The 125,101-nt window shown below is 39.5% G+C and overlaps 11 protein-coding genes and 1 long non-coding RNA gene across 16 annotated transcripts; 6 read left to right on the top strand and 6 right to left on the bottom strand.

The window, feature by feature from the left end:
* Positions 1-4,000: 4,000 nt before the first annotated feature.
* LOC149408219 (NagB/RpiA/CoA transferase-like superfamily protein) lies at positions 4,001-8,744 on the bottom strand. The gene is made up of 8 exons (XM_089616295.1): positions 8,046-8,744; positions 7,512-7,622; positions 7,086-7,426; positions 5,881-6,377; positions 5,410-5,657; positions 5,212-5,317; positions 4,427-4,481; positions 4,001-4,340 (listed from the first exon to the last, which is right to left on the bottom strand). Exons 1-8 carry the CDS (start codon positions 8,530-8,532, stop codon positions 4,278-4,280), a joined length of 1,908 nt encoding a protein of 635 aa, XP_089472421.1. The 5' UTR covers positions 8,533-8,744; the 3' UTR covers positions 4,001-4,277.
* Positions 8,745-23,436: 14,692 nt separating this feature from the next.
* LOC149408218 (uncharacterized) lies at positions 23,437-28,669 on the top strand. Of its 2 annotated transcripts, none has more exons than XM_089616293.1 (7): positions 23,437-23,791; positions 23,886-23,983; positions 24,066-24,152; positions 24,255-24,393; positions 24,537-24,947; positions 26,377-26,520; positions 28,243-28,669. In XM_089616293.1, exons 1-6 carry the CDS (start codon positions 23,621-23,623, stop codon positions 26,503-26,505), a joined length of 1,035 nt encoding a protein of 344 aa, XP_089472419.1. In that variant the 5' UTR covers positions 23,437-23,620; the 3' UTR covers positions 26,506-26,520; positions 28,243-28,669. The 2 variants fall into 2 exon arrangements, with proteins under 2 accessions (XP_089472419.1, XP_089472420.1); XM_089616294.1 differs by having other exon boundaries at positions 28,229-28,669.
* Positions 28,670-30,176: 1,507 nt separating this feature from the next.
* On the top strand, positions 30,177-34,017 carry LOC149408217 (uncharacterized). 2 transcript variants are annotated; one of them, XM_089616290.1, is made up of 13 exons: positions 30,177-30,453; positions 30,545-30,642; positions 30,717-30,803; positions 30,888-31,062; positions 31,153-31,734; positions 32,031-32,173; positions 32,324-32,512; positions 32,610-32,700; positions 32,796-32,964; positions 33,109-33,219; positions 33,330-33,426; positions 33,507-33,609; positions 33,811-34,017. In XM_089616290.1, the coding sequence occupies exons 1-12, from the start codon at positions 30,286-30,288 to the stop codon at positions 33,559-33,561; spliced, it is 1,965 nt and encodes a 654-aa protein (XP_089472416.1). In that variant the 5' UTR covers positions 30,177-30,285; the 3' UTR covers positions 33,562-33,609; positions 33,811-34,017. The 2 variants fall into 2 exon arrangements, with proteins under 2 accessions (XP_089472416.1, XP_089472417.1); XM_089616291.1 differs by having other exon boundaries at positions 30,179-30,453; positions 31,156-31,734.
* An 11,445-nt stretch (positions 34,018-45,462) lies between these two features.
* LOC149408216 (uncharacterized) lies at positions 45,463-47,721 on the top strand. The gene is made up of 3 exons (XM_089624466.1): positions 45,463-46,044; positions 46,462-46,540; positions 47,126-47,721. Exons 1-3 carry the CDS (start codon positions 45,463-45,465, stop codon positions 47,719-47,721), a joined length of 1,257 nt encoding a protein of 418 aa, XP_089480592.1.
* A 5,298-nt stretch (positions 47,722-53,019) lies between these two features.
* On the bottom strand, positions 53,020-54,145 carry LOC149408215 (uncharacterized). Its single transcript, XM_089629093.1, has 2 exons — positions 53,881-54,145; positions 53,020-53,806 (listed from the first exon to the last, which is right to left on the bottom strand). Exon 2 carries the CDS (start codon positions 53,552-53,554, stop codon positions 53,048-53,050), a length of 507 nt encoding a protein of 168 aa, XP_089485219.1. The 5' UTR covers positions 53,555-53,806; positions 53,881-54,145; the 3' UTR covers positions 53,020-53,047.
* Positions 54,146-59,817: 5,672 nt separating this feature from the next.
* LOC149408214 (uncharacterized) lies at positions 59,818-60,789 on the top strand. Its single transcript, XM_089624459.1, has 2 exons — positions 59,818-59,928; positions 60,007-60,789. The coding sequence occupies exons 1-2, from the start codon at positions 59,818-59,820 to the stop codon at positions 60,787-60,789; spliced, it is 894 nt and encodes a 297-aa protein (XP_089480585.1).
* Positions 60,790-66,697: 5,908 nt separating this feature from the next.
* On the bottom strand, positions 66,698-68,465 carry LOC149408213 (uncharacterized). Its single transcript, XM_089629182.1, has 3 exons — positions 68,349-68,465; positions 67,687-68,269; positions 66,698-67,620 (listed from the first exon to the last, which is right to left on the bottom strand). The coding sequence occupies exons 2-3, from the start codon at positions 67,780-67,782 to the stop codon at positions 66,901-66,903; spliced, it is 816 nt and encodes a 271-aa protein (XP_089485308.1). The 5' UTR covers positions 67,783-68,269; positions 68,349-68,465; the 3' UTR covers positions 66,698-66,900.
* Positions 68,466-77,741: 9,276 nt separating this feature from the next.
* LOC149408212 (uncharacterized) lies at positions 77,742-81,464 on the bottom strand. The gene is made up of 3 exons (XR_016301720.1): positions 80,232-81,464; positions 79,754-79,855; positions 77,742-77,784 (listed from the first exon to the last, which is right to left on the bottom strand). It is a non-coding gene; the product is annotated as an uncharacterized LOC149408212 (long non-coding RNA).
* A 4,041-nt stretch (positions 81,465-85,505) lies between these two features.
* Positions 85,506-89,572, top strand: APE1 (acclimation of photosynthesis to environment). The gene is made up of 9 exons (XM_089616289.1): positions 85,506-85,835; positions 85,907-85,953; positions 86,030-86,132; positions 86,653-86,739; positions 88,026-88,109; positions 88,245-88,298; positions 88,744-88,824; positions 88,904-88,949; positions 89,059-89,572. Exons 1-9 carry the CDS (start codon positions 85,605-85,607, stop codon positions 89,133-89,135), a joined length of 810 nt encoding a protein of 269 aa, XP_089472415.1. The 5' UTR covers positions 85,506-85,604; the 3' UTR covers positions 89,136-89,572.
* Positions 89,573-89,891: 319 nt separating this feature from the next.
* On the bottom strand, positions 89,892-93,661 carry LOC149408210 (mental retardation GTPase activating protein). Of its 2 annotated transcripts, none has more exons than XM_089616287.1 (5): positions 93,187-93,661; positions 93,057-93,104; positions 92,685-92,969; positions 92,159-92,355; positions 89,892-90,447 (listed from the first exon to the last, which is right to left on the bottom strand). In XM_089616287.1, the coding sequence occupies exons 1-5, from the start codon at positions 93,434-93,436 to the stop codon at positions 90,196-90,198; spliced, it is 1,032 nt and encodes a 343-aa protein (XP_089472413.1). In that variant the 5' UTR covers positions 93,437-93,661; the 3' UTR covers positions 89,892-90,195. The 2 variants fall into 2 exon arrangements, with proteins under 2 accessions (XP_089472413.1, XP_089472414.1); XM_089616288.1 differs by having other exon boundaries at positions 93,057-93,101.
* Positions 93,662-95,800: 2,139 nt separating this feature from the next.
* LOC149408209 (uncharacterized) lies at positions 95,801-100,117 on the bottom strand. 2 transcript variants are annotated; one of them, XM_089616285.1, is made up of 8 exons: positions 99,160-100,117; positions 97,875-98,171; positions 97,438-97,560; positions 96,799-96,879; positions 96,600-96,654; positions 96,426-96,492; positions 96,221-96,341; positions 95,801-96,126 (listed from the first exon to the last, which is right to left on the bottom strand). In XM_089616285.1, the coding sequence occupies exons 1-5, from the start codon at positions 99,950-99,952 to the stop codon at positions 96,626-96,628; spliced, it is 1,323 nt and encodes a 440-aa protein (XP_089472411.1). In that variant the 5' UTR covers positions 99,953-100,117; the 3' UTR covers positions 95,801-96,126; positions 96,221-96,341; positions 96,426-96,492; positions 96,600-96,625. The 2 variants fall into 2 exon arrangements, with proteins under 2 accessions (XP_089472411.1, XP_089472412.1); XM_089616286.1 differs by having other exon boundaries at positions 95,801-96,118.
* A 23,720-nt stretch (positions 100,118-123,837) lies between these two features.
* Positions 123,838-124,434, top strand: LOC149408208 (uncharacterized). Its single transcript, XM_089624425.1, has 2 exons — positions 123,838-124,000; positions 124,094-124,434. The coding sequence occupies exons 1-2, from the start codon at positions 123,838-123,840 to the stop codon at positions 124,432-124,434; spliced, it is 504 nt and encodes a 167-aa protein (XP_089480551.1).
* Positions 124,435-125,101: the final 667 nt, after the last annotated feature.

The raw sequence follows: 125,101 nt of genomic DNA, 5'->3' as shown, positions 1-125,101 counted from the left end.
ATATTCTTAGCGCGTGCTCTTCAAAATTTTATCCGACAAAGAACACTCAAGTCAAGAGAAATCCAAAAAACAAAGGAAAAAAAAAACAAAAATAATAAGAAAGACAAATACAATGACAACAATTCTTAGCACGTGCTCTTCAAAATTTTATCTGACAAAGAACACTCAAGTCAAGACAAATCCAAAAAACAAAAACAAAAACTAATAAGAAAGACAAATACAATCAACAATTTTGAATGATCGTTGAATCTCAAAAAAACAAACATAATTTCAAAGTCCTCAAATCAGTTTTGAATTTCAAACCCAAAAAATAAAAATAAAAATAAAAACCCCAAATTTGATTTCAGAAAGTCTGACCTAGCCACAGAACCGAGAAGAGATCACAAAAAATTCCATGTTATCCATTCAAATCGTAGAATCCAAATAAAAAAAAACCCTAAAACACTCTGAAAAACCCCCGAAATTCGAAAAAAGAAAGAAAACTCGAGGCTTTTCTGTCCTCTAGTCAAATATGAACTCTCATTGTTTGATTCCATGTCCACCTCACTGAATGTCGGCCAAGCCCTAAAAATATCAACGATAAATCCCAATAAACACCGAACCCTCTTTGTGAGTCAAAAATAGAAGAAGAATACCTTTGAGATAAATGAAATCCGGCCTTTCTTATTCTTCAATCTTGGATTCTCTCTCTCTCTTTCGGTCTCTCTAGACCCGAATTAATGTCGTCGACGAAGACTCAGTCGAGACACCACAACGTTGTTTCGGAATGATATAGCACGAAGGCGACAAGGACAGAGCTACCTTCCTTCTTCGTCGGCGACAATGACGGAGCTGAGGTCGGCTACGGGGACGGAAGGGGCTTGGCGCAGACGGGCGTGTGACGACCCGGCTTTCCGGACCGTCATACTAAGCTTAATTCTTTAACTTAGAAAAAAAAATAGTGTATAATTTTTTTCTTTTTCAAACATCATTTCATTTACTTATAAAGTTTGGACTTTAAAATAAAACAAATTTGAAAATAACCAACACTTGAAATCTTACAAAAATATTTGATGAAAATAAGAGAAATAGTTAATTTCGGAATTCCAAACTAAAGTAGATGGTTGGAATATTCAACTGAAATAAAACCATAAAAATTCTACTTCAGTTTTGCAAAACTAATTAAACTTGGAAAGTATCTTAAGCATAAAAATCTGTTTAAAAAATTGCGTAGCGGAACTCTTTTAGATAAGCGAGCGTAACCACAACCCAACCCCTTAGCCATTGAACGCCACTGATCCACTCTCCTCATTTGTTCATTTGTTGCTTACCTACAATACAGACGAATACACATAATATGAGCCAACGCTCAGCGAGAATAACTGTGACTCACAAAAAGATGAGTAATGCGATGCATGATCCGGTTATTAGTGTTTTAAATTCTAACAGTGTCATGATCTTTCGTATCATAAATGTTATAATATTTTATTCGGGGTGCCCCTAGAATAATCGTACCAATTTCAGTGTACACTTTGGAAATGAACTACGGGGTTGCGATCTCTCATAGTTCGCACCATCTAATAAACATATCATATGAGAAAACTCTCTTTATGAGCCCATAGGTCGGCTCGAGAGAATTCTCTTAATACCTCCGTAGCTCGAGGCGGTACGACGCTCTTACTTATCTTATCACTTGATTATTTGCGTTACATACAAAGATGACATATGACATAAACATAAATAGAAGATGCTAATAATTAGAACATGTTATGCCAAAGTTGTACTAAACTCATACATAAACTCATCATAACCAGACATAACATAATAATCACAATTCACTCAATAACACATACACACATATAAGATATATCACACAATCAATCATATAACACATATTAACCAATGCATATCACACACTCATCGTAATTAATTTTAAACTAATCCGTATTGTAGTGAGATTATTCTCACCTTGTTTCGAAAACGTGCGACTTTAAACTATCGAACGATCAGAAAACGTCTTTGGCTCGGGACCTAAACGAAAGAATGACAATCAAGTTCTAATAATCACTTTTGGACGTAAAAAAAGTTTCTGAAAAAAGTCAGAGACATGACTCGAAAGTGAAAAGACAAAAATACCCTTTGCCCTAGGGTTTCGACAAAACATAAATCTTAGAGAAAAATTCTAGAAAAATTACAGAAGCTAGAGAAAAATAATTTGAACGTTTTCTTCTTCAGTGGCAAGATAAAATTCGGACTCCATAATAACGAATACTAAATAAAAGGCATAAAATGTAAAAAAGAGATTTTATAAAAATTTTGGAACCTGTCTGCGCACTGGTCCAAAATTAAAATTTAGAAATAGTTCTGCTAATTAAAAACTCATCAAAATTTCATCATATAATATAAACACATAAAAGTATCTTGTATAAAAAATTTATTCCAAAATACGTTTTCTAGGTATTTTAAAAAATACAAAACCATGCTTATTGAATTAAGGTAAAACTATATGCACACCGATTGTAAATGATTTTTATAAAATAAACCATTCAACTAAAAATCATAAAATTTTAAACACATACCGAAAACATCTATAATATTCAGGTATAAAAATTTCGAAATAAAATAATATTTGTAGCTGTATAAAATGAGACGTTAAATATACCAAAATTTAATCATCAACAAAAAACATGTAAAAGTGCACTTTCATGGAAAAAAAATGGAAACATCTCAGACCACTGACTTTTATAAAACAAAAACATTTAACCTTTCAAAAAAATGAACAAACATTTTTTTTAATACCAGAATTATTATTCTATAGAAAAGAGACCCAAAAAAATATTAAAAATAATGATAACTCGTACAAAACGAATAATAGAGTTTGTCTATGAAAAAGTTGTTCTAACCTTGTTTATGTCTAGAGGAAGGTTTGACAAAGATTTTAAAACACATCAAAACCCTCTAAAGCTTTTCTCCTCTAAACGTGTATGTGAAGGATTAAAAAGTATATTTTTTTTTTTGGACTATGGAGATAATGGAAAGGGAGATATGAGGAGACGGAAAGGCTGATGTTGTGTGACAAAGGATGGATGAAAGGCTTTAGTGTACACAAAGGGAAAAAAAATCAATTAAGTCTAAAAAAGGATAAGAAATATTTGAATAATAAAATTCTTTTTTTTTTTTTGAAACGTAAAACCTCTATTCTTACTATTGAAGAGCTGAGAATTGAATAGCAATTACACGATATCTTCAATGCATTCAATATAATGCGTTTTCAAGGATCAGACCGAATCCCATTAACAGTCATGCAAATAAACGCTTTCTATATATATGTACATGCAACATCATAATTCATATCATACCTTGTATTATATACCGTAAGTTTTATTATATACCGTAAGTTTTATTAATATATTTTCAAGTAATATATCAAGAGGTGATAATCATAATAAAAAATAATTTATATTTGTGAATTCACATCACAAATCTAAATTTCATCAACTAAAAAAATTTTGGGGTTTCACAAGGCGAGAGGGGGATGAATAATTTTTTGAAGTGATGAATTGGTTTGTGAGTTGTGACGATCGGAAATAAAATGTTTTTTTTGTGACGATTGGAATTAACGATAAAAAAGAGTTTTGTTTTGTTTGATAAATAATTAGGATACGAAAAGTTACGTCTAAATAATGAAAAAAACAAAAAAAAAAAGCTATGATGATGTGTCGTGATCTAATAAGTTAAAAAAGAATGAACAGTCTATTAACAGTGATTTTCTGATTCTGACTTATAATATATTATAGATCAATACATTACTTAAATTGTTAGAGCCTAAATTGCCTACAATGAAAGTTGTCGGCCACCTGATTTTCTTTCCATGGATGCGCTATGAGCCTATGACCGACTTTCATGCGGATATGAATTAAGAAAGAGACTAGTGTAAAGTAAAGACGTGATTAGCTTTATAATGGTCAAGCACTAACATTTACGCACGAGTCCAAGTCAAACAACTTAACAAACATGTCAATTAGTCCAAATCTTTTGGTCCAAAATTTTACGTCTCCAATTCAAAAAAGAAAAGCGATTAGATAATCTGCCCGGAGAGGCCAAGAGATCGCACTCTTCACTGGGTCAGGTGAAAAATAAAAAATTCCACAACATCAAAAACTTGCTGAGGCAGGTGCTCATTATTACCCGGGAAATAAAAAAAGGTGAAGAAAGCAAAAGCCAACAGAAACTAAACTTCTCTAGCCTTATTTCTCTACCATTATGAAGACAAGCTTGACAACTCATATTCAGTGAACTCAAATCCACATATGTTCTCTACGACATTCACGAACGATGATAGGCACGCTTGTTGGTGGCACCTAAGAAGAACGTTATTCAGATGCTAAAGTAAGTAAAACCAGAATTATATATAAATAAAATAAGGGAGATAATGATATTAACTTACCATGCCGTAGTCGGTAATTATCATCGAAATGTAATCTGAAGGAGTTGCGTCATATCTAGCAGTAAATTTCAGAAAGAATGCTTAGTCCATAGAGTTTAGCTGAATCACTAAGAGGTACAAAATAATACCATCGCACTTTTAGTTGTGCAAGATAAACCCCTGAAAAATTGCCCTATTTGTCACCAATTTCATAACATTTTCCCACTTTCCACCAAAACACTAATTTGTCCCAAAATACCACTGAGATATCAACATTGTTGACATCTCATAGTGAAGGGCAAAAATAGATGTCAACATTGTTGACATAGATGGTGACATTTTGGGACAAATTAGTGTTTTGGTGGAAAGTGGGAAAATGTTATGAAATTGGTGACAAATGGGGCAATTTCTCTTTTATATATGTGCCATTTTTTTTTTTTTTTTTTTGCACAATTGAACCCTCACTTATATATCTGCCATATAACACCCTGACATTCTAAACTAATCAATGAAACTACTTAGTTATGCAAAATTATACCCTCCTCGCTTTTTAATTTTCCACAAAATTATACATTGTCATGTTACTTAACTACATTGGATTTAGTATAAATTCACAACTACTAAACTCTAGTAGTTGAATGCTCTCAAAATAGTGTCATTCATCATGGAGTAAATGTAAGAACATGGTATAATTTGCAGAATTTTGAAATGTGGGGGTATAAATTTGCGCAATCAAAATGAGTATATTAAATTGTGCAGTTAAATTTAAAGGTATTTATTATATTTTTCTAGTTTCATTTACTTACACCAGATTCAGGTACTGTAGTTGCTCACTACTGGCCAAGTCATCATCCAAACAATTGTCTTCTAGTTCTTCTCTACCGGGAACCCTTTTAACGGCTTCTGGATTACCTGGAAGAGATGGAACAGATTTATCAGAGGAATCGAAGTGAAGAATCTAAAAAATCATCTACCCACTCCCTAGAAGAAGAAAAAACACGTACCGAGCTCATTTGAGCATATCGAATCCAGCTGAACCCTCTCATGGAATTTATACGCCTCACAACAGACCAAAACTGGCACACAGAACGCATGAGCGACCATAGCAACGCATGCGGTCCCGACTCTTGAGTATACCGTTCCGTTGGACAAAACCGACGAAGCGCCCAGAAAAACTCGGGTCACTTCGTGCATTATATAGGATACAGAGTTTATATTGGTGTAAGTACAATTGAGGCCGTTCCCAACCAACCTGCGGATATAAAGAAGTTTTTGGTCAAGGTAATTTTTTTTGAAAATTAGCCAGATCAAATAAATTTTGTTAAATTTTAACTGAAAAAAAAAAATAGTTAATTTCGGTTAACCTAACGGGAGAAAAATTCGGTTAAAACCATTAAAAAAAAAAAGTTAATCTGACCAGGAAAAAAAAAAAAAAAAAAATCCTTTAAAACGGTAAATCAAAAATTCGTTTTTACCTGCGGAGCAAGAGCTGCCCTTCGAGTTTCGGGCGAGAGTCGACTACCACCACTTGAAACTGCTTACCGAGCTCGTGCGCGTGAGTCAGAATCATCTCGACCGCAGAGGACGACCCGTACGTGAGAAGAACGTCACCGTCTCTGATCTTCGTGACGGCATATTTGACGATTGCCTTGTCGGCGATTACAATCTTCTCGTTTATGAACTGGTCAATATCAGACAGAAGCGATGCTTTTGCTTCGGACTCGGACGTAGAGAGGGGTATTTTGGAGATTTGGCTCTTGAGGAACCTGATCGCGTTGCCCATGCTCACCGAGAGGGGTCTACATTCTATGAGGAACGACACGTAGCTGCCTATTTTGGTGGTCAGGTCTCTGCTGAGGTTTTTCTCGGGTGGTGTCGAATAGCCTTGAATAGCTTCTTGGAATGCTTGAAGCATTGCGATGCAACGGGCGTTACCACCCGATATATCTCCTGATAGATACTGCAGTCCAACCTTGCATAACACAGAAACACAAATTGTTGTTTTCCCCTCAGTAAAATACCAAAGTACGCTAAATCTATCTTTGGGACCCGGATTGTACGATGGAAAATGAAAATTTGAAGGAAAACATGGGATAATCAAAATTCTCTGTTGTATCTAGAGGTCAAAGAAATTTTGAGGGAAAGAGGATGAAACCCTTGGTTTGAATTTTAGTTATACACTTTACCTCAAATTTTAATACCCTCGAAATTTTCCAAAATCCAAAGGATTCAAAGACAATACAATGAATTCTCATTTTTTTTCCCTCTCAGAGCAAAAAAAGTAAGATGGATGGAAGAGAGTCTAGCTAACACAGCCACCTTTATAATCACTAGATTGAGAGCAATCTACAATGGAGACTACTACAATTTTTTTTTTTTTTACTAAAAATGAGATATCAAATTTTTAAGTATTTCATATTTTTTTTGTGCTCCAGTGGTGTATTCTAATTCTTATACTATTTTCTTCTTAGAAAAGTGGAGCCCATCTCTTATAAAGTATTATGAATAGCAACCCGTCTTTATTGCTAAACTTAATACCAAATGACCCTCTCCATTGGAGTATATTCTTTTAAAATGTCTGCTAAATTTTCTATTTTGCACAATTTTTAAGCACTCAATAAAAGATGCTCTTAGATTTTCATTATAAATTTTCAATTGAAAAGAAATAAAGAATGATTACCTTGTACACGGAAGGATGCACAGGATCGAGTTGGAAGAACTTGGATTCAAGATCTGGAAGCTGAGTTCCATGTTCGTACTGAGGCAAGTGCCTGAACAACTCAACTCTGTTCCTAGCCTCCGTTTGGTGTACCACGGCCCGCCTTTTCAGCTTTTCCACTCGGCTCTTATCGTCGTATTGCAAGCGCGGCTGAGGGACATCTTTCTTTCTCTCCTTCTCCGCCGGGCGATCTGAACCCTTCTTTTCAGAAGCCACAACCGAAGAAGCACTGTCGTTCTTCTGCAAAGTTGGCTTCGTAGCCTTGACACGCTTTACATTCACCGAAGCCGTGCTTCCCTCAGCTGAAAATGCAAGACAATGAAGAGACTGAAGGGATAGGATTCAATCAGATATCCCAAAAGACGAGAAAAGGGGTTTCATGCGAACCTTTTGCAGCTCGTTGAGCTTCTTGAAGAGCACGCCTTTCAGCTTTTGTGGTCTTCTCTTTCGCTGGCTTTGAATCGTTTTGCGTTTCGACAGAAACTCCTCCGCCTTTTCCTGCATTAGATTAGCATAAATTGTCTCAGAGTACTCAAAAAAAAAAAAAAAAAAGTTTGAAGCACTCTCTTGAAGCATTAAAAAAACTTTCAACATCTCACACATGGGAGTCAATCTTTGATCCAAACAGTTTCCACTTTCCCATGAAACGCTCGATCATTGGACACACAGATATCCAGGAAAATTCCATACTTTACTTTAATAAACAGTTTGTGATATTTATATGCTCTAAAAAGAATTGCTTTTTAAGGTGCACATCATCATCTGATACCATTTCTCTCACCAGTCCGCCTCAATATTTTATTATATTTTCTCAAATCTACAATACAGTTAACTAAACATCCAAATCCTGAAGCTGAGTTCACAGCAGAAATTTAAATCAATTAGTGTTGATGATAAGAAATTGGGAAACGTTCTTCTTACCGGCGATAATAGGAGGTATGTTGACAACCGACACGGTGGTGAGCTCACTCGCCGGAACGCTACTCGCTCTCACGGCCGTCAGATCGAATCCACCACCCGGAAACGACGACGACGCCGCCGCCGCCGAAGCCCTCGAAAATCTTCCGCCGCCGACTCTGAGCGCTCGTCCCGGAGACATTTCTTCCCCTGCCGTCCTTCTTGCGAACGGCGACGACACCGCCGAGGCCGTCGGAGAAGTGGCCACCTGAGGATGAAAAAACTCCGACGGATTGTAGCTGCTGCTGCTTCTACCGGCGACGGAATCTCGCGGGAGAGGAGGCGCCGTAAGATGCGGAGGGACCGGGCACGGCGGCGGGATCATCACCGGCGAGAGCGAGTTGAACGGCGAAGTTGCTTGAATCGGGGCGGAGCGTTCCGGCGGCGCAAAGAAGCCAACTTGCCGGACCTTAGGGTCGATGACGGTGCGGGGATTCCGGCGAGAGTCCATCGCCGAAGAGAGAGGTGTGTCAGTCAGTTAGGGATTAGAGTTGGAAGCGACATTGGAGAGTTGTTGAAGTGGGAGAGGAATGGACATGGGAGAGAAGAGGCCGGGAATATCTGAGCTGATGGGCTTCAGTGAGAGGGAATCCAGGGAAATGAGACACCAGAGAGTTTTTTTTTTTTCATCAGTAACTTTCTCTCCGAACCGGTTTGCGTTTATTATAGACCAATATAAAAACCCATTTTCTTTTACAGTTAATTTTATTATGTTAATATCCTTTTTTTTTTTTTTTTTTTGTAAACCCATTCACATGGAAGCACTTTGGCACACCATTTTATTACGAGAGATTTGCATCAAAGTCACTTCTTATTAACAAAATTGTATCTATGTCACCATTAAAAAACGTGTTGCAAGTAAGTCACTCTTATTTATTATTAGACCAAAATACCAAGTAGAACCAGAGTTAAATATTTACAAAACCAAAATAAACTAGAAGAAAAAAGTAGAACAACAGTTAAATATTTACAAAACAAAAGTAGACTAGAAGAAGAAAGTAGCGCCTCGACTCCGTTGGATAACTTATCGGCACCGTTCTCGGCCGTGGCTGCCTTGGAAGACGCCGCTGCCTTGCCTCTTCGCTTCGCCGCCGTAAAACACACACCAACTTCTTCAATGTGTATTACTTGTTCGACGCGTATTACCTGTTCGATGAAATGCCAAATTCAAAAACACGACTTCAATTCATACCTCTTTGGAGACGATATAGTGTCTTCCGTCAGCCATTCCGTTTTCAACGAAGGTCTTTGCCGCGTAGCCAATTTATTTATCCGTTGATCATCTCATTGTCAAACCTTGAAAACTCATTCATTGATATTTTTTTCGCCCCAAGCTTAGGGATTGTTTTCCAATGGAGTGTTGTTGTGTTAGGGTTCCGATGATCGGAAAGAAAAGAGATCGGTCCGAATACATCGACGATTTCCTGAGCGGCTCAGCTCCGGTCGTTTTCAGCCCCGTTCCGGCCACCAAATCCACCGTCCTCTCATCACCATCGCTTCTGCCCCCCTTCGACCTCGACCCCTCCGGAATCCCCGTCGGAAACCGTCTGTGCTGCCTCCGCTTCCCCGGCATCGTCTTCGACTCCTTCGTCATCTTCTTCCCCGTCGGAACGAACTCCCACCATCACCGGATCCGAAGAATCTCTGCGATCCCGAACTCCGGCGAAGGCGGCGACGGTGAGTTCATCAGCTTCGTCATGGTCGAAACCATGTACTCCATGGACTGGTTCTCCGTCGAGACCGGTCCGAATCTCCACCGACGAAGACAAACACCGAGAGAGATCGGAGCACGACGACTTCGAGGCCGCAGGAAGGCTGGTTCTGTGATTTCGGCGAGAGCTCCGGCGAGGATTATGGCGGCGGTGGCCTCGTCGGAGCGGCGATCGGCGCGGTGGTCGGAGCTTGAGCTAGAGAGATTAGGGTTTGGGAGGGAATTTGATGAGAGATTACGGTTTGGGTATGGATATGGATTCTTGTTGGATATAAAATAGAATGGTAATTAAGACATAGTATAGGTGACAAATATGCAAAAAAAAGACACGAATGCAATTTAGACTCATTTGTGATACAAATGAAATAATGTGCAGTTGTTGTGACTTCAACAGCAAATTCTACTTTTGTTCTCTCAAAGTGCTTCTTGAAGAGAAACTCAAATACACGATCGTTTTTGCACCATAATCCTCTCGAGCTCATCTGGAAATCACTAAAAAAAAACCAAAAAAATTATCAAATAACCTAAAAATAAGTATTGATTCTCGTATTAAAGGATCGAGATAAGTGTAAATGAATCGCATTTATCAATAATCTGTAGATTGAAAACATCGCCGCAATCGTGACAGTGAACGTGATTCTCATGCGAATGCCGTTCAATCTGAGCCTGCACATCCATTTTCCAAAGACCAACTCGATATTCTTCAGCAACTCATTACCAAGGTCACATGTTATAACGCTTCTAGAAAGCAAACTGTCCAAAAACACTCGTGTTCTTCATGTGGCTGACAATCAATCTTCTCCATGGATTGTCGATTTCGGTGCATCAAATCACATGACATGTGATAAATCATTGTTCTCCTCATTTTTATCTTCTAATCACCATCAAATGGTACGTATCACTGATGAGACACATACTAAATTGGCCGGTCCAGGAGATGTTACGCTTTCTAATCTTATCACTCTATACTCGGTTCTCTTCGTACCGAATTTGGATTGCAACTTAATTTTTGTGAGCAAACTGTACAATGATTTAAATTGTGAGACTAAGTTTTCTACTGATTGTGTTTTTCAGGACTTGAATATGGATAGGATGATTGGTAGTGCTAGACTTTGTGACGGCCATTATCTCCTTGATGTCCTTAGAACCTTATTCTTCAATAATGAGTCAGTGTCATTTTTTTAGTAGATCTGTTGGTCTTAGTTCAATGTGTAAGCCAAATAATGAAAGTGTTGTCATGTTATGGTACATCCGTCTTGGTCATCCAAATTTTTTATGTATGAAACGGTTGTATGCTTCAATATTCCTTAAAAAGGCCCCATCTAAAAAAGGCCCCAAAATTTCGAGAGGGGCAAAGGCCTAAGGCCCCATCTAAAAAAGGCCCCAAAATTTCGAAAAACTTATTACCTCAAATATTGTATTTTTAAACTAATTCCTGATAATACTTAGATAGCTGTTTTTATTCCGAGAATACCTTATTTAATTCTAAGAATATATCATTTATTGTTTTTCTCTTGTTTAAACTTGCTTCAAGTGTGATAACTACAGTAGGTATCTTACGATTTAGTTGAGCCGGCTCTGCATTTGGAGACCCACCTGTATACCCAATATCACAGGGGCTCGTTGGTCTTTTGTTAGTTGATGATCACACTAGATTATCGTGGACATTTCTAATGAAAGAAAAATTTGAAACCTTACACATTCTCAAGAATTTTTCATGACCTCCTGGTAAAGAACCAATTCCATATATCAATTCAAATACTCAAAACAGACAACACAAGACATTTCTTTAATTTGAATCTCAACCTTTATCCTCAATCTCTAGGAGTTGTCCATCAAATTTCTTGCGTTGATACCCCTCAACAAAACGAAACAGCTGAACGCAAAAATAGACATATCCTCGAGGTTGCTCGGTCACTGCTCTTTCAAACCAACATCCCTAAAAAGTTTGGGGGTGAAGCAGTCCTCACTACAACCTATCTCATAAACCGTTTGCCATCTTGTATCCTCAAGTTTAATACTCTCATTCAATCCTTTCAAAAGCACTTTCCTACCTCAAAATTAGCTATGTTCCACCAAAAATGTTTGAATGCACTTCATTTATTCATGTTTATTCCTAGCAACGGGGAAAGCTTGATCCATGTGCACTTAAATGTGTATTTGTTGGATACTCGGCTACACAAAAGGGGTATAAGTATTTCTCTCCATCCATCCAAAATTGCTGACCAAGAATGAGAGTCAGGGGGAGAATAAGAGTCAACGAGAATTGCGAAATTGGATTTAACACCTCGACCTTCACAAAATCATCTTGATTCTACCTCATGTGACCCACAACGCAAAGCTCCTATTTTGACTACACCAAATGCGGAATCCTCTAAGTCAAATTCTACCATATCACTCTCCAAGCACTCCGATTCACAGATCACTTCCTGTAGAACAACCTGTTGGAATTGATCTAGGGTTAAAAAAAGATTTAACGCCTCGAGCAAGCGGCGGAAAATAAAAATTTTCTTTTAAACAAGTAAAACAATTTTACTAACCTAGACAAAGAGCAAGCACATGTTTATATTTAAATTAAAACTATTAAAGACATTACTCGTTTACTAACCTTTGTGAAGTTTGAACGTTGAGAAGCCTTAGGAAGGTTGAAACGTTCGTCTCCCCACTAAGCTCGTCTTTCTTCGTTCTTCGGGAACTCGAGTAACCACGAAAGTTTCTATCACATAAATCACTCGAGATAAGAAGGAATGAGTGTGTGGGCATTTTTTAAACACGACGACTCAAGAACAAGTCTAAGAGTCGAAGAGCTAAAACACTGGGTCAAATGTGGACCTAGGTGCCAAAACAAAAACGAAAAGAACTAGAGAGAGAGAAAGGGAGATGGGGCGGCCAAGTCTAGAGAGAAAATCTCTCAATCTCTAAAACTTTGGGATGAGAAAACAATGAGAATGAGGGCCCTATTTATAGGAGAGGAATTACCTTCAACAAGGTAGTTTCCTCTTCTATAGAATATCACATATTCATCAGCAAAATTTGCCCTCCTTCTCTTTAAGTCACACGGCCAAGCTAGGCTTCTAGAAGCCTTGGATTTGTTTCCTCTTTTTCTTTTGGCAAGTATCTTCATACATTAATGCACAAAATTGGTCTCTCTCTTGCCATGTTGGACGTGCAACTCCGTGTAGATTCAACACGAGGACTTGTAAGTCGACTCGTGGACTTAAGACTCGACTCGAGGAGTCATGTATATTCGACACGAGGACTTGTAAGTCGACTCGTGGACTCGTGATTCGACTCGGGGAATAAACTCCACTCGAGGAGCCATGTAGATTCGACACGAGGACTTGTAAGTCGACTCGTGGACTCGGGACTCAACTCAAGGAGTCATGTAGATTCGACATGAGGACTTGTAAATCGACTTGTGGACTCGTGACTTGGCTCGAGGAGTAAACTCCACTCAAAGAGCCATGTAGATTCGACACGAGGACTTCTAAGTTGACTCGTGGAATCGGGACTTGACCCGAGGAATGAACTCCACTCGATGAGTGATGTAGGTTTGACACGAGGACTTGTTAGTTGACTCGTGGACTCGGGACTTGAATCGAGGAGTGAACTCCACTCGAGGAGTCATGTAGGTTAGACATGAGGACTTGTTAGTCGACTTGTGGAATCGGGACTCGACTCGAGTAGTGAACTTCACTCGAGGAGTCATGTGGGTTCGACACGAGGACTTGTTAGTCGACTCATGGACTCGGGACTTGACTCGATGAGTGAACTCCACTCGAGGAGTCATGTAGGTTTGACACGAGGTCTTGTTAGTCGACTCGTGGAAGAATATTGTTTCTCCTTGGGACCTCCAGCCTAACCATCGGCCCCTTGAGCGGTGTGTTTTCTTGGTGTCTCGATGTATTTTTGTTTTTTGAGATCGTTGTAGAGCATTGTTCTCATTAGCCCCTCGAGTTTCTTGGGTTTGTGAGACAAAAACCAGGAAACTGTTATGCAGGATATACACAATAATAGGTTGAAGGGGGAGAACAACTTTCATTTTAATGAGAGGGTTGTAACAAATTGTCCCGGCACTTGGCCTTTTGGAAAAATGAAATTAACATATTGGAAATAAAGTGATTTCAAAGTGAGTAAGTTCAGGCGTGAATTCAATGGCGACAAACTCTGTTGGAGTTGGTCGCGGTTGCCATTGGTGGGAGCTCATCTTCGAGTTGGTGGACATGCTCATCATCTTGTCCTCTTCACGCTCGAGCTTCCTGAGTTGTCGCTTGTCGTTGAGGTTGCTATAGTGGCAATCGCTTTTCTTTCCTTTTTCCGTGTCGGGCGCTCAGTCGGGGTCGTCACCCCGGTAGCGCGCGTGACAAACTCTTTAAGATTCCCGTCTTGAATTAGGGCCTCAATTTGCCTCCTAAGCTAGTAGCATTCGGATGTCACATGCCCGTGTCCCGATGATATTCAGAATATTTGTTTTTGTCCCGTGTTGCGGGGGCACTCTTCAGTGGCGCCACCGATCCTAACTTGTCTCTGTGCAAGGTCAGGATCCGATCGGGCGTTGTGTGGATGGGAATGAAGGATTGTCTTGACGTCGAGGAATGATGGCCATTAGGGGCCTGACTGTTCTTGCGCCTTTTCCTTCGTGACTCGGGATGCTCGTCATTTTTCTCGTCATGGTTACGACACTATGATCGTTTCTCTCTCGTCCGTCGAGGTAATCTTCTATTCCCATGCAAGTTCTGGCTCTCGCCATTAACTCGGTCATGTTACTTGGGACCTTTCCCATAATCGATTTCAGGAAATTGTTTGTCTTGGCTCATTCAATGATTGCGGCGATGGCATCTTTGTCGTCAAAGTCTTCAACCTTGTGCGACTCCTCCGTAAATCTAGCGAGGTATTCGTGCATCGTCTTGCCACTCTCTTGTCTTATACTCCATAGGTGTGACTTGGACTTCTTTTGTGCCACGAGTGTGGCAAATCTGGCGAGAAACGCCCCTCGGAGCGCATGGAAAGATGCGATGCTGCAAGGTCTCAGGCTCTTGAACCACTCAAAGCCTGAGCCAATGAAGGTCAGGCTGAAAGCTTGGCAGAGCATGGCGTCGGGCTACCCCTACATTCTCATCCATGTCTCATAATGTTGAACGTGAAAGTTCGGGTCTAATCGCCCGTCGTACGGCGGGATTGTAGGTAACTTGAAATTCCTGCCGGAGGGTTGTACGAAGATTTGAGCAGTGAAGGGCGAGTAGGATGCCCCCACCCTACTGTACGGTCCGTGGTCCCTGCCTCTGACTCTCGCGTCTCTATGATATGATTTTGCAGACTCTGGATCATTGTGATCATGTCATGTCATTGGTGCGACCGACGGCGGGGGCAATAAGTGTGGCAACGCGCCTCTCGTTAGATGCTTGATCAACAACATTGGGCGGTTGGTGTCCCAAAGTGACTCCCCATGTGGTCCCTCGTCGTGTTGAGTCTTTCTCTCAAGTCATCCCCATGAGATTCCCTTCGGGAATTGAGGCGATCTCTCAAGTCTTCGTTGGTTGTTCCTACCTGTTGTCAATGGTGCCCACAAGAAGAGTTGCAGTCTCTATTTGTTTGAATTGATCTAGGGTTTAAGAAAAAGTTTAACGCTTCGGTAAGCGGCGGAATTTTAAAAAATTTCTTTTAACAAGTAAAACGATTTTACTAACCTAGACAAAGAGCAAGCACATGTAAATAAAAATCATTATGAGCTTAAAAGATTACTAACCTTTTTAGAAGCTTGAACGTTGAGAAGCTTTTGGAAAGTTGCAATGTTCGTCTCCCCTCGCAACACGTCTCTCTTCTTTCCTCGGCAACACGAGCAACCACGATGGTTTCTATCACAAGAATCACTCGAGAGAAAATGAATTAGTGAGTGGGCACTTTTAAACACGACGACTCAAGAACAAGTCTTAGAGTCGAAGAGCTAAAACACTAGGTCAAATGTGGACCTAGGTGCCAAAACAAAAACGAAAAGAACTTAGAGAGAGAGAGAGGAGTAGGTGGCCACAATGTCTAGAGAGAGAGTCTCTCGATCTCTAACTTATGTGGAATGAATCAAATGAGAGGAATGAGGTGGGGTATTTATAGGAGGAGGATTACCTTCAAAAGGTAGTTTCCTCTTTTCTATACCCCTTGCACGTCCAAATGAGCTTCTAGAAGCCTTTGGATTTGTTTCCTCATTTGCTTTCTCTCTTAGTTGGCCGAAAATGAATTTGTTTCATCTTTTTCTTTTGGCAAGTATTTTCATACATCAATGCACAAAATAAACTCTCTTTCCCACTATGGCATGAACGAAATTCAGCCTTATTTTCCTTGGGTTGGACGAAATTTGAGCTTCTAGAAGGAGCTTCTAGATGTTTCTTCATTTGTTCATGACAACATAAGAAAAGCCCATTAAGAATTTTCAAGTAAAATTCTATGAAATGAAATTAATCCTCAAGGCCCAATTACACTAATATGGCTGAGTAATATTTATTTCATTTGTCATCATATGACAATGTCAAAAATAATTTATTGACATTCATTTCATTTGACATCAGTACGATTGTTAGGAGAATCTATGATGTCTGGTTATGGGGCATGGAGAGTTGGAGACTCTATAGTTCTTCTAGGTATCTTCCGAAGGTACTGAATTGACCAGTGCACTTCTAGAGACAAAATAAGAACAAACCATTTAACCTCTTATGTCTCGAAGTCACTACGTATGAATTGCATCATGCTTACCTTAATCCTGAAATGAGACATGCCGTTTCACAGCTTACGTATTCTCATTTGAGAAAGTCAGAGTTCGGACTCACTATGTGATTCTGAACAGGGCCTATTGGTGAAGTACTAAGTTGTGAGAATGTCATGAGTAACTTTGTGAAGTTCTCATAGATATGGAATTCATGTACAAGATTGCTGAAATACAATGTATATCACCTCATGCTTTGTTCCTTGGAATGTGAATAAATGAACTGGCCAGTGTCCAAATAGAGTCTTGACTCTTTTGGATGAAACAATGTGACTTGTTAGCTCCTCGTCACTACATTGCTTCTAACTTATTCACAAGCGATAAAAGAGTTGAGGAAATAACAGCTGGAAGGGTAAAATGGTAATTTCGTAAACCCCGACTAGCTGATGATATTCATGAAGGGTAAACATAGATAATATTCAGTGGATCCGCTCATCATAATTTGGTTGAAATCTTGAGTAGAAAATAAATTCATTTGAACCGAGAGATTTTCAGTGTCAACTCTTTAGTGGAGTCAGTTGACATTAAGCTAAACTTGGAATAGGTTTGTGAACTTTTGAGTCCAAGTGTTTAGCTCAAGCTTTGTTCATTTGGATCCATGAGGTCACTGTCACAAATCACATCGAGTATGAATAGTTAAACTAGAAGCTAAGTCAAAACAAGAACGAGACAAGTTTTGTGAAAATTGTCAAAATAGTATTTTTGTCTTTTGAGACATAGGATGAAATGAATGTCAATAAATTTTTTGACATGGTCATTTAATGACATGCATCACTCTGCCAATATTAGTTTTATTGGGCCTTGTGGATTAATTCCATCTCATAAGAATTTTATTGAAAATTCTTAATGGGTCTTTTTCATGTTGTCATGAACAAATGGAAAAACTTCTAGAAGCCCTTTCTAGAAGGCCATGGGTGCCCACTACCCAAAGGAAAAGAGAGAATATTTTGTGCATAAATGTATCAAGATACTTGCCAAAAGAAAAAGAGGAAACAAATTTCCTATGCATAGCAATAGGAATTTCGGCCAAGAGAGTCAAAGGCAAGGCAAGGAACAAAAGAAGGAAACAAATCCAAGCCTTCTAGAAGGCTGCCTTGGCCGTGTGACTCATGAGGGAATAAGACAATATTTGCTCATGAATATGTGATATTCTATAGAAGAGGAAACTACCTTATTGAAGGTGAGACCTCTCCTATAAATAGGAGCCTTATTCTTCACATTTCATTCATCCAAGTTTTAGAGATTTGAGAGCTTCTCTCTCTAGCTTGGCCGACTCCTCTCTCTCTCTCTCTATTCAATTTTATTTTTGGTTTTGGCACCTAGATCCTCATTTGACCTAGTGTTTTAGCTCTTCGACTTCAAGACTTGTTCTTAAGTCGTAGTGTTTAAAAGTGCCCACACACTAATTCCTTTTTCTCTCGAGTGATTTAGTGATAGAAACTTTCGTGGTTGCTCGAGTTGGGGAGGAAAGAAAGAGAGACGTGCTGCGAGGGAGATGAACATTGCAACTTTCCAAAAGCTTCTCAACGTTCAAGCTTCTAAAAAGGTTAGTAATCTTTAATGCTCATATTAGTTTTTATTTACATGTGCTTGCTCTTTGTCTAGGTTAGTAAAAACGTTTTACTAGTTAAAAGAAAATTTTTAAAATTCCGCCGCTTACCGAAGCGTTAAACTTTTTCTTAAAACCCTAGATCAATTCCAACACTACCACCCTTGATGCGGGCATGTCGTTCGAGCGGTGTCCTCGACAGACGCCGCGACTACCAGTGCCATCCTCTCCCCGGGGGATCGACCTCGTAGGTTTTTGACTCCCCACGTAGTCGGGGTCTATCTCGTTGCGGTTGGATTCGTTCTCGACGTCGTTACCGAGGAGGTCGGCGAGTCTCTGGGCCGTGTCTTCATGGAGAGCGTCATCGGCGCCGTTGGCCGGTTCGAGGGGCCGGCCCAGGCCCTCGTTGTCACGAGGCCCTTGATCCCCTATCCGGTGTGCCAAGCTTCTCAGGCCGTACCTCGAGCTAGTCGCTCGGCCATTTATCGAGAGTTTTGCCGTCGAAGGTAGAAGAGTTAGTATGGTGAGGGAACGAGCTTTCAAGGTCGGGAAGTCCCCTCCTTCTAGCGCCAAAATGTTGTCGCAGTTTTTCAGACAACTATTTAGGAGCCCCAAACGGTTAGATCCAAGGCCGGACCAAGTGGTCGCGTTTGGGCTCGAGCGTCCTGAACTCGGAATGGTGTTTCTCTCGTCCGTCGTTGATCCTGCAAGAGAAGGAAACAGTGAACTATAAAGGGGAAACAGAGGGGGTGCCTTTGTTGCCCTCTCCGACGCTCAACATTAGTGGAATTTGTTAGGAATTCTTGCCCACGAGAAGATACTTATGTAAATTCTCGTTGAAATTATTAATAAAATAAAGTTTGACATTTATTATCTATTTGAATTGAAAGCGTTATTTCTTATTTGATGAGATTTATTAAACATTCATTATTCCATAGCCTCCGTATTTAACTGAGTCACGTGCTGGGCACCTGAGTTCGGGCGGTGTTCTAAAACATGGTCGATGACTGATATACGCCTGGAAAACTATATCTAAAGTCATATAGGTGGAACACATGGGTGAAGGCTGATCACTATGTGGGAGCATTCTACACTTGTGGTAAGTGTACGACCCGGACATGTCTTGGTGTAGATGTGTCGTTTAAAGACCGTTACGACACACTAACCGAGGCCACTATGATGGTCACAGTGAGACTTGATCTAAATCCTGAAGTGATCATGGACACTGGGTTATGTTACTGAGCTCTTTGACTCATTCGCTAAAAGGTTATTCATGCTAATCACAGCTTATGTCTTGGGAGTTTTCTCAGAGCATAATTCGAGTGGGAAATGATTTACAGATACGGAATCCAGCGGTTAATGTTCTCTCACCTAAGGGTTGATTCCAGAACCGATAGATTGCGCGCACTTTCGAAGTAAGTAACGTTCGAAAGAATCTTTCGCTGGGGAAGCAACAATGCTTAGGGCTGATATGTATCAAGAGAAGTATAACGGAAAAATTGACTTCTCTTGACACGGGTTGAACCTGGAGGATCTTGATCACGAACTGACTATATCAGTGGACACTCGTCACGATGAGTAAATATAATTCTAGTATAAAGGAGAGTTCAGTCTTGGCTTACAAGGTGGAGTATTTGACCAAGATTAAACGAATCGATGGAAAAAGAGAAAGGACTATTTCGTCTTTTTCATCGGATTTATTAAGCTTCTATTACTAGGTCCATAGTCCCCGATTCGGCTCTGATAAAGGCGGATAAGAACTTTCGTATAATAATGTTTATCATTATTAATCTCACTTGCTGTAATTGTGATTGACAACATTAATTCTGGAAAACGGGTATTCGTAGAATTAAATAAATATTTATGGTAGAATTGTTTATTTATTGTTTGATCAAGTAAATAAACAATTATTAATTATTTGTTTATTGTTGGACCAAGTAAATAAATGATTAATTGGGTTTTAAGCAATTGGGCCTTGCACACATGGAAAAATCGAATTGGGAATTTCGGCATAGGATTTGCGCAAATCCCCTTGGCCGTGTGCCTCCAAAACCGATTTTTTCAATATTGGTATTTACCAATATTTTCTCTTTAGTTGTTTAAATAAAGGAGAGAGAAAAATATAAGATATTGTCCTATATTTTCTCCTTATTTAAAGGAAAGTATTTAGGAGAATATTTAGGAGAATAATATATTATCCTTTATTATCTCACTAAATAAATTATTCTCTATTTAAATAAAAGAATAATATCCCATAGATATTGATCTGATGGATGAGAGAAAAAGTAGGATTCACTAGATGAGATCCAATGGCCTAGATTTAATCCACTAGTGTGAACACAATAAAAGGAAATAAAATATTCTGGAAGATTCCATGAATATCTCATTTTTACTACTATAAATAGAGGTTCATGAGAAGGCAAAAATAAGCAATTTTTGAGAGAAATTTCGTGCAACCTAGCCCTCCCTTGGCCGTACACTTCTGCTTCTCTTCCCCTCGGAAATTCGTTTCCATTCTTAGTAAAATAAGAGAGAGATCTCGAAACACCTAGTTTCGTGATCTAGTGAGAAAAAGACTGTGCCCACTCATCTTTCTTATTCGTCTCGGAGATTACGTTTCGGAAGACTAAGGTGTCATCACATCGAGTCCTTGTAGTAGAGTCCCTTATTTGATCGTGTGGAGGCTTGTACGTTCAAGACGAAGACGGATTGTGAAAGCTTTCAGTTCGTGAACCGAAAATCAATGTAAGTACTTGTTTACTCTTGTTTCGGTTGCTTGACTTATATGCTCTCTTATAATTTTTAATTAACGTAAATCTAGATCTTGTCATATAATCATTGAATTAATTAGCTCATGATTAGCGTAATTAATTACTTTTCCGCATTTATATGGTTATATGGGGGAATCACATAATTTAGGTGGAGTATAGAGGTTTTTAGAGGGTGAGAAGCCAGAGATGAGTGAAACGAGTGACTCGGGAGTTCGACAGCCTTTCAGGACTCAAAAATGGATTACCATTGGGAGAGACCTAAGGTCTCTATTTATAGGGAGCAAGGGGTGCTCGGGTAAAATGGATGGACAACTGAGATGGGTGGTCGGTTGGGATGGATGGCCGGTTGAGACTGGATGGCCGGCTGAGACTGGATGGCCGAGTGAGATGTATGGCTGAGTGAGTCCATGGCTGAGTGAACTCCATGGCCGAGTGAGCTGGATGGCTGAGTGAACTCCATGGCCAAGTGAACTCCATGGCTGAGTGAGTTGGATGGCCGAGTGAACTGGTTGGCCATACCGGTGGCCGGACGGGAGAAGGCCGGACATGCCTTGGTCGGCCGGGAGGTGGCCGGATGGACCTTTGCCGGTCCGGAGACGACCGAGCGGGCAGTAGCATCCGTGAAGATGTTGTGATGGTTTTTGCCCTCGTTGATCTATGACGGGCCAACAACAGGGCCAAAAGTAACTTGACCTTTTGGCTTTGAGAGATAGGGCCCGACCTCCCGTGTGGTTTACACATTCCCCGTCGTGAATCTCTCGGTTTGCGTCCGAGGGACCTCATGTAAGGTCCCGAGGTGCTCATTTGGTACAATCTTCCATCTATATTAATGCAATACCTTGCACTTATAGATTTTAGATTACAAGCTTCTTGTTTGTTCAGTGGTAAATCTCCATGTTGGATGTACCGTGAGATCGGTATGCGCTAATCTACTCATTCTATTGCTATGAAATTGACTTCGAAGGCAATGCTGGTAGAATTGATCGCTTCCACAGGGATGACCCTGTTCACGTTTGGATCAACGTGTGGAGGCGAGTGCTGCTAAGGCATTTGTTGTCGTATTTTCTCCTCGAGTGATATGAGTTAGCTCGAACTTATCGAACTGCTTGGCGAGGTCGCGGACAACAAGTACATAGTTCTTCATGCCTTCCTCACGGGCAAACACGTAGGTATCTCGCTCGTTACATATATAATATGGAGCTTGAGTAGACTAGCCGATCAGAAACATAAAATTGTCAAAATAGCTAATGTTTGGTTTATATTGCGAAATAGCCAATAAACCAACTCACTTGATAAGACAAAAATACCCTTCATTTAAAATAAAGGGCTGCCAAATATAAATAAATGAAAAACATTACATTAAATAACTCATTTATTAATAGATTAAAAGATTCTCTAAAAATATTATGAGATCTTTACTGTCGATCTTCACCGCCGATCTTCAACGCTGAGTCAACCTGCCCAATTTTCCACTGATCTTCACCGCATATCTGTCTCGAACTACCAATTATCCGACTGGAGACACAGAGTCGCCAATTCTTCCATAAATAAATCAAAATTAATACAAATAAACAGAAATAAATTGAAATAACATGTATTAATTCTTAATTAACATGAATTAATTCCAAAATAAACAGAAATAAACCGAATTGATGCGAATTAACATGAATTAATACGAATTAGTACAGATTAACACTGAACGTCCTACCACGAATTAACAAGATATGGGCGAAGCGATGGGAGTCTTCTTCGAAGCAAGGGTAGTCGTAAAAGGTGGAGACAACACGAACGGTGACTTTTTTGGCGCGACGTGGTGGTCGGATATGCAAAACACTAAGCCGATGGAGGTGAGTCGGAGCAGTCCTGTCAATCGTTGGAAGGCACCGCCGGATCTGAAGCTCGCTGGTGTTCGTCAGACGGTTTGGTGAGAATCGTCGGACCTAGAAGGAGTAGACTCTGGTCACGCGAAGCACTAGAGAGAGAAGAAGCGACCGGACCCACTGATTTGTGTCGCACAAGGGAATGACATGTCCGCCATAGATTCCGACGACCATACCTCCACGCAATAGACCCGTAACGAGAAAGAAGACGTTCTCCATTTGGCGATCAAAAACTCATCACCAACATCCTTATCCCTAACCCTAAGCCTTGTGATTACCAGAGAGAGAGAGAGAGAGAGAGAGAGAGAGAGAGAGAGAGAGAGAGAGAGAGAGAGAGAGAGCCACCATGATTTGATATAAAAAGTCACGTACAATATCTTAAATTTTACCTTCTATTTTTATTTATGTAATTGCTATATATAAAAATTAACTTAAATATTGCTATAAGCAATAACTTAAACATTAATAAAGAATTACCAAATATTTAATCAATTTAAAAAAGGAAAACCGATTTTAATAATCAATAAGATTATTTTCGACCTTTAAAAATTGGCTGAAATACCACTTCAACGAATTTGGTTATTTCTCAAAACAATTATAAACGTTGGCTAATACGCAATCTCAACGTTTGAGATTGCCTGTGTACTTTTTCTATATAATATACATATATTTCGATGAAATCATGAAATGTATATGATTGGTGTGAAGTGTCCCTCCAAAAATCCACCAAAATTTAGATCTCTCCCGCCTCTTAGTGGAGAAAATAAATTCAGAATCCTAAAAGACCAAAATCAATAGTAAGAAAGAAAAAAAAAAATAGCAGAGAAATCAGTCCAAACTCCAAATACCGTTTTAGTTCTTTAGCGTAGAGAACATGACCGTCGCTTCAAGCTCTCCTTCCAAAAAGAAGGCCAAATCAGCCAAGAAGAGACCTCTCTCCGGCGAGGATGGCGGTCAAGTCAAACGAAAGCGGACCAAAACACCGGTAGTCCGCGTCATCAACGGTCGGATCTACGACCCCGAGAATGGCCGGACTTGTCACCAGGTTCGTTCGATTGTTCCATGTTTGGTTAGAAATGAAATGTGGCTGTTTCTAGGTTTTCGTATCGTCTCAGTGTGTTCTAATCTTATTGTCGCAGTGCCGTCAGAAGACCATGGATTTCGTGGCATCGTGTAAGAATCTCAAAGGAAACAAGCCTTGCACTCTTCACATTTGCCACAAATGCCTCTTGAACAGGTCTGGTTTTCGCGAGATGAGAGTGTTGTTCTGATTCATTAGCTTTGGTTTTCGTATCTGATTTGTTGAGTTTTTGGTTTAGATACGGAGAGATCGCCGAAGAAGTGTCTCAGTCTGACGATTGGTTGTGTCCAAGATGTAGAGGAATTTGCAACTGTAGTTTTTGCATGTACGTTGGATTTCTCGTCTCAATTTTTTTTTTTGGTAACCTATTTTTGGTATATCGTACATTAATTGCTATTAGAGATTCATTTGCCTGTTTGATTCTCAGGAAGAAGAAAGGTCACAAACCCACGGGTATGCTTGTTTACGCTGCTAAGGCAACTGGGTTGGGTTCTGCCTCTAACCTCATCCAAGTGAAAGGGGTTGAGAACTTGGACAATTTCAAGAGGCCAGTTTTGTTGAAAAAGGTAATTTCTTTGAACATGATGTACGCTTATGTTTTCCTAGACCAATGCGATTGCGTGTTTGTTGAAACGATGTTCCATCTTGCTCACGCTGGTATATAATTTACTCAATAATTTATATTTTGACTACATCTGTGGCATTGCAGAAATTTAAAGTAACTTCGCCGAGCAAGATAGGAGTATACAGATATTCCGATACGAGTAGAGATGAAACATGGAGTTCCACAGATTCAACCCCCGAATCTCACCATAAGAAAAGGGGACAGCCGACGAACAGAAAGCGAAAAAAAGGTTGCATGAAATTGAGTAACAATGATTGTTGCGGCAACAGTGTAGAGATGGAAGAATCTTTTGATACTGATATTGATCGGGCCGATGCTTATGTGTCTCCTCAAGGATTCAAGAAGCGTTCAACTGATCTTGAGCAGGCTCAGATTGGAGTCAATCTTCCTCTTCGTAAGATCGACATCTTAAGAACTGCATTGGGTATCAATTTGTCTCCTGAAGATGTTGATGCCGCCGTGCATTTTTTAGAATTTTGTGCGTCGTTTGGAAAGGTAAGTTCTACCTTACATTGTGCTCCTATTTAAGTGGGCATACGTGTTTTGTGTGTGTATATCTACACACACACACACTCATGGATATTGTGATGTGAGTAATATTGTAGCAGAGATATAATATAGTCTAAATGTACAGTTGTTCATAACTCTTACTAGGGCCTAAACTAGGATAAAATTCAGTGCTAACTCACCAAGTTAAGATGATATTCACATGAATAGAGGTTTTTCTCTTATTGAATTGATAGCATCATTAATTACTAGTTTTATTGACACAGATTCGCTACGTAAAATATTTAAATGAGGCGGTGATGCACATTTTCCTTTTGTCGCTTGATTGCTTTTTTTTTTTTTTTTTTTTTTTTTTTTTTTTTTTTAAGAAACAAGGGACTTTTTATTAATACCGGACAAGCCACAAAAATACTAGGCTTGCTGGCGAGGTCAGTTTAAGTAGAGACGGAGTGTTGTACTTCTCCCGCTAGCCCATTCATTAAATGCTTCCATTTCAAATTTAAGTTAAATGTTTATCACTCGTGCTTAAATTCCTTTTGTGTTTAGAGTAGATTAATTTTTAACTAGAGCTCTTGAAGCCATATCTAATAGTCCTAAAATTAATCATATTAAATAGTATACTTCCTTAATGAAATCCAACTTGCTTTTCCTTCCTCAAAGCTTTGACAACCTGAAAGATGCTTGTGCTCATCAAATTCCTTAATAATTTATGGTTGGCGTCATAAAAAAATTCTCTACTGTTTAAAATCCTTGTCAAACTTGATTAATGATTAATGGAGGGAATTCTCTAGTATTCACTTGGGTTAACTTTCTAGAATTCTTTGATTAATTTCTCATCAATAGTTCCATATTAAGTTTGTTGATACCATCTTTATACACAAATTTCTCTTCAATTTTTCCTTCTTAAGCTTTGTGATACCATCTTTATACACAAATAATAGAGTCGAACATTCTTTTAATTCGCTGATAAATGTTGGAAAGATCTGAGGGTAATTCTAGTGTGTAGAATTTTCAGTTTAGCTGTTTGTAAACAATCTTAAACTTCGTGCATAAAAATGGTTTGGGCAATGTTGTCCCAATACCCAATCAAAGAGCAACTGCAGTACCAATAAAAAAAACCGTTGTCGCTACTGGACGCCGAAAAGGGTTTTGGAATTTATTAATAATCCAGCAGGTACTGAAACCATTAAAAGAACGCCTAATAATTTATTGGGTACTCTACGAAGTATTTGAAATTCGGGGAAAAATAATACCATTCAGGCAATATCTCCAAAGGAGTTGCAAATGGATGCGCAGGTTCACAAAAGTGTGCTTTCTGAAAGTGAAACTGCTTTTCTTTTTTGAGTTCTGGACCTAAGCACTAGTTAAAGAATAAGTAGGTTTTTTTTTGTAACTTTAGGTTTTTTTTATCACGCAGGCATGTAAAGTTTTGAAGGATCTAACGAAGTCGGGGCAGAAGATGGATATCGTTGCAACCTCTCCAGCCAAAGTAGATAGCGTCCCGTTTGCAGAAAATCAAACCCAAGTCCCGACTCCGATCAGCTAAAACACCCATAAAGTAGTATGTCTAAAAACTCTTTTATATTCTTGATTGTTTTGTTAGATTTTGACAGCTCACATTGTTACCCTTTTTCCATTTGGAATGAAAAAATTAAGGAAGAGAAAATTCGGTGGGAAAATATAATTAGTGTGGATTTCGTTTTCCTTCGAAAATAGTGAGTAACAATTTAAAATCCAAAAAGAACTCGTATGTGTGGGATTTCATTTTCCGTATTGACTTGTGCTTTCTTTTTCTTTTTAACCTTTAATCTTCGTAGTTTTGTCTTTAAGATTTGAAGAGACGTCCAAACATGAATTATGAAGTAACAAGTAATATACTGTTTTCCCCCTTAAATTTTCCAGAACTTCCAAGCTCAAGAAATATATTTTTAATTTTTATTCGAATTTTCTTCTCCGTTTTCACTTTCCTTCAAAATTTCATATTTCTTTGTAAAATCCAGGGCTTCTTCAAAATATTTAGACATGTCCAAACATGAATGAGAAAATCAATGTTGATTTAGGCTCAAATTTCTTCGCCGTTTTCATTTTCCATGGTAAAATCCAGATTCCCAATGAAAAAGTACTGAAATTTTTCATTTCCTTGATTTCCAAACTAAACTTTTCCTCGCCACTTTCAATTTTGTTTTTCAAGTTTTCATAATCAATCTGAAGAAAGCGCATAATGTATCTTAAGTTAAAAAAATTGATAGTATTTTTAATTCCAGAGCACAAAGCTATTCGCTCTTTTCCTCGCCGCTTTCAATTTTTTTTTTCAAATTTTCATCATCAATCCGGGTTCCAAGAAAGCGCCTAATGTTTCTTAAGTTAAAAAAAGTTGATAGTATTATTTAGGAAAAATTGTATGAAGTAGCCAATTCAAACTATGACTTTTGCAAAATAGCCATAGTTTCATTAGGTATAGCAAAATAGCCAATTGAGAGTACATGTTTTCATTAAATTTAATTCTGCCTCGATTAATTTTAATATAGGCTTCATAAAGCTTACATTCTGTCTTTATAGTTCGTTGAGATTAAAATTAATCCAGCCTAAATTAATCTTACTTGAGCTAGTTTGCTTATAGTTGGCAAACTATGACTATTTTGCAAAAGTTTAAGTTCTATTGGGCTATATAGCCGCTGGACCCTATTATTTATTCCAGAGCACAATGCTATTCGTTTGGAAGTGCAACAAATTTATGATTTTTGAATTATTCAAACATTGAATTTCTTTATTTGCTAAAATCTTGACTCACAATCACACCAAATGTTTAACACCCCATTTTGAATTCCAACGTAGTACTTATGTAAGGAAGGAAAGCGTAAACGAGTTTAATATTGTTATCAGATTAAATTAGGAAAGTTATTTGGTGCTGGTGACATTGATGTCATTAAAATTTCCTACTTTATATTATGAAAGAAGGCTGTTTTCATTCACTTGAAATATAGACAATATGTAGTCCAAAATGCTCCATGCTATGTTGTGAAACTTGATTAAGCTATGAGTGTGAGTGTGTTGTGTTGTCTTTTTTCCATTGTTGGAAACCTTAATTTAAAGCTAGCGTTTTCTCATTTGTAAATTTTCGTTCTTCATTGATCATAATGTTTGATTACTTGAGTTGTAAGTGCTTGGTTGGCTAATTCGCAGGATCTATAAAAAGTTCATATTTGGTTTATGACGCGTTTACGCATTGTTTTTGAAGAGTGATGAAATGGTTTCTAATGGTTTTCCAGTTTTTTTAATCAAGGTACACAATGCACATGAAAATAGTTTAAGGAAAGCTCAATAGAGTCGGTAAATGTTTTTTTGTTTCCCAAGCATCCATGAAGATGAACAGTCGAAAGCAGAGTTGGAGGCTCGTCTAAAATTTTGTTTTGGATGCTTGGTTTTTGGCGTGCCAACATGGGAATATGCTCAAAGATGGCGCAACATCGGTGCGATGGTATATTTCAACTCAGTGACCCCTTAAAAGAATTAAGCTTATTCAAAAGTGTTGGCCATGTTTTGTAAAGTCGAGTTAGTCTTGAAGTTTAATTAAGTGACCTTTGAGGTTTATAGTATTTTCATGTGAAGTTGTTTGTCATTTCAGATCTCAACATTCGGAAACTTAAATTAAGTATGAAGTTTTTCGTGTTTCAAATGATTCTAGTGATGTTGAAGTCTTTTTATGTTTCTGTGTAGTTTTTGTGTCATTAAGAGCATTCTGCCGTGATTCTCTATATGAGATATTTACCTTTTATAACTAGCCAATTGAAAAAATAGGCACTCCAACCAAACATTTAAAGACTTTAACTTTTTTAATAGGGATTTGGGGAGTTTTCTAAAGAGAAATTGCTTCATTTGTCACCAATTTCATAACATTTTCATATTTTTTACCAAAATATTAATTTGGCTAAAAATACTATCATTTATGTCAACAATATTGACATAAATGTTGACATAAAACAATATTCACATCTAATAGTGAATAACAAAAATAGATGTCAATATTGTTGACATAGATGGTGACATTTTGAGCCAAATTAATTTTTTTGGTGGAAAGTGGGAAAATGTTATGAAATTGGTGGCAAATGAGACAATCTATTTTCTAAATGAAGAAAACTACATTTATAATATTATTTCAATCATAATTTCTTTATTATATTATTATCTCCTAATTTTTTTCCAACAAATTTTGTTCTAAAAGCTCTTTTTTAATATTAACATAATGAATGTTAGCTAAAATAGGAGTGTAGTTGGAATAAGATGAAAAAGTGACTCTCTAAAATAGTTTTTTTTAGTTAAAATGACTTAAATATAGTTAAGCTGCTAAAACATAGAGAGTTCCCTCAGAGATGCCCTTAACTTAATGTTTTAAAACATTTTATTGTTAATTATACAAAAGTGAAAAACATAAAATATAGCTTATGTATTTACCTGTAACAAGTATTTCTTTAGTCACGATCATTTTTTTTTCTTCTTAAAACCTTATTTGTTTCACTAATTTTAAATTTTCTAAACACTTGCATTAATTTAATGTTTGGTTAAAGTTGACCAAGACACAAATGAGAACAAATTTAGGTTGGGCTAAATTTAAGCGACTTGTGACTCACAAGGCCTAGCACGACCCTATTGTACATATTATTTAAAAAAAAAAATTATAGGAAAATTACAAAAATAATGGTTTTCAAATCATTTAAAACAGTCCAATCTAATTTGAAGGCCGGTTTTAGACCGGATCGGACCGTGCACACCCTTAATTTTCAATTTTATTTAGTTTTTTTTTTTTTCATCGTTAACAATTGGTATTCTTAGAATGAGAGAAAAAAAAAGGGAAAGCATCTAGACAAATATCCATTCGATAAAAAATTCCATGTAAGATGAACGACTATTTTGAAATATATGTAAAATCTTGGATAAATAGCAATTCAAACATTCAGGTGATTTAGGTGTTTATATATTTCTATTAAAAATAGATTTCTACAAAAATTAAGAGAGTGGGATTTTATTATTTTTAATTCGTGTAAAAAGAAGCGACATCAGTATTTTATTGTTTTATTATTTTTATAATACACGTGAATTATTGGGGTTTACCGTTTACGTGTAAATCTATTTGAACTTTGATTTGAATATCATTTTATGAATTAGATTTGGCGCTGTAAAAGTGTCCCTCCAAAAACACACCAAATTTCAGAAACGTCCCGCCAAAGCCAAAGTGAGAAAAAAGAAGCTCAAAATCCCCAAATCTTCAATTTTCCGAAATTCCCAAACAGAAACTCTCTTCGTATCTCTCTCTCTCTCTCTAGTCTCTATGCCGATTCCTTCAAGCTCTCCTTCCAAAGCTAAGCCCGTTTCTAAGAAGAGACCTCCCTCCGGCGACAATGGCGGTCAACCCCAACCCAAGCGGACCAAGTCTCCCGGAGTCCGACTCATCCATGGCCGGATCTACGATTCCGACAATGGAAAGACCTGTCACCAGGTTCGATCTAAATTGCCTTAGAATATATCTCTGCGTCTGGGATCTAGTCTCTCGGTGTTATAAACCTGTGCTGTCTCATCTCATCACGCAGTGTCGTCAAAAGACCATGGATTTTGTTGCCTCATGCAAGAATTCCAAGGGAAACAAGTCCTGTAAACTCAACATGTGTCACAAGTGTCTTTCGAACAGGTTCGGTGTCTGTTTGTTTTTCGACTGCTTGGCATGTTTGTGATTGTTTTGATGAATCTGTAATCGTGATTTAGATACGGAGAGAAAGCTGAAGAAGTGGAGTTGCTGGGTGATTGGTCGTGCCCTAAATGCCGGGGGATTTGCAATTGCAGCTTCTGCATGTAATAGCCTCTGTCTATTGTGAGTTTGGGATTGACTTAATTTGGGTCACTGACTAGTGTTTCTTTTCTTAACTGGTTTTTCAGGAAGAAGATGGGTCACCAACCCACAGGTATTCTTATTCGCGCTGCTAAGGCAAACGGGCATAGTTCTGTTTCAGAGCTCATTCAAAAGAAAGGGGTGAATAACTTGGAGATGTACAAGGTTGCTGCGTCACCGAAGAAACTACTTTCTCCCAAAAAGCCTGCTGATCTAAACAAGGTACCGTGTTCTTGTTGTCGTCTAGAGCAATGGAAATGCGCGTCACTGTTATTTTGTTTGTGCGTGTATAAACCCTTAGTAATTTTTTAGCAGGAGTCCAGAGTTGTTTCGCCTAGCAAACCAGGGAAAGAGAATTCGATTGATGCTAGTAATGATGCGAGCTTGAATAACACAAATTCAACGACTATCTCTATTGGTAAGAAAAGCAAGAAATCTAAGAGAGAAGGTTTGAAGGAAATAAACAATGGTAGTAAAGATGGCGATGGTGCTTGCCCAGAGAGTAGTCCTAAAAGGTCGAAAGTTTCTGCGAATGGATTAAAAATGAAGGACGATGCTCTGTCAGGAAAATTGAATTTGAAGAAAGCTGTTTTGGATAAGGTTTCACCTAGTCCCATCAAACCAGACAACGAAAAGAAGAAGAAGAAAGATAGTGGGCAAAGCCGAGAAGCGGTGGTGATAAAGTCCTCAAAAGATGACAAAGCTCCGGCCAAGATCATGGCAAAGCCTCAAGGAGTGAAGAAGTGTGCGACCAGTCTTGATCATGTAGCGACCGAAGTAGATATTCCTCTTCCTAAGGGAAGCGTCTTAACTACTGTCTGGGGAATCGAATTATCCCACGAAGATATAGGACATGCTTTGCAATTTTTAGAATTCTGTGCAGCTTTTGGAAAGGTAATCTATACTTGCATTTTTCAATTTGAAAGTTCAGGCGCCAAATGTTCTTTTTAAAATTTGCAGTCTTATTGGGTTATTCTTAATCTTGCGTTTGAAGTAATTTCTTTTTTAGAATAACCAATTTCCTATTTTTTAACTCGCGTCTCTTAAAGATAGTGTGATAAAAGCGCCTATAATGCATTAGACCAGTCTCAGGTTTTTAAAATCACTTCCATATCTGAGAGCCTAATGGCAGTAAAAAGATTAGTCCCAGGAAACTGTTGATGTTGACTGTTATGTTCATTTTATGTTAGGTTTTTGATGTTAAGAAGACACAAGGCCATTCCATACTTCGAGAATTACAACGTGGGTGTTGTGGGCGTCGCGGACATTACTCCTCAGCTATTCGATTCCACATTCAGCTCTTATCCATTATTCAAGAAAATATGGGAGAAGAGTAATTGCTTGCTCTCCTAAATTATATGCTCTCCTAGATAGAATAGTTCTGTTGAAGAATCATAACAGTTGTTATTAAATGACTTGGTATTTTATTAAATGCTTCATCTGGGATGGGTATTGACATTTCTTCTATCGATTATATGATTAGGTCCCCATGCTTGAGCAGAAAAAATTCATGGCTTCAAGCTTTGGAGAAATGCATATCTGAATCTGACTGTGTACCGAAGGAATTGTCCTTGCTAGCCCTTGGTGGTGCTGTTGAGAAGTATGATGGTTTAGCTTTCTCAAGAAAGCTTAGAATTTTAAACTTCCTTTGCGACGAGGCTCTTAGCACAGAGTAAGTCAGAGAGGGACGTCTTTCAGGTCAAGTAATTTCAATCTGCCATTACAAGTGTCTGATGGAAGCTTTTCATTTCATATTTCTTTCCTGCCAGAAAGTTGAGAAACTGGATTGATGATGAAAACTCAAAGATTGCTGAAAAAGAGAAAGAATCGAAAGATAAGATTGCTGCGACAAGGAATAAGGTAACACACAAAAGATGCAATGAGTGCCAACGTGATGCGTTCTCCAATTCAATTTTTATTTATTTAATAATTTGGAACCATTTTGACTTTGACAGGAGAAACTTCTGAAGCAAAAGTTGCAGGATGATATAGCTCAAGCTATCATTGCAAAAAATGGTGCCCCTTTGACGATTTCAGAGCATGAAGATATAGTTTTGCAAATCAAAAGAGAAGTTGCTCAAGTTCAAGATGAGATAGTTAGAGCAAAGTCACATTCAACTAAGAGTATGCGCATAACTGATATCTGATATATCTTGAATATTATTTATGGTCTGAATTTCATTTGGTTAATCACGGCACTGATTGATTTCTGGATCGTATATAGCTCTCATGAAACTCACGCCTAGTAAATATCAAATCCTGTTGCAGGAAAGCAAATATCGGTTGCTGTTAGGTCGGAGCCTTGTCTTTTGGACGCTGAAGGCCGTGTGTTTTGGAGATTAGGATGCTGTGGTGGAGAAAATGATATTTTACTTCAAGGTCGGTTGTACCAGTTATCATGGTTTTTTTTGTTTTGTTTTATTTGTTATTTTTTAGATTAATAAAATAGAACAGCTTTTAAAATTTCATTGTTGTTTCATATCTTGCAGATATGGGGTCCTGGGATGCCGAGGCAGTGGCTGAAAAGTGGTTCATCTACGGCACCGAGCAAAAACAAGAGATTGAACAGTACATTTCTTTAATCAGGTAAGTAACTATTGAGAGAGACTGCTTTCTTTTTTGCATAATGATTGTCACAAGTCTCAAATCACTGTGTTCGTTTGCAGGATAAAAAGATCAAGGAATCAAAACGCTTCTCTGGTTCTAAGTTCGCGAGGATAGCTCCAACTACGAATGATCGTTATATATGTTTCCGTATTTTAGTCAATGGTCAGTATAATTGTGTTCGCATAAAATTTGATTCCTTTATTTACAAGCAATGTGAAATTTTTTGTAGGAGTTTTCGGTCTGTTTTATTTTATTTAACAAGCCAAACTTGGAGTTCTGATCAGAGTTGAACCAGTCATTTTGCAGTAATAACAGACATGGAAACGAGAGCGAACTCTAAATCTCTCTTTTTTCTGTTAACAGGACTTTTCTGAACTTGGCTGACGGTTGGGCTTTTGGCATATTATTCATAGCATAACTGTTTTATGTAAAGCGAAGTTAATTGTATTTTTTTTTTGTTGGCTTGAACTTTAAGTATTGTTTGTTGTAGTAAGAAGGTCAAGTTATTCGAGAAACTAGTATGTTCCTCTATTAATTTCTTAACAGCGGTTATTTTTCTCATGCGACCAAGAGTATTCCTTCTTTGCATTTCTTTCTTTCTTAACAATTGTGGTCAATGCTTCTTTACAGCTTTATATATTAATGTCGGGTAAAATCGTATACAGTAGGTGAATGTATATCATTGGAGATAATTTTCCTAATTGATATAACTAGTAGCGTGTACTTTTAGTAATCGGTTTGGTCTGTTTTAGATTGTAGTTTAAAATTTTTAGACCAAATTGGATCGTTTAAAAGTACAAACTGTTATGTTATCAAAATGTTTACTTTTCTATACGTATTGTTATGTCGTTATTTTTCACAAGTGAAAAATGATACTCCTAATAAAAAAACGACAAGCAAGCGACTCTGAAGGCTGATCCGCAAAACTGCTCTGGAGGCTGAGCCACAAATGGCTCTGAAGGCAGAGCCTCTAACGACTCTGAGCTCCAAAACGTTCCCACAAGCGATTCTAAAGGTTGAACCGCAAAACGGCTCTGGAGGTTGAGCCACAATGGTTCTGAAGGCAGAGCCTCTAACGGCTCTGAGCCCCGAACGTTCCCACAAGCGACTCTGAAGGCTGAGTCGCAAAATGGTTCTGGAGGCTAAACCACAAATGGCTCTGAAGGCAGAGCCTCTAACGGCTCTGAGCCCCAAACATTCCCACAAGCAACTCTGAAGGTTGAGCCGCAAAACGGCTCTGGAGGCAGAGCCTCTAACGGCTCTGAGCCCCTAATGTTCACACAGTGTGAAACCACCATTTGAGACTAGTCAAAGTTCAAATCTCCCTATAAATACCATCCATGATGTAGAAAAAAAGGGAACCGATTCTAAGAGGAAAAAAAGACTACAACTTCTCTCTCTCTTTCTCTCTCTAAAAATTCACTCAACACATACCCGTAAAATAATGCTAGAGTTACTCCACATCCCTCACCTTTGATTTAGAAAAACATAAAAGAGGAATGATCTACTTCCTTTCTCTCTAGAATTGAAGAAGAATTATTCTCTCTCTCTCTCATATTTCTTTTCACAAACAAAGGCTGAAATTATGCCACATTATATTCCCTCTAAAAATGTGTCCAAGAAGTTGAGAAATCCAATTCTCATGTTCTTCACTTAGTAAGAGGAACATTCAATTATATATCACCATTCTTCTATTTCAGCTAAGGAAAAGAAAGATCACGTCAAACCACACCACCCACGTCGAGTTCCCGAAGGTCTCCACCACAGTCGTAACGCCACGAGATATCCCCGACCCGTTATGATCCATTCGGAACCATATGAGATTCAATGCCTGCAACCCAAGATAGATACACGTCGCAAGCTCACACCCCCGACACATGTGTCGTGAATGTTGATAAAAAAACGCATTAACACGTATGTGTGTGTGTGTGTATATATATATATATATATATATTATGTATATATATTTTTGTTACGCACGACAAGTTAACATATATATTCTTAAAAAAAATATATATATCAGCAAGAAATAACATATATATATATACATATTATATACATGTATCTATTTAAAAAAATGTTAAAGATATGTATATAAATATACAGTTTTATTTAATTACTAAACTAAAATTATCATAATTTAAGTTGATATTCTATAACTTTGATTATTTTTCCTTATTTTATTAGGAAATTGAAAATATAATTATTGATAACTATTATATTATATTTTGTTATGAGATTTTTGTCGATATATTTGTTGATAGTCGATATATCATCGATAATCAGTATTGAAATTATTATAGAATATCCGTTGATATCCGATATATCCGTAAAATCAGAACCTCGATATGGGTATGAGTATCGATATTTGAAATATTGGACGAACCCACGGCCCGAGCTCCCCCTCAAATTCTTCTTTTTTTTTTTGCTCATTTTTCATAATTTATTACGTTTTTTACCCTAAAAATTTATAAATTACTCCCCCCCCCCCAACCAAAAAAAAACTTTTTTTTTTGCATATTAGCCCCTCAAATCTAAATTAATGGCTTCATCCCTGGTAGTGGAGGTGTACTTCAACTCCCTTCATTTTGGTCGGAAAAAGTATCGGAAATGGAGGAAAAAGAGAAGGGAAAAAGAAAAAGAAAAGTGGGTTTGAGAGAGAGGGAGTCATTTTATTCATTTTTAACTAAGGATATAATAGTTGTCATTTCTTTTTCTTCAAAGGATAGGTTTATTGATTTTATTGAGGGAAAATGACACATATATAATATGTATTTAAATGTGTTTGTGAATGTCGAGTTTAACTTTTGATTTTTAAAAATGTCGAGTCTGTATCCTATATTTAATTAAAATGATGAAATTATATTCTAAAATAGATAATTGTGCCACAAATATTCCTTATATAAACTTTTCATTAACATTGACTTATATTTTAAATAACTAAGTCACAACAAACGTAAGATTTTCAATCGATCCAAAATTTAGGAATTCTTAAACAAATAGCCACGGTGATGAGCTGACACTTGAATTAGGGTTAGAAAATTCCCCTTCTGTCCTTTATTAATCAGTAGCGTTATTTTATTTATTTTACAAATTTGTTTTGTTAATTAATCAATATTATGTATTTCCATTTTGTTAGCAGTTAGTTATTATATAATAATTGCTGAAACTAATTAATTACTCTCTCCCTCTCTCTCTCTATCTCTCTGCGTTGAATAGAACATAGAGAAACCTACGAAAATCTCTTCTCTTCTCGTTTTTATTCTTCCATGAGCGGTTTATGGCAAATTAGAATCGCAAAAATTCAAGGATAAAATTTTGTGTGTTTTGTTTTGATTGCACTAAAGTCTGCACCGAAAGATGGAGATACTTATTTTGATTTATAATGGAGATACTAATTTCGAATCTCTCTAACACTACAAGAAATATGACATTTAGATACAAACTATTAGCGACGACTTAATCGTCTCTAATATGTCGTCGCTAATCATGCTTTTAGCGACGATACGGTCGTCGCTAAAAGAGTATGAAAATTTGGTGCTAAAAATTCCAAAGTTTGGCGGCAAAGACATTTAGCGACGGTAAAATCGTCGCTAATAATTTTTTGTTGTCGCTAAGTTCGCGGGAAAATATTTAGCGACGATAATCTCGTCGCTAAATTGTTATCATTTCATTTAGCGACGGTAGTATCGTCGCTAATAATTTCGAATTTTGACGAATTTTGAAGAGGGAAACATCTCTCCAATCGTATTAAATAAAAAACAATTAGCGACGATATTATCGTCGCTAAATATTTATGAAACAAATTAGCGACGGTAATATCGTCGCTAAATGCCTGGTAATGAACTGAAAAGGTAAGTTCATTTAGCTACGAAAAATATACATTTAGCGACGATATTATCGTCGCTAATTGTCTTTAAATACCAGATCGCAGTTCCCCCATTTCATTTTCACTCGAACCCTAAATCTTTTTTCTCCTCCGATCTGAATCTCCGAATCTCCCCTGCTCGTCGCCGTCCTCCGCCGTGTGTCGCCGTCTTCCTCCCTCCTCCGGTTAGTCTCTCTCCTCACATCTCTCTCTCCTCACTTTTCTCTCTCTCCTCCAGAGATTCCCCGCCCGCGCCGGTCGTCCTCCGCCGTTCCGCCGCCGACGCCGAAGTCGCCGCTGCCGTTCCGCCTCTTCCTCCGCCATCCTCCGTCCTCATCCGCCGCCGTTCTCCCCGGCCGGTCCGCTTGATTTCTACAGTATATATATATATATATTATGTATAAATATTTAAATATTTAAATTAGTTATATTTACATAAATATTTAAATTAGTTATAAATATTAATATTAGGTATAAATATTTAAATTAGGTATAAATATTTATGTAAATTAGAGATATAATTATTTATATATATATATAAATAATTTAGGATTAGATATATAAATATTAGAGATATAAATATTTACATGTATAAATATAAATATATGTAAATATATGTAAATTAGGATTAGAGATTAATTATGAAATGGAATTTTGTTAGGATTAGTAGATTAGAGATTACTAAATTAGGAAATGTAATTTTGTTAGGATTAGAGGATTTAAAATTGTTTAATTTTGTGTAGTTGGCCTCGACGCGTCGGAGATAAGATACTGTTTGTCGCTCCGCATCCAATTTCGACCGATTCTTTAAAGGTAACAAACTTAAATTAATGAATTAGTTTAACAAAAATTAATTAGTTTCGTAATTATAATTGATTAGGTAAAATTATGTAAAAATGAATAAAAATTGAAATTGTAATTAATTTTGTTAAAGTTGGTTATGGATTATGTATTTTAGTAATCGAACCACTGAAGTTCGATTTATTGTTAGTTTTATTATGTTTCGATGCAGGTTTTAAAGTTAAAGGCTTGATGCCGAGTTGTTAAGTTTATAGGGGAGGTTTTACCAAAATTTCGGTAGGATTGTGAAATTATAAAATAAAATCTGAAAACTACTAAATTTTTAAATGTTGAATCTTTAGGTAAAATGAGTTATCCAAATAGGAATTGGATAATCGAGGACCAACGTCTAAGCATTGAGTTTGCGGCTGGCATGACAGAGTTCATGGAAATGGCCCGACAACACGTAAACATCGAAGGACGAGTTAAGTGTCCATGCAAGAGGTGTAACAACGTGTTGATGCAAAAATTTCCTGATATAGAGAGTCATCTCTTTATCAGAGGATTTAAGAGGAATTACACGAGGTGGATCTTTCACGGGGAGGAAGAAGATGACGTAATGCAGTATCAGACGGATTACGGAAGAGGAGGTGGGATGTTTGATGTTGTACACGATATCTTAGATCGCAACGACGTAGACGATGACGATGACAGTATTAACCCGAATGCAGAATACCAGAGTGGACAGTTCGATGACCTTTTCAGCGACCTGAACACAGAATTATGGCCGGGTTGTACGGAGTATTCGTCACTCTCCTTTGTTGTCATGTTGATGCATTTGAAAGTGATGAACAAGGGAACGAATAAGTCGTTTGATCAGCTTCTAAAAGTACTGAAAAAGTCTCATCCGATCGGCAACACGATTCCAGAGTTACACTATGAAGCAAATGCGAAATTGCGTCGATTTGGTATGGGTTACGAGTCGATTCACGTCTGCAAACACGATTGCGCGTTGTTTTGGAAGGACAACGCCAATCTAGACGAGTGTCCAGTTTGTAATGAGAGCCGGTGGTTGAAGAAAGACGGTGAAAAAAGTAGCGCATAAGGTGTTGTGCTACTTTCCACTGAAAGATCGGCTTAAGCGATTGTACGCGAGTCGGCACACAGCTCTAGAGATGCAGTGACACGAGAATGAACGCATTAAGGAGGATTGTGTACTGCGGCATCCTGATGATGGAGCAACGTGGAAGGAGATCGACCGAAAATATCCCATGTTTGCGGCAGAACCGAGGAACGTCCGACTTGGACTTGCCGCCGATGGTTTCAACCCATTTGGTGACATGAGTTTATCGTACAGTATGTGGCCGGTAGTCTTGACTGTATATAATTTACCGCCGTGGTTGTGCATGAAAACATCATACTTGATGTTAACATTGCTTATACCAGGTCGTAGTGCGCCAGGAAAAGACATGGACATTTTTTTACAACCAATTATTGATGAGCTGAAGGAATTGTGGGAAACCGCTGTTGTGTTGAGAGATGGTTCGACCAGTGAGCTATTCAGGTTGTTTTCCGTACTGCTATGGACGGTGAATGATTTTCCAGCGAGAAGCAGTTTGTCGGGATGGAGTGGTCAAGGGTACCTTGCTTGTCCGACGTGTAACAACGACACACCGTCTTTCAAGGCTCGAAACAAGATTGTTTACTGCGACCATCGTCGATTCTTGCCGTTGTTACACCCGATGAGGAAGAGCAAACTGTACAAGGTACGAAATGAGAATATGATTAAACTCCGTATGTAGGTATTCGACACTAACCGACTCGTTAATGGTTATATGTAGGTGTTTCGCATGAGCCATGACGGATTACCCGTATCCTCCTAATTATACGCATTAGCATTGGGACCACATTTTGTACCACAGACGTATCCGTGTTGTGTAGTGAATGGAGTTAAATTTATCTCCTGTCAACGTGATAGCAGAAGAACGATTCAGAATAGCGGGGTATGTGTACCAAGTGAAGGAGGTCACGACTTCTACGGTCAAGTAGAAAACGTCATTGTCTTGACTTATCAGAACGATTGTCGTGTCGTCTTATTTCAATGTCGTTGGTTCGGTGACCAAGATCCGAGGAAAAGGACACGCAACGACAACAACTTGACAAGCGTGTATGTGGCAAAAGAATGGTACAAAGACGAGACATTTATTTTGGCAACTCAAGCAAAACAAGTTTTCTACTTGGAAGATAACTTGAATGGTCCTGATTGGCGAATCGTCGAAGAGTGTAATCATCGAAATGTGTGGGATCTTCCTGATATTGACCTCATTCTTGGTCAATCTTCGTCTTCAGTTTAGCTGTCGGTGGAACCGTCAGATTTGGATTCACTGTCGACGCGTCATCAGTCTGCGATACTAGAGCCCATGAGCAATGAAGGACTGAACTTGGAATATATTGAAGAAGAAGAGTTCATCGATGACGAAGAAGCCGACGACGATGATTTGATGGAAGAAGATGATTTGTCAGACGACGATGATTGATAATATATAACGTTTTTCATTTAACTACTAAATTAACATATTTAAATTATTACGAATGCATAACTAAATAAAGTTTGTTTTGAATTTCAGATGGCTACGGCTACAGGAGCTTGAGGCACCGGAGGCGGGGATGACAACTTAGCGCGTCTCCCGAATTATTGCGAGTCGGCGCTCGTACGCGATGGCGGCAAAGAAGAAGACGAGGAGATCGAATCGGCCGTGCGTGGGACGACGCTCGGGATTTGATCTGAGCGTGCACGGCGCCCCGGGGTGAAGGAAGTCGTTATTTATAACGAGGAGTTTCAGCCTTTCTTGCAGCCGGAGCGAAAGATGGATCCGGATCTCGCGACGTTCGCGAACACGCTCGGGTTGGTCGTCCGAGACAAGATCTCGCCTACGGTCCCAAGGTGGACGCATGCGAACGTGGAGCCGGCGAAGGAGGCTGAGATCCGAGAAGCGATTCGAGACAAGTACGATATTCGAGTCAATGGTGACACAACCGGGAAGAAGGCGATTGTCGATGCGGCAATCATTTTAGACGCGAAGACCCGTCTTCACGATTGGAGGCATACCTTGCGGTCATGGTTCGACATTGACTGCAAGAGCATGATCGGGAGGGAGCGTTCGTAGTGACTGAGGGGGTCGAAGACCAAGAAGTGAGTTATTTTATTTATCAGCCAAGCATTCTCTCACCATGAGGTAATTGTATGATTTTCCAAGGTAAAAGAGCACCTGACCAATTCGAAACAAAAATAAATAGAAACAGAGTTCCAATAAATGGAACCCATGGCCCATACAGGTGGCGCGGTCGATGAAACCGAGGACCGTTAAGCTCGACACCGAATGGGAGACGTTTATACAATGATATACGAGCGATGAGTTTAAGGTAATCAAATCATTTACGTTAAATATTTGTTTACTCTTTTACTATACGATTTGTTATTTACGTGTATGTTTACTTATATTACATGCCATACAAGCGAAGAACAAGGTGAATTGCACGAAGAGTCGACAGGGGACGATTGGATTCTTGACCCACCGCATGTAGAACGTAAGTTTTATGTTTATATGATACATCAAATCGTTAAAGCTATCTAACACTTGAAATTTTGTAAACAGCGAGAGCTTGTTTGCGAACTACAAGCGCCGACATCAGTCCGACAAGTCCGAATGGCTGACTGCTGAAGCCTCCGCTCGTTATGTAAGTTTACATTTATTTTGTCTTATTTTTCGATTAATATAAACGAACTAGTTAATTATATCAGGATCGACTGGTCGATAGGTTCAACACGTTGCGAGCGGAGGCTGAGCAATAAGGAGCGAACGTTGATATTTCCGTCCTAGAGCAGTAGGCGATCCGCGATATTATGGGTTCGCGGAGTGATCACTTGACCGGCGTCAGATGCTTGGTGCCATAAGGAGCACGAATGGCGGCTGAAATCGCCGAAGTCTACTGTCGGACGCAGGAGGTTTTCACGTCGACCCTCGCCTCGTTCGCCGAGGCAATACAGAATCAGGTGCCCGGCCTCAACCTGAGCTCGTTTATGCCAAAATTTCCGCAGAGTTTGCAGCAGGCTCCGTCGACCCACATCCAGCAGACTCCGACGACCGGCGTCCACACTCCGACGAGCGGCCAGCAGATGACTCCTGACGGTAGTCAGACTTCCCACCGTGGCGGTCCGAGTCAGTCAGCTGATGAGCACATTATTCCGCCGAGCCTTGCAGAGTATCAACGCCAGCAGAGCATTTCACGTCGAGGCCCAGGAAAAAAAGGACGACGACCCAAAGGCCGCAGCTAGTCTTTTATTAGATATTTTGTGTATAGAAGATTATTATTTACATGTATTTTTACATATTTCTCGTTTATCGAAATCGTAACTGGATTTTATATATAAGTTGATTTCGATACTATAATTTGGTTTCTATTTGATTTTTCATTTTAGAATTTCATAAACGAAAAAAATTAATAATTAGCGACGGAAAAGTCGTCTCTAATTCTTGTAATGAGTGAAGTTATTAGCGACGACTATTCCGTCGCTAATTCGCGCGGGAAATTTTCACGCGCGAATTGGCGACGACTAAATCGTCGCTAAATATATTTCACAAAATTAAAAAAATGTCTTGGTTTATACATTTCGAGACGACATTATCGTCGCTAATGTCGTCGGTAAATATGTAGCGACGACTATTTCGTCGCTAAATATATTTAGGCACGGACATTTAGCAACGATAATAATCGTCGCTAAATAGATTTAGCGACGACTAAGATGTTATTACCGACGAAAAAAATCGTCGGTAATGACTCTATTTGTTGTAGTGTAATGGAGTTGATCTAAACTTACAATGGAAGTCCGACTACGAGTCCCTGGCATATCGTGATCTGCGAAGTTCTAAGCTGTGGACTCCCGAATGCACTACGCCACGAGCTCGGCTCCCGAGATCGATTGCCTTGTAGCAGACACTGGACGAACTCCTTTCGCCCAGAATATCACCCGGGTTAGAAGTGGAGATGCTGGGAAGGTTAGACTTCCCAAGTATTCCGAAACTTATAACCCAAAATCTCACATGACGGCCTTCCGCATTGCGATGGGTCAAGCATACATGAGAGATGATGAAAAAGAGGTCGGGTACTCTCAGTTGTTTGCCAAAAACCTGTCAGGAACTGCCTTAGATTGGTTCTCCCATCTCGAGGAAGGATCGATTAGCTCATTTCAACAACTCTCGACCGCCTTTTTGAAACATTAATCTATGCTAGTAGAGGATGAAGCGACCATGGCTGATCTATGGAACACCCAACAAACTCGAGACGAAACCCTAAAGAATTTCATGACAAGATTCAAAACTGTCATGTCTAAAATCCCTTGTGTCGAGGCCGAATCGGACCTAAACACCCTTAAGAGCGGACTCTGGAACGAATCCAGGTTTCGAGAGGAAATGGCGGTAAACAGGCCTCCCACCATCGAAGATGCGATTCATCGCGCTTCGAACTACGCGAAGGCCGAAGAAGAAAGAACCTTCTTGTCAAAGAAACATAACCCAAAAAGAATCCCATCGACGACACTCCATCCAGCCATTACAAAACCACAAGGCACAAGACCATTACAAAGCAACGAATGAAGGAAGCCACAAGGCGCTCCGAACCATACTTATAACGTAAATGATGAGGGCGCCTCAGAAAAGGGCAGCTCTAAATGGCCCCATGATAAAAAGAAATACTGCGACTTCCACAAGAGCTACGAACACGACACTCTGGATTGTGTCGTAGCTAGAAAGGTTCTAATTGAAAAATACAAGAACGGAGAATTGAAAACATCGATCTGGGCCCGCCACCCCAGAAAAAAGAATATAACAACGCTAAGCCACGAGGAAATCCCTCTCCAAAAAGAGGGAGATCCAAGGAAGACGACAATAACGCACCCCAGGCAAAACCAAGAATCGACTACATCATGGGAGGTTCAAAGTTTTGCAAAGAAAGTATCAACTCGATAAAAGCCTATCACCGCCAACTTAAAGGCGCACCAAGGTCCCCCGGATCTCGAGAAAAAGTTGACTCCACAGTCTCGTTTAGCGAGAGCGACGCCCGAAGACTGCATGGACCCCATGACGACGCTCTAATCATTGAGCTAGAAGTGGGTAATTGCATAGTAGCTAGATATTAATCGACGACGAAAGTTCGGTAGACGTCATATTCAAAACCGCCTTGGACAAGATGAATATCAAAGAAGCCGACATCGAGCGCAGACCCAACTAGCTATCCGGATTCAACGGCGAAACCACCCCATCCCTAGGTGTCATCGAACTCCCCGTACAAGCCGGGGACGTAAATCGCATGGTTGAATTCACCGTACTCGACTGCCCCTCTCCATTCAACATAATCCTTGGGAGACCATGGATTACCAGAATGAAGGCAGTACCTTCTACATACCACCTATGCGTACGCTTCCCGACCCCCAACAGAATCCAAGAAATCAGGGGAAGCCAAGAGGCTTCCCGAATCTGCTACATGAGCAATCACAAGATGATCACCGAAAAGATCAAGTCAGAAGAAAGTAAACCTGAAGAACCCTTTGACAACGAGACCGACAAAAGTCAATAGCAATTAATGACTATCGGAAGCGTAACAGCAGACCCGATATCAAAGGAAGGAAAATTAGAAGAAAATGACGAACCATGCGCAGAAATGGTAACACAGGTTCAAATTGATGGAACCAATCCTAAACGATGCGTAGACATATGGGCCGAATTAAAAGGGAGCATCCGCCGAGAGCTGATCGCTTTCCTGAAAAAGAACAAGAAAACCTTTGCATAGGCCACGGAGGACATGCCAGGAATCGATATCAATATCGCGTCACATCAACTTAATGTAGACCCTGGCCACAAGCCCGTAAAACAGAAACAAAGAAAACTTGGCCCAGAGAGAGCCAAAGTGATCAACGAAGAAGTGGAACGGTTATTAAAGGCAGGGCTAATCCGAGAAGTGAAGTACCCCGACTGGCTAGCCAATACGGTCGTAGTTAAAAAGGATAACGGGAAATGGCGTGTGTGCGTCGACTACACCGATCTGAACAAAGCATGTCCGAAAGACAGCTTTCCCTTACCCCACATCGAACGCTTAGTCGAAGCAACGGCCGGTCACAAGATCTTGTCCTTCATGGATGGATTCTCAGTGTATAACCAAATCCTTATGTATCCAAACGATCAAGAGAAAACTGCATTCACGACCAACAAAGGCATTTACTGTTTTAAAGTCATGCCATTCGGATCAAAAACGCCGGAGCCACATATCAACGGTTGGTGAACGAAATGTTCGTCGAAAAAATAGGAGAAACCATGGAGGTTTACATCGACGACATGCTGGTAAAGTCTCTACGCGATTCGGATCATGTCACACATTTGGAGGAATGTTTCGAAATCCTAAACAAATACCGAATGAAATTAAACCCCTCTAAGTGTACCTTTGGAGTATCCTCAGGAAAGTTCCTCGGATACATGGTAACCCAAAGAGGGATAGAAGCAAAGATTAAAGGCCGCATCGCAACATTAAGCCGATTCATATCTCGATCGATCGATAAATGTTTACCTTTTTACAAATTGCTAAAAGGAAACAAGAAATTCGAATGGACCAAAAAGTGCGAAGGCGCTTTTAAACAATTAAAACAATACCTAGCTGAACCCCTAGTATTGGCCAAACTGAAGGAGGGAGAAGTTCTCTACTTTTACGTCGCCGTCTCGCCCGCGACGGTAAGCGAGATACTCGTCAGAGAGGAACACGGAGACCAAAAACCAGTTTTCTACATTAGTAGATCACTTGTTGACGCCGAGACACGATACCCTGCAATGGTAAAACTTGCCCTCGCCGTTGTCACAGCTGCTCGAAAGCTCCGCCCATACTTTCAGTCCCACTCAATAGTCGTAATGACCACACAACCACTACACTCTTTTCTCCACAGCCCTAACCAATCATGAAGGCTGACCAAATGGGATGTGGAATTAAGGGAATGTGATATAGAATATCGAATCAGAACTTGCGCGAAATCACGTCTTAGCCAACTTTCTTATCGAGCTCCCCACAAATGAGTGCGAGACGACTATCGGTATCGGAAACTGGACACTCAAGGTCGACTGCTCATCAACAAGACAAGGGGCAGGCATTGGGATACGCCTGGTATCACCGCACGGGAAGTGATCGAACAATCCTTTCGACTGGACTTTGCCGCATCGAACAACGAAGCAGAATACGAAGCGCTAATCACAGGATTGCGCTTGGCAAAAGCCGTGGGAGCAAAATCCGTCTCCGCTTTCTACGATTCATAACTCGTTGCAAACCAGTTCAGCGGAGAATTCGAAACGAGAGACGAGCGCATGGAGGCGTACGTTCAAGTGGTAAAAGAGATGAAGAACCAATTCGGTAAGTTCGAATTGAGTCGCATCCCTAGAGGGGAAAACGCAACCGCCGACGCCTTAGCCGCGCTAGCTTCAACATCAGATCCAGGGCTAAGCCACGTTATACCGGTCGAAGCGATAAAACAACCTTCTATCACTACTAACAATACAAACATAATGGTAATAATAGAAAAGGGGGACTGGAGAGAGGATATAATCAAGTATATCTCTGAGGGACACACCCTAACAGACAAACAACTGCGCCAAAAACTAATAAGTCGATGCGCAAGATTTTCTCTCATTAATGGGGCACTTTTCAAAAGAAACGTCACATGAATCTACTTACGATGCGTAGGAAAAGAAGAATCAAAACGCATACTTTCCGAAATCCACGAAGGAGAATGCGGAAATCATGCAGCTGGAAGGGCTCTGGCCATCAAGATAAAAAATCAAGGATATTTTTGGCCAACCATGATCACAAACTGTGAGCAACACTCACGGAAATGCGAACGTTGCCAAAAAAACGCCCCGAACATCAAACAACCAGGAGAAAATCTATCCTCAATCTTTGCTCTATACCCATTCCTAAAATGGTGTATGGATATCGTAGGTCCCATGCCCAATGTGCTAGGAGGGTTCAAATTCATCGTGATCACGACAGACTATTTTTCAAAATGGGTCAAAGCTGAAGCATTCGTCTCAATAAAAGATGTTGACGTTAAGAACTTCATTTGGAAGAATATAATCTATCGACATGTCACCCCACAAGAGATAATCACAGATAATGGATCCCAGTTCATATCAAAGGAATTCAGACGCCTTTGCAGAGCCGAAGGAATTACCTTGCGATACTCGACACCCCGATACTCACAAGGGAACGGACATGCGGAAGCTGCCACCAATAAAACCATCGTCAATAACTTGAAGAAAAAACTCACCGCCAAAAAAGGACGCTGGGCCAACGAGCTCCCAAGAGTATTGTGGGCCTACCGTTCGAGTCCTCGAAGACCCACTGGCGAAACGCCGTATTCTTTGGTTCATAGGGTTGAGGCGGATTTACCAATCGAGCACGAAGTAAGAACAATACGCACCACATATGCGATTGAAAATGAAGAGACCAATGAAAAAATGCTATGTGACTCCCTCGACTTAATCGACGAAAGGAGAGACCAAGCATTAATATGTTGGAATCGATCTAGGGTTTAAGAAAATAATTAACGCTTCGGTAAGCGGGGGAATTTTAAAAATTTTCTTTTACAAGTAAAATAGTTTTTACTAACCTAGACAAAGAGCAAGTACATATAAATAAAAACTATTATGAGCTAAGAAGTTTACTAACCTTTCTTGAAGCTTGAACTTTGAGAAGCTTTTGGAAAGTTTGCAACGCTCGTCTCCCCTCGCAGCACGTCTCTCTTTCTTTCCTCGGCACCTCGAGCAACCACGAAAGTTTCTATCACTAAATCACTCGAAATAAAGGAATCAGTGAGTGGGCACTTTTAAACACTACGACTTAAGAACGAGTCTTGAAGTCGTAGAGCTAAACTCTAGGTCAAATGAGGACCTAGGTGCCAAAACAATAAAACGAAGTTGACTAGAGAGAGAGAGGAGAGGGGCGGCCACAAGTTCTAGAAGAGAGGCTCTCAATCTCTAACTTATGTGGAATGAATGAAATGAGAAGAATAAGACTCATATTTATAGGAGAGGCTTTACCTTCAATAAGGTAGTTTCCTCTTCTTTAGAATATCACATATTCATGAGGAAATAATCCTTATTTCCTTTTCTCATTTTGGGCGTGTAAGCCTTGCCATCTAGAAGCAAATTTGTTTCCTGTTTTGCTTGCCTTGGCCGCCCATGTCATACTCTCCTAGAGGAAATTTGTTTCTTCTTTTTCTTTTGGCAAGTGTCTTCATACATTAATGCACAAAATAAACTCTCTTTCACACTAAGGGCTGCACGAAATTTGGTCTCCCATTCACTTGGGTTGGACGGCCAAAAGCCTTCTAGAAAGGCTTTCTAGGTTTTCTTTTAATTGTTCATGACAACATAAGAAAAGCCCATTAAGAATTTTCTAGTAAAATTCTATGAAATGAAATTAATTCACAAGGCCCAATAAACATGTTATGGCCGTGTGATATAATATGTCATCATATGACATTGTCAAAAAATTTATTGACATTCATTTCCTGCCATGTCCAAAAGGACAAAATTACCCTTTCGACAATTTTCGTTATTGTTTTGACTTAGCTTCCAGTTTAACTATTCCTAATCGATGTGATTCGTGACAGTGACCTCATGGACCCAAATGAACAAAGCTTGAGCTAAACACTTGGACTCAAAAGTTCACAAACCTTTTCCAAGTTTAGCTTAATGCCAACTGACTCCACTAAAGAGTTGACACTGAAAATCTCTCGGTTCAAATGAATTTATTTTCTACTCAATAATTCAACCTAATTATGATGAGCGGATCCACTGAATATTATCTGTGTTTACCCTTCATGAATATCATCAGCTAGTCGGGATTTACAAAATTACCATTTTACCCTTCTAGCTGTTATTTCCTCAACTCCTTTGTCGCTTGTGAATAAGTTAGAAACAATGTATTGACGAGCAGCTAACAAGTCACATTGTTTCATCCAAAAAAGTCAAGACTCAATTTGGACACTGGCCAGTTCATTTATTCACACTCCAAGGAACAAAGCATGAGGTGATATACATTGCATTTCAGCAATCTTGTACATGAATTCCATATCTATGAGAACTTCACAAAGTTACTCATGACATTCTCACAACTTAGTACTTCACCAATAGGCCATGTTCGGAATCACATAGTGAGTCCGAACTCTGACTTTCTCAAATGAGAATACTAAGGTGTGAAATGACACGTCTCATTTCAGGATTAAGGTAAGCACGATGCAATTCATACATAGTGACTTCGAGACATAAGAGGTTAAATGGTTTGTTCTTATCTTGTCTCTAGAAGTGCACTGGTCAATTCAGTACCTTCGGAAGATACCTAGAAGAACTATAGAGTCTCCAACTCTCAATGCCTCATAACCAGACATCATAGATTCTTCTAACAATCATACTGAGGTCAATAGTCCTTTGACCCTTAGATTGCGAATATATCATTTTAAGCAAACTACGAAGAGTTTGTTCATGCAAATCTACATTTGTCTCTTCGTAAGTTGTTTAGTTTGTTTATGGACTAAAGACTAATGTTTTATCATAAAGCTTCAGACAAGGAAGATTGAATGAACGTTTCAACTTTTATTAATAAATAAGCAATTACAAGCAAGAGTCTTCGTAAGACTATATGACATCATATGTACATAAATACACACTACAACTCTTCTTGTGGGCACCATTGACAACATAATACGCATGGAACAATACCGGCGATCCATCGCTCGGTATTATAACAAAGGTGTCAACTCTCGAGGATTTGACATGGGAGACCTCGTGCTAAGGAAAGTATACCAAAACAGAGCTGAAGAAAATGCCGGAAAATTAGGAGCAACCGTATCGAGTCACGGAAATCCCACGTCCAGGAGTCTACAAGATCGAGACGCCAGGAGGAATCCCCGTACTAAAACATTGGAACGTAATGAACCTTAAGAAATACTACTGTTAAAAGTAACCACAATAATCGAACTACGTTATGGCTTGATCCCAAACATGGGTACGTAGGCAACCTTGTACCGAGGTTCAACCCCCACCTCACATAAATGAGATAAACTTGTGCCAAACAAGTTCGATTCGACCAATTTGCCAAGACATGGTAGGTTCGACTTGTTAGGAATATTGCCCACTTGAAGATAATGAATAAATGATTACTAAATTCGATAATAAGATTACTTTATTAACATTATATGATTAGTGGGTTGAGTTCTAAACAATTAGAATCAATAACAACTATCTTCCATAGCCTCCGTATTAAACTGAGTCACGTGCTGGGCACCTGAGTTCGGTCGGTGAGCTAAAACGAGGTCGATGACTGATATACGCCTGGAAAGCTATATCTAAAGTCATATATGTGGAATACATAGGTGAAGGCTGATCACTATGTGGGAGCATTCTACACTTGTGGTAAGTGTACGACTTGGACAGGTCTTGGTTGTAGATGTGTCGTTTAAGGACCGTTACAACACACTAACCGAGGCCACTATGATGGTCACAGTGAGACTTGATCTAAATCCTGAAGTGATCATGGACACTGGGTTATGTTACTGAGCTCTTTGACTCATTCGCTAAAAGGCTATTCATGCTAATCACAGCTTATGTCTTGGGAGTTTTCTCAGAGCATAATTCGAGTGGGAAATGATTTACAGATACGAAATCCAGCCTTCCTGAAAGAAGGTTAATGTTCTCTCACCTAAGGGTTGATTCCAGAACTGATAGATTGCTAGCACTTTCGAAGTAAGTAACGTTCGAAAGAATCTTTCGCTGGGGAAGCAACAATGCTTAGGGCTGATATGTATCAAGAGAAGTATAACGAAAAAATTGACTTCTCTTGACACGGGTTGAACCTGGAGGATCTTGATCACGAACTGATTATATCAGTGGACACTCGTCACGATGAGTAAATATAATTCTAGTATAAAGGAGAGTTCAGTCTTGGCTTACAATGTGGAGTATTTGACCAAGATTAGACGAATCGATGGGAAAAGAGAAATGACTATTTCGTCTTTTTCATCGGATTTGTTAAGCTTCTATTACTAGGTCCATAGTCCCCGATTCGGTTCTGATAAAGGCGGATAAGAACTTTCGTATAATAATGTTTATCATTATTAATCTCACTTGCTGTAATTGTGATTGACAACATTAATTCGGGAAAACGGGTATTCGCAGAATTAAATAAATATTTATGGTAGAATTGTTTATTTATTGTTTGATCAAGTAAATAAACAATTATTAATTATTTGTTTATTGTTGGACCAAGTAAATAAATAATTAATTGGGTTTTAAGCAATTGGGCCTTGTACAAAATATGAAAATCGGATTTGGGAATTTTGGCATGAGAGTTGCGCAAATCCCCTTGGCCGTGTGCCTAAAAACCGATTTTTATAATATTGGTATTTACCAATATTTTCTCTTTAGTTGTTTAAATAAAGGAGGGAGAATAATATAAAATATTGTCCTATATTTTCTCCTTATTTAAAGGAAAGTATTTAGGAGAATATATGAGAATATATTTAAAAGGAAATAATATATTCTCCTTTATTCTCTCACTAAATAATATATTATCTATTTAAATAGAGAATAATATCTCATAGATATTGATCTGATGGATGAGAGAAAGAGTAGGATTCACTTGTTAAGATCCAATGGCCTAGATTTAATCCACTAGTGTGAACACAATAAAAGGAAATAAAATATTATGGAAGATTCCATGAATATCTCCTTTTACTACTATAAATATGGGTTCATGAGAAGGCAAAAATAAGAAATTATTTTGTGAAAATTTCGTGCATCCTAGCCTCCCTTGGCCGTGCATCTGCCTCTCCATCCCCTCGGAAATTCGTTTCCATTCTTAGTAAAATAAGAGCGAGATCTCGAAACACTTAGTTTCGTGATCTAGTGAGATAAATACTGTGTCCATTCATCTTTCTTATTAGTCTAAGAGATTACGTTTCGAAAGACTAAGGTGTCATCCTCGAGTCCTTCATCAAGACGATGCAAGGAGTACGCGATTTGTTTAGGAGCGTTCTGTAGCTGAACCGAAAATCAATGTAAGTATTCGTTTTTCGTTCAAATCGGTTGCTTGATAAATATGCTCTCGTGAATTAAATTAATTAAACATAACTAGATCTTGTTAATTATAACCATAATTTAATTAGCTTATGATCAGCGTAATTAATTATTTTTCCGCATTAATATGGTTATATGGTGGAATCATCTCAAACGAGTCGTATCAGAGCTATTGTTCGTGTCTGATACGCGCTCGATTCCCCAACACGACTCACACCAGTGAATGAAATTACCTAAGCGTTGTTCTAACACGGTGTACGATAAACCACTTTAAACCCGACTTATGAACAAAGAAGGGTTTGAAGTCTCGGTTCGAGAGCTTAATAAAGTATAGGCATCATTCGGAAGCATGCCATATATATGCAATCCCGATATATCAGGGGTTCGACTTATGATAACCGAACACATCATACGAACAAGTTGCAAAGAGCACGCCCATTCGAACGCGTAAGCAACGAAATATTTGCAAAGGGTAAATAGTTACGAATAAAGTAATTATTAATCCTAAAGCACACAATTCAAATAAAGTGAAAACATAGCATTATCAAATAATTATATGTTCCAAAACAAAAATGATAAAAACAAAATCTTGTTCAACACAAATGCCCAAAACAGGGGGCCCAAATAATCCAAAAGCCAAACACACGAGCAACTTAACAAAAACTTGACAAAAACTGAAATAACTAAAGCTCGACCCAGCCGAGGGCGAGCTCATGCAGAAGGCTTCGATGAGGACTCCCCGGCCTTCGCCGTCTCCCCGGCCTTCGCCGTCTCCCCTTCCTTGCTAATTCGCTCTAGCATGACCTCCGAGTTCCCCAACATCGACACCGAACTGGTCGGGGACCTCGCCTTTGTCGGTCATGACGAGGTCCGGAGGAGATCGCTCCGAATAGGGAGTAAAGACGAGCTCCTCAACTCCGGAAAGAGCAAGCAGAGGGACGGCATCCGGCTCGGCTTGGAACGTCACCAAATCTTCCTCGGCCTCTTTTAGGTCAGAAGGAGCGTCTTCGATCTCCTTGTCGATGACTTCCTGGAGGATGCCCGCCGCCACCTTGGCCTGGTCGAAATGACGCTGGACAAGCGCCCTCTTCTTCCCGGCCGCCACGAATTGGCGGTAAGTGGTTAGTACGCCCCTATATTTCAGGGCGACTGCTTTCCTATCGGACCTGATGCCATCATCCTTGGCGGACTTCCTCGCCCTGTAAAGGAAGAGGTTGTTCGCCCGCGATTTTCCCAGCTCAGCCTTGGTCTTTTCCAGCTCGGCGGCCATCTTCTTGTGGGAACCCTTCATGAGATCGAACTCCTTCTTCAGCTCGGCGTGAGATTTCTCGAATGCGTCGAGCTAACTCTTCAGCTCGTTTTGGCGAAGACGATGCTCGTTCGCCTCGGCCACCAAGTGGTCCATCTATCCAATGGACCCCCGGCACTTCTCCAGCTCGAACTCCGAAGCCTTCATCTTGGCCTTCGCCTCCTGGGCCATGACGAGGCTGCTTTCCACGAGAACCTCGTAGCCAAGGAAGCCCTTGTTCAGCTCGGCGAGGTACTGCCAAAGTAAATTAGGATTAGAAGGAGTAAAAAGGAAAAGACGACAATGCACAGAGTTCTAGCTTCACTTACCCGAGCGCTAGCCCCGCTGACGGTCCGGAACAAGTTCGCTCCATGGAGTTTGGTGACAGTAGGGAGCCGGTATTCCGGGAAGTTGAATTGCCGGAACAGGCAGGCCGCCGCCGCGGGATCCTCGCAGATCGGGCGGTCATCGTTCCCGTTGAACCCCAGCTTGCACAGCTTCGCCGGGGCCCCTTGCCCAGGAACGGGCTGATGAGACGGGGGACGCCGTTGTGGAGAAGAAAAGGGACGAGCTCATCACGCCCTTCCCTTTTTCCTCCGAGCTCATCTGGGAAGAGGTATCGTCCCCCTTCCTCTTCGCCGCCATGGTCGGAACCACGGGACGGCTGGTTTGCTCGGTCGAGGCCTTTGGAACCTCGACGGTTGGCGGATCCATTTCCACCAGCATCAACTTGGGCGGGGCGACGATCATCAGCTCCTGAAACCCGTCAGAAGATGTCGCTCCACACCTGGAGGCGGACTCCTTCTCCGCCGATTTAGAGGCGACCTCAGCATCCCGCTCAGCTTTCTTTGCCGCCTTGGCGGCCTTCTTCTGGGCAACGTAGTCGACGCCTTGATCATTCATCTCGTCGTCGGTTGAAAGGTCGTCTGCATATATAAAAAAATATAAGTAAGAATTGGAAGTTAGGTTAGAAAGCTCAGCTCGACAAGGCGAACTCACCAGAGGATGGGACATGATAGAGTTTGGCTTTCACAAATCGAGCTTCGGTAAATCCCTTCCAAGACACTTCACCGCCTCTGTCACGACCCCCGAGCTCTAGCTCGCACGTGAGCCGCGACGTGCTCACATCTCTTTCCTCCAGCATACTTCAATGAACATAGCATTTGTATATAGTAAGCGGAAATAAATTAAATAGCTATAAGACATATAATAAGTAACAGAATTTTCGGGGAATTTTTTTTTTCGTTTTTCATTCACACACAAGTCTTATAGTGACTATATACAGAACAAAACAAACTTGTTTGTTTATACATATCTTACATATAACGTATATACAAACACGGACACAAAACAAGTAACTAGAATACAAGTTTACTAGTTACATAACAAAACTCTCTTTTTCCGCGTTTAAACAATAAATCTCATTGCCACAGGTCGAGCGACGCAAGCCTGGACTAGATCTCCTCCTTCTACCCGAGTAAAGCCTTTCCTTTGCCTACATTACCAATGGTCATAAACTATGAGTCAAAAGACTCAGCAAGTGGGAGTATATCTAGTAATAAAAGCGACTAGATGACATGTGACGTGCACATAACACATAAAATATGCATGAAAGACATATGATTTCTATCATATGATATGCAAGCGTGTGCACACTTACTACATGTGAACTTGACATTCTGATCTTTAGGTCATCCAACCACTCACTGCAACGACCCTCAGAATGACAAGTAGCCAACCCTCAGACCCGAGCAATTTAATCACGAGGGTGGCTCCAAGTTTTAAACTTCGTCTAGGATCCTCTAATGGTACCATCTCCAATCATATGGGCGCTTAGGAGCTCCCTGAAAGCTCAGACGTGCCCGGCACGCCGGCTAGTTACCAATTACAACACTGCGCCCGTCAAGTTTCTCTGACAAAAACACAAGTCTTCAGACTTGCTGGTACCATCGACATCTGTTCTTTTTAAATGTTTGGTACCCGATGGAATCAGAGTACAACCCTAAACTACAACGGGAAGAGCATCGTTTCGAGTAGAACTCGATTAAATATTGTTTAATATGCTCTTCATAGTATTTTGAAAGAGAAATCAAGGTGTGACCCTTGTAGTCCCTAGAATAGATATCTCAGCTGGAATCTGAGAACATCTGTCCCTGCTTTTCCCGTAAACCCGTCTATCGGGTAAATCTAAAATTAGTAAGTCAAGGAAAGATTAACTAATCAAATAAGAGACGGCTTGGGTTGTTAGCGGGTTACGCTTGAACTTAACGGGACCAACCCGAAGCTACATTTTCAATAATAGTAGCCGAAGCCTTAATCTTGATTAGTTTGTCAAATTCATGGGCTTCAACTAATCTTGCTTACTAACACAGTAAAATGCACATAAACATGTGATTCCCTTGGTAAGTAGTTGACTTTATTCCCACTTACTTGGACTCCTGATTCGCTAGCTCATTCCCTTTCTAACGCCTAATTGTTACGACGATAGCTGAAAATATCTGAGGAATAAGATGGAGCGTTGAACACCATTAGTTCTGCACTCGCATAAATACTAATCTACAAATTCTCATCACAGAGAAACTGAACAAGGCACACAGAACTCATATCCGTCACACGCAAAACATACGTTCTCACTTAAGAGAATCATAGAAAACAAGAACACGATTCCCACATGAAACAGTGATCAAGAGAGAGAACAAGTAGCGACTAAACATGAACTCAAGATTAGTTATGCTAAGAAAGCATTTACTAACCCAAATCCCTTAGGCCGAGCCCAAAACTAGAACCAAAGCTCAACGTTAAGAACTCGAGTGGGAGAAAAACTTGTTTCTTTCCACTACGATCCATCAATACGCAAGGCTCTTTGCACGACATTTGTGTAAGTTTGCGGCCCTATGTCACTGCTATCCACCTGACGAACCATTTCCAAGTTAAGGACATGCATAAACTTCATTTTACGAGCTGCATCGGTCAGCACTAGGGCAGGAGCAAACCTAGCGAGCTCGTCAAACTTGTTGGTTTACTCAGCCACTGTTAGGGTTCCCTGGTGCAAGTTCATGAACTCCTTCACTTTTCCAGATAGATTGGCTTCACTCAAGTACTTTCCGTAGAAAAGATTCAGAAAGTGATTCCAAGTCATGGCTTCGACATCCTCTGTCATCACAACAACCTCCCACCAACTCCATGCTTCTTTCTCGAACTGGTTCACTGCGCAAGCGATTTTTTCACCATCTGCGAGTTGCATATACTTGAAGATTTGTTGGATCTTCTTTACCCAAAGTTCAGCAATCGATGGGTCGGTACTCCCATCGAAAGTTGGAGGTTTCTGCTTGTGGAACTTTTCGTATATCGGTTCTCCAACCGGAGGCACAACATCTGGGATTTGGAAGTTTAGTACCTCTGGCGTAGTTTCTGGAGCTGGAGGAGGGTTTTCACCTTGATTTGCCACCGGGGGTACAAGATTTGGCTGGGGTTGAGCATTGACCCTCTCTAGCAACAACGCGATTGTTTGGGATCTGTACTATAGGCTCGTACCTCTGAATCCTTGATTTCTAAGGAGGCAAAAACCCAAATCTGGTGGATGAACAATCACCGTCCTCGATCGAACAACCAAGCTACAACCTCAGGACATCGCCGTTGTAAAAAATTTTCTTGAAGTCTTTCCGGAGGATCTACAAGGTCTACCTCCCCAGCGTGAAGTCAAATTCAACATTGAGCTTATTCCGGGTACTGCACCAATATCGAAAACCCTATACCGTATGGCTCCTACATAACTGAAAGAGCTCAAGAAGCAACTCCAAGAGTTGTTGGATAAAGGATTTATTCGACCAAGTCATTCACCATGGGGCGCACGACTTCTTTTCGTCAAGAAGGCTGATGGTACATATGAGAAAAGTATTGAGCGGAAGATGATTTCCCTGCTTTCATTAATCGGCAATATATAGAATACAATTAGGTTAACTACTTCCTAAAATAAAGCAATAAAATCTGCTACAGTTAAAACAAAATAAAATCTAATAATATAATTAAAACTAATTCCTAAATTAGACGCAGCTAATTATCTACAGAATAACTTGATTCTCTACGACTAACACTCCCCATCAAGTTGGTGCAAAGATATCTATCATGCCCAACTTGCTAATGAGTTCTTCAAACTTTTGGCGATAAAGTCCTTGGTAAGAACATCTGCGAGTTGTTCCGTTGTTGGAACACATGGTATGCAGATTTCTCCTCTCTCTAACTTCTCCTTGATGAAATGATGATCAATCTCCACGTGCTTAGTTCGGTCATGCTGGACTGGATTGTGTGCAATGCTGATTGCTGATTTGTTGTCACAAAACAGCTGCATAGGGGCTTCGAACTCAATCTTCAATTCTTCCAGGATGCCTCTCAACCACATCACCTCGCATAATCCTTGAGCCATAGCTCTAAATTCTGATTCAGCACTGCTTCTAGAGACCACATGCTGCTTCTTTGTTCTCCATGTCACAAGATTTCCCCAAATGAACATGCAATAGGCCGAGGTAGATCTTCGGTCGTCTGAGTTTCCTCCCCAATCAGCGTCAGTGAAGACCTCAACTTGTCTGCTCTGATTTTTAGTGAAGAGTATGTGGGAGTTGATATCTCTCCCTTCCATCGGGCGAATTGGACCAACTAAGCCTAAGGCAAGTTCGGCCTAAAAGGGACTCAAGGTAATCATTAGTTCGGCCCAGAGCCCAGTTCGGCCTAAAAACCCTAGGCGCAGGCGAGATCGGCCCAAGACAATAGCTAGAAGTACTTCATCAAAGGACGAACCCCAACTCGACCCAGGCCCATAAATGTTCCTAGACGGTCCCGCCAAGTAATTTGAACGATGGATCACCTAAGAAACGGTCAAATCGCCTAAAGGTGTGGATGTATGCGAGACTAGAGGAGTGAAGACCGGTTCTGCTCGTACACGTGTATCGATCTGAAGAAACAGGAGGATCATCGAGCTAGCTATAAAAGCTCACGCCATTTTCATTTTGGGACTACTGAATTTCTGGAGAGATTGCGCTATATTTTTCTACTCATTTGGAGTTTTCCTGCTTATTCTCAAACAATTTCCTATTCTTGTAAGGTTTACGTCCAATAATCAATAAAAAGGAATTTCCTTTTGTTCTTTATATATTCAAATTCGTATTAGCTTGACAGCTGCGCAATCTTCTGCTGAAACTCATTGAAACCACTGCCGAATTCCAGAGATCAACCCGATCCCAGGTTGATAGCTTGACAGCTCCGCAATCTTCACTTCAAGAGCAGCTCGACGCTGAGCGAGCTATTCTGCTGAGTTCGACCGGTCCGCCTACCGCAAACGGACGAAGGTTCGCCCCATCCGGGAGGCGACTAAGCTTCTCCGGGATCCACATGTCGCCCGACACGGCCGGTCGTAGCAATACGGCCGGAATTGGCCAGTTCGATGGACAGGTCGAGGCCAGTGTTTGGCGAGCTCGATCGACTCAAGGCGACCTACCGCCCCCGCCTCCGGGAGGCCCTCCTCCGGATATGTTCCTCAAGTTATCAACCTCCCCCGAGAGGAAGGAGCTCCTGAGGAACCGAACTATTTCGAGCCGATAGTTCGTCCGGAAGAAAGAAGCCCTCAGAGAGGAGAAATCTGAACTGGGGGAGAACAGTTCGCCATAGAAATCCCGAGGGATGATCACCCCGCGTTCGATGCCTTACGTCAGATGGTGGAGGAGAAGTTCCGGGCTGTAGACTCTCGAATGCACTATGCCACGAGCTCGGCCCCCGAGATCGATCGACTGGTGGCAGATACTGGGCGAACCCCTTTTGCTCCATGTATTACCCAAGTCAGAGTTGGGGACACCGGAAAGATAAGGCTCCCCAAGTACTCTAGTACTTCCAACCCGAAAACATATGTGATGGCCTTTCGCATCGCGATGGGGCGAGCATGTCTGCGAGATAACGAGCGAGAAGCAGGGTTTTGCCAGTTATTCGCCGAGAACCTGACAAGAAGCTCCTTGGATTGGTTTTCACGTCTCGAAGAACGATCGATAAGTTCTTTTCAACAGCTGTCGGCCGCGTTCATCAAACACTACTCGATGCTAGTAGAAGATGAGGCGACCATGGCAGACATATGGAACACCCAACAAGCCAGAGACGAAACCCTGAAAAGCTTTATGACAAGGTTTAAGACCGTCATGTCAAAAATCCATTCCGTGGAGGGAGAATCGGCTCTGAACGCTCTCAAAAACTAACTGTGGCACGAGTCCAGATTCCGAGAGGAAATGACCGTAAACAGGCCGCCCACCATCGAGGATGCAATTCATCGCGCCTCGAACTACGCGAAAGCTGAGGAAGAAATGGCCCTCCTGTCAAAGAAACATAATCCAAGGAAGGTCCCTTCTATGACACCTGTTCCGGCCATGGCCAGAACACCTGGAATGAGATCTTCCTGAAACAATGAATGGAGGAAGCCTTCAAATATCCCAAAACATGCCTTTAACATAAACGACGAGGGAGTTTCCGAAGGAGGCACCCCGAAAAGGCCGCGTGACAAGAAAAAATACTGCGACTTCCACAAAAATTACGGACACGACACTCTGGATTGCGTCGTAGCCCGAAAGGTACTTATTGAGAAATATAAAAATGGAGAGCTGAAAAATGTCAACCTGGGACCACTGCCCCAGAAGAAGGAATTTAACAATAACAGAACCCGAGGAAATCCCTCCCCGAAAAGGGGAAGGGCAAAGGAGGACGATAACGACGTTCCCCAAGAAAAACCCCGGATCGACTATATCAAGGGAGGTTCAAAGTTTTGCAGGGATAGCGTAAACTCAATTAAGGCACGCCAACGTCAACTTAAAGGCACACCGAGGTCATCTGAGTGCCAAAAGGTAGAAGATACCAGGATCTCATTCAATGTAGACGATACCAAAAGGCTATATGGGCCCCATGACGACGCTTTGATCATCGAACTCGAAGTGGGTAACTGCGTAGTAGCTAGAATCTTGGTTGATGGAGGAAGCTCTGTAGATGTTATATTCAAAACCACTTTGGATAAAATAAACATCGAGGAGCCTGAAATTGAGCACAAACCCAACCAGCTATCTGGGTTCAATGGGGAAGTAACACCCTCTCTAGGAATCATTGAACTCCCCGTACGGGCTGGAGACGTAAACCGGATGTCGAATTTACCGTTCTCGACTACCCATCCCCGTTCAACGTTATCCTCGGAAGACCTTGGATACATGAGATGAGGGCGGTACCGTCAACCTACCACCTGTGCGTACGATTTCCGACTCCCAACGGGATACAAGAAATCAGAGAGAGCCAGGAAGCATCCCGAATTTGTTATATGAATAATCATAAAAAAATCATCGAAAAGCATCAGCAAAAGAAAACAATTCGGAAGGTCCACCTAGCAAAGAAACCAATGAAGGCCAATAGCAATTAATGGCCATCGGAAACGAGATCATCCATCCACCTCTGATGGAAAATTTAGAGGAAAAAGACGAGCCTAATACGGAGTCAATAACACAGATTCAGATCGACGGAACTGACCCCGAGAGATGCATAGGCATCGGGGCCAAGTTGAAAGGAAATATACGCCGAGAACTAATAACTAAGGCGGCACAAAAAAACCGTAAAACCCGTTAACCGGACCGGATCAGTGGTTTTTAGACCGTCGGTCCGGTTTAAAACGGTTTTTTTTATCCGATCCGGTCCGGTCCGGTTTATCCATTATAAACGGTCCGGTTCGGTTTTTTTTCTTAAACAACGGTCCAAACCGGACCGGACCGGATTCCTATATATATATATATTTATTTTTTGCACTGTTATTCGTTTGAAATTTGAATCATTTCCCTCTTTTTTCATTTAATTTTCGTTTTCCACTTATTATCTTTGTAGTCGGTTCCCACTTTATCGGTTTCCTCACCACATTAATTATGATTTATTAAATACATTAGGGAAAATAACATATTTATACCCTGTGTTTTAGTGAAATGTCGAGTTTAACCCTCGGTTTTCAATAATGTCGAGTTCATACCATCTGTTTAACAAAAATGACAAAATTATACACTGAAATGAATAACAGCGTCACAAATCTCCATTTCATTGATATTAACTCTTATATAAGAAAAACCAAGTCAAATCTAAATCAGTGCCCTAACTTCCAAATTCTCAATTTTGAAATAAAAATAGCCTTAAATTGAAATTAAATAATAAAATTCATACCTCATAAGAAATGACTTCATTCCGTGTTCGAATTGTAACTCTAAATCCTGGATTCTCTGTTCGAATATGCGATTTTGATGACTATCAACTATCGATGTTTACCCCTTTGCATCTTTCTGTGTTCTTCACGATTAAGAGACTGTTGTTTATTTTTTAGTTTTTAAATAAATTACATATATGGCGTGAATGAATAAAGATAATTGGTGTTTATATATAAATATTATAGTCAACGTCAATGAAAAGTCAATAAAAAGAATATTCGTGACACTGTTGTCTATTTCAGGGTATAATTTCGTCATTTTAGTTAAACAGATGATATAATTTCGACATTTTTGTTAAACAGAGGGTATGAACTCGACATTTTTGAAAACCGAGGGTTAAACTCGACATTACACTAAAACACAGGGTATAAATATGTTATTTTCCCAATACATTATTATCCCAACACGTAACCCAACACATAACCCAACAAAACCCAAGTTACCCAACACACGTTACCAAAGATAAGAAGCTTTTCTGACTCATGAAAAAAAGGAGAAGAAAGAAGAAAAAGAAACTTTGAGAGTTGTGACTTGTGACCGGCCATTGAATTCCAAAGAAGAAGAAAAACAACAACAACAAATCCTTATCCAAATCTCATTTGAACAAAAAAATCCCACATTTATTGACATACAATCAGGCGCCACTCTTCTCCGACGAATCCGAACGGACGACTCCAAAATTGCATGCCATCTATCCATTGTTGTTCCCGCACGCTACAGATTTCAGAGACTCGACATCTCCGTTCTTGGGTTGCTGTTATTTGGGTATTACTCATCTCTGGGGTTTGTTTTTTTTTTTTTTTAACTAAGATGTCTGGGTATTTCTCAAGTCTCAGTTTTGGGAGTTTTGTATGTAAATGAAAATTAAAAATGATGTTTGGTATTTTTATAATAATAATAATGTATTATTGTCTATACGATTCCAATAAGAGATTTTTTTTCTTATTTCATAAACTTAGAACTTCACGGGATATATTGCAGAAGATTTGTATACGAACGGTTTAAACCAAAACCGGACCGAACCGAACCGGTTTAAACGGTTTGGTCCGGTCCGGTTTTTTTTCTTGTACGGTTCGGTTTGGTTCCAATTTTCATAGACCGTTTGATCCGGTCCGGTCCGATTTTTTGACCGGTTTAGGACCGGACTGATCCGTGCACATCCCTACTAATAACGTTTCTGAAGAAGAACAAAAAGACGTTTGCGTGGACGACAGAGAACATGCCAGGTATAGACCTCGAAATCGCCGCACACCAACTCAACGTCGACCCCAGTTTTAAGCCCGTAAAACAACAGCGTAGGAAACTCGGCCCAGAGAGGGCTAAAGTGGTGAACGAAGAAGTAGAGCGCCTCTTAAAATCCGGTTTAATACGCGAAGTAAAATACCACGATTGGCTCGCCAATACCGTCGTCGTCAAGAAAAAGAACGGTAAATGGCGCGTATGTGTCGACTATACCGATCTTAATAAAGCCTGTCCTAAAGACAACTTTCCACTACCACATATAGAACGCTTGGTGGAAGCCACCGCCGGCCATAAAATCTTGTCATTTATGGATGCGTTCTCAGGGTACAATCAAATCCCGATGCATCCCAATGATCAGGAAAAGACCGCTTTCACAACCGACAAAGGTATCTATTGCTATAAGGTGATGCCCTTCGGGCTCAAAAACGCACGGGCCACGTATCAACGATAAGTGAACAAAATGTTCGCCGACAAAATAGGAACAACGATGGAGGTTTACATCGACGACATGTTAGTAAAATCATTACGAGAGACAGACCACGTCTCACATTTAGAAGAATGTTTCAAGGTCCTGAACAGTTACCAGATGAAGCTAAATCCATCAAAATGTACCTTCGGGATATCTTCTGAGAAATTCCTCGGATACATGGTAACTCAGAGAGGGATTGAAGCCAACCCGGACCAAATACAAGCACTCCGAAATTTACCTTCCCCAAAAACAAAAGGGAAATCCAGAGACTAACAGGACGCGTGGCAGCCCTGAGTCGATTTATCTCTCAATCGACCGATAAATGTCTACCATTTTATAAACTCCTAAGAGGAAACAGGAAGTTCGAATGGACAGAAAAGTGCGAAGAAACATTCGAACAACTAAAATAGTACTTAGCCGAACCTCCAATCTTAGCCAAGCCAGAAGTAGGGGAACCGCTCTACTTATATGTCGCCGTATCACACACCGCGGTCAGCGGAGTACTCGTCAGAGAAGAACGAGGAGACCAAAGACCTGTGTTTTACATAAGTAGGTCACTCGTTGACGCAGAAACAAGATATCCGGCAATGGAAAAATTAGCTCTGGCCGTCGTCACAGCAGCCCGAAAGCTACGACCATACTTCCAATCCCACTCGATAGTAGTAATGACCACTCAACCTTTACGATCGTTTCTCTACAGCCCCAATCAATGAGGAAGATTAACCAAATGGACCGTCGAGTTAAGTGAGTATGATATCGAATATCGCATTAGAACATGTGCGAAGTCACAAGTCCTAGCCGAAATCCTTGTCGAGCTCCCCGCAAATGAAAGCGAGATCACGGCAAACGTCGGAAATTGGACCCTCAAAGTCGATGGCTCCTCCACAAAACAAGGGGCTGGGATTGGGATACATCTGGTATCGCCACATGGAGAAGTGATTGAACAATCCTTCCGCCTGGATTTCACCGCCTCAAACAACGAAGCCGAGTACGAGACACTAATCGCAGGATTACGCCTAGCAAAGGCTGTGGGAGCAAAATTCGTATCCGCTTTTTGCGACTCGCAACTCGTTGCGAATCAAATCAGCGGAGAGTTCGAAACAAGAGACGAGCGTATGGAGGCATACGCACAATTAGTAAAAGAAATGACAAATCAATTCAAAAAATTCGAATTAACCCGCATCCCTAGAGGAGAAAACACCACAGCTGACGCCCTCGCTGCTTTATCTTCAACGTCAGATCCTACAATAAGCCGAATCATACCGGTCGAATCAATAAAACAATCTTCTATCACTACCAAAAACTGAAGCATAATGGTAATAATAGAATAGGGGGACTGGAGAAGGGATATAATCAGATATATCTCCGAAGGCCATACCCCGACAGATAAGCAATTGCGCCGAAAGCTAATTAGCCAAAGCGCAAGATTCTCCATAATAGACGGAGTGCTTTTTAAAAGAAGTTTCTCCGGAATATACTTACGATGCATAGGAAAAGAGGAGTCCAAACGCATCCTTTCCGTAATACACGAAGGAGAATACGAGAACCACGCGGCCGGAAGAGCCCTAGCTGTTAAAATAAAAAATCAAGGGTATTTTTGGCCAACCATGATCGCCGATTGTGAGCAACACTCACGGAATTGTGACCAATGCCAAAAGCACGCCCCAAATATCAAGCAACCAGCCGAGGAACTATCCTCAATATCCGCTCCATACCCTTTTCTGAAATGGTCCATGGATATCGTCGGCCCCCTAGCCAAAGCACCAGGAGGGCTGAAATTCCTCCTTATCACAACAGATTATTTTTTCAAATGGGTTGAAGCCGAAGCATTCGTCTCAATAAGGGATGTGGACGTAAAAAAATTTATTTGGAAAATATGATCTGTCGACGTGGAGCGCTACAAGAGATAATCACTGACAACGGCGCACAATTCATATCAAAAGAGTTCCGACACTTCTGTGCAGCAGAAGGAATCACTTTACGATTCTCGACACCCCGATACCCACAAGGGAACGGACACGCCGAGGCTACCAACAAAACAATTGTTAGTAACCTGAAAAAGAAACTTTTAGCCAAAAAAGGGAGATGGGCCGACGAACTCCCTGGAGTGTTATGGGCGTACCGCTCGAGTCCACGAAGGCCTACCGGGGAAACCCCATATTCTCTGGTCTACGGGGTCGAAGCAATATTGCCCATCGAACACGAGATCCGAACAATTCGCACCATATACGCGAATGATCACGAAGAAACTAACAACAAAATGCTGTGCGACTCCCTCGACTTGACAGACGAGAGGAGAAACCAAGCATTAATACGCATGAACTTATACCAACGATCAATCGCCCGATACTATAACAAAGGAGTCAACTTCCGGGAATTTAACACTGGGGATCTTGTGTTGAGAAAGGTATATCAGAACAGGGCCGAAGAAAACGTCGGAAAACTGGGATTAAACTGGGAAGGACCATACCGAGTCTCAGGAATCCCACGAACAGGCGTCTACAAGCTTGAAACGCTCGACGGTATCCTAGTTCTCAGATATTGGAATATCATGAACCTAAAGAAATATTACTGTTAAAGAGTAATATCATAACAATCAAACTACGCAACGGCTTGATCCCAAACATGGGTACGTAGGCAGCCTTGAGACAAGGTTCAGCCCTCACCTCACATAAACGAGAGAAACTTGAAACGAATAAGTTCGACTCAGATCAATTCGCCAAGAGCGACGGATTCGACCTACACCCGCAAATGAACACGCCCAAGGCTTCGTTCATACGTAGTGTACGATAAACCACTTTAAACCTAACTCAAGAGCAAGGAAAGACTTAGAGTTTCGGTTCGAAAAAAACATATCATGTATAAGGCATAACCTGGTGGCATGCCGTATACATAATCCCGACACCACTAGGGGTTCGACTAACGATGGCCGACACACATCATGCAAATAAGTAATCAACAAATAAACGCCATAGTGAATCAACGCGTTCGTTCAAACACACAAACTTTAAAGTATCAATAAAGGATAATTATGCATTATCTATCGAGGCTGTTTATTGAGTAAAAACGCAAGCAAATATGAAATAAACATCCATGGCATTTAATAAATAAAATCATGGAATATGTTCGAATCAAATAAAGATGAAATTAACAACAAAAATAGAAAGCAGGAAGAGTTCGACAAACTCGCCCAAACATCGGGCCCAAAACAAACACGCCCACGCAGGGGCCCAAAAACAATAAAATATCTTGAAAGCAATAAAAAAAGAGGAGAAAACCAAGGCAAATTCAGGTTGACTTGTCCTTAGCAGGCTCGACCTCCTTCGAGCTCTCCCCAGCTTCGTCGATCGACGCAAGCACGGCGTCCGAGTTGTCGAGCATTAAGCCGAGCTGGTCCGTGACCTCAGAAGTTCCGAGCGCCGGCATGTCGGGAGGCGAGCGATCCTCGTAAGGAGTGAACTCGAGATCTTCGGCCCCAGCAAGAGAAGGCAGGGCACGCTGTCGAGCTCAGCTTGAAGCTTCGCCAGCTCGTCTTTGGCCTCTTGCAGCTCAGCAGGAGCGTCAGCGATCTCCTTATTGACGACCTCCTGGAAGATTGACGACGCCGCCTTGGCCTGGTCAAGATTCCGCAGGATGATCGTCCTCTTCCTCCCGGTCGTGACGAACTGGCGGTAGGCCACCAGCGGCCCTTTGTACTTCGCCCCAGCGGCCTTCTTGCCCAAACGAATACCGTCGTCCTTAGCCGAACGGTAAGCTCGATACAAGGAACGATTTCCCGCCTTCTCATTCGCCAGCTCGGCCTTCACCCGGTCCAGTTCGGATCCAAGGTTGCGATGGGAGGCCTCGGCCAGGTCAAGCTCCTTCTTCAGGTCGACCCGCGTCTTCTCGGAGTCTTGAAGGCGATCTTCAAGATCATTCACGCAATGAGCATATGTCTCTACCTCGGCGATGAGATGGTCCATTTGACCGAGATAACCTTGGCATTTTGTGAGCTCGTCCTCGGAGGCCTTCAGCTTAGCTCGCAACTCTTGGTTTGCGAGGGAGAGGCGATCGTACATCACCTCGTAACCGAGGAAGCCCTTGTTCAGCTCGGCCATTAACTGCGAAAATTAAGGGTTAGTCTTGAAAAACAATATGGAAGCCAAAACGAGGAAATCGAAGTTTACCCGAGAACCCGCCGCGCTGACGGAGCGATAGTAGCTCGCCCCGTGCATCCTCGAGACCATCGGAAACCGATACTCGGGGAAGTTGAACTGGCGCATAAGACACGCCGCTGCCGTCGGGTCATCGCAGACCGGCTTGTCGAGGTTCCAGTTGAACGCCAACTTGCAAGAGCCGGGCGGAGACCCCTGCGGTTGGCCGGATCCCTTCACTGCCTTCCCACGGTCGTCAGCTCGACCCTTCTTCGGTTCACCCTGCTGTTGGGGAACGCCTTCCACCTCCTTCCTCTTGGCCTAGGAGGACGGAGCCGTCGTGGATTTAGCCACGGCGGTCAAAGCCTTCGCGACTTCGGCGGTCGAAGCCTTGACGGCTCCGGTAAGATGGGTCTTGACGGGGGTACCACGACCGAAAGCTCCTGGAAGCCAGGAGTGGAGACCGACGCCGCCGGAGCAGGTGGGTTGGCCTTCTCGGCCGATCCGGAAGAGGTTCCGGTCTCGCTGGCCGCTCTAAGGGCCTTCTTCTTAGCTCGTCAATCAACATCCTCGTTATTCATCTCGGACGAGGAGGAGAGGTCGTCTGAAGAGTCGTCTAAGTAAAGATGTAAAAATAAGTGATAGATAATAATAAAAATTACGAAACAAGATAAAGTTCGGAAATAAAGACCGACCTGAAGGAGCAACGGGCCAAAGATCGGCGGCTACGAACCGAGCTTCGGAAAAGGATTTCCAGGAAACCTCACAGGCGCGCAGCTTCTGGACTTTAAGATCGAACGTGTTCGACGGGAAAACAACGATCTTCTCTACAAAAACAAAACTACAAAGCATCAGTTCGCTCCAGGCATGCACTAGCTAGTTCGCAGATCGCCAGAACCCCCCCCCCCCCCCCCCCCCCCCCCCCCCCAATTACCACAGTCCGTCTTCCACGGGACGGACAAGTAATTCTTCTCCACCTCGACCGTCTTTTCATTGATCTCGAAATAGAAGTATTTCGAACCCCAGTTCTTGTCCTTGCCTGGGAGGTCGGTAACTATACCTTGACGAGGTCGGTTCGCCAAGTAAAAGCACACCGGATGGTGCTTCGAGTTACGCTTCATGACCAACAGGCGGCCGAGGTCATTAACGTCTAAAGAGATCCCAGCCTCTTTAGACAACAGCAATAACGCCATCACTTGGCGAACAAAATTCGGACACATCTGGGTGAACTGAAGTCCCAGACGGTCGCAAAATTTGATGAGCAGTCGGGGGATAGGGAAATGCAGTCCGCACTCTTCGAAAAGACCTGGTATGCACAAACATACCTAGGGATGATTCGATCGGCGGACTGGCCTCCTACCTTCACCCTGAGCCCATCAGGGAAGTTGTATCGCTCCCCCATATCGGCGAGGTCGCACTTCGTCAACGACAACGGCAACGACAACTCGCTGTTGGGATCCTCGCTCTTCTTGTCGGGAGTCGACATTTCACTTTGCAAATTGGTTCAAGAAAAAATGAAAAAATGATGAAAGAACAGAAACCTGAGATAAAAATCGATTAAACTTAAAAATCGACCAAACCTAGAAAACCCGATACCCGCTAATACAGCAATAGGGAAAAGAATCTCGAAAGGTTTCACAGCCGAAAATGGCAAAAGCAAAGAAATTCAAGAAAACATAGAGAAAAAGAAGAAGAAGAAGATGAGAAAGTTGCGATTTTTTACCTCTGGGACGTGAATGAATTGATATTAATGAGAGGAATCGAAGGGTCACAACTTTATTTAAGCGTCAAATCGATGGTTGAGAATCCCAAGAAGATCGCTATAAAAAAAATCTTTTGAGTTATCAAGGCACAGACATAGCGACACGTGTGTATGGCGCCTGCTCAAAAGTAACCGAGAGGTAGAAATACCCGAATATTTCGTCAAATTTCAACCCGATTCAGAAAAATCTCGATTCGACAAAGTATATTCTATATTATCTTATAATATAGAAGATATTGGGGGACTGATTGTGGGAATGGATATCTTTCCCTTCCATCGGGCGAATTGGACCAACTAAGCCCAAGGCAAGTTCGGCCCAAAAGGGACTCAAGATAATCATTAGTTCGGCCCAGAGCCCAGTTCGGCCTAAAAACCCTGGGCGCACGCGAGATCGGCCCAAGACAATAGCAAGGAGTACTTCATCAAAGGACGAACCCCAACTCGACCCAGGCCTATAAATGTTCCTAGACGGTCCCGCCAAGTAATTTGAACGATGGATCACCTAAGAAACGGTCAAATCGCCTAAAGGTGTGGATGTACGCGAGACTGGAGAAGTGAAGACCGGTTATGCTCGTACACGTGTATCGATCTGAAGAAACATGAGGATCAGCGTGCTAGCTATAAAAGCTCACTCCATTTTCATTTTGGGACTACTGAATTTCTGGAGAGATTGCGCTATATTTTTTTCTACTCATTTGGAGTTTTCCTGCTTATTCTCAAACAATTTCCTATTCTTGTAAGGTTTACGTCCAATAATCAATAAAAGGAATATCCTTTCGTTCTTTCTATATTCAAATTCGTATTATCTATTAATTTCTTTCGAATTTCGGTTTAACCTTCATAATCGGATTCTGAGACCCTTAACTCATATAAATAAATATACGAGACAATTCGAATAAAATTGATATAGATTGTTGGGACGAGAAATCGGCTCAACAGAGTAGACCCTTTCCTGGACTTCGTTTGAGGTAGTGCAGAATTCTATAAACTGCCTCGAGATGTTTTTATGAAGGATTGTGCATAAATTGACTGACCAAGCTCACAACATAGGCAATGTCAGGCCGAGTGTAAACTAGGTAAATCAATTTTCCAACAAGTCTTTGATATCTCCCTTTATTTGCTGGAACATCTTCTTCTTCTTTTCGGAGCTTGTGATTTGGATCAATCGGAGTAGAACACGGCTTGCAGCCAAGTAGACCGGTTTCTTTTAACAGATCCAACACATACTTTCGTTGAGAAATAGCAATTCCACGGTCCGATCGAGCTACCTCCATTCCCAAGAAGTACTTGAGGTTTCCCAAGTCCTTAATCTCGAATTGTTTGGCCAGAAATTCTTTTAGCTCAATCAGCTCACTCTCGTCGCTGCATGTCATCACTATATCATCTACATACACAATTAGGATGGCGATTTCACCTTCCTCATTATGTTTGTAGAACATTGTGTGATCCGAGTGAGCTTGCCGATAGCTCTTCTCCTTCATAGCCTTTGAGAATCTTCCGAACCATGCCCGAGTTGATTGCTTGAGACCATATAACACCTTTTTTAGTTTGTACACATCTCCGCTGGGATGTTTGTCAAATCCAGGTGGAAATTGCATGAACACCTCTTCCTCCAAGTCTCCATTCAAGAATGCGTTTTTTACATCAAGCTGTAACAAAGGCCAATCTTGGTTCACAGCTAGGGACAATAAGACTCGTACCGTGTTGAGCTTTGCCACCGGAGCGAATGTTTCTTTATAATCCAAATCGTAGGTTTGTGTAAAATCTCGAGCCATAAGTCTGGCTTTGTATCGCTCTACCTGACCATCAGCTCGATATTTGACCGTGAATATCCACTTACAGCTGACAACATGCTTTCCCTCAGGTAGGCATGTCACCTCCCACGTGCCGTTCTTCTTGAGTGCTCGCATCTCTTCCAAGACAGCCTCTTTCCACCTTGGAATACTTAGTGCTTCCTGTATAGAACTCGGAATCTCATCAATAGTTATGCGGGTGATAAAGGCTCTAAAGGCTGGAGATAGGTTTAGGTAGGAAACATAGTTCGACAAAGGATAAAGAGGATGTTTAGTGCACTCTCGAACAACTTTCCTAATGGCTATCGGGTCCTCAAATTGATTTTGTGATGGTTCAACGGTATCACCCTGTTCACTATGGGCTGGCTCTTCTAAGGATTCATCAGAAAATATGCGAGACATATTACCTTGACTGGAGCTTGGATCCGATGAGGGCATTGTTTCAAGTATTGGAGACTCGTGACTCCCCCTTGAGTGAACCCGGAATTCAGAGGTTGAGTCCTCAGCGGGACTAGTTTGAGAGTCATTATCTGGTGAAATATTTGGTGTAGCATTAACTTGATCAGGTTCTATGTTTTCATTTGTTACTTGCTTTAGTAAAACATCATTTACTTCCCAAAAACGATCTTCAATATGTGTAATCTCCCCCTGAAGAGAAGTTTTTTCAAAAAAAGGTTTTGATTAAAAAAATGTGACATCATTACTTGTGAAAAGTTTGCCCGAGCTTGGATCAAAACACTTAAAACCTTTTTGAGTTGGTGAATATCCTAGAAAAATGCACTTAATGGCTCTAGGATCTAATTTTCCCCTATTTTTATCATGAACATGAATAAAGGCAACACAACTAAAAACTTTAAGAGGTACATGTGTAAAGCATCGGTTTTCAGGAAAAAAAATTTGAAGTGTATTTATCGGTGTGTTATAGTTCAATACTTTGCTTGGCATTCTATTAATTAGATAGGAAGCAATAAGTATTGCCTCACCCCAAAATCTTTTAGGAACATTCATAGAAAACATCAAAGCTCGGGTAACTTCTAATAGATGTCTATTTTTCTTTCGACAATACCATTTTGTTGCGGTGTATCAACACATGAACTTTGGTGGATTATGCCTTTTTCAATTAAAAAATCTCCCATAATTTTATTGAAATATTCTCTTCCATTATCAGTTTTAAGAATTTTAATATGGGTTTGAAATTGATTCTTGATCATTTTGTAAAAAAATTTGAATGTACTAGCAGCATCTGATTTCTCTTTTAATAAATAAATCTAAGTATTTCTAGTGTGGTGATCAATGAAAGTGATAAACCACCTAGTTCCTGAGAGATTTTTAACCCTTGAAGGTCCCCACATGTCACTATGTATTAGAGAAAAAATTTTAGATGGCATGTATTTTAACACAGGAAATACAGATCTTTTGTGCTTAGCTAGTTGACAAATTTCACATTGCAAAGAATCCAAATCTATATTCTTAAACAAAACAGGAAATAAATGTTTTAAATATCCAAAACTAGGATGCCCTAACCGAAAATGTCATAACAATATTTCATCAGATAATGATAATAAGCTAGAAGACCGACGTTGCTGAATTTGTTTACTCAAGTTGGAATCTATGTAGATCGATGTGATGGCTGGAAGTCTTCAGGCTTTCCATGGAGTTTCCAGCACTTGGCCTTCACATGGCCAGGTTTGTGGCAGTGGTCGCAGATGGGACGGTCACTTTTCTTTTGGAAGCGAGTCGTCATGGCCATAGTCTCAACCGGGATGATTGTTGACTCATTGCTTCTCGGTCCGAGCATCCAAGGATTCTTCCTCTGACTTCATCGAGTTCTTTGTTTAGCCCGGCTAAGAAATCAAAGACCCTATCTTTCTCCACCATCTTTTGATAGAATGCCCTGTCTGTGGAGCAGCTCCACACATAGTTGCAATACAGATCTAATTCCTGCCAGAGAGTCCTTAGATCAGTGTAATATTGAGTGACAGTCTTCTCACCTTGTTTTTCCTTTCTCAGACGGGTCTTTATCTCGAACAGCTGGCCGGCGTTGCAAAGATCCGAGTAGGCTTCTTTTACCGCATTCCAGATCGCGCTTGCGGTTGATAGGAATAGGTATGTCCTTCCTAGACTCGTCTCCATAGATTTCACCAGCCATGACATGATCATGGAATTTTCTGCCTCCCACGTTGCATATGCCTCGTCAGTTTCTTTCGACTGCACTGTAGAACCTGAGAGATAGCCAAACTTTCCTTTACCTTGGACATAAAGTTTGACCGATTGAGACCACTCCATAAAATCCCCTCCGTTCAGCTTGTGAGAGGTTATGGAGAGGCTGTGGTTAAGATTGTGATCAGAATGAGCAGCAGGGGAACTCGGTCCACCAGACCGAGTGGAAGTCCGGTTGAACCGGTACTGGTAATACTCGGATCAGCCATGAGAATTGGCTGAACCTATATATGTGTTTTATTGTGTTTTAGCTCTGATACCATATGAGAAAAGTATTGAGCGGAAGATGATTTCCCTGCTTTCATTAATCGGCAATATATAGAATACAATTAGGTTAACTACTTCCTAAAATAAAGCAATAAAATCTGCACAGTTACAACAGAATAAAATCTAATAATATAATTAAAACTAATTCCTAAATTAGACGCAGCTAATTATCTACAGAATAACTTGATTCTCTACCGACTAACAGTACACTATGTCTCTGCATTGATTATCGAGGATTGAACCAAGTTACCATAAAGAATAAATACCCTCTACCGAGTATCGATGATCTTTTCGATCAACTATATGGAGCAACGGTATTCTCGAAGATTGATTTACGATCCAGCTATCATCAATTGAGAGTTAAAGAAGAAGACATTCTGAAGTCATTACGATCCGGTTAGACATTCTCAATATGGTCATTATAATGAGTTCCTAGTTATGTCGTTTGGACTAACCAATGCTTAAGCAGCTTTTATGAACTTGATGAATCGCGTGTTCGAGGAATTTCTGGATAAGTTTGTAATCGTCTTCATCGACGATATCCTGATCTACTCCAAAACAAATGAGGAGCATGGGCAACATTTGGAGTTGGCATTGAGGAAATTAAAGGATAAACAATTATATGCCAAACTTTCAAAGTGCGAGTTTTGGTTAGACAAAGTCGTTTTCCTTGGTCATGTTGTCTGCAACAAAGGAATCATGGTTGATCCTGCGAAGATTGAAGCGGTTAAAGGATGGAATCAGCCAAAGACTATCACCGAGATAAGAAGTTTCTTGGGTTTGGCAGGTTACTATAGAAAATTTGTGGAAGGATTTTCTAAATTAGCTATGACATTGGCACAGTTAACTCGCAAAGGGCACAAGTTTGTATGGTCTGAAACTTGTGAGAAGAGCTTCCAAGATCTGAAGAAACGTCTGACAACAGCTCCGGTGCTCACTATTCCTCAAGGAACTGAGGGATTCGCAATCTATTGTGATGCATCAAAACAAGGATTAGGCGCAGTTTTGATGCAAAATGGTAAAGTTATTGCTTATGCTTCCCGTCAGCTGAAGGACTACGAAACCAGATATCCCACACATGATTTAGAGTTAGCAGCTATGGTTTTTGCACTCAAGATCTGGAGACACTACTTGTACGGAGTTCATTGTGACATCTACACCGACCACAAGACGCTAAAGTATCTGTTTACACAGAAAGAGCTAAACATGCGTCAAGGACGCTAGATGGAATTACTAAACAATTACGACTTTGATCTGCACTATCACCCTGGTAAAGCCAACAAAATAGCGGAACGCTTTGAGCCGTAAGTCAGTTTCATCACTTTCTAGTTTGATTGAGTCATCACCTCAACTAGAGAATGACGTCGAGCAGTTGAAACTCTAGCTAATCACGGGAAGATTAGTTGCTCTCAGCATGCGGCCGTTATTGTTCGAACAAATTAAAGATGGACAATATGCTGATGAGTATCTGCTCAGGAAGATGTTTGACGCTCAGAATGGCAAAGAAGGTGAATTTAAGCTGGATGAAAGTGATGTTCTGCGATGCAATGGTAGAGTATGTGTTCCATCTAATGAAGAAATCAGGAAACAACTACTACAAGAGGCCCATGGAACCCCATATTCAGTACACCCAGGCGTAACAAAGATGTACCATGATCTAAAAAAGGTGTACTGGTGGCCGGGAATGACGCGTGATGTAGCTGGAATTGTTCAAAAGTGCTTGACTTGTCAACAAGTCAAGGCTGAACACCAAAGGCCAGCTGGAATGTTGCAACCTCTTGAAATTCCGGAATGGAAATGGGATCAGATAACGATGGATTTTGTATCTGGTCTACCAAAAACAGCAACATGTCATGACTCGAAATGGATAATCGTGGACAGATTGACCAAATCTGCTCACTTTCTTCCTATTAAGATAACCCATACTGTTCATAAGCTAGCTGAGCTTTATATCAAAGAGATAGTTCGTCTTCACGGAGTTCCTCTTTCGATCGTATCAGACCGCGATACTCATTTTACATCGAAATTTTGGACAAGCCTTCAACAGAATATGGGAACGAAACTGAGTTCAGCACAGCTTTCCATCCACTAACAGATGGACAAAGTGAACGCACTATCCAAATACTTGAAGACATGCTCCGAGCCTGTGTTTTAGACTTTCAAGGTTCGTGGAGTCGATATCTTCCGCTAGCTGAATTCTCATATAACAACAGTTATCAAGCGACAATTGGAATTGCTCCGTATGAAGCTCTCTATGGACGTAAATGTCGCTCTCCAATTCATTGGAATGAAGCCGGTGAAAGCAAGCTAATCGGCCCCGAGATGTTAGAGGAAACAATTGAGGTCATTAAGAAGATTCAAGCACGAATGAAAACTTCCCAAAGTCGGCTAAAGAATTATGCTGATAAGCGTAGAAGGCCTCTAGAGTTTGAGGCTGGAGATAAAGTATTCCTGAAAGTCTCTCCGATGTGTGGAATTATGAGATTTGGAAAGAGAAAGGAAAATTGAGTCCAAGGTTTATAGGACCTTTCGAGATCCTACAGCGTGTGGGTAAAGTAGCGTATCGACTAGCATTACCACCATCAATGTCCAACCTCCATGACGTGTTTCACGTCTCCATGCTTAGTAAGTATGTCTCAGATCCCTCGCACATTTTGCAAGATCAAGAAGTTGATATTTCTCCAGAGGTTAGATATGAAAAACCTGCAGATGCGATCTTGGATCGTAAAGAGAAGGTCTTGCGAAACAAGAGCATTCCATTGGTGAAAGTGCAATGGAAGAGGCATGCGAAAGAAAAAGCCACTTGGGAGTTAGAAAGTGAAATGAGAGAGAGAGATACCCTGCTTTGTTCTAGTTTCGAGGACGAAGCTAAGTTAAGGGGGTAGGGATTGTAAAGTAAGGCTTTTTGTGTAACTCGTCTTGTGAATTTTTGGTATCAGAGCCCAGATTGAGTCGTTTCTGTAGATTTAGGGACACATGGTCTGGGTTAGGTTATTGGGTAGCTGTTCGAGTGTACTTCTTTAGATAGATTCTGCTTGAGTTTTAGCTTATGCCTTATACTGCTTATGTTTAAGTGCCTTATATTTGTAAGTGCTTCGAATTTGCGTAACGTTTAAACGTCCGTATTTTAGGTTTGCGATGGCACACAGGGGACTAGAGAACAGTTTCGTTGATTACCTCCAGGCTCCGCAGTTTCCTGTGAACCCTATCTTAGATGGCCAGTCTTTGGAGTATGCCTTGTCCCATATCTCGCCCACAACACGTTCTTTTAGCAACATTATAGGGACTCTGACATGGGGGAAATGGTATTTTCTCACTTCTACTTGGATGGAGCAGTTGTTCGTTCCTACCAGACATCGGGTTGCGGTTGCCATAACTTTGCTCTCAGGTCCTGCGCTCAACAGTTGGCGTCGTTACGCCACCCAGGCGCATGATCGTCGTGACTGGGTGATGTTTAGGATCAGGATGAACCTCGCGTTTGGCGTACAGGGTGACGAGGATGACTGGGAGGAGATAGCCTCGAGCTTCCGTCAGCGACCCCTTGAGACCTCTGCCGAGTATAGCGTGCGTTTTGTCAGATGTGTCATCGACGCTTGCCCAGTAGAATCCGCCTGGACTACTGGGCAAGCATCGATGACACATCTGACAAAACGCACGCTATACTGGGCAGAGGTCTCAAGGGGTCGCTGACGGAAGCTTGAGGCTATCTCCTCCCAGTCATCCTCGTCACCCTGTGCGCCAAACGCGAGGTTCATCCTGATCCTAAACATCACCCAGTCACGACGATCATGCGCCTGGGTGGCGTAACGACGCCAACTGTTGAGCGCAGGACCTGAGAGCAAAGTTATGGCAACCACAACCCGGTGTCTGGTAGGAACGAACAACTGCTCCATCCAAGTAGAAGTGAGAAAATACCATTTCCCCAATGTCAGAGTCCCTATAATGCCACTAAAAGAACGTGTTGTGGGAGGGATATGGGACAAGGCATACTCCAAAGACTGGCCATCTAAGATAGGGTTCACAGGAAACTGCGGAGCCCGGAGGTAATCTACGAAACCGTTCTCTAGTCCCCTGTGTGCCATCGCGAACCTAAAATACGGACGTTTAAACGTTAAGCAAATTCGAAGCACTTACATATATAAGGCACTTAAACATAAGCAGTATAAGGCATAAGCTAAAACTCAAGCAGAATCTATCTAAAGAAGTACACTCGAACATTTACCCAATAACCTAACCCAGACCATGTGTCCCTATATCTACATAAACGACTCAACCTGGGCTCTAATACAAATATTCACAAGACGAGCTACACAAAAAGCCTTACTTCGCAGCCTCGAAGTTCGCTCAACTTTCGTTCGAAGGCCTTGGATGACGGATAGACGAACTTTCCTGAAAGAGCGAGCAAAATTCACAATTAGCTCGAATCTCGATTACAGATCGAAAAATAAACCCCCCCCCCCCCCCCCCCCCCCCACAAACGAAACAATATGTCACGACCCGCATGACACCCGTCACCCTCGGATCGCGACCTTTCTTGTAACATTTTCATAAACCATTTATATTTTCAACCAAAAGGAAAAATAAAACGCTTTCAAATGTCATTTACAAAACGTTTATTAAACAACAGCGGAAATAAAATTAATTTACATATAAGGAATAGCAAGGGTTCCTAGAGCTAGTCCGCTAAAAATCGGTATTTTTCGCTTTTAAAAGAGTTACAAAAGTGCGGACTACCCTAGCTTGCTATTCGTAAGCACGGGCACATAATCGTGCTAACCGAGTTTCAAAACGTAAAAAGAGTTTCGGGCCGATTATCTAAACATTATTGTATTATAAAAGTTCTTTCAAAAGCTATATAAAAACTTTCACGAGCATACAAGCTCGGTTTTCAAAAACCTGATACCCATTTCCCAAAAAGACACTTCCTAGGTCACAGGTCGTCATGAGATCTACATTGACTAACACTCCTGCTTCGCCTGAGCTTTTCCTTTATCTACAAGGAGATGGATTTATGGGGTGAGTCACACCGACTCAGTAAGTAGGATATTTAACCTACTACTACATGAGATGCGTAGATGCAGATGATGAATGCAGATGACAGATTCAGAAGAAAAAGAAGTTCAATCATTCAATCAGGACAGCAAAAGCTCATTCAATCAACAGAGACATATATAGTTTTAGAACTCAGTTCTAAAACAAACAAACACATAATCATATAGGAATCCGGCTAACAACCGATTTCCTAGGAACTCATCCATCTCACTCATCCCGACGCCTTACATGAGTGGACTGGCCAATCAACACTTCAGTCCGCAGCCGTTCATAAGAGATGAATAAACCATTCCGAGAACTTGAGCCTAGTCCTTGGAAGGCCGAAGTTCTAACGTCAGGGATCCACTAGCACATGTAGGATGGCCTTAACGCGCGCTAGGTAGAGGGGAGCAAACCCTCACCAATCCCTGGTTGCTCCAAGGTTCATATTTCCCTCAGGATAGGTAAGCCACCCGTCGACTCATCTGAAGCCACCCATCGACTTCCCATTAAAGGGCCATTGGAAATGTCACCCGCTACATTGCCGACAAGGGTTCATTACGTTTTACAGGAGCTGTCTACAACCTACCTGTCTATCTTATTACAGGAGGAGATCTTATCGGGATAAAATCCGTCATTAACATTATTAATTTCACTGTATGGCTCTTTAAGTATTTTAGAAGGAGTTGTCGACAGCTGTGAGGCTGGACCTTCTCCTACAACAGTTCATCTCGGGATTGAATCCAAAGGACACCGTCTTTCCTCCTCCTATTGTACTCTTCATCAGGACAAAGGGGTAAAACCTATTACAGAAGCTTAACATAGCTTTAAAGGTTTCAAGGTTCTTAACTTGCTAATCGTTCAACCCTATCATTTTATTATCTTATTAGTTAGTGGCCGAAGCCTTATTCGGTCGTCTTGTCTAACTGAGGGTTTCTCTTGGTTTTAGGATTAAACGAAAAACATAAACAATTATTCTACTAGGCACCATTCCCCTTTTGGCGCCTCAAACCTAAATCCCACTTACCCGGAATAGTTCGTCGAAGAACTCGATGAATTCCTGAGTCTCTTTGCTAAACACGCTTCCCGAGACCTTTAGCACGTCATGAAGCGTCGAGAGAACTAAAATCTGAAGTTGAAACTTCGTTAGTTATTGGATTCGAAACGACTTGAAAATATAAGGTTCATTGTCGGGATTAGATTCGAGTCCTTCGGAATTCGAGAATTTAATTTATTATTCTCCGGTTTTTGGGAAGTCAAACTTATTCAAGACTCGTGTATTTTCGTATCGAGAATAATACGAAATAAAATCCCATAATATGCTTATGAGTCTTAAATAAATTGATCTGAATAAAAAGTAACCGAGAATTCCAAAGCGAATAATTAAATTAAATTCTTAAGCGTTGTTAAATAAATAATCATAAATTATTTATTTAAATACATGAAATACATTACATAATCAAATCCAAGAGTATTTAAACGCTATAAGCGATTAAAAGACTCACGAGTTAATCGAGCTTTAATTTCGATAACTCTTTTTCTTAAAATCTTCAAAACCAGGCTTCGTCGCCTTCGACTCGTCCGGTTTCCGCTCGTCCGTCTAGATCTGTAATCAAGTAATCCGATAACAAGTCAATTCATGATTCCCAAAACATAACAGAATCTTGAAATCCGTATCCCGACACTTAAATCCAAAACCGAACCCAATCCAAAACGAATCCATACTAACCAAAAACCGTTCTCAACAAACCGGAAATCACAACGAAACTCAAACGAGCCCGGATACATACTCGACTCAATTCATCATAAACGACCATAAAATAATTCACGAGGCTCAAATTCAACATTACGAAGCATAACGGCCAAGACACATCACACGGCCAAAACAACCACTAGCCAAGACAACATACTTCAGGAAATGCGTCCAAAAATCTAAACAAAATTCAAACCATGCCTTTCAATCATCACCCAAACATTATTCAATCTCACAAACGTCTTAAGATCATCAACAAACCCTCAGAAATCAAAAAGCCCCAAAATTAACTTCCATGAACCCTAGAATGTGAAATTCGGCCAAAATCATCCCAAACCAAAGAAATCCAAACTCAATCCACAAATTCGAGCTAAAACCATCACTAATCGAGTTCAATGAACAATAAAAACCAACTAATTTCACAGAACTCATCCCGGATCCAAAAACCCCCAAATTTAAACATAACCCTAGATCCGAAATCCAAATTGAGGAAGAAGAATTTCTCAACTCAATTTGTGAACTTAGGCTCCCTCGGTGAAATCTCACGCCTTCCCCGGAATTCTTTCCCGGTCCGACGTCACCGTGGCTCGCGGCGGCGTCTCGTTCTCGGTCGGAGCGTGCGCACAGGTTGGGTTCGGCGTCTGAAGTCGCGCGATGACTCGAAGCTCGCCGGGACTCGCGTCAGAGGCGCGCGAACAGTCCGGCAAAGCCCAGGAAGAGAGAGAGCAGACGAGAGAGAGGGAAACGGCGGCGACGGCTGGTCGCGCGATCGGCGGAGGCGCACGCGCAGTCGGCTCGGCGCTCGCGCAGAAGAAAGGAGGAGAAGGTGAGAAAGAGAAAGAGATGGCGTGGGTGATGATGATTTGCTGAAGCTTTTCTCGTTGGTTGTTGTTTTTTTTTTCTTGTTTGCAGGTGTTGCGCGCGCGAGTCAGGAGGAGAAGAAGAAAAGATAGAAAGAAGAAGAAGAAAGAAAAAGAGAAGAAGTGTGGCCGAAAATGAGAGGAATGAAGAGAAAAGAAGACGTGGCTGTTCCTCACTAAGCCACACAGAGAACACGTGGCTTCACCTAATTGGACATGTTTCACTCCAATTGACCCCTTTCTATTTTTTTCTTTCAATATCGTCCTTCAAAACGTTGCACATAAGTCCTTCCAAAATAAAACTTCACAACCTTGCCCTTAATTAATTGCAAATATTCTTGAGAAATAACCGAGAAAATTCTCATTAATTCTCGTTACCTTGGATATATTTAAGGAATTTCGGAATTAATTTTCACTCTTGAGATTTTTAAATCTCCGAGTACATTCCGAGTGATTTTTATTCGGAAAATAATATCGAGTTTACTCGAATATCCTTATTCCGAAATATTGTCACCCTTAAATATTATTTCCTTCGTTCTCAAGCACTTAAATTTATTCCAACATTCAAGTGCTTTCAAGAATCCTTTTCCATATATTCGGATTGCCGAAACTCATCATTTCCTTACTGATTTATCCAAATTTATTATGAATTCCTTCCGAAATTCTAAAATTCCACTTAGAACGTGGAACGAGAAAATATAGGGGAAAAATTTCTGGTTTTTCTAAAACGAGAGATTGTGAATTTTTATAATTCATTCAACTGAGAGAGAAGAAAATTTCCTTTATTTATTGATAAGATGAAATTTTCACAGAGGCTGACGTGTACAAAAGTCGGGTCTCACACAATACCACAGTCCGTCTTCCACGGAATAGTCAGACAAGGTCTAACCACCTCGACGGTCCGTTCGCCGATCTCAAAGTAAAAGTATTTGGATCCCCAGTTTTTGTCCTTGCCAGGGAGGTCGGTTATAACCCCCTAGTGAGGTCTGTTCGCAAGATAAAAACACATGGGATGGTGTTTTGAATTTCTCTTCGCGACCAGAAGACGACCGATGTCGTTGACGAACAAGGGGACCCCGGTCTCCTTGGACACCAACAACAAGGCCATCACCTGCCTTACGAAATTCGGACACATCTGGGCGAACTGAATACCCAGACGGTCACAAAAATCGATCAGGAGGCTCGGGACTGAGAAACGAAGTTCGCACTCCTCGAAGAACACCTGGTACGCGCAAACGTAACCAGGACTTATTCGATCGGCGGACTGGCCTCCCAGTTGGAGCCTCAGTCCCGAAGGGAAGTTATATCTATGCCCTATCTCAATGAGGTCATCGGCCGTCAAAATCGACGACGACGAAAGCTCATTAGATAAATCCTCCGTTTTCGTGTCAGAACTTGACATTTTTGGTTCGACAATTACAGTTACAGAGAGAGAACAACACGACTCGAAAGAGAAGAGAAAACTCTTAAAAATTATCAAAGAAGTAAAAGCTTCAAAGCCCCAGAGACTATGCCAAACACAGGACGAGAATGAGAAAGAGAAAGTTTGAAGCTTTAAGAAAAAAGAAAGTTTCAGAAAGAAAGAGTGGAAAATCGCCGAGGTTTACCTTCGAATGTTTGAGAATGGAAGTTTTAATGATCGAAGGGTTTCTTAACCCTTATTTAAACGTCACATCAACTGTTGGGATTCCCGAGTTTAGGGGAATCCCAACGGGTCTGACGCTTGGATTCTCGGGGTGAGAAAGCCTGACACGTGTTAATTTTTCCATTACGAGGCAACCGAAAAATAGAGATGCTCAAAATATCTCGTCAAAATCAAACCAAATTGCGCGAAATCCTGGTTCGACTCAGTATATTTTTTATCATGCAACCACATATTATAAAAAATACCGGGGGACTGATTGTGTGAGTATAGATCGACCTCCCTCGGTCCTGGACGAACTAGCCCAGCAAAGGCCCAAAACAAGTCCGGCTCAAGGCGAGAATGAGGAGATCCGTGTCCACAAGCCAACAGAACGGCCCAATTCGAAGCCCGAAGCCCACAAGTTGTTCATCCCGCCTAAAGACGTTTAAACTCTGATCGCCCAAGGGAAGCGGTCAAACCCCCTTGGAAAGGGGGACGAGCTCCGGAATCGACGAAACGAAACCGATCTCAACCATACGTGTGGAGCGAGATCGACAAGGAGAGAAGTCGGAGGCTAGCTATAAATAGATCCTTCAGATTCTATTTGGAGATTATTATTTGTTTTTCCTCTAGAAAAAATCCCTCTGACTACTTCATTTCTTGTCGAATATTTGAAAGTATTAAGTTCTACAAGGCTATTGTGTTGCTACCATTCGTCTTTGATTAAAATAAAGAAATAAACTTTCTTTCGCATTTGTTGTTTCCAATTTATTCATAAGCGCTTTGATCCCGATTGTTCGATCTATTTCTTTATAACGGACTCTGAGACTCAATTCCCCTTAAATAAATATACGAATTCCATATTATTCCTATAATTTCCGTATTGATTGTTTGAGTCGAGAAATCGGTTCAACAGTAAGCTATTCTAGACATTAATATGTGTCTCTATTAATGGCAAATGAACACGATTGCTTTAATTTTTTAAAGCCGTAGATACACTGCCGGTCCTGGGCTAAGGCGGGGTAGGCCCAGGCCTAGGGCCCCATATGTTGATGAGCCCCAAAAAATTTACACTTTTTGCTTATTTTTAAGAAAATTTACATTTTTACCCTAAAAATTTACACTTTTGGCCCATTTTCTAAAAATTTTTACATTTTTTACCCTGAAAATTTAAATTTATTAGTATTATAGGTCCCCAAAATATTGAATTGCCTAGAGCCCCCGGTGAGTTTGGGCCGGCCCTGCGTAGATATTTATGTCTCATTTCATGATTTTATCTTAATTAATAGTTATTTTTGTGTATTAGATATGGGACATTCTTAAAAGAAAAACTAAAAAAAACATAAAAGTCTATTAATTTCAAAGTTTTGACAATTAATGACATATATCTCTATTAATTTCTTACGACCAAGAGTTTATTTCCTTGTCTTTCTCTTCTTTCTTAACAATTGCTGTCGATGCTTCTTTCCAGCTTTAAAATCCTATACATACCTTAAAAGAGGGGATCGCCAAAGTTTTGTGAGGTCTATGCTCTTGCCACGTGTCAATGTTTCTTTAATTTTTCTTTATTTTGCAAATTGTTGCTGTCTGCTTTTCTCTTTTCTGTTTCGAGCCTGGCCTGGAGATCGAGCCTGCCTGGAGGTCGAGCTCGCCTGGAGGTCGAGCCTGCCTTGAGGTCGAGCTCGCTTAGAGGTCGAGCCTGCCTGGAGGTCGAGCTCGCCTGGAGGTCGAGCCTGGCTGGAGGTCGAGCTCGCCTGGAGGTCGAGCCTGGCTGGAGGTCGAGCCTGGCCTGGATGTCGAGCCTGCCTGGAGGTCGAACCTGGCCTGGAGGTCGAGCCTGCCTGGAGGTCGAGCCTGCCTGGAGGTCGAGCTCGCCTGGGGGGTCGAGCCTGCCTGGAGGTCGAGCTCGCCTGGGGGGTCGAGCTCGCCTGCAGGTCGAGCCTGGTCTGGAGGTCGAGCTTCGAATATTTATTATGGATTTCTATTTTTTTTTTCAAAAAATTTCGACGACATTATGGCTTTTGTTTGGTTCTATCTGGATATAATCAACCGCTAAATTCCGTGAACCTTTTACCAAAAATGGAAAAAAGAAGAAGAACACATTGTTTTATAGAGCGGAGAGATAGAGAAACTATACCAGGCACTCCAAGCCTCGGTCCATAGAGTTGTTTTGTAAGGCTTGTTCGGGATGAAATAGTCGTAGTAGAAGCCATTGTTCTAATTTTGAAATTACAGACCATCTGTGTTTAATCTCACAATTTCAATTCCTCTTAATTAATCTAAATAACAAATTCACCATTTATAATATTAAATAAAACAAAAGCTGTGCCACTAGTATATATTAATGTGTGAAAAAATATGTAAAAGATATGTAGTCCTATTGCTGTAAAAGAACAGGCAATTAATGCCGTTTTTGATTCATAGGGCGTCGCGTTGCAATAAAAAAAAACGGCATTAAACGACATGTCGTTTGCACGTGAAACCGTTGGAAACGGCAACAAATCGTCCAGACAGCAATTTCGGCTGAAAAATGGATAACAAGAAGACACGTAGCCACAAAATTTGGCGGCTGAGAAAAGCTTAGGAATTCTGGTTTAGTTATCGTCTCTGCGTGCTCTACTCGGATCAACACCAGAACGAAATGGCGATGATAAGAGCATTGCCAACTTCAAGACTGATCTCCGATCACAACTGCTTTCTCTCTTCTCGGCCCAGCCTCACCCACCGGGCTCGGCCCAGTCACACGACCGGTCTCCTTATCAAATTAAAGCCCATTGGCCCCAAACTCAGAGCCGCCGATTCCACTCAGTCTTCCTCCTCCGCCGCCGCCGAGTCAGCCCTAGTCCCCGACGACGAGTTCACTCTCGCTAAGGTCGTGCTCAAAACTCGTTTATGAAAAAAATTCGCCGATTACTTTAACTTTGGTTACTCGTTTTTTTGCAGATTTCTTTTGGCGTCATTGGCCTTGGTCTCGGAATTTCGCTCTTAGGGTTGAGTTCTTTTGTTTAATTGTATGTTTGAAATTTATTCAAGTAGTTTGGGCTTGATATCTGAAATTGTGCGTAGGTATGGATTTGGAGCGTATTTCAATATACTTCCAGGATCTGAATGGTCAGCTATCATGCTCACTTATGGCTTCCCTCTTGCTGTTATTGGTATGGCTCTCAAGGTAATTTTTTTTTTTTTAGTACACTTCGTTATTGATCATCATTATTTATTGCTCACTCCACAAATTTCTCATTTGTTCGTATTACATTTTTGTAATCTCAGCTTGAAAAACAATTGACAGTTCAGAAATGTTATTGTTTTTTTTTTAAGTGTCTGGTATTTGTCAAAGAATTAAAAGATAGGAAATCAAATGAAAAGAGCTAGTTTGTCAGCTGTAATGATCTGGCATTGCAATTAGGTTAGATTTTAAGTAAAGATCTAAGAAATACTAAGAATTAGTTCACAAATATCCAACTACATAATACGAGCCAGGTGATAGATATTTCCCATAATGAAGGAGGCTTAGTATGAAACTATAAGCTTTTTTTAAGTTTTCATGGAGGCGAAATCAGATACTTTAAAATCAATGAACGGGAAATTAGTTTATAAAGATTTGGTTCTACAAGAAAGATTTGGTTCTACAAGAAAAGATTTGGTTGGAGTCACAATGTTTCCTTTTTTTTGGGGGTGGCGTGTTGCAGTATGCGGAGCTTAAACCAGTGCCATGTTTGACATATTCGAATGCGTTCCAATTGAGAGAGAAATATGCAACTCCGATTCTCAAACAGGTCGGATTTCATTTTCTACATCCTGTAATTTAGAATTTAGATATATTATTTTTGGCAAAGGTATATTGTGTATAATATTGGTATGACCTATTCCTATTATTTGAAAGGATGATGGAGCTAAATAGCTAATTTAAAGTTATGAATTTGCAAAATAACCAAGGTATGTCTTAATCGAGTGAAATAGCCAAAATGTGCAGCAATCTGGTTTAAAAAAAAATTTGACCTCAAGATTAATTTATTTGAAAGTGATAAATTGCTTATAATAATTGTCAAAAATTTTAATCCTGGCTGTCATAAAAATTTTGAAAACGTAAATTTGGCTACTTTGTTGAAAAGTTGAAACTTTGGCTATTTTGCTAATCAATAAGTTTCAAATGGCTATTTTGTACAATTTTTCCTATTTGAAATTGTGAAATTTGTTTCTTTGTTCCTACTTAATCACCTGTCTTAAAGATGCTTCCATTTATAGTCTTCAGAATCTACTTCAAACCGGAACTGTGTGCACAAAGAGCTGTGAACGTATACAAGGAATATCAATATCTTGTTTAATCAGCTTTATCATTAATTAGAATAAGTATAATAATAATTATTTTTGTTTGTTTGGGAATGCATGGTGCTAGATATTCTTTAAATTGCATCAGTCTTCAAACTAACCTCGTGAAATTGAACGGCTGCGCCTGTGTCAGTGAATAGCACGATTCATTCTTTTTTGTTGTGTCATGTAAAATAAGAAAAGACTTGCTCAAATAAAAATATATCTGATAAGATCTTAGGGATAGTTTTAGAATAACCGGTAATTTCTTAGTCTATAAATAAAAGAATAAAACTAGAATAAGTGAAGTGTGGGAAGATATATGAGAGAATAGGTTAGAGGATGAAATTCTTCAAAAGAGAGTTATGGGTCTCTCAAATACCCAAGTATCATGTAGTTCATATAATTTTATATGTGATTATTAAAGGTTTTTAACAATATTATGTCGAGTCTTTTCTCTCACAGTCATTCTTTTTCTGTTACCATGAGCTAAAGCATGAATTGACAATATTTTTTCTTCCCAATTTGATTGATGACCCAACCATGGAAAAACTGTAGAATTTTGTTCTAGGAGTTGTTATTTTGACCCCATCATCCAAATGTGTTTTGCTAAATACAAGGGCATTTTTTAGAGCACCATTGAGTTGAGTAATTACAGTGAAAGTAGATGACTATTTATTCACCACAATACTTTAAACTGGGAATTATTCTTCTACTAGATAATTTTAACTCGAGTTACCACGACTTTGATCAGGTGAGGAACGATGTGACTAGGTACCGCTACGGAGATGAACAGCATTTGGAAGAGGCTTTGAAACGGATATTCCAGTACGGCCTGGTACAATTTCCAATCTTCAAATGTCCTTGTAAATTTGTATTTAACTATTTATAATCCAATGAAGAGTAAAGAACGTTTGTTGTCGTAATTACGTTCTTACTAAATTTATTTGTTGATATATGTCCTGTTTTTCAGGGTGCTGGGATTCCACGGAGGAGTGCACCAATTCTGCAATTGATTCGCGAAGAAGTAAGTTGATTTGGTTTTAGCACGTTTGTTAAAAAAAACCCTATTCACAGAAGTTGTAAACGAAACTTCCATTTATTTGAGCACAAAGAGGATATAGATTCTCAAAGTCACCATGCACTGAAACTTCCAAGCATAACCAATGCATGTATTTCAAATTCTGAACCTTTTTTTACATGCCCGTAAAAAAATAAATTAATAATTCAAAGACTTGAATATTTCTCTCAACCGTTTAATCACACACAAGAATAACAGTCTGATGATTATAATTGATTGCAATTCAGTTCTGATATGCAGAGTTGTAACAACTACATTCATTCTATTATTTTGAGATGTCCCTAACACAACAGCCCTTGCTTTCTGAGTTGTCAATTTTGTCAATCTGTGCTCTTCATAATTATTCCCGCTCAGTTTCCACGGCCTCACCTTGCTATATTTGGGTCATCAGGTCACGGAAGATGGTAAATACTGTCTTGTCCTTGTGTTTGAGGCAAAGGCTTTGGCACTGTCAGATTTTGAGAAAAGACAGGTAAATGAAATTGTAAACTGATACAAGTCATGATGATAAAACTTTATATTCTGACTTTGCAAAATTGAATATTTTCTAGGCTAAGTTTGCTTCATTCTTTGGACCGGGAATAACCGCAGAGATCGGTGAGCTTCATTTGCCCGGCTTTTTTTTTTTCCTACAAGAGGCTTATAATTGGTTGGGTTTTTTTTTTTTTTTTTGTCGAAAGTAACGTTCATGAACTATTGGGTGCAGTAAAAGGTGAGAAGGATCTATATGAAGTCCGACTCATTTCGAACGCTGATGCTAACACACCACCACCGTCCTCGTAATATGTATAAATGGGGTGTTCATGGTTCGGTTTTGATTCACTATAGGAACTATATACGAGTCTCTTTGTAAAGTTTTTGTGCTGAGATATAGTTGGCAAAGTATTCATATACATGATTTTTATTTTCCTCTTGTAAATTGTGTTAAATAGTAGAGCCTTAGTTCAGATCCGGGTCTGCCTAGCTGGAGTCCGGGGACCAGATAAAACTAGAGCTCTTATCAATAATATCCTGGTAGATTATTGGAGACTTGAAATTATGTCAGCATTTAGATTATGAACTGAAAACACCAAATGGGAAATTTTAGTCTACAAAACTCTGTTTTGTAATAAGGTTCAAAAGAAGGTTATGATAGGTGAGAACGTGCTTGACATCATTCTTAAAACTGGTTTTGTATGTGTCCAATAATGCAGTATAATAATTTTGTATTATTGCTTCCACATTTCAATGATGATGATATTTTGTCGTATGGTAAAGAATCTGTAGTATGAGTAGTAGTAACCACGTAAAGCATTAAATACACAGATATATGTAGTAGAAAGATATGAACCCATCAGAATGGGATCCACAAGGGACCTGCCTAGAAAAGCTATCACTGCAATTAAGCCATATTTGGAATTGCTTTTATTGGTGTTTTATTTTTCAATGCTGTAAAAGCCAATATTTTCGCTTAGAACTAACAAATATTCCAAAATGTTGAGGTCTTGAGAAAAAAAAAAGAAAAAAGATGTGTTTGAAAAAAAACATCATTGATCCATGTGACTCCCAAGCTGTCAACCTAAAATTTCACCACAAGAGAAGAATAAAACATTAACATCAGTGGGCACTACTTCTGAAAGAAAAGAGAAGGGATAACTAAAAATCAAGGAAAAAACCAACATTCATTTAGGCCCCATGATTGTTCTCCAATTTATTTTCTAATACTTTTTTTTTATTTTTATTTTTATTAGAGCATACTCCAAACTCATCAACTAACCTAGACCATCAAAATCTTCTGTTGATCAGAGATACATATATGATAACATAACAAGCAGTGCGTGTTATAAACTATGATAAAATTAAATTAGCAGCCTTTGAGACTAGGAAGAAGAAAGAAAGTCTTTCTTGGTTTGTGACTCTCTCTATGCCTTTGCTTTTTGCTCATCCATGATAAACACCCTCCTCCACTTCCACTTCCACGCCTTTGCTTTTGCTTCTTATTATTCTCATCCTTTTCATTTCCATTTTCCTTTGGCTTTTCTTCTTCTTCTTTTTCTCCATCATCATCTTTATCATCATCATGGAAATTCTCCTCTCTCGTATCTTTTCCATTTACCTGCAAGCTCAGACACACATAAAGTATAAATTAATATCACCAAATTAAATAGATAATTTCTCATATCGTCAATTCAGTTAGTTATTAGAAAAATAAATTAAAAAAACACGAAAATTTAAGTTAAATGGGTGATAGTACGAGATCAATATATTGCTGTGTGTGTCTGTCATGTCAACTAGGTCAAAAATTATGAGGGCGCTGTACATTTCTATTTTTGGCGAGAAGTTTTTAAAGTGGAATGTTTAGTGTTTTATAGAAGTAATATGTATCCCAAAGAGGCGCTTATATTGATAATGATGTCTCTTTATGATTAATTAATCTATAAGAGGAGGTACACCAATTATTGACTGTGAAACTTCTCTATTGATGCAGAGAGTACTTATAACCTTTATACATGCATATTTGTACGACTCATTTTTTTTTATATTTTATTATTATTATTATTATTATTTTTGTTTTTGTATCTCCTCTCTATATCCAAGTTCAAATTTTGAAAAACCTGAAATAAATGAAAGAGAGAGTAACACCACATGATTCAAATAATTCTATCCTTATCTCAAAGTCAGCCCTACTAAAACCCTAACCAAAGGTTTAAAAAATTTGGACGTGAATATCATTATATGTGGAAGTAGAAATAAAAACTAAATAAAAAAGCCAAAGCCCCTGTCGCTTTCCGTTATCATACAATAACTATACGAAGAACCATCAAATCTTGTTAATAGGTAAATATACCACGGAAAAAAAAATGTAAAAAATAAATATATGAATCTACACGTTATTCTGAATATTGCAGGGTACAGAAAATTTAACGACGTAGCATCAAAAAGTGAGTACGATTACAATGGCGTGTGTCCTTCAAGATTCTTAAATTAAAAAGAAAAATAAAAATCGAAGCATTTGAAATAGATTATTTTATGTAGAAAGAAAAAGAAAATAAATTTGTGTGATTATCCTCCTGAAACACATGACCGTCTTTTCCAAAAAGGAGAAACATAAACATGAGCATTGACATGGCCTTTTCATAAGAGACACCCAAGAAACATTTTTTTTTTTTTTGAATTTTTTTTTTACACAAGCTTTCTCTTTTTAATCATAAAGGAATCTTGTATACGGGGTATACGTAAAACAAAAAGAAAGGGTACAAAAAAATGAAAAGAATTAATAATGAGGGAATAGAGTATTATTTAGGGAGATCATATATATCTCCTAAAGATTTCTTCTTCCGCGTTTTTAGCTTACTAAAGTAGAGAAAAAAAGGGTTTTTCTTCTACAGAAAAAACATTGTCTGAGACAATATGTACTGCAAATGTAGCTACTTGTGGGAGATAAATATTATATAATATATATTGAGATTAGAATCTTTTTTTTTTTTACAAGAAAATTAAGATATATCATGTTGTGTAAAATAGAGGTGTGACCACTCTAACTAGATAGAGGGTCCAATTTTTTGGTCACTGTCCAATAACTCATCCATCTAAATAAATAAGAAGCGATACAATATCCTATCTCTTATTTATTTTTATTTTTTAAAACTTAAACCATAGTCATTAATAGTAGCACCCTTATTTTTATGTCTGACCAAGTTTGAAAAAAACACCTAAAGAATTGACCAACACTAAAAGAAAAACAAGTTTACAACCAATGAACTACTATAAACAAAAAGAATCAAAGCATGATGAAGATGATGATATTAATCACAGCTAGTGATCACCTGTAATTGTTGAGACACCACTAATTTTGCATTACTGGAAGAACTCGGTGGTGATGAATAATCTTCGCTTCGCTTCCTCTCGACTATGGACGGCGTTGACGCTGCCGGGCTCCGGCTGCCCTCAGAGCTCAGCTCCGGCGGCGACTTGCTCTGAGTCCCCACATCTCTCTTCCGCATCGCCTCCATTATCTTCACCTCTATACCCATTAATTACCCACGTCCATTCATAAATATGAGAGAATATATATACATATATTTAACATCTAATTAATGGATTAAGTAGGTGGTGATGGATTATCATTGGCGATCTTATCTCAAAATACATCAGCAAGCAAAGCAAAAACAATGAGAGGAGTAACTTATGATCTGTGAATTAGTCCTTAGGAAGTAATGAGAGGAATAACATATGAACTCTGAATTAGTCTTTGGGAAAAGCAATGATAGGAGTAATATATGAGCTCTGAATTAGTTTTGAGGAGGAGTAACTCGTGACCTTATAAATAAATAATAGATGTTAATGGTTTACCTTGAAGTGGAAGCCTTTGAGGAATGTGTTCATAAGCGAGGTTATGATGAAAAGGGCGTGTTTGTGTTTGGGTGGGGCGAGAGGAGGAGAAGAGGAGCGGCGCGGACATGGTGATCATTCTTCCGGATCTGCCGCTTAGGGTTTTGGCCGACAAACACTCCATCGGAAACTCCCCCGACAACGGGTTGCAAATGTACTTCTCCGCCTCGTTCCACTTCGAGTTCAGCGCAAACCCCTCCGGCGATAGGCTGTCCCAGCAATTGTACGCCGATCTCGCTTGCAGAGCTAAGTATATATAATCAAAACATCACAACCTTTTCGATATGTATGTGAAGTATAGACCTTCCATTGTTATTTTCTTTTAATTATTACCTTGGAGGGCGGTTGTGAATGAGTATGTTGAAGGGTCGATTTCGTCTGCTATAAGAAATGTGAGTACAGATGAGAGTAAGTATGTGAATAAGTTGGTGTGTGTGTGTGTGTGTATTATATATATGTAAACCTCTTTGGGAGTATCCGGGTGAAGAGGCAGTGCTAGAGATGGTGAAGTTTGATCTGAAAGAAGACTTGTTGGGGTCTTCTCTGAAGCTTGATCTGATGAAAGAAGCTGAGTATCTTCTTGAGTTGGGGTTCTCTCGGCTGATTATCTTCGCCTTCACACCCCACTCTCTCAGGTTGAATTCCGGCTCTTCTCGCCGCCGTAAACCCGCCGGAGGAGAAGAACCACCGCATTGTCGCTCCATTGTCTTCATAATCAAATGAGCTCATGCAACAACTTCTTTTTTCTTTTCAAATTTGCTGTGTGTGTGTCCGTGTGTCTTTTGTTTTACTTTTTTCTTTTTTAAGCTATATGAGGGAATCTAACAATAAATCCTGTAAAAGGATTATTTTATTGTTATTTTAATGTTTTGTTTTATTGTTTATTTTTTTTCGTGGTCTTTTAAGTGTTTTAATAAGAGGAAAGCACCAAGATGAGAAAATACCCAACGGGTTAGTGATGTGAAAAAGAACTGGACTTTACTAAAACAGGAAATAAAAAGTATATATATATATATATATATATATATATATATATATATATATATATATTATAAATGATGTGGAAGGAAGGTAAATAAAATAAAGAGGGGTAAGTTTGTCAGATGATTTTCGGTTTGGTGGTTTTTGGCATTTCTGTAATTGGAAATCTAGGGGCTTGGTGCTATTGTTGTAATTTTTTGTATCATTTGGTTGTTGGGAGTTTTTTGCAAGGTAGGTTAGTTTTGATTCCGAAAGGAATCAAGAAAAAAGATATGCCACAAAATTACTAGGAATATGGTAGTAATGTATGGTGGTCTAGACTGATTATTATGATATGAGGAAGCCTAGACTGATTAAAGGGACATAAATATGGTGGTCTCATTTATGTCTGTCATGCAGTTTGATCTTAAATTGATAACTACCCCTATTGATAAAATCATGTCACTGAAGTTCCACGAGCGATCATGAATAACATGTAGCGAACTGTTTGAAATGAAGAGTTTTGTCAAAACAAACAAACACACCACAAATTGACCCATATAAATCCAAACAATTAAATATCAAATTAAAGATCATTAACTTGTAACTTTAAAAAAATATCAGTTGTAACTATTTTCCGTACTTTAAAAAATTAGTTGAAAAACGTAACTTTGGTTGACCAATATTTTAACCATTAAAATTAATCATTGATTGAGAATTTTAGTTTAAAGTTATCTAATCATTAAAAAGATTTATATTTTATTAATGCACATTTACCGACAAAAGATTGGCCCCCCTAAAATAATTCAGTGACCATCTGATTTGTAGGTCACCAACTACACCAAAGTCTCCCATGAAGCAAAAGTACGATGTTTTAAACAAGTCTTTGCAAATTGGATGAAATATCAATGTAATATATGGTTAATTGCCTGAAAATGTGCATACAAATCTTGGCAGACACAATCACTATTAGGGGGTTGCGTGTAGGGACTTAATGGTGGCTCAGATAAGCAATTAAGTGTTGCATGTGATTCACTAAATGCGACCCTTTTGTCTTCCGAAGAATTTTGAAATGATGATTATGTCAAAGTGGGAAAAATATGAGACTAAGATTGTAGCAAGCAACTTCCAAGTTGATGAAACAATTGCTCTCTTTGAAAAGATTTCGGACAAGCACACATATTTTCAAACTTCAAATAGTGGAAAAATCAGGTGAAGACAAAAATGGATTATTTTGAATTTTCAAAAAATGTTCCAAACCATATGTGCCACGTGGGCAAACTTAGTTGTGGCTTTGGCCAACATTAAGAAGTCACATATATTGGTTTGAAAGTTACATATAACTATTACATGTGTAGTTTCTGATTAACTAGAATTTGGTGATTAGTGAAATTACATAAAAACCATGATAGGATATCTCTATTTTTTTTATAGACATAAGCTCAAGGGAATTGAACGGAGAGGAGATGATGCATAAATATAGAAAGATGAATATAAAGAATGGAGATATGAACGTTGGGTTGTTTTCAAAGTGGGTTGGAATGGATGTGAGAGAGAGAGAGAGAGAGAGAGAGAGAGAGTGGGAATATGAATATGAATATGAATAACATAACATAACATGTCTCCTTTTTTCTTCTTTGTGGTTCATGTGTGATCTGTGAAGTGGCTGTCAATTGTCATCGCCTTGGTTGTGGGCCCGATTGGGCCTTATGGAGGCAAGTGGGCCCACCACACAAACTCATCATGACCCCTCTGCTTTGTCTGATGTGTATGCAATGTAGGTTTCACGATAGCGAGAGCCTCTCTCTCCTCATTTTGGGCCAATCTGCTTCATTTAATATCTAAAGTCCACTTTTTTTTTTTTTTTTTTAAATTTATAATAATAAAATAATCTACTTATATGTGTATATGTATTGATCTAATTGGCTATTTGTCAAAGTGTTTGGCTGTCCTATTTACAAAATCCTCTTTTTTTTTTTTTTCTGTTATCCAGCATTGTATATGCTTGGCCTATTTGACAAACAATTTCAAACATGACAATACCCTTAGATTTATAATTATTATAGTTCATCAAATTATGCTAACTACTATCATGTTACAGGATGACATGCTTTACGTTATCAACCAACTTCATATGCAGAACTAAAGAAAAGATCAGGAATCTAAAATAGCAAACAAAATACGACGAGTTTCGAGTCTTTGCAAAATTTAAAAATATACATAAATAAAAATTTGCACACAAGTGTTCATAAGCTTAAGCTGATATTGATTTGATTGGTTTCATCTTCCAGTGCCCGCGAAACAAAGGCTCTGTCAAATGAACCAAGAATTCAGATGGTTGGGACAAAGTTTAGATCTTTTGAGCCTCTCCATCGAATCGACGGTGAAGATGTCAATATCACAATGCAGAACAGCTTCCCGATCCCCTGTTTCCCCTACACAACTAAACGCAAATAAATCCATGTCCAGAGCTAACATTATACATAAAAAAAAAAATAATAATAAAAAGCCTTTTGCTATCGCCCCATCTCTAGTACCTTTATGGGCTTGGCAGTCTCGATGTCTCTTTCATAATGAGATGAGAGAAGGTCATGAATAATGAAACAAAAGCATGCCAAACAACCAAGTAACCGGGGAAAGAAATGCATGAATTGAAACCTGAAAGTAGAAGATGAGATGTGATTCTAGTCCTATGTACGGCATAATGGAACGTGATAAATAATTTAAATTTGAAATACTTACAGGGCATCAATATCCGCTCCGCCAGAAACTGGGCAAAAGTGACTTGGAGGGTTCTCGTTTCAATATTCTAGAGAGAAGAAAGAAAACAAGAGGCGAATCGATATATAAGGCTCCATAGCCACCGCATGAACAAAATATAGTGAGGGAAAAAGTACAATGTATGGGTACTCTCACCACTCGAAAATCGTGAAAGCTGAACTTTAGGAAATTTCATAAGCGTATAAACTGCCTGTTCCAAGTATCACAAGCGAATCTTAGACAGCAAATAATTGAAGCCATAACTAAATTAGCCTCGGCTTATAATATAAGCAGAATCACCTGGCGATGATTGGCTATATGAGATTAAACAAGTTGGTGTAACTATAAAATTTACCTTGTCCGAGAATCAAAACTGCGTTTCCGGCCAAGGGAGCAACATCCTCAATTTTCTCACAAGCAAATATTGTTTGCATAACTAGGAGAAAAGAAAAGCGAGATAAAATAAGGTAAAGATATTGAGAGATGCATAAAAAAAACAAAAGGTTTCATCTCAATATCCCTTAAACAAAGAATGGGACACAAATAAGCTACTGGATTTAACTAATCAAAATATCGCCTTATGGTTGCATTCTTTATGTTCTGATTTTCGTAATTATTCTTTAGCCGACCTTTCCAGGGATTGGGCTGGGGTCATTTGATGTAAGGAAAGTCGGTTTTGGTTTCAGTGTTTCTTCTTTGTCGCCTAAGATGGGCTGGCGTGTTTGTCTGCGTATGGTCTTCTATCCCTTTATTGTTATACAATACATCGTTTCCGTTATAAAAAATGGAACACACTTTAAACTATTTAATAAAAAGGTTCCAAGCTTATCAACGAATGCTTAATATCTTTACTCTGATTTCTGCCATTTTTATTATATTCCGTCAAACACTTGAGCTGTTATAGACCTAAGTTTCTTCTGATTTTCTTCTTACAAATTATCACTTCTCAATGTATTATTACACTGAGATGTATCTGGAGTGAATCACTACAAACCTGAGATTTGCACAGAATTTTCAGCCTCGGTGCTTTCAGTTTCATTGACCACAGCTTCGATGTCAGGCATTGAAATTACGTGCAAGGAATAATACCCATCAGACACCCATATGGTTTGAGTTCCTGCGAAAATAATGGCAAGTTTTCCTAAACTTAGATATGGTTCAGGTTGTAGTGGAAGTCTAGGATAAAAAAGAAATCTATGACTCGAACATGCTTATGTGCGGTACTCTCTCATATCATCATTAATATACATGATTACAAATCACCAACCAAATGATGATATCAATCTATACATATCCCGAGCACTAAATGGAGGGATTTCCAGTTTGGTAATCCACAACTACCCAGCACCTTGGGACTGACTACAAAGCACAAAATATGAGTAGAAACACCCTAGATTAAAAACCCATGATAGGTTAATACAAGAAACTTACCACTGGAACTCTCGGCAAGAACTGCAAGTTTCTGTACGTTCATAAATCGAGGCAACTGTCTCATTCGGGGTATCAGACCCGATCCAGTGATAGCACTGGACAAGTACAAGTCATGCAGATTTCCAGCCGAGTCTAGCACTAAACACCTTTTCGGGGATAATGTCTGAATTGAAGTTGCCTTCAAGAGAGAATTCACCCTCGATTTCGATGATGCTTCCACATCTCTGCCACCGAACGCGACGAAGTAGGTTCCCACTTCACATGATTCTTGCTGCAATCTAATGGCCTTATATTTCCCTGCAAGTTCATATGATTGATTACCCAAGGAAACACACCAAAAACTTCACACTGAACCCATGGAAGTAGCTTTATTTTTCTTCCCATAACATGGATACAAATCATTTCATTTGGGCTACATATATAATAATCCAAACATGAGAACTAAAAAGGAAGAAGATTTTCAATTGTCAACTAATTAACGGTTTTTCACCATTTCTTGGGCAACATTTTATTTTTTATTTTTCTTACGATTAGTAGTTACCATCTATAGGCATCCTTATGAATTTGACCAAAGGACAGCATCTTGCTTAAAATGCGTAGCACCCATGTCCTGGTCAAAAACAAATACCTATAAAAGATTTGTCAGAGGAAATTCGAATATATATACAGATATGTTCCACGAGCTCGCGGTAGCACATTGGATCAGAGCGTTGACGTGTACCAAACAGAGATTGAACAAGTAAACACATCACAAACTGATATGCAAGCACGTTCATCGGAAAGTTTTCACTCTTTAAATAAATAAATAAAAATGGACTTCCGTGTCACACAATTAAGAAAAAAAAGGCTAGACAACAGCAAAACTTATGCGAGGTCACATATAAACAATGATGTAACCACTATCTTTTTCCTTACCTAGGATAAAAATTTCAATTATCCTAATTTACAACCATGCACACACTCGAAAGCGAGGATTTCAGTTTTCCAAAAGCAATAAACCAAAAGAAACAAAGTCAGCAACGTTCCTTGCAACCGCCGATGGTCTATATGTTCAAACTTTTCCACGAGAATATGAAATAAACTACGAAAACTACAATCAATCCCTTAACAAGCGAATGCATTACTCTAAGGAACGCCAGAAGAACATCAGAAACACAATCTCTCTTCTTATACTATTCTATTCTTAGATTCAGAGTATTCACATTGCAAAACGACCTTAAAAGGTAAAAGTTTGAACTAATAAAACTGATAGTATACTAATAAATTTTCCGGATTGCTTACTTACCAGAAACATTAACACGGTTCTTCTCATTGGAACGACATTTGCAACTAATCTCCGAATTCCTTTCACAATAATGAGTGGTATTATCGCCAACGACACCATTAGGCAAGCGGAATTTCTGACCCGCCTGCAAAGCATTGACTTTCCTAACCCTTCCTTTGACCAGCTGTCTCAAACTGAAGACCCTCACTCCGTTTTCCTCCCCCAAAACAAGCAATCCGAAACAGACTTCGATCGAGAACACCGGCTTCGGACACTCGATCACCGCGCACCTCATGAGCTTCACGACCCCATCGCCGACCATCTTCACCGCAAAAACCCAAACCTCGGAGCCCGAAATCCAATTCATGGCGAAGAAATTCGCCGAGCCGGCGAGCCTGACCGAGACGCCATGGGAACAGTCGATCAGGACCCCAGACCTATCGTCAGACGCAATCCCCTTCTGATTGCAAACAACCCTAACCCTAGCGAAACCCTTGCCTTCGACCATCGCGAAAAACCGAAGGCAGATTCTCGAGCCACCACCCTGGGGACCAGCAACGACGAAGAGAGGCAGAGAATCGGAGCTTTGGATCGAGACGAAACACGAGGACGAGGACGGCGGTGGAATCACAGTCCGATGATGAGGGAGAAGCGAAGACGAGAGAGGAGCGAGAGAGTGGTAGAGAGAGAAAGAGGAGTCGGTGTGCATTAGGGCTAGAGAGCGAGAGTTGGGGTCGAAGGCGAGAGAGGTTATGGTGGGAGAGGAGAGAGAAGGGTTTGGGAGATTGAGCTTCGAGCCTCGTACCATAACCATTAGGATGACCACCGTAACGCCGTCACCGTTGAAGTCGCCGCCGTAAAAGGCTGAGAATTGGTGTTGGCATTGGAACTACCAAAAGCGTCGAAGAAGAAAGAAACAACAAGCTAAGGGAGGTCAACCCTTCTTTCGTTTCTCAAATTAAATTGGGATTTGGTCTTTTACTTCACCCCAAACAAAATATTTTAATTCAATTCTCACTTCAAATCAAAATAAAACATCTAATACATCGGAGCTTTTTAGAGACACGAAACATTTCAATATTTTAACTCATAAATTACATATATGTACTATATATATATATATATATATATATATATATATATATATACTCATAATTACCGTTTCGAGACTCAGATTTTCTGTATACCGTGGAATACAGAAAAAAAGATAAATTGTACTGTTAAAGTTATCATTACCGTAGAGAAATACCATCAAATATCGTATTTACCTAAAATAATGCAATGAACAAATATTTTAAAAAAATTCATACATAATATAGGATAAAAATAGAAAAAAATCTACAATAATAATTTAATAAAAACTCAACACAAACTTAATAAAATAATTCAATACGAAGTACAAAATCAAAATAATAATAATATTCATGTTAAAAATTAAACATTCATATTTTGCAACTAATTTAACAAAAAACTAAAAAATATATTTAAATCTAAACCCTATTTTCGGATCTAATTTTTTTTTTTTTTTTTTTTATACAAACTCAAATTAAACACAATAATAAAATTAGAAACTAAGAATTTGAACTAAATCATCAAAACTAACAACAAATTCCATGAAAAACACTAAATGTAATCAGATTTTAAAAAAAATCGGTATTTGACGACTTACCGCGAAGTTTTCGTCAAAATGCAGTAAGAATTTGCGTGAAGACAGTCGGTGGAAGGATTCCTCGGAAAATGTCGGAACGACGGATAGTGGAAGGATTCCTATTCGGATTTCCTCGGAATCTAAGAAAAATTCCGATTTTGTACGTACCAGTGTCGGGATTCTAAAAAAACGAATTTCATGTTTGATTTCCGTCCGAAATACTCGGAATTTCAAAGTTTGCTTATATATATATATATATATGTATATATGTATATATATATATATATATATACTAATAGAATTCCCACGTGCTACACACGTTATGGCATTGTCAACTAATTTTGATAAAGAAGGGCAAAGAGCAGTTAGAAAATGATTTTTGGAGTTGATATAGCTTGATATAATAAGTGATATGGTTTAAAAACTTCATAAGTGTTGCAGAAAGGAACTTCATATGATTTCGATTATTTTTAATCCATTTTGAGCATTTTTTTAGTAGTTAATGTGATTCGAAGATTTATTTCGAACCTTTTTCTGCTATTTTATCGAGCTTTTTACCTTTAATTCGAGCTTTTTATATACTATTTCGAGCTTTTACTATTAGTAGAGTTTTCGTTTGTTTTTTATACCGATTTTCGATCTTTTATATATTATTTCGAGCTTTTGGTATGAAGATTTCGAGCTTTTACTATCAATAGAATCCCCGGGTTTTATTTACCAATTTTCGAGATTTTTCACTCGATTTCGAGCATTTATTCTGATTGGGTCAAATTTTTTTATTCTGATTGTTTTTTTGCTCGGCTGCGGCGGATCTCCGCTCATCTATACCGCTGTGGTCCCGCTCGTTGTCTTCGTCCCCACCGCCCTCCTCATTTACATCTCCATCATCCTCTACGCCTTCCTCACTCTATTTATTCTTCGATTGCTTAATATTGTATACTGTATATCTAATGTGCTAATTGATTGTGCTGTTAGATTAGAATTGCTTGTTAAAGTTTAATCCGTGTTTGTGTTTGTATCATCGATGGTTGAGTTATTAAAGTGCAAGTTGTGATTCTTATGCACTGATGAGTTGTCCGTTGTTTCTTTCTTACTTGTGACATTGAAATCCATACTCTCCTGAAATTGGGTTTGTATCAATGGTAGTGTTTATTGTGATTTGGGGCATATATCTTCATTTCGAGCTTCTTTTTTTGGGTCTTTTTCACTGTTTTTGTACTATGGTTATTTATTTTGATGGTGTGTTGTTCAGCGCTTGCCCCAGAGGATTCGCACCATCTGAGAAAAAGGAGGTTTCGATTCGGAACAGCCATTGTGTCAGCCTGCAACAGTCCCACCTGCGAAGGCGAAGGAGAGCTTGGTTGTGGCGAGGAGCGCTTGTGCATGAAACTTACCGATTAGACGCCAATCCGGGGAGTAGTCTGCCTCGCTGCACACAATGACCAAGTAGCAGCATCTGATCAAGTAGTTGCTCGCATCTCCGCCGAAATATGTATGTAAAAGCTCGAAATATACAACCAAATCATCTAGTTGAAACAAAAAAGCTCGAAATTAAAAAAAAAAAAAAACCGAGTCGTAATTTAAATTACTTATGATTTAGTCCAAACCTTTTTTAAGACTCTACCCAAAGTTTCATTTTATTAAGAAAATAGTCCACTGGATGGTAGTAAATTATATTAATTGGTTTATTTAATTTAATTTACTTCGACCTGGTGGGCTATTTTCTTATTAAGATGAAACTTTGGCTATTTTTTAAAGGGATTATTCTTAAACTATGACATCTTCAATACTATTGGACCAGAATCTAATAAATCCAAAAATGACTTTTTTTTTTATATTTATTGGTACAAAACTACCCTCAATGAAATATCTTTTTATTTTTTTTATATATTTTGTCTGCCTAGTTTATTTGCATGCTCATCAATAATCTATCTGATTTATTGACATTGCGATTTTTTTTTGAAAACTTGAAAAATCTAGATGTGGATTAAAAATTTCAAGCAAACCAAACGAAAATCAACAACTGAAATCAATTTCGTTTCGAGTCTCTCTCCATTTACCGACGAGGATTTAAGTTTATTAGTTATGGCTTTAACTTTAGGGATTGAGTTTTGGTGTTTTATTTGTCATTTTTGATGCAGAAGATCATAAAATAAAGAAGAAGAATAAGAAGAACATAAATCTTGACGGAGAAGAAGAGAAATCGCTGTGGAGGCGAAGAGAAAAAGAGAGCGATTTATGTCCATATCAATGTGCTTCAAGATTCCACTCCCTCCAAAACCTCATATATATATATATATATATATATATATATATATATATATATATTTGGTAAATTTGAAGAAAGAAATTGGTTGAAAAGTTTGGAAATTCGTTTGAAGATTTATTGACATAAAAAAAAAAATCTATTGACAACAATGCCTATAAATCTTGGGTCCATTAGGAAAATAGCCAATTAAACGTTTGATATTGCTAATTGTCAACGTTTGGTAAATCTTAGCTAAATAGCCATTTTCATGTATTTACAGACGTAAATCTTAGATAAATAGTCACCTCCATATATTAGGCCACGTTATTAATTACGGCTATTTACATAAAATTTACCAAACGTTGACTATTTAACAATGTCAAACGTTTAAGTTGGCTATTTTCCTTATTTTTTGATAAATCTTCAAATAATTTTCCAGAATCGTTTGAAGAGTTATTGACAGTCATGTCAATAAAAAGACAAAATGTCAATAAATTCAAACGAATTTCAAAATTCTTCAAGCCAATATACTTTTTTTTTTCCAGATTTCCCAAATTTTCCAATTTTTTTTTATAACTTCATGGACCAAACAAAAAATGATCTCTTACTTTGCTTTTGTGGCCATTAAGTAAATAAAAAAGTAAATACAAAAGAAAATAAAAAGATATTTCATTAAGGGTATCTTTGTACCAACACATAGAAAGAAGTCATATTTTTTTACTAAATTTTGACGTATTGGATTTTGGTCATTAAGTATTGAGGAGTTCATAGTTTAGGAATAATATCAAGTTTTAAAAGGATGGTAGACTATAGAACTGCTGGTCTAATTGCTCATTGTTGGTTAGTAGTCATTTATAATGTAAAAATACTAATGTACCTCTTCATATTTGGATATATATTATTTCATTTTGAAAAATGAATCTTACGTGACTTTAAACAATTTGTTTAGCTCATACACCCAATTGCAATTGTTGTCCATTAATCGATTTCAAAATTGTATGTTTTGATTTTCATCATAATTTCTTAATTTTAGAATTCTAGTCATTATGTTCGTGTTCGTGAACCAATTTTCTCAGGATTTCAAAAAAATAATTTTGGTGTCCAAAATTTTAATTCACTGTTTTTTTTAATGCACTTTCTATACCAAATAGTTTCAAAACTAATCCTATCATCGAAACTAGGCAACAAAATTTCAGAAAATTAATCATGCCTTCAATTTTTGTTAATGCAGTTTCAAAACACACAAACAATAGAAAAAAATTAGTTACAAAAACTCATTTTTCAAGCAAGGTGCATGATTTCAAAATATTTAATCGTGTTTTCAAAAAATTTAATCAACTTCTATAGCAGGAAAAAAAAAACTAGTTAAAAATCAAGTTCTTAGTCCCCCATCTAAACATGCACTAAAATATGTGAAATTTGTTGTAACTAGCCAAGTTTGTCATTCTTATTGGGGGAATAGCCAAAGTTTCATTTTATTAAGCAAATAACCAATATTTTCGGCTCAGACCATAATGCCCTTGGCAAATTCGCGAATTGGTTAATTTAATTAAACTACTGGAGTGAGTTAGGTTAATTATTTAACCTACTGGAGTGAGTTAGTTTAATTAATTAACTTATTGGAGTGAATATTAGTTTAAGTTCTGATTTTTTTGTGAGTAAAGTTAATTTACTAAATGATTGAATTCGGAATTAGGTTAATTAATTGAATGCTTTGATTATCAATTGACTTAAGTTATGATTTTTGTAAATTTTTTGTGAATTTCAAATCATTCACGAATCAGTTAATTAATTAACCTAACTCACTCCAGTAGGTTAATTCAATTAACTTATCGCGAATTTGGGGGTTCTAGGGTTCGTTCCTGGCAATCTCAACGCAGACCAAGTCAACCATGGCGCTGATCGTCGTTTCAATGGCATCCTCGCTCTGTCGTCGGCTCAGAAGACGGGTTTCTTCAAGCGGGAGCGAGCGGCGGAGCGCCGGGGCTTCGACTTCTCGACGGTCGCCGAGATGTTCTCCGACGTGCCGGCTGCCGGAGGTCCTGCTTCCGCCGATCGGGTCGTGGCTGCGCGACTGCGAAATTGAGAGAGAGAGGAGCGAGCGGCGGAGCGCCGGGGCTTCGACTTCTTGACGGTCGCCGAGATGTTCTCCGACGTGCCGGCTGCCGGAGGTCCTGCTGCCGCCGATCGGGTCGTGGCTGCGCGACTGCGAAATCGAGAGAGGGAGGAGCGAGCGGCGGAGCGCCGGGGCTTCGACTTCTCGACGGTCGCCGAGATGTTCTCCGACGTGCCGTGGCGGCTGCCGGAGGTCCTGCTGTCGCCGATCGGGCCGTGGCTGCGCGACTGCGAAATCGAGAGAGAGAGAGAGAGAGAGAGAGAGAGAGAGAGAGAGAGAGAGAGAGAGAGAGAGTTGTGTGAAAGGGTAATTTAGGTAGTTTATATTAGTTGGGCTATTCCCTTAATTAAATGAAACTTTGGCTATTCTCTTAATATTAGTAGGTTGATTTGGCTAGTTAGCAAAATAGCCCATAAAATATTCTGCCCTTTTATTGTAGAATTATCATTTATTAGTTAGATTACAATTTTACCTCCTAGAATTATTCCATATAATTAGTTAGATTGTGATTTTATTTTTCTAGATTTTTTATTTTGTTTTGCATGATTCTTTTACTACTTTTGTGGAGTTTGTTCCACTGATTACTTTCTGAACGTGTATGTAACAACCAGCTAGGTCTAAATTTTCAAAATTAAAAGAGTCTACTTTCTTTTTTCAAATTCTCTAATAATTTCAGGTTTAACAGTGTCGGTGATTATTGAATCTTAAATAACCAATTAAATGCGGAAAAGAATAATTACGCTTACAAGAGCTAATTATTAACATGGTTATTAAACAAGATCTAGATTACTTAATTAATTAATCATAAGAAACTTCATCAAGCAATTATATCATATAAAAAGACGAGTTTAAGAAAACTTACAGTTTTAGGCTCACGAACTCAAAGCTTTCACAATCCGTCTTCGTCTTGAACGTACAAGTCTCCACACGATCAGATATGGAACTCCTCATTCAAGGGCTCGATGTGATGACACCAAAGTCTTCCGACACGTAATCTTCGAAGAAGATAAGACAAAAGAGTGGCGTTCGTTATATCTCACTAGATCTGGAAACGGGGTGTTTCCGATCATTCTCTCTTATTTCTAAGAATGAAATTGAAGCAATTCCGAAGGGAGGAAGATGAGGAAGAATCGACCAACTCAAGGAGAGAGAGAGGCCACGAAATTTCTTGGCTAATTCGGTTAAATTTTGCTTCACATCAGCCCTCTATTTATAGCAGTTTAAAATGTATCATTATAGAATATTCCAAAATATTCTAAAAGATATTATTTCCTTTTATTGTGTTCACACTAGTGGATTAAATCACAGCCATTGGATCTCAACAAGTATATCCTATTTTTTCTCTCATCCGTCAGATCAACATCTACAATTTTATTTTATACAACAGTATAAAATATTTTGCTGTTGAGAAAATCTAGGAAAATATATTCTCAATATCCTCCTAATATTTAGCCTAAATATTAGAAGAGAATATAGGAAAATATATCTTCTATTTATTCTCCTATATTTTAGGAACAGAAAAACAGAAAAATACTGGTTACCACACCAGTGCAAAAAACGTCCAACACCGTAGGGGGTAGGCGATTTTTGATTTTTCAAGGCCCAATATATTTAAGCCCATTTAACACTTATTTACTTGTCCAACAATAAATAATAAGTTTATTTACTTCACTACCACAAATATGGGATACAACTACAGTTTTTTTTTTTTTTTTATTTTTTTTTTTTTTTATTTTTAACTTCAGTTTAGCCTTTTAATGGAGTCTTTTAAGACAGACTACGGTCACCTTTTTTTTGGCCTATATTAGACTCTAGTCGAATATAAAACTATAGTTAATGACATTTTTTTTTCTCTACAATCAATATAAAAAAGTAGTTGTAATTCTCAAGAAATTAAAAATTATCAAAGTTTCACCATTTTAGAGTGGCGGAAAATTTCCCAATAAAATTTGGCATATTTTCACTACAGCCGAATCTAAAAAAGTAGTGGTAGGACTATAAAAATAAAAACATTTCAGCATTTCACCAATTTAAGATGGGAGGGAAATTTTCCATTACAAATTTGGTTTTAGGCGGTACACCAAAACTTAAAATTTTCTAAGTATAGAATATACACTAGATTAAATCTCTAGCCTCTCATTCAATTCTCTCTCTCTCTCTCAATCAATCTGATATCTGATTCATGAGAAAAAATAATAACACGAGTAAAAATAATCTCATTCGAACTCAAAAACCCTAAATCAATGCAGATCCAAACCGAAATTACCAATCCGACGAGAATTCAACACTCTTCCACCACTGCCTCACTGAAACCCCCAAACCTAGAGACGAAATTGTTCTTCGAATCAAAAGCACGAAGAACCCCTAAAAGTTCATGTTGTCGCACGAAAATGAACAACTATTTAAAACCTCGGGCGGTTCGATCCAAGGCCGGACCAAGTGATCGCACCCGGGCCAAGAGTGTGAACTCGATAGTCTCGAGCTAGGGTTTTCTCCGATCAACCCGCCTCTCGGGAGAGGTAGGGGGTGAGGAGGAGGAGTGACCGTGCCTTGGTTGTCGGCTGCCTATGTACCCGTGTGTGGGATCAGGTCAGAACGTAGTTCAAGCGTGTGAGACGCAGTATGAGGCGCGGAGCCTTGGTGGAGAAGCGTACTCGACGAAGGAGACGGTGCGCGGAGGAGTCCTCGGCGGCGTCTCAGAACCTCGGAGATCGCGTGCGCGAGAGAGAATGTGTGTTTTCTCTCTTTTGGAGACGTGGAAGACTCTAAGTCAAGAGCTCCTTGTTGTGGTGGAGATTCCAGACGCGTAGGCGATTCCTAGTTGGAAATGCCGGACGCGTAGGCGATTTCTCGTCAGAAATGGTGGACGCGTCTAGGGTGCTAGACGCGTAGGCGATTTTCAGTCGAAAACCGTTAGAGCACTCGTGGGCTCAAGATTAATCGTTCGATCAAGAGAGGCGGCACTCGGGAGTCCCCGGAAAGCGCTTCAGAATCTCTGAGAACGAGAAATCGAGGAGAATCTGCTTCAGGCCAAGGATGGCATCCAGAGAAGCAGAGAGAAGTCTCAAGTTCCTTGAGAATGAATGGGATGACTTTCCCCTCAATGAGAGGGGGTATTTATAGGTGTTTGAGGGCCTTAGAAGGCTTCTTTTTCGTCCATGTGGGACTGGGAACGCGCGCACCATCAATTGGAGGCGCACGGCGCGCGCGGCGCACAAGGCGCGGCGCACAACACGCGGCGCGCGTCGCGCGGCGCAGGGGGCGCGGCGCGCAGGTCACCGGGCGCGGCGCGGGATGCGCGGCGCGGGCGCGTCTTGGCGCGGCGCGCGCCTGCCTGGCGCGGCGCGCTACCTTGCTGGCGCGGCGCGCTGCTTGCTGCACGGCTGGCTGGCGCAGCGTGCTGTGCGCGCGCTGAATGGCTCGTCTTGCCGGACTCTTGCGGGCCTTTAGGGGTCTTCGAATACCATTCTTTCCACGTGAAATATGAAGGTTTTCACTTGACGAGAGTGACTCGACTCGAGGAGCGAAGCTCGACTTGAGGAGACTGACTCAAGGCTCGACTCGAGGAGACTGACTCAAGGCTCGACTCGAGGAGCGAAGCTCGACTCGAGGAGACTGACTCAAGGCTCAACTCGAGGAGCGAAGCTCGACTCGAGGAGACTGTATGAAGTCTCAACTCGAGGAGCGAGGCTCAACTCGGGGAGCCGACTCAAGTCTCAACTCGAGGGGCTAGGCTCGACTCAAGGAGTCAAGAGTTTGGGCGAGGGCTTGAAGACTTGCCGCTCTTCAGGACCTCCGGCCTGACCATCGGCCCTTTGAGCGACGTGCCTTCTTGGCGTCTCGGGTTTTCCGAAAACGACCGGCAACAGTTCAGCCCCGAAATTCGAACAAGACAGGGAAGAAGAAGAAGATGGACTCAGAGATCGAGGCCAAGAATAGTTCGTCTTTGACAGCTGGGAGTAGGCTGAAGAGCGCGCACTCGAGCAGGCCCACGAGGGCCCAGTCGGGCCGGTCGGAGAGCGAGAACGCTGTGAAGAAGAGGGAGGCTCTGCTAGAAGAATAGGGAAAAGATGCGAGGGAGATTTTGTGTCAGATTACCGAATTGCTTATCAACATCACGATGCATCTTTTGACACCAGAGCATAAAAGTGCACCGATGCAGAGAAGGAAAAAGTCCTGGAGATATACAACATTCAAGAAAGCCAGGTTTTATTCCTAACTCACAACAAATAGTGTCATCTCAATATTAGGAGAAACAAATTCGAAAACACACTGAGTCCAGTTCCCGTGATCATATCTTGACCGAGATTTTTTGCTTGTTTATGTATGAATTTTGATGAATATGAACAGAGGTGGCTCAACCTATTCAGACCTTTGGGCGATAAGGAAAACCAAGTTTTTATATATATATCATATAATGAACAATAAAGACACAATATTCAAATAATTTCTCTATAATTTAGATTACAATTAAATTATATGATATAGTGATCTTAATATCAATAAATAGCGTATATATAAAACACTAACTTTGTTTACAAAATGGGAATGATAATGAAAAATTAAATTGGCAAGAGTTTTGAATTCATAAACTAGCATATGGAAATTAATTAGTGTTAGGGACATCTAATGGAGACCTCGAATTGAACTCTACTGTCATTCAAACTATTAGGGTATTTGAGTTTGGTGGTGATTTGCAGATTCCACGTTTGTTGAAGAAAGATGAGATTGTGAGATATTTTATCCTGTCTCATTTATTGGGCCTGATTGTGATTTTTGTGAGTTAAGATGTAGGGTCTTAATTGATTGTGGATTTGTGTTCATATTTTTTACCTTCTTAATCTTCGTTTGATGCTCGTTCTTGGATTTAAAGATGATTTTGGTGTTTATGTATTTGTTTGGTGTTGAGTGTGTACGGAGAGCTGCAGGGTCTGAACAAACATGAAACAATATATCCTGAAGTGTTTGGCGTGAGGCTGTGGAGGAAAAGGATTGAGCTTTCTTTCTTCTTCATCTTCAACGAGAGGTAAGCAATCCTTAACAAATCTATCTCTCAGGTCCGATTTTAGGTTGTGAAAATTAGGGGGTAAAATCATTGATAAATGACTCACGGACAATGATAAAATGATACAACATTATGTTATTTTTCACATTATTTTTGCAAATTAAATTTTGTTGTGATGATGACCCCTCCTCAGATTTAGCTTGATCTAAACATATTATGCAACAATGTGAGTGTGTGTCTTGGGAGCGGCTGCAACAATGTGCATGTTGTCACTGTGTGCTTACTGCAAAGTGAGTGTGAATGAGTCTTAATTTGTGAGTGTGTGTGGCTGTGTGTTTGTATGTCTGTGAATAGATAAGACGAAAATAAAATGTCCATGGAGTACTCTCTATGGACCTGAGATATCGAAAATAAAATTTGTGTATGTGATAGAAGAATCTAATAATGTCTTAGGGGCTGGGTAATGGTGATCTATACTCAGTCTCTCTCTCTACTCAGTGTCTCTACACGAGATGTATTTTAAAGTGAAAGTTACTTCTCTGCAGGTAGAAACTTGTAAAGACATTATTGAAGCTGCACTTGAAACTCTTAGTCCAACGGCTTTATGAAATTGTAACTTCAGCTAGAGTTTTTGTCTTTCTATTTGGTCTCCTGATTACGGATCTGGTTTGACCTCTCTCTCTCTCTCTCTCTCTCTCTCTCTTACCTCCATCCAGGTTACTTGAATTTAGTTGAGGCTAGTTCAGCAGCGAGACAAGGTAGCTAGGTCTTATTCGACTGTACCACGACACGAAACGAGCAGTGGCGCTGAGAACAATGGCTTCAGTTTTGTCCAGAGACAAAGGAGAGCTGCTCAGTTTCGTCCACTCACTACAGATTCATATTGTCTGTGCGAATATATGTTCGCTTCTGAGAGCGACTCGAGGTCCACAATGGTTTCCCTTTATTTGTATGCTTTATTTGAAGCCATACGATTCTTCTTTAATTTTATACACTACAGGTCATTGGTGCAAAAAATCCAAATAAAACAAGTAGGCCCAAAAAGAAAGGCGAACTTTTTTGTGACCAAAAACGTCGGAGCTTCGTCTTCCAAAACCCACGCTTGACTGAATGAATAGCTCCGAGCCAGAACTCCGATGGGGAAACGAGGTTTTAGACAAGGTATTGTAGTTTTACAGAACCCTACCGAAGAAAGGGAAGCCTCAGGGCCGCGAAGTCACCGTCTTGGCTTCGTTCCTCATTGCCTCTCCTTCTCGCGGTAATCGCGTTCGATTTAGCTTTCTCGGGAAATCAATTCGCTTCTGACATCTTGCTTTTTGGTTCATTGCTTATTTGAACGCAGAATTAGAAGTTGTTGCTTTGGGAATCGGGACGAAATGCCTCGGGAGGTCGCGACTGAGCTCCTATGGCGACGTGGTCAACGATTCTCAAGCCGAAATCGTCGCGCGAAGAGCTCTGTTAAGGTATATCCTATACACCGTTTTAGTAATGGGAAAATGAGTGACATTTTTTTTCGTTGGGAACCTGGCCAACTTGAAACTCTTATCACAGTTCGTTTTAACTTAGTTGAATCATAACAGTTGTAGACTGTCTTGACTCTGGAATTCTAATTCAACAATCGCCAGAACAGCTTCTTTGGCTTAACATGGGGTAACAAGGCCTCTCATTTTCATGAAGGCTTATTTATATTTTATAATTGTCATATGAGGACTATAATTAGGCTTTTTGAGTTTTTCTCTGTATTTGAATTTTGAACCTCTTAGATAGACTGTCAATTGTTAGCTTTTTTTTTCTTTCTTTTTTGTTGAGCAAATTGCTTTCACGGTGACTAGAACCATTCTCCTCTTGTGAATCAATTATTAGCTTCTTGTATTCTTAGATTGCGTGAAAGTGGCGATATATTTTTTCTTATGTAACTTCTTGCCCAAGCCAAAATAGGCATGGAAGATTCTGTGCACAGATTTTCTTTAGAGCCGTTTTTATTCAGTTATTTGTTTTTTTTTTAATCTGGCACCAGATACTTCTATGCACAGATTCGGCAACACTCTGAATGTCCTATCACCCGAAATCGTGACGACAAGGGTTGTTTCAGGAGCTTCATGGACCTACTTAGTCCTTCTCTACGTTTATGTGCAAGTGACTCGAGTAATTGTTGTTGGAGTTTCATTCCCATTTCTGAAATACTTTAGCTATGGCTTGGACTGGAAAGAGGCTCTTGTTCTCATATGGTCAGGTTTGAGAGGGGCTGTTGCATTAGCGCTTTCCTTATCTGTCAAGGCAAGATATTTTGTATAGTCTCACTTCTGTTGTCTTAATTTATCAACTGCCTACTAATAAGGAGATTTTTTTTTCTTCAGCGTACAAGCGAGAACTTGAACTCTCCACACCTAAGTTCTGAAACTGGAACAACGGTATGTCTGTTTTAAAATATCTCTTGGTCATACATTTGAGAGTTTTACAATAAAGATCAGTCCTTAATCAATAAGAGCTGCTAATTTTGGTGATGTTCAATGGGATGGGAAATCTAAATATGGTTGATTGTGTTTTGCCAAATTCCAATAGTGATACGCTAATTAAAGACCCAAAATAAGTAATCTACTAATCTTGTATTGCAAGTCTGTTAAATCAATGTCATTTGGTACTGGATTTTGTGAAGGCTTGTTTTGGTTTCTTTGTTTTGGGTCTTGTGTTTGTGTGAGGGCCTAGGCTCCGCAATGAGGTTGTTGCGCGGCATAGGCGGGCTCCACAGAGCTCACAACGATTCTGGAAAGCGGAGACGCTGTGAGAAACGGCGGAGGCTCTGAGCAACGTGGTGGCATTGGCTTGGAAGGTTCGGGCCCCGGATCGGTACAAGTTATGCTTTGTCCCCCCTCTGCCGGTAAATTACTTGGTCTTTGTTTGAATGATAGCTATGCAAGTCCTACTTGAAAATATAAGAGTATAACTGTTATGATTGGTCATGCTTATTATGGAGTTCACTTTCCAGTACTAATTTTGGGTGTATTTCTTATATTCCAAAAACTTGTAATGCCATATTTATGTAAATGATATTTATTATTGATTGAATGAAATATGAGATTTTTGGATATTATTATTATGTGTTTTATTGGATATTTATATATTATAAATGTATTTAAATATATATTTTTATTAAAAAAATGCTCTACAGAAATAAGATGTAGTCTATATTGTAAAAATATAATTTCATAAATATAAACTACAGCTAAACAATGTAGTCTTCAATAGAAAAGAATGGAGTTATAGACAAAGAGATAAGACTCCAGTGCAATAGATGCCACAAAAACGCCGTAGTCTGTCCAACTCAATTAATTATAACTACTCTTTAAAGCTGTAGTGTTTATTGACTCAAAATTTGAACAACTACATTATAAAAATGTAGTCTTCAACAGAAAACACCGGAGTCATAGGCAAAAAGATAAGACTCCAGTGCAATAGATGCCACAAAAACGCCGTAGTCTGTCTAATTGACTCAATTAAGACTACTTGTTAAAACTGTAGTTTTTTTTATCTTATGTAATTGAGTTCTATATAACTACAGCATAACGTTGTAGTAATTATAGATGCCACTAGTAAGACTACATCTAAACAATGTAGTTATATATTTTAACTACAGTCTTATAAAATAGATACACTATGGCCAAACACTGGAGTCATAATCAAAGAGATAAGACTCCAGTGCAATAGATGACAGTCAGTAAACTGTAGTGGATTTAAAATGACTACAGCTTTTGGCAGTAGTTAGAGGCCAAATTTCTGGTAGTGCTTGATCTAGCAACAAATAAACAGCTTTACTCTAAATATTTATTTAATTCCCAAAATACCTTTTTTTTGGAATTAATGATGTCAATCACTATTACAGCAAGTGAGATTATAATAATAATACATACTATTATATTAACGTTCTTATCCGTCTTTATCGAAGCCGAATTGGGGACGATAGACCTAGTAGTAGAAGCTTAACAATCTCGATAAAAGACAAAATATTCCTATTTCTTTCTAATCGAATTGTCTAGTCTCTTTCAATACTCCATCGGGTAATCCAAGACTGAACCCAACTTTGATACTAGAATTATATTTACTCATCGTAACGAGTGTCCACTGATTTAGTCTGTACGTGATCATGACATCCATTTATTAAACCTTCATTGGCCTTTAACGTGATGAATCAAAGAACCCGGTAACATGACCTAGAAGTCCATGATCACTTCAGGATTAAGATCAAACGTCACTATGACCATCATTTGTGACCCTGGCTAGTGTGTCGTAGCGGTCCTTAAACGACACATCTACAGGCAAGGTTTGTTCGGGTTGTACACTTACCACAAGTGCATAATGCTCCAACTATGTGATCAACCTTCACTTGTGTTCCACATATATGACTTTAGATAAGGCTTTCCAGGCACATATCAGTCATCGACCAAGGTTTAGTTCACCGTCCGATCTCAGATGCCCAGCATGCGATTTAGTTTGATACGGAGACTATGGATGTTAGTTGTTATTGATTCTGAATGTTATCAGACCTCAACCCACTAATCATATGATGCTAATAAAGTAACTTCTTATCTTATTTAGTAATCATCATCTTCTAGTGGGCAATATTCCTAACCATCTCCCACTTTGACCAGAGAAGATAGGTTACCATGAGCCAATTTATTCGTAGCCATCGTAAAGATAGTTTCAGAAGTTTTGATCCAGGATTGAGATTCCCATGGATTCTCAATTTTATCATACTCTACAAGTTATGTCGATTCGACTTATATCCCAAATATATATCCACAGTCCATGCTAACATGCAAGTATTCTTGACTTACCTCTTAAGGTCAAGTCATTTTGTTCTTAGTAAATTAATTTACTTTAGAACATTCTAACACTTTGCGTGTTTTAGACTATACACTAGACTTCATGTCTAAAGATATGAAGTTACCATATTCGTTGGTGTACATCTATTGGTGCCTTCAACAATTTGCACCGTTGCATGCTCAGATCTCATCACCACCAACGATAGTGTGATTAAATATGTTTCAATAAGAACTTTATTGACTTCTTCCATTACTTAGTTATTTATTGTGCATCCTTGTTGGTTAAGTCATATTTAATATACATGACTTTAAGGATTTACAATTAAATAATTAAGTATCTCACTATTTCCAAAGTATTATAGTGTTTTAAAACACTCGTTAGTATTCTCGGACATTTGACGTTGTCAAACGGGCTAATTTATAGTCCACTTATTGACAATGTCCTTAGCCTCAACTTTGAGCTCATACCTTATCACAATAAGTATGTTTGAGACATTTATGGAACGAGCTTGTCGTTTCTAAACCTCAAGTTTCATAAATTGTTTTAGCTCAGTCAATCGTGTAATCATTAAGTCTATTACACAACGGTAATAACTTTCTCAATGACACATGTATAATAATAATGCATATCGATCATTCCAAGAATATCGATTATAACAAAAAAACCAAGAGTCATGATTATTTATTCGTTTTTAAAGATCTACCTTTTAATAAAAGGTTCAGTAGTATCTAACTACTTAGATCCAAAGTCAACAAAACATGTTCCTCAAAGGACAGTTCATCTTATTTTAAATAAGATCCCAAATGAACCGGTTCGTGGTATCAGAGAGAAGAGCAACATCGTTGCCGATGTCTCTTCTCAAGGGCTCAATCCCTTAATTACCAATCCGTTTGTTCGAACACATTCATTGTTCAATTTATAGATCTTTCAAATCCCTCAAGCTAATAGCTTGACAGGTTGATCTACTAAAGAAGAGTTTATTGACTTAAAACAAGTTAGCTTGATCTTCATTATTAAAGATCAATACTTTCATTTAATGAAAGATTTTGTTGATGATTAAAGACAAGGATCCATTAATGGATGCTTTCTACTTAATGACAAGTAATGTATACTTCCATTTATTGTACGATTTAATAGCTTATTAGATTCATTTAAGCATCTCATCATAAATGATGCATAAAATCCTGTGAAGGATTAAGCTATTTTAAATTCGTTCAATAGCGGCAAGATTCTAATTAAAGATGCTCCCACTTATTAATTGATTATTTATGGCAAGTCAATAATTAATTACACTTCCATTCATATTATTGTCATGATAGCAATATTAATCCATATTAAAGGATTCCATCATAAATGATGGTAACAGTCATGTGAAGGACATTGCTTTCATTATATTGTTCAATAATGACGAGATTCTTATAAAGATACTCCCATTAAATTCAATGAACAATCGTGGATAGAATCCTCTAAAGGATGCTCCTCCCACTCGATAATATGATTCTAGTGACTAGGATCCAATAAAGGATGCTCTCACTTAATCAATTCTAGTGACTAGGTTCCATTCAAGTAAGCTCCCACTTAGTTATTGAACTAGAGTGTCTAGGTTCTTATAAAGATCCTCCCACTCAATCAATGTATCACCAACACTAACTTAAAGTTGTGTTATCTTATTATCTCTTAATCACACAAATCATTTGTCGATATGAGATAATTATTTAGACACTACAAGAGTTCTAAATAGTTCTTATTATTGCATAAAACATATTTATAATAGAAATTTTAATAAAGCAATAAAAGCTAATTAAAATTCTAACATAGATTATTAACTCGGATAATATAATATTGTGCATCTATATAGTTAATGAACGGAAACACGGTCCTTCATATTCTATATTTAATTAAGGCTTAAGCATTTTTTTATATTCAAATATCATAAAGGAAATTTAAGGCAATTCATAAATGAGTAGAGAAATATTTAATGACACATTCATATGTTCATAAATAATGTAATAAAACACAAAGAAAGAAAAGATTCATCCTATCTGGAATAGTCATAAAAGACTACAGTTCAGAAAACCTTGGATTATTTGTGACACAACTCTTATGTTCAAAAATAAATCCAAAAATGAAAGTAATAAAACTAGCGGGAAATTTTAGATCTTGAGCTGGAGCATGAGCTTCTCAATAATTCGGGCTTGAATCCGACATTGCTCATCAAGCTCACCAACACCATCGTGTTCCTCTAGATCTATTCTGCGACAAGAATAGAAGTATGCTCATGAATAATTATCCTAAAAAATAATTTTAGGATATCATGAATTTTTCGGTACATTACCAACATTCTTCTTGTTCTTTTCAAGCTCGGCTATGTACAAAGGACAGTTCCTCTTCCAATGGCCTTCAGTGTTACAGTGGTGGCATTTGCCCACCATTTCACGCTTCTTCTCTTTTCCTTTCCACTTCTCTTGAAGTTTCTCCTTTCCTTGTTAGCGGGAGCTTTCCCCTTCGATGTACTAGGACGTGCCTTTGATGACCCAGCTCCAGAAGACATGTTCTTCTTGGTTTTCGGCAAAGAACTTTTGTCAGCATACATAGTTGATCTTTTGTTCTTTCCTTGACGAGTGATAGACCCGAAATTCTGTAACTCATTCAATAGCTGAGGCAGTCCATACGTCAACTTATTCATGATATAGTTCGACGTGAACTGTATGAAATCACTCGAAAGGGAATTCAGGATAATTTCCTCCTGAGTGACCTCATCCATCAAAGCCCCATGGAGTTCAGCTTCTATGAAGTAGTTAGTCATTTTCATGACATGATCCCTCACATGAGTTCTCGCAATCATCTTAGTGCTAGTGTACTTACGGGTGAGTTCAATACGGGCTTGCTCGCTATGCATCCCAAACATTTCCTGCAGCGAGTCAAGGATCTCCACAGCAGTCTCCTTACCTTCCAACTTTGTTCGCAACGCATCAGATATGTTCGCGAGCATGTAGGCTATAGCTTTGTTGTTAGCCACAGTCCACCTATTAAAATCATCCTTCCATGAGCGGGATGAATTTGATGTCGGAAAAGGAGGTCTCTCTTCAGTGAGGATAAAGCGAATGCTTTCATTCACCAGCACAATATTCAGGTTAGACTTCCATTTCGGGAAGTTCTCACCAGTTAGGATGTCTTTCGACAACAGGGCCATAATAGGGTTCGACATGATTACTAAAATATAAAAAACACATATATATTAGCAATATGAAAAGAAACAAGCTATCAATAAGATTTAGGAAATAAAAACACAATGCAACCAAGCACGGGATAAAATACTAAAGAAAAGAACCCAATTTTTATATTCCACAGTAATCCACCAATAGCCACAGTCCGTCCCACTCTAGTGGCGTAACGGACTGCACCTAGTGAAAATCGAGAACCATCTCAGATTAGTGAACAATTGTGATTCATGACACTTCATAAATATGTTCACTAACTACCAATTAATTAAGAATCTTTGACCACATGAGCAACCACCGGTTGGATTCACGCATGCGTAAAATCAACATTTTAGCAGAAAGAATATCACCCGAACGCACTGACTTAGCCAGTACACGCCGAACTCAACTCCCTCATCTATCGCTAGAGACACAACCTTGTTATTGGAATTAGAAAAGTCTGCCCTTATGAGCAGATCACCATGTCTAAAAGACTGCTGGTCAAGCAGGGATCTTTCATCCTCACGGTGTTGTGGCAATATTGGAGGTCTACGACTCAATATACTTTCAGTATTTTTTTTTTCTCCTAGCATTCACTTTCATCTAGGTGATCCACTTGAATTATCTAATCATATTAAAAACTGGAGTGTTTCTAAGCTACCGTTAAAAACAATTAAGTTTCGATGTAACTTAGTGATTAGGAGTATCATGACATCTAGTCTTGATTATCCTAATAGCATTCCTTCACTGAAAAAGCTTCCAGCGAGGAGGGAAGACTTAGTCTTTTATTAACCCCCAAGCTTAGCCTCTTATCGGCTTGGTGACAAAGCTTCTCTGATCCATTCAACTCATTTATTAAAAACTATCCTAATCATATTAGATAAGTTACATATAATAATGAAAGCCCATGATAACCCACAAAACAATTTTTCAAGATACAACATACATGGCAAAACAATTAATTAAACAAGCATGACAAAGCATATACGGTTTTGATTCGGATTGATCGTATCCTAATTGATTCTTATAAATCTAACTTGATGAACTCAATCACATTAGTTCATGGATTCTTGTTGAGCACATTCTATGTCTCAAGTGAAAAATAAATCAATGTCAAAGATTATTTATTTTTCCATAATTGTCAAAAAATAATTTAATGATTAAGGTCCAATACAATTGGCCTTTGAAAAATAAATCGATTTCCTTGATCATTTATTTTTCATGTTTTAAATAAAATTTATTAGGGCCCAGCCCATATAATTAATTTAAATAAAAACATAAAAAAATAATTTTTTTTATATAAAAATCGGTTTGGGCCTTTTGGGCTCAACCGGGCTAACGGGATTTGACCCGGTCGAATCCTTGAGCCCATTTGCCAAGTTAGGGCTCAACAAGTTAGCTCGGATCAAGAGCCAAGAGGGCAAAAAATCCGAGACTCCTATCTAAGGGGTAGGCGGAATTTTGTGACAAGGATGTCACAAAATTTGTCTTCTTCGTCAAAGGTGGATCTCTGGAACTCCGATGCGGCTGTGCTTCGGACCGTCATCTCATCTCGCAGTGAGTAATCAGCCCTCCGAATTTTATGACGATCAGATTGCAGCAAGTATTTTAAATAAAATTACAAAAATCCTATACTCTTTGAATTTCGGGTTTAATAACAATACTAGAAAAGCGAGAATAAAATATCTACGATCAACCACGAATCACAATTCACATATCATATCATACTGAATTGAATGAATAACATATCATAATATAAATTCGTAAAAACCATACTAAAATTAATTACTAGAACTTATCGATTAATTAAGTAATCAACTAGTTCTAATACCACTTGTTGGTGATTATTGTACCTTAAATAACCAATTAAATGCGGAAACGAATATTTACGCTTACAAGAGCTAATTATTAACATGGTTATTAAACAAGATCTAGATTACTTAATTAATTAATCATAAGAAACTTCATCAAGCAACCATATCATATAAAAGACGAGTTTAAGAAAACTTACAGTTTTCGGCTTACGAACTGAAAGCTTTCACAATCCGTCTTCGTCTTGAACGTACAAGCCTCCACACGATCAGATCTGGAACTCCTCCTTCAAGGACTCGATGTGATGACACCAAAGTCTTCCGAAACGTAATCTTCGAGGAAGATAAGACAAAAGAGTGGGCTTCGTTATATCTCCCTAGATCTGTAAACGGGGTGTTTCCGATCTTTCTCTCTTATTTCTAAGAGTGGAATTGAAGCAATTCCGAGGGGAGGAAGATGAGGAAGAATCGACCAACTCAAGGAGAGAGAAAGGCTACGAAATTCCCTGGCTAATTCGGTTTAATATTGCTTCACATCAGCCATCTATTTATAGTAGTATAAAAGGTATCTTTATAGAATATTCCAAAATATTCTAAAATATATTATTTCTTTTTATTGTGTTCACACTAGTGGATTAAATCTCAGCCATTGGATCTCAACAAGTGAATCCTATTTTTTCTCTCATCCATCAGATCAGCATCTACGATTTTATTTTATACAACAGTATAAAATATTTTGCTGTTGAGAAAATCTAGGAAAATATATTCTCCTAGATTTTCTCCTAAATATCCTCCTAATATTTAGCCTAAATATTAGGAGAGAATATAGGAAAATATATCTCCTATTTATTCTCATATATTTTAGGAACATAAAAATAGAAAAATACTGGTTACCACACCAGTGCAAAAAATGTCCAACACCGTAGGGGGTAGGCGAGTTTTTCTTTTTCAAGGCCCAATAGATTTAAGCCCATTAAACACTTATTTACTTGTCCAACAATAAATAAAAGTTTATTTACTTGATCTAGCAACAAATAAATAGCTTTACTATAAATATTTATTTAATTCCCAAAATACCCTTTTTGGAATTAATGATTTCAATCACTATTATAGCAAGTGAGATTATAATAATAATACATACTATTATATTAACATTCTTATCCGCCTTTATTGAAGCCTAATCGGGGACGATGGACATAGTAGTTGAAGCTTAACAATCTCGATAAAAGACAATTTATTCCTTTTTCTTTTCTAATCGAATTGTCTAGTCTCTTTCAATATTCCACCGTGTAATCTGTTGCGATATTTTTATAACTAGCACGCAAGCGGACGTATCGAACAAGTAATAGTGTTACGTAAGTAACAGATATCGATCCCACAGAGACTAGTTACTATAGCTTCGTTAAACAAACTAAGCAAATTGATTTCACGGTATTAAAGTGGGAGGTGCAAGAATTAACTATAATTGAAATAACAAAAACAGCAACGGAAACTTAACACGAAACTTTGAATAAGAGAAAATGGGGGTCACGACTTCACCGAAAAATTAAGACTCGGGGGTTTCGGGTTCCAACAACTTGACCTACTCTACTCACGCTAATCTCATTCTCCCTATGATATTACTAGCCTCTCTCGAGTGATCTAGCAACCTACGCAATTGACGGATTATATATCCTCTCGGCCTCTAATCCTATTAAAACAATCACGAGCAATAAACACGAGAATTCAAACAATCACATTAAGCTTAAGCCGTCTAGCAACCTAAGAACAAAACGAAGCATGGATTATGAGCATGAGTTTTTGCCCTCTCTCGAGTGACAGAAAACTCCTAAAAACAATCCTAAAGATGGCCAATCCAAAGAACGCATTAAGAACACATCCACACAAGCATGAATAATTAAGTAAATTCAAAGCATAATTTCACCCTAACGAAACCCCCTAACCCAATTCAATCCGGCTACATCGCAACCCCGCTAAAAATCTAGCCTCTAACGGAATCCATAGTTAACAACATAATGATCAAAACAATAATCAACATAATCATAAATAAGAAAAACACTATGAACTTCATGACTAGAAGAATGGAACCATCAATTAACAAGAAATAAAAGTAATGAAGAGTAAGGGAAAGAAAGAAAAACTATTAAAAACGGAAGTTCACGGTTGCTTGTTCGTCGGATCGTCGACTCAACTTCGCTCCCAAACAAAAGCTCTCAAAGGAAAAGTGCAGCCAAAAGTAGTAAAAAAACTAAAACAAAACTAGAATGAGTTAATTAGGTTACAAGAGTTGTTTTTAGCCCTCAATGTGTGTTTTTCGGAGTCATCTGAGCCTTCCAATTCAATCCAAGGGTCAAAAATCTTCAGAAATCGTTAATTTCCTATTCCAGTAATCCGAAGGCGCGCGGCGCGCGGACCCAGCTCCAGGTTATGCGTGCTCCGCGCATAAGACTCTGTGCGATTTCATGGTTTGTGTCCCCGTATGCGCGGTACGTGGTTAGAGGCACGCGGCGCGCGGTCTCGTATTCTGTCTTCCCGCGGCGCGCGGTGGAAGGCGCGCGGCGCACGTAGTCGCCAAGTTTCTTGTCCATCTTATTTTTTACTCTATTTTGACCATTTTGACTTCGAATAGTCATCTTTCCACGAAATTGACTGTGGACGCTCTGTTACTCCTCTAAACTTGAAATTACTCAAAAACCTACTAAAATCCATTAAAATACTTGAGGACTCGTCGGTTTTTGGTTCGGGAAATAGGAGTTTTAGGCGTGATTAACGCACCTATCATAATCCAGGACTGAACCCAACTTTGATACTAGAATTATATTTACTCATCGTAACGAGTGTCCATTGATTTAGTCAGTACGTGAACATGACCCTCCAGGTTCTGCCCGTATCGAGATAGGTCAATTTGTTCCGTTATACCTTTCTCGTTACATATAAGCCCTAAGCATCGTTTTTTTCCCATCGAAACATTCAGCCGAACGTAAGCCAACTTCGGAAGTGTGCACAATCAATCGGTTCTGGAATAAACCCTTAGGTGAGAGAACATTAACCTTCTTTAAGGAAGGCTGGATTCCGTATCTGTAAAACACTTCCCTTCTACGATCATGTCTCGAGTTCCCAGAACATCCATTTATTCAACCTTCATTGGCCTTTAACGTGATGAATCAAAGAACCCGGTAACACGACCTAGACGTCCATGATCACTTCAGGATTAAGATCAAGCGTCACTGTGATCATCATTTGTGACCCTGGCTAGTGTGTCGTAACGGTCCTTAAACGATACATCTATAGGCAAGGTCTATCCGGGTCGTACACTTACCACAAGTGCATAATGCTCCCACTAAGTGATCAACCTTCACTTGTGTTCCACATATATGACTTTAGATAAGGCTTTCCAGGCACATATCAGTCATCGACCAAGTTAAATTTCACCGTCCAATCTCGGATGCCCAACATGCGATTCAGTTTGATACGGAGACTATGGATGATAGTTGTTATTATTCTGAATGTTATCAGACCTCAACCCACTAATCATATGATGCTAATAAAGTAACTTCTTATCTTATTTAGTAATCATCATCTTCTAGTGGGCAATATTTATAACAAACAGATCTAGCCATGTCTACCTCTACTCATCATGTTTCCGCTATCTTTTCCTTCGTCTCCTTCCGCCCTCCCTTATGTCGGCATCGACAATGCCTCGTCTCTCATCATCTGCCATAAACTTACCAGCCATAATTACCTACAATGGTCTCACTCTGTCATGATGTTTGTTTGCGGCAAAGGTGTTGTTGCTGCCCCATAAAAGGATGACCCCAAGTTTCAATCTTGGAATGAAAATCACATGGTCATGTCGTGGCTCATCAATTCCTTGAAAAATGACATCGGCAAGAAATTCCTTCTCTATAACACAGCCAAAAGTATTTGGGAAGCTCCTTGTGAGACTTCCTCTCACTCGGATAATACATCTGAGCTTTTTGAGATGGAAACAATCCTCCATGATCTCCGGCAAGGTGATCAATATGTAACCCAATATTTTAATGCTTTCTCTTGTCACTGGCATGAGATCGATATGTATGAGATTCATACCTGGGCTTGCACTACAGATTCCACCTTGTTTCGGAAGCAAAAGCATACTTTTGAATTCCTGCTCGGTCTCAACAAGTCGCTCAATCATGTCCAATACCAAATATATGGAATCAAACCCTTTCCAAGTAATCGTGAGGCCTTCTCCAAGATTAGACGTGAGGAAAGCTGCTTGAAGGTTATGCTCGGTCCTACGCCTATGGTGTTGTCCCTTCCCACTGATGACTCACCTCTTGCTGCTCAAGGATTCTCGGCAAATGACAATCGTCCATGTCACAGTAGGCCTTACTGTGATCATTGTCGCAAACTTGGCCACTACAAAGAAAAATGTTGGATACTTCACGGAAAGCATGCCGACTAAAAACCTCGTCCATCATACCAACAACGCAATAATTGTTCCTGATCCTTCTACATCTGAGGCCATCCCTTTCGCACAACTAGACATGCTATTCCTTATGATTAGTCGTCGTAACTAGGCCCCTGCAATCTAAGATCCCACCATTGGACTCCTCGCACCAAAAGGTACATTTTTTTTGCGCTCGTTGTGAATCGAGGATCCTTCATTAATTGGATTGTTGATTTTGGTGCGTCCAAACACATGACCGATGATGCCTCTCTTCTCAATGATTACTTGCCGTGTCACAACCACTCTACAATTCATGTCGCCAACAACTCCGTATCAAATGTCATGAGATTGGGTTATGTGCAACTCACACAGAATCTCATTCTTAAAAATGTTCTTCACATTCCTAATTTGGCTTGCAACCTACTATCTGTTGGAAAATTAACTCATGACATAGAGTCTTTTGCTAAATTCTCTCCTAGCTTGTGTGTTTTCCAAGAAGCAGATTCAGAGACGATGATTGGTAGTGCTAAGATGTGTTCGGGTCTCTATCTCATCGACGTCACTTCAATAGGACCGATCTCTACTCATCTTCATCAGCGTGTTTCTCATTCTTGTTATAGTCCGTGTGTTATCAACTTTAGTGTCAATAAGAAGGACGATGTACGTTATGGAATTTCTGTCT

Source organism: Urtica dioica, chromosome 1, assembly GCF_054948205.1.
Source record: "Urtica dioica subsp. dioica isolate 48M chromosome 1, U.dioica_male_clone48M_v1_H2, whole genome shotgun sequence".
Lineage (NCBI taxonomy): Eukaryota > Viridiplantae > Streptophyta > Magnoliopsida > Rosales > Urticaceae > Urtica > Urtica dioica.
Note: the sequence above shows the minus strand (reverse complement) of the source record. Positions and strands in the feature narration are given on the sequence as shown.

Excerpts from the sequence above, each read along its gene's own strand:
- APE1 (XM_089616289.1), top strand. The coding sequence starts at position 85,605 with ATGGCGATGATAAGAGCATTGCCAACTTCAAGACTGATCTCCGATCAC. Across the intron at positions 85,836-85,906 it reads ACGAGTTCACTCTCGCTAAG|ATTTCTTTTGGCGTCATTGG; the intron begins GTCGTGCTCAAA and ends GTTTTTTTGCAG. Across the intron at positions 88,299-88,743 it reads TGCAATTGATTCGCGAAGAA|GTCACGGAAGATGGTAAATA; the intron begins GTAAGTTGATTT and ends TTGGGTCATCAG.
- LOC149408218 (XM_089616293.1), top strand. The coding sequence starts at position 23,621 with ATGACCGTCGCTTCAAGCTCTCCTTCCAAAAAGAAGGCCAAATCAGCC. Across the intron at positions 23,984-24,065 it reads CACAAATGCCTCTTGAACAG|ATACGGAGAGATCGCCGAAG; the intron begins GTCTGGTTTTCG and ends TTTTTGGTTTAG. Across the intron at positions 24,153-24,254 it reads TGCAACTGTAGTTTTTGCAT|GAAGAAGAAAGGTCACAAAC; the intron begins GTACGTTGGATT and ends TTTGATTCTCAG.
- LOC149408209 (XM_089616285.1), bottom strand. The coding sequence starts at position 99,952 with ATGGTTATGGTACGAGGCTCGAAGCTCAATCTCCCAAACCCTTCTCTC. Across the intron at positions 97,561-97,874 it reads TCTTGCCGAGAGTTCCAGTG|GAACTCAAACCATATGGGTG; the intron begins GTAAGTTTCTTG and ends TTATTTTCGCAG. Across the intron at positions 96,655-96,798 it reads AGTTTTGATTCTCGGACAAG|GCAGTTTATACGCTTATGAA; the intron begins GTAAATTTTATA and ends TACTTGGAACAG.
- LOC149408217 (XM_089616290.1), top strand. The coding sequence starts at position 30,286 with ATGCCGATTCCTTCAAGCTCTCCTTCCAAAGCTAAGCCCGTTTCTAAG. Across the intron at positions 31,735-32,030 it reads TCTGTGCAGCTTTTGGAAAG|GTTTTTGATGTTAAGAAGAC; the intron begins GTAATCTATACT and ends ATTTTATGTTAG. Across the intron at positions 33,427-33,506 it reads CAGTACATTTCTTTAATCAG|GATAAAAAGATCAAGGAATC; the intron begins GTAAGTAACTAT and ends GTTCGTTTGCAG.
- LOC149408208 (XM_089624425.1), top strand. The coding sequence starts at position 123,838 with ATGTCGTGGCTCATCAATTCCTTGAAAAATGACATCGGCAAGAAATTC. Across the intron at positions 124,001-124,093 it reads CCTCCATGATCTCCGGCAAG|ATTCCACCTTGTTTCGGAAG; the intron begins GTGATCAATATG and ends CTTGCACTACAG.
- LOC149408210 (XM_089616287.1), bottom strand. The coding sequence starts at position 93,436 with ATGAAGACAATGGAGCGACAATGCGGTGGTTCTTCTCCTCCGGCGGGT. Across the intron at positions 93,105-93,186 it reads ACCCGGATACTCCCAAAGAG|CAGACGAAATCGACCCTTCA; the intron begins GTTTACATATAT and ends CATTTCTTATAG. Across the intron at positions 90,448-92,158 it reads TGGTGTCTCAACAATTACAG|GTAAATGGAAAAGATACGAG; the intron begins GTGATCACTAGC and ends CTGAGCTTGCAG.
- LOC149408219 (XM_089616295.1), bottom strand. The coding sequence starts at position 8,532 with ATGGACTCTCGCCGGAATCCCCGCACCGTCATCGACCCTAAGGTCCGG. Across the intron at positions 6,378-7,085 it reads TGCATCCTTCCGTGTACAAG|GTTGGACTGCAGTATCTATC; the intron begins GTAATCATTCTT and ends GTGTTATGCAAG. Across the intron at positions 5,658-5,880 it reads GGGCAGCTCTTGCTCCGCAG|GTTGGTTGGGAACGGCCTCA; the intron begins GTAAAAACGAAT and ends TTATATCCGCAG.
- LOC149408214 (XM_089624459.1), top strand. The coding sequence starts at position 59,818 with ATGACCGTAAACAGGCCGCCCACCATCGAGGATGCAATTCATCGCGCC. Across the intron at positions 59,929-60,006 it reads AGAAACATAATCCAAGGAAG|CCTTCAAATATCCCAAAACA; the intron begins GTCCCTTCTATG and ends GAATGGAGGAAG.
- LOC149408213 (XM_089629182.1), bottom strand. The coding sequence starts at position 67,782 with ATGCGCCAGTTCAACTTCCCCGAGTATCGGTTTCCGATGGTCTCGAGG. Across the intron at positions 67,621-67,686 it reads TCAGCGCGGCGGGTTCTCGG|TTAATGGCCGAGCTGAACAA; the intron begins GTAAACTTCGAT and ends TAATTTTCGCAG.
- LOC149408215 (XM_089629093.1), bottom strand. The coding sequence starts at position 53,554 with ATGAAGGGTTCCCACAAGAAGATGGCCGCCGAGCTGGAAAAGACCAAG.
- LOC149408216 (XM_089624466.1), top strand. The coding sequence starts at position 45,463 with ATGGAGGTTTACATCGACGACATGCTGGTAAAGTCTCTACGCGATTCG. Across the intron at positions 46,045-46,461 it reads TTCAGTCCCACTCAATAGTC|TTCAGCGGAGAATTCGAAAC; the intron begins GTAATGACCACA and ends GTTGCAAACCAG. Across the intron at positions 46,541-47,125 it reads AGAGATGAAGAACCAATTCG|GTCCCATGCCCAATGTGCTA; the intron begins GTAAGTTCGAAT and ends TGGATATCGTAG.